The following is a 116,834-nucleotide window of genomic DNA, read 5'->3' on the forward strand; positions in this document are numbered from 1 at the left end:
GGGTTTCACTTTGCAGTTATTAAATGTTTTGGTTTTCCCTTTATTTTTCGGTATGAGGGAAAATTTAATCCCTGCTCTGGAGAAAGAATTAGTCACTTCTTCCAGTGCTTTTCAAGGCTGTCATCCGTATCAGATCTCCAAGCATATCAGAAACATTCAGATGTCAAACAGGGAAAAATTCTTGCAGACCCTGCCAGAGTTTAGACGTGCAGCTGACTGCTGCCACTCGAAAGAGGAGCACAACCAAAAGCCAAACCTGGTTTACTACTTTTATCATCTGTGGCACTGGGAGAGATGGGACATTTTGCCCAAGGCTTTCCCACATGCCTCCTGACAGCAGAGGAACAGTAAAAGGAAAAAATCTTGACTTGCCATTATAGGCTCAGAAGTAAAGGCTGCTTTGTTGGACAGTGCTTTGGGACCTAAAACCTGACCTCTTTTGCCTCTCAACTTTAAAATACAGAGACACTAACGCTTCTCAAATAAAATATCACCAGACCTTTTTCCAGCATAGTCACAGCACTGTTTTCCACTGCAGCATCACAGCACCAAGGAGATGCTGTTTGGGAGGGAGTTCATCCCCCACTCTCAGCACAGCCACATCAAGTCTGTTGCAGCTTTGTCTAGCTCAGTCCCAAAAACCTTCAAATCCCCTCAAGGTAACTTTTTCTATACAGCATCACTCTCCTTTTTCCTCAGGTCCAACCTGAACACCCCATGGTGCAGTCTGTGGGCATTGCCCCTTGATATGCTGCCTGACACTACTCGGGGCAGGGGGGAGTGGCGGGGAGGATTTGTGTCCTTCATCTTTGGGGCTATTTTTTTCAAGCACCTGAGCACCTCAGCCTTTTCTGCATCAACCATCACTAGGCTGCCTCACTCATCTGTGAGCAGATCCATATTTATCCTGAATTTCTTTAAGCAGCTAGCATACCTGCAGGATCCCTCCTTGTTACCCTTAAAGTCTGTCTCAAGTCTTTGCTCCAGCTGGGCTTTTGTCTTCTTGATTTTGTCCTTAGATGCTTTTATACTTTTTTTCTATTGTCTGTCCTCACTTCCATCTCCTGCATGCTCCCAGTCTCATCCCAGTTGTCTTGAAACACTGTTTTTCAAAGGCATTCAGCCCGAGGCAGACAGCTGGTATGGAAAATCACAGCCCAGTCATAGCTTCTGAGAATTATAAGTAACTGAAAGATCTTACAACGAGTAGGGTCAGGAAATTTTGATAAGTAGTAACTCTAGCCTTCCCACCTGTAATTATTTACTGTTGCCTATTACAGCCAGCATTCAGTATTGCTCTGGCCACAGCCATATAATCCTTTTAAGAAACCCTGAAGTGTATTTGCTTTACTCAAATAAATACGACATTGATCTATCCTAGTAAATGAGTGCTAGCACTTGCTGTTTAATGTTATTGTATTATGTACCGCCATTTCTGCAGCCCTAGTAATTCTTACTTTATTTCTATTAATTTAATCTCCCTTTCCCCCAGCCACGCCTCATTTTATGCTCTCTAGCCTTTGCTGAGTTTCTATTTGGATTTTTATTCTAATATCACTTGCCTTTATGCTGTTCCACTTTTTCTCATTTGACCTCAAGCTGTTCCCTGCCCATAAAGCTCCCCCCTCCCTTTATTTCCCCTGCTCCACCTCACACACATGCTGCTCCCCTGCATCTCTCACACACAGTCAGTTCCTATCTTCTTCTTTCTTCTCAGACACAGCTCTTCTGGCTTGACACAAGCTCTCACCCACACCCATTTTATTCCAGCACAACTCAGTGTCACACATCTTCCCTCCTTCCATGAGGAGAGACCAAGCCCAAGTGCAGTATTCCCCCTCACCCCCATGGCCACCAGCTGCCCCGGGCAGCCTGCCATTTGGCAGCCCAGCCCCATGTGCAGACATGTCCTCCGTCCACCCACAGAGCCACCAGCCTTTTGGGACTCTGGGAGAGCTAGCCCTTGCCCTGTGGTTTCGGGGGACAGACAGGAGATGCTCTAAGCAGAGCTGTGCCTACATCCAGGCCTGAGCCGGGTGTTGGGTTTGTTGGGGAATTTTTTTTCTTTCTTCACAGTGGGGACCCAGGATTAATGTTTTACCTGCTACAAAAGCCATCAGCCTTTCCTGGAGGACTGAGGTCAGTAAGTCATACCCACTCCTCCCACTCAGCTGCTGTAAAGCAGCGCGGTTATCTGCCCCTTACTGTTTCGAGATGCCACCAGCCACAGCGGGAAGGACACAGTGCCAGGGACACTGTGCCAAGCTCCTGTGGCAGCAGCTAGGGAGAACAATAAATCCAGCAAACTCAGAGGCAAAGCCCCCTGCTCCATACTTTCTGCCTGATCTTGGGCAAGTTGTTCAGTTGCGTCGCAGTCCCTAACAAGAACAGTGCTTTCCTGAACCTACTTAGTCCCCTACTGGCCTGTGAGATACCCTGAAAACACATAGAGCACCATGAATACTGATCAGATAAATGCAACTTTGGAACAAGGAATCAAGAAAGCTGCCAGAAGATGTTTTCTATTTTCTTTGCCTGGGGGAAGCGTGATCACTATCCATTCACTTTGGCAACATCCACTCACGCAGAAGGGAAAATAGAGGGAAGCTGGCAGAGTGAGAGCTCCAGCTCAGGTCTGTAAGGACATACCACAGTCAGGTTTGCCCACAGCAGATGCATCTTTAGAAAGTGCCTGGATCCCGTGGTGGCTGACTAAAAAGATAAATCCAGGAGCTGCTGCACAGATGAGTCTACAAGATCGCCATTCTAACAGCACCGACCATTGAAACAAATATCAACCCCACACAGAAACCCAGATCAACCAGATGGTCTCCTATCACCACGCAGACCGCTCAGTATGAGGTAAACAGCCTTTGTGCACTTGTCTTCTGACGTGTTGCCTAAGTTGTTTTTAACTGCTTAAAAATTAAGTGCATCCTCAACTCTTTGGCTACTCTTGTTTGTTTGCCTCATTCTGTTAGTAAGTACTAAATATTTAAAAAGGTCTGACAAGGCACCATCTAACAGCAGGTTCAGTTGTTGCTGTGCTGCACGTTAATAATTAAAAAAAAACAAACAACCTAGAATAAAAATGAAGCCTGGTATCGTGCATTAGTGTGACCTTTACATTACACCTCTGCATGCAGGCCCATGGGAGGCTACAGCAAGCGGCTTTGAAACTGCAGTGAGACGGCTCTAACTTAAGGACCTCCCCATTCACACCTCCCTCCTCTCTCTCACACTCTTCTCCCTTCTTCTGCCCCCATGACCCCGAAAATGAGCTGCCCCTTCCCCCTTCACGATTTCCTCCTTGTACCTGGGAAGGCTGCTTGTCACAGTGGGAACACACCTGGAGGTGGCACAACTGGCTGGCTGCTGCTTTAGCACCGTACCGCAGGCTGGCTGGCATTGGATGTGTGGGTGTCCCCCTGCACATCGAAGGGGTAAGAGACAGAGTCACTGCAGAGGGCAAGCTGTACATTGACCTGCCCCACCCCTGTAGAAAATTCCCTTTCTTCCAAGGGAATTCTCATGAACGTTTCAGCTTTTGTTGCTAATAACTGATGTTTGCTCGTTCAGCAGCTCTCCTTCCACAGGCATCCTCACAGTTATCGATACACATCACCAGAGCCCTTTGCAAGGGAGCCAGATGTCCCAGACAGCTCCAAGAGCAGTGCAGAGGCTTCACCCAGCCCCACAGCAGCAGACCGTGTCTCCCTGCGAGCCTCCGCCAAGGATCGGGGCAGGCATGCAAAAAGGAGCTTTGTGCCTGTAATTATTTGATGTGTCAGCTTGCCTGTACATGTTCAACAGTGTTTGCCCATACAAGCTGACAAGGAAAGCATCAAGCCACCAGGCCAAAAATAAAATAAATTAAAAAAAATAAATCACAGAAGTCATTTTGCGTACCCACAACTGAGGTCACAAAGTTAGTTTGAGGGTGCTGGAATTCTCTAAATATAACTGAGTACTTAAACCAGGCAACAGAAGCTTTGTGAAATTTCAAGTTTCTGGCTACAAATTTTTTTTTCCTGTTTTTTTGTTCTGTTTGTTTGGGGTTTTTTTTTAATTAAAAGTTAATGTATAATGTAAGTAAAAGAGAGGGGGGGAAAGGCAAACAAAAAGCCAGAAAATTAATACAGACTTACATGGAAACGCCAACTTTGCCTCAAGTAACCCGGCATCAGGAGGCACTGCTACAAACAACACAGGCAGAACTTTAAAAATAGTAACACAGGAATTATTAGCACACTAGTTTGCTATTCCCTTTCAGCTCTGTAACTCAAGAGGGCTTTGCTTCTGTTGAACAAAATGCAAGGCACATACCATAGGTAGCATTAGCCTTTTAAGTACAGTACTTCCCACACTGTTAAAAATAAACTTTCTTGTCTCTATACACTGGACTTTGGGGTTGGTTTTGTTTTCTACTTTAATATACCAATATAGTTTTGAGGCGAGCTAAGAAAACTTACTTCACCAAGGTGAAACTATACGGGTGCGTCACACATCCTATTTATTGTGTTTGATCCAAGACAGTAAAGTGGCTCATGTCACCATGATGTTTTCCTGCCTCAGCTGCATTTATCCTGACAACACTTCTGTGACAAAACCAGCCTTGGACCATTGCTGCAAGGGGGGCTGTTGTGCAGAAGTGACTTTCTCAAGGCCACACAGGAGGCTGCTCACAGAACAGCAAGCTTAAATCCCAGTTTGCAGAGCTGGGAAGATCCCTTACTGGCTGCATTTTGCCTTCATTGCATCCAAGCTCATTTGTATGGTAACTGCCTTCCTTCTAAACAGGTGAGATCCTCAGAACACCACCCAGGTACATCACAGAAGCAATAGCTTGGGAGACCCCTGTAGTTTCTTGCAGAACGATGCTGTGCAGCCTCTTAGCTGTGAGCAGCCCTCAGCTCGACCACAGACCTGCGCATCTTCCTCACTCTGTTGAACAGTGCTGAGATGCTACAGCTGAACAGAGCCCTGGGGAGGAGGAGGGGGTTCAGAGGCAGGTCAGACTGCCCTCCCCTCTGGGGCAAAGAAGGGCCACCAAAGCAGGAGGGGTGAGTGCGCAGGTAGAAGAGGACAAGGACAGCCACCAGAGCCTGGGGGCCATAGGTACAGACATAGTAGAGTGCCGCAAAGGGACAAGCACAGCAGAAGCAGCATGGAGCTCCCTCTCTATCAGGTCAGGAATATTTTATTTGGCTTTTCTACTGAGCTGGATCAATCCCTAGAGTGCAGCGTAGGCTGGCAACATCTGAAAGGAGGCATGCCAAGGCAGCATTATGTAGCCAGAGCAGCCAGTTTAAGAAAAGAGCAATACATGAAACTAAACACAGATTAAGCACCCAAGAAACCCCACACGGGCTACTTCCTTCCCAGAGCAGCTGTAGTATTTTAATAGTGCATTTGAATCACCCAGCTCTTTTCAGTCTGCCCACTGGGCTGGAAACCTTGCAGCCAGGCACTCCGGTTGCTTCTTCCCTCCCAGCTGCATCAGAAACAGCCCCCCGAGGTTGTGTACCATCTCCCATCCAGGCAAAACTAGCAGGGCTACAAAACCAAGAGTTAATGGCTTCATATATGAAACCCTTTAACAACACCCAGGGTCCAGCGTTTCTTATTTCACTCAAGTCCATTAAAGCCAGCTCATGCAGCAACTCATCTATTGCACTTGTCAGCAAACATTGCTTGAAGCTGACCTTCACTCAGGCCGCAGCATCCTGAGATCTGATAACAACTCAGGCTTCCTCCAAGCCTCACCCCCAGCTCAGAAATGCACCATTTGGCTTAAGGATTTCAAGCTCTGTTTGCTGATGGTGAACTTTGCATACCTGAGCCGTTCTCTTTATTCTTAGCTAGTTACCAGTGACTGCCTTTGCTTGGTTCATTGATTTATTCCCTTCCTCAGCCTGCTGCAGATGACCTTGCTCTGCACCACACACCAGGGAGGCCACACTCTGCAGCAAAGAATCTCATGTGCCTGAAACTGGGGCACATAAACGCACCAAAATGCCTCCCCTCCCTTCAAATAGCAGAAAAAGTGCTGCATACACATTAGGGACAAAGGAAGAAGCAGTGGTCAGTGTTAAATGAACATTCTGTCAACTGTTACCTACTGCATTTTAAAAAGAGTTGTCAGGGTAACAGAAGGTGGTTTAGGAGGTTTTTTTTTTTTAATTTAACCCATTATTTTTATAGGGCAAAAAAGCCTAGTACCTGTTATACAAATCATATGTTAACATTATCCTGTCAGAAACAGGCAGTTTATGTAACCATAAAGCCTGGCTTTTTATTATTTTTTATTTACTGTTATAGCACCAAGCAGCCACAGGCACTGCCTGGGTAGGTGTACACTGTTCATTCATCTTGTCAATGTCCAGAAGATTTTCAAGAACAATCAGTGAGTTGGAAGCCTCAAATTCATAGTGTTCCAAGTGAGAAACAGTTAAAGAGAGTAATTATTTTTTTAAATAAAGGTCCTTTTCAAGTGCCCCATGCTGGAAGACTGATAAATCCAGGCGCTTGAAATCAGTAGTTAATTATGAATGTCTCAACCACTGGACTTAACAAGCTTGCAGCAGAATAAGGAGTGTGTGGTGTTAGTAAGAGAAAATCCTTAGGCTGGGTAAGCTTCTAAGCTAGACTATTTAGACAACAGGAGCTTTATATTTTCCCATAGAGTATTCCTCTGTGGCATAAAAAAAATGGTGTATCACTAATGTTCTGGAGGGATAAAGACTTTTCCCATTAATACAACTAAATACCTTAATCCTATTTAAATCTTTGAAATATACCCAAACAACAACAGTCCCTCAGCAGGATTCCCACTTGTTACATCCACCAAGGCTCCCTCCCACAACAGAATTTATACTACCCAGTTCACATCAATTATTTTAATTTTTTTCAAAGGTCTTTTTAAAATACCGCAGTATTTATTACTCCTGCCAGTAAGCAACTGAGAGGTGATGGAGGAAAAAAAGAGACAGAGAAACATGAGCAAGGCTCCTCACCATGAATTTAGGCATTTGCCTTGAACAGTAAAACAGATTAATCCTCAAAATTAAAGAGGTCAGTGTGCTGCTTCTGCCTCTGATGTGTTCAGCCTAGACAGGTCTTTTGCTGCCAGAAGGCAGATCCAGCTGGGAGGGAAAGATGTTACAAAGCCACTGAATCTGTCAAGAGACTCCCTACACATTTGCTTCATTTTTCCAAGTCACTGCCAGCTTCCTGTAGTCTCCTCCCGGATGCTTTTCACTCCTTTAGGAAACTACGAATCAGGGAATAAGGAAGGAAAAACACTGATACACCATTAGATACTAGCAGCATCTTATTTAGGAAACTGCTGTCCTGGGAAGCTCTGCTGTCAAAGCTATGAAGGGCACCCAGACTTGAGATGAAGATTTTTTCCTTTGCTTCTTCAGAGAGAATCACTATAATCCGTTTTGACAATGTGACCTACTATTAGATGCAGGAGAGTTTGCGTATTTGTTTTCCTACAGGCAGACTGTCCAGTACACAAAGCTTTCGGTACGTTGACTGTTAAGAGCTCAGTGAAGAGGAGAGGAAGTGGTGCTCTATCCTTTTTGACACTGCTGTTGACTAAGCACCAGTGACATGCCCGTCTGAGCTGTGTACAAGGAAGGAGCACCAACCATGTCTGAACTTTCAGCCATGGGACTTGCTGACACCGCTTTAGGCAGCCTCCGTGTGAGTGTGTGGGGATCTGTATGTTCTACCTGAATCCCAACAGGAACAAGTAGGCAGGTTGTGCTCACTGCAGCCTTTCCTTCCCTAAGCAGGGATGGATAGCACACTGTTATGATTCAAAGAGGGATAGGGCAAGAAGTAGGAATTAACAGCCAGTTTCTGTCACGGCACTGGGTTAGTGCAAAGTGCTGTCTTATACCCTTTTGTGGAAAACATTTCTTCAAGATCTGCAAAGCAGAAAACAGACAACACAGCAGACAGTAAGCGACATTTAGGTTGCAAGAGGATGGATGGGACAGAAACCTCAGGCTGCAATAAGCTGAGTGGGCACCAGAACAACAGTTGAAACTGAGAACTCAATTCTATTTAATTAATGACAACAAATAGGGGGAAAATATTTTGTGGTATTTACTTTGAATATAAGAATTCCCTTATTTGCCTTCCCTAAGTAAATATCTTCAAGTCCCCTACGTGCTCTCATGGAAATCAGTTACAAGCACTTACCTCTGCTTGGCTCTGAGTTGCCTGACACATGACGAACAGATGGGATCACCTGCCCTTCCGCACAGCCCTGTTCCTTCTCCACAAACTCTTCTCATTCCCTGCATTACCCAAAGGCAGGCCGGGGGCTGGGGGAGAGGGGAGCAGTTCCCATGAACTGGAGAATAAGATACTGTTTGTTTTCAATAACTCCCAGTGGCACTCACACACTTTTTATAAAATAATCCATGACCAGAGCTCTGCACAACAATCAGCTAATGGTTATCTGTCTTTCACCTCAGCAGTATAACAGTCCCAGATTGTGTGGGAAAGCTGTGTGGGTAACTGAACCACACAATCTGTCATGTACAGAAAAAGGATATCTTTAAAGTGTTGTCATTTTACTTTACTCCCCCTAACCTACAAACACATGGCATAGAAAGCTGTCTGTGGATTCTCCCAAATGCCATTACACAGCTTTCTGCCAAATTTTGAGCATCAACTACCATTCATTTATTAGAGTTGTTTGCTCTCAGTAAGTGACCCTTTTAACATGAGAAGAACTCAAAGGCTTCCATGATTTGCAGACAGACCAGCATTTAACAGTCTTTTCCTGTCCCCAAAGGGTAAAATTTGGAGGTATAATTGGTTGGGGTGCTAGCTAGCCTCCACTGCACCACACTTTCAGTTTAAACACTTTTTTTTTAAAAAAAAAAAACAGCTTGCTTCTCTCTGTCTTCAAGTATTTATAAAAAAAAAAAAAAAAAAGAGCTGTTTGTTTCTAGCACCCACCCAAGAACCATTTTTTCCACCAAAGTCTGTATGTACTGCAGCAAAGCACAGAAGTGATATATGAAAACCACCTATTATTAACCCAATTTAAAGGAACATTGCTTTCTAGTTAATGAAATGAGTAGCCTGCTTTTAAATGGATAAAGACTAAAATACATCAGCTCTAAACCCAACTGATGCCAGCATATTTTAGTTTTAGCTAACTTGTCTACCTCATGGGTTTCTGTGCACAAGCAGATACAGCATCTTAATAGCACAGGGGGAGCTGCACAGGCTACATGGGATGCACCAAAAAGGGCATCACAGCAGAACAGGAGCATGGTCAGCTCCAGCATCTTCAATCAATCCTTATTGTCCCTGACCATAACATTTTTATCACAAGCCCAGCATCCTTCCCAGGATTTCAGTTCCCGAAATTGCTAGAGATGGGAAAGGAAGTTTCAGTCCTCTATCAACAGAGTGAACAACTTACAAGTGGCCCCTGAGAAAGCATCTCAAGAAACAATCAAACAATCCAATATGCATTATAAAAGATTCAGGACTCTAGCCTCAGAGTGTCTACATTACATACCTCATGATTTTTGAGCATTTGAGACTAGCAAGGTTCAAACAGGAAGGAAACTTTGAAAGAAGTGGAAGGTCAGCATACACCTGGCACCATACCTGCTGTTTGATCTGGGTTCCCAGCCCTGACACGCATTTGACAGCTGCTCCTAAATTTCTAGTTAACAAGAGCCAGGGGTTGACTACAAAGGCTCTTAACAGTCCTAATCTTAAATTTTTTTTATTTATTTTAAAGCCAACCTCATACAGGAGCATGATCCAAGATATCTGAACCAACTCCCAGAGTTTTAAGCACTTTCTTTCAGGTGCTTCCTGCCTAGAATAATAAACCCACTCTCCTAGGAAAGATCATGCTTTTATGAAAAAGAGATGATGTGAAACTGAGGACTGGGGCTGGGCACGATAGCCTAACTTTCTTCAGCAAAGAAAACACAGCAATACTGTGGGTTAATCTGATTTATTTTCTCTCTCTAGTTATCTTCGCTGTTGCTGCAGAGGTGGCATAATTTTGACATACTTGAATTTCTGTTGCAAAGGGAATGATAGCACTAGAGAGGAATTCTGAGGGAGGAGGAAACAGTTGTTAGAACAGATACTAACTGCAACCGTATAAGAAATACAAGTACTAATTTAATTAGGAAGCAGCTAACAAGATCAGAAATGAAAGTCATACTAATTTCAGGAAGCACTCAGATTTTCTGATTTGTAAGGTAACCAGAAGGGGAAAAGTTAAACAATTACCACTTCACTCAACCCTGGCATTGAAACTTCTAATTTTTCAAGAGTTGACAATATTTTTAAAACTCATTGTCCTTGTTCCAAGGACAGAAAATCCAGCCTTAGAGTGATTAAGTGTTGAGCTGAATGCACAGCTTCAGAGACGAAGAAATAATCAATACAATATGTTAAGTGGCAGCTCTTGACCAAGGCACATCAGAGGACAAAAGAAAGAGCAGACACTTGAGGTAGACTATCAAAATTCCAAGGATTTACATTATAAAATATGCACTATGTACATTGTTGATATGGAAACAGATACCTTTGAGACAAGCATAAAGAAGGGAATATTGCAAACAAGTTATAACTTACATCGCAATTTTTCAACAGGGGATCATTTTGTGCTTAAGTCTAAACCAGCACCACAAAAATTCCCCAAAGAAATATGTTAAAGCATTTCTGATGACCGTGAAAACTATATTAAAAGAACAGCTGGAGTTTAGGAGGCATGAATTAAATGTGTCCAGATAAATAACATTAAACAGCTTCATTTTTTCTCAAAAACAGACATTGTTAATTGGTTAAAGCATACGTACAGCTATACCTATATGTAAGACTTGCTTTTTAGGTATATAAATCAGAGGAACAGTTATGTTTGGCTTGGCAATAAACTCCTGTCCCTCCCAAACAAAAAACATGCTTTTTCCTAATTTCAGGGCTGAAAAACTGCAGTATTCCTTACTGCCAGTGGCAGCAGGGACCCACTGCAAAATGGAAAAGGGTGATGACACATCCTACCAATGCTCTGCCTGACACACTTGCACAGTAGCAGCCCAAACATTGGGTTCAGGGTTGAACAAGTTACCTGGTACCTGATTACAAAAGTGTGCTTGTATCTGCATTACTCCTGAAGAACCAGTACTCACCTCTCCACAGGGCCACTGCCTGGACCCAGTGCAAAGCCTAGTAGAGCATGATGAAAAGAAGTAATCTGACAAGCGCTGAGCTCAGAAGACACTGAGGCCTTTTTTTCCAAAGGCACAAAGAAGGTCTCCATTTGGCAAGCTTGTGTGTCTGCCACCAGTTATTTCTTATTACTTGCACTGCACCCTCATGTTTCTAAGCAAAAAACATTTCTGCAGTCCTGCAAACACTACTGGAGTGTCTTCAAGATATCTGGGACAGGGGAACCAAACTAAAGGCCACATTTTTCTTTTTTTTCCCCCAGAATGTAAGAGACATTGTTTGATTAGCTCCAGGAGCTTTGTTCTCTTCTTATAGTGCATGGCTGAGTTTATGAAGACTTACTTGGGAAAGTTAAGTAAAGTAGTAAGTCAAAAAGCAAGAAAGCTCCAGCAGTATGAGGCCATAATTCAGGAGATGCTAAAATTTACAGGATCCTTTCCACACTTTTGGATTGATTTGGTATTGGCAGCAGAGCCTCTGTGGCAGAAATAGTACCAGATGACACATTCCCATTTCCACGGAGTAGTAAAAGGTCCTTAAGAGAAGTAATCAAGCTGTTAAACTCGAAGGAATGAGGAAAACTAATGCAGGCTGTAGAAAAATGCACCATGACAGTACTGGAGGTAATAGATGCTAAAACTGATCTAGTAACTACTGCTTTGGTAGGCTTGGAGCAGACTGGAGACACACAACAGAAAACACACAGTTCATTGAGGATCATTTGTTGCAAGAAGTTGGTACAAAACTGCCTGAGGGCCCACTTTAGCACAGGTTCAGTTCAACTTCATTTTTGGTGTGGTGTGGTAGTCAAACAAGACATGGCAATCCTTACATGTCTAAGGCATTAGGCAGCAGACTGTCCCTTTCTGCCCACAATGTTGTCCAGGTACACTGGAAGCAACCCACAAGCAGCATCCAGAAGTCTTCTGTGTTGTGGCAACTCCTAGGACACACCTGAGGCCTACCTACCTAGCCTACCACAGTGGTAGTTCATGCAGTCAGTTCTATTGCCTGTGTCTCAAGCACCACCATGGCACACTGTCTGTAGTCCTGACACGGCTTTGACTCGGTACTGGTTGCTGGACAAGTCTGAGGCATCTGTTGAAGAACTGTCACTTGCTTTATGAGGCTTCCCGCTCCTTTCTGCAGTAGAGAGGCCACACAAGTAGGAAGGAAGGCCCTGACCCAAAGCCAGACCCAGACAGTGTGTGGGGAAACCCCCCTGCAGGGTCTGCACGGCTACCACTGCCACAAACCGGCTCTCTTACCAGAAGACAGCCCATACCAATGGGATTTTCAACACATTATCCCTGTTAGGTTTCCCTCTTTGCTGCTGGAATAACCAGCACAGTCAGTATATTAAACAAAGGTTATTCCAACCTCTTTTTGCCTCAGGTTCTGCAAAACAAATGCAAATGCCGATCCTGGACAAACACAATCCTGTCACAGACCTGCATGCTCCAATTCTTCATATATCTGACAGTACTCACTGCTCCAATCCCCACAAGCCCCAGTATGACTATGAGCTACATGAGGGGGAACAGGCCCACCCACAAAGCCAGGGCAAGAGTCCAAGCCTTGCTGACATTGACGTAGGATCCTTCTTTAGGAGGCAGGAATGCTTCTTGTGCTCTTGTCCCTCTCTGCCCCCTAGAAGGGGTGGTCAGACAAGTCTCTCTGTCCTTGAAGTGGATCAGCTCCTACATTTTAGTAAATAGTTACATGCTTCAAGTCCAACCCAGTATTAGACAATTAGTCAGACCAAAACACCTGCTAAGGGCTATCGCAGGATATTTTTGATTATGACCTTGGAAGAAAAAAAAAGTTCACCTAAAATACCAATGCAGTGAGAGAAGACATTTCAGTTCACAGCCAAACAAAACCTGTTAACTGCACCTCCAAAAGAAATTTTAGTCTTAGGTACATTTTAAAAAATAAGTTTTCAAATAGCTCAGTTGCTTTCATTTTGAACAGCTAATGTCAATTTTTGTTGGAAAACAGAGAAGTCTGTAAGCAGTGTAAGTTAATAGCTCAGAGAATTTGGTCATTAGTTCTATTGCAAAAAAATAAAGCAAATAAAGTCCCATTAGCACTAGACAAGATTATTATAAATAGCAACTTTAAAACCTCAGAAACACTCTGTATTTACACTGTATGCTGAATAGCTACCATGGCAAAAATAAATTTTGCAGCACTAGGAACTTTCTAGGCACATTTTCTCTTTTTCACTTTAATTTCTTTCTAGCTTTCAATAGCAACTTTCATTACATTCACACTTACCATTTGCTTACTGCCAGAAAAAGAGAAGTCGTAACATGGAAATCAAGTAAGAGGTAGTATTTGTATATAATATATGTAGCTGGTACTAGTAATCTGATTTGACCACTACATAAGCATGTAATGACATAGCCACAATGCATAAATATAAAAATCAGTTTCATACTTGTTTCCTCTGCTTTACAGTATTTTAAAAATAAATAAATAAATAACCTTTAAAAAATTAAGCAGATGTCTAGAGTTTTAAGGCCTTTAATTATCTTGACTGAACTTAACTAATGAGAACTTTTCTAGAAAAGCATCCAATTTCTATTTCAGAATACTAATAGACAGTGATCTCACCTATTCTCTCAGCAGCAGGCTCAAAGGGCTCCTCGCCCCCACCATTGAGGTTCTCTATCTTCTTCCAGACTTTAAGTTTCCTTTCTTTATCTTTCAGGCATTCATCCTTCTCATAGCTTTTCTCGAATGCAAGAGAACCCTTACATTTCTCATTTTCTTCCCATACAGAAATACATGCAGCAAAACAAGACTCTTCTCAGTTTTCTTGATAGCTAAACATGTAACAGGTAGGTTTTTTAGTGATTTTTTTCCCTAGACTTCCCAGCACTTGATTTCTTTTCCGTCTCCCTCCCCTAAATCTCAACATCCTTTAAAAAGCATTGCACACAGTTATTCAGTACCTGCTTAACATCTGTGTGTGATGCTGGCAATGACAAACTCCACATAGCCAAGCAGCAATTAATCCTTTTGTTACAGCACTTCACCAAGAGTAACAGGCTCTCTGTTGATGTGGCCCACATGGGTTGTTTTTTTTACCCTGGAGGTGCATGTTTACATTAAGGCTGTCTTAAATCAGCAAAGCCGTCACAGAAATAGATTGCTGAGTAATTCCAATTTCACATACACTATTATACTTATGATGGTACAGTGCTCAAGACCCTTATCAAGACTCAGTGACAAGGAGTTTCTAGTGCACAAAAGGAGCAGCTATTTTGCTCCTGCTTTTCTTAGTCATGTTCTCCGAGAGCAAGGAAAGCTTCCCTCCCACATTTTCCCTAGATGGTCCCTGCATGGATGGCAACTTCAGGAATAAACCCCACCATCAGAATACTGGGGGGAAAGGAGCAAAAACAAGGCTGGCAGAAGAATGGCTCACCTCCTTTCTTCTGTGTCACAGGAATATACTATCCTGTGACTGCAGCCTCACGAGGAACACTAAATATGATCAGAAGCACTTTCCTCCTCTTTCTAAGCCAACTGGAAGAGCAACCACGGGACATATCACACTGTCAGCTCCTGCTGTAAAACATGCAAAGGCTAATTATGCCATGAAGCAGACCCCAGAAACACGTGCTCTTGCAGGCAATCTTTGTATACTGGAGAGGTACTTCAATACCAAAACAAAAACCTCAGCTTCACTACATATTTATAAGAAGAAACTTCAGTTCCTTTCAATAGCCACTTAAAAAGACCAGAGGAAGCTCTCATCGCAGCCAGACTCGGCCCTTCTCATGAAAGCTGTCCAGCCAACACAGTGAAGAGCCTGGGCTGTAAGATTTAATTTCAAGTTCTTTCAGTAACAGTGGGCTATTGATATGCCCCTTGAGTATTGCCCAGAGCCAAGAACACCCACACAGTATAAAGACATAAAGCACAATGAAATCTAAAGTGAATGGGTTGATTCTCCTCTCACTTAAGCCAAGGCCAAGAGTATCTCCATTAAAGAAAAAGTAGCAAGAATGAGACCCTGTAATTCTCCAGTAAAAACAGGCCATCTGCAAACAAATATTACTTAGTTTGGGCTTACTCATGGACACTTGTAAGACAGCAAAACATATAGAATTGGAGGAGAGGAAGGCCTTCACAGAAGCGACTGTCCCATCCACACAGACAAGAAAATAGCAAGGACTGTCCCAGTCCTTATTGTTTCTAAGCGTATCACCAAATTAACTGGTTTTAGAAGGGGTAGACTGCTACCTTCCACAGCTACATTAGTGCAAGACAAATAGGACAAAAAGACACAAATGTGTGATGTGTAAAGGGGGCAGGTATTTTTTAGCCATGTAACACAAGGGAAAAAAAAAAGGATTGTGGAGCTCTGTTTTGTGGTAGGAGGCAACAGAACTGGTGCAGTTACCATTACTTGACATTTCTGATTTTGCACACCATTATTATAAAGGAAGAAAAAAGAATATATATTTGAAATCATAAGTGAAGTCACAAAATACATCTGTGAATATGGAAATTACTAGAACCTTTCATGTTCAGGTTTGGGGCTGTTTCTAAATACCACCTGCAAAAATGAAGGCAGCTATAACCACCTCCGAAGTTGAAGAGGTGCACTGCATGCTCTCAGTTGTTTCAGCCCATGTGTTAAATGCACCTGCGTAAGTTTGAGTTAGGGAATGGCACCCACGAGCAGACAGCATTTCAGACACCAGCTCAAAACTCTAAATATTGCTAGCAAGTCTCAAATCAAAGCATTTTTTCCATTTTGGACAAAAACTTGGTGTTCACAGAAGGCTCTCAGTAGTTTACAAATGAACAGACTTTCCAGAAAAAGGCCTGGAATTAGTACCTTCCCAGTCAAACATCAGAAGTTTGCTAGTAACTAAAACTTCTTTACTAACACCACTGATTTCTGCCTTCAGAATTGAGTGGGGGAAAAGAAAAAATAATAATCTAACAATAGTCCCCTTACCTCAGGATTTAAGGAAGCTTTTCCTGTAACTCTCTCTCCTTCAAAGGGTTATGTTGACACAAACTTGATCATTTAGATCTTGCTACACCAGATCCTCTGCAAGAAGCACAGACCAAGGAGAGACAATCTCCTTGTGGCAAGACTGGTCATTCACATGGGCCTCTTCCAGAACCAAAGACATCACACTGGTAATGCTGAAAACAACGTTGGGAGATCCCAACACAAAAAACAGATGAAATCACAGTCTCCTCCCAGTTCCCCTGGAGCGCAGATTTCAAGTCACAATTTTATAAAAAAGTTGCCAGAAGACTCTTTAGGAAACCAGAGCTGAATTGCAACTTCAGCAAGGTACAAGATTCAAATTTAAGATGCTGCAGGCAAACCAACCAAGTCTTTCCTTAGGGCTGCTAGAATTTCTCGAGAATTCAGAGAAAGGGAAGAAAGGCAGAGTGCCTCCTGCTGAAAGACCCCCTGCTGCCACACCTTCAGCAGAGAACTGAGTTACCCGGTGGGAGCCCTCCCCTACACTGACCTCTGGGGAAAGGAAAAAAGGAAGCAGCAGCATTTATCTGAAAGAATATCCAAGCTTTTTTTCTTTTTCTTTTTTTTCTTTTTAAAATCCCCCAGTGAAGGAAGGACTCATCTGCAGATGACTTTCAGAAGTGAAGCTGTGCACCAGGTTACAGAAAGTTGAGTGGTACTGGGCAAGGGCTGAGTGATACTGGGCACATTAAAAGCCAATTAGGGTCAATACAGCTGGGTTCCCACATACTTACCACCTCACAGGCTTCTCTTTTTGATGAGCAAGTCCATTTACCAACCTACTCAGCAACAGTAGTCTTGTAAAGTGTACATGTAACAAGTCACAAGTTGTTCCATTTATTTGAGTAAATATCTGGTAAATAAAATCATCGGTAAACGTTACAAAATTAAATACATTTAAAAAGCTTGCCAGTATACATAAAATTCACAAACATGTATTTCTTTTGAAAAATAAAATATGTTCAGAGCACCCTTGATATAAAATGCCTGACTAACTGGTGTACCTACCAGTATGTGGTAGCTTATTGAACATTTCAGTTAGGCCATTTTCCAGGAGTGAGCAGGGATCTCTCTTCCATTCTTGTTTTTACAAGTAAGAGAGCCCAAGTTAAGAAGACTCCCCACTTCTCAGGGCAGAGCCGTAAACAAAGAGTGTAATATCGTTAGCCCACCTTAATAGGAGAGGAATCTGCATCCAATTAAGACCACATCACTAAATGCAAAACAGTGCTTGTAATCCCTTTTGGTAGCGCTGCCTTTCCTCCACTGTGAAGCAGCTTTTAAAAGGTAACGGACGTTTCTCTAGATATCACGGCAGGCCCTTATTCAGTATAGGTTAGCACAGTTCCAAGACACCATGAGGTGGAGAGGAAATGATCTGGCAAAGCATTGAAGTCAATCAAATAACTTTAAAAGTCTACAAATTAAGCCCTTAAAATTCCCAATTCTCATATGCTGCAGTCTAAACAAGGAGATATGATGAAATTCTTCACTGGGCTGCTTTAAGGGTATTTATAAAAATGGCAGCACTCATTTTAGTAATCTAAATTGATACATTCTGGTAGCAAATTTGTAATAACCACCATTTAAATAATTTACTGTAACAAATTTTTCCTTCCATCCATGTGAAACAGTATTCACAACCCACTTTATAATTTATGTACAGACAAGCACAAGGAACGTGACAACCATGAGTTAAATGTACAGCCAACTTAAAAACGTTATCCAACTAGTTGCAAGAAGTCTCCTAGCTCTGTAGATTTACAAGATCTTCTGGTTCACCACGTAGGCTTGCTGCCCCTCGTCACTAACTCTTGGATTCTTCACTTGCTTCAGTAATCCTCAAGTGAAAGTTGAGCAGCATCCAAATTGTTGATATTCTTGATAAAAAACAAACTGACACTTAAAAAAGAACCATTAAAACACACAGAAGAAACTCCTCGCGTCAAAACTGAATGAAATCAAAAAATTTGTGGAGAAAGACAATTATTTTAATAAAGGTCTTGTATTCAAAGTCCCATTTCCCTTGCCATGTCTTTTACAGAGTGCTACTACTTCAAGTTATTTATATACTCTTCTTTTGAGGGGGACTGAGTTTCCTCATTCCTCTTATCCGAGTTAGCAGCTCTTTGATAAATTCCTAGGAAAAAAGATTAGAAGATATGAGTAATTTTTATGATCCCATAATGCCATGATTTTGAACTAAAACAAAAAAAAAATAATCAAAGCAAACCATACATTTTATTTAAGTTTTTACCACTAAGCTGGAATTTCTCTGGCCTGATCTCCAGGAACCTTATATGCATGTTAGAAGCATGTTCTCATCACACAGTGGAAGTGTGAACAACTAGCTCTTCCTCTGCATGAGTGTTCAGGCTCAGTTGCTAGCCATCTTTCAGGCTTTTGCTACACAAGGCTTTCTACCAACTGTTGAATCAAGCAAAATTTATGGCTGGATACAACACAAACAGTTGAAGCAGACTTTAACAGTTTCAAGCCTGCACAGAAATCAGCACTTCTGTCAAAAGAGGTGTTTCTCTCACCACTCTCCATGCTGGCATTAGCATTTTGGTTGGTTGCATACTCAGCTGGAACAGACAGCTGATCTGGGTAAAAACTCATGTTTTTCCTCTTGCCCTGCTACTTTCCAAGCTGGCTCGGCTCTCTGGCCAGGCTCACCACTCAGCCCCACAGCAACACTCGTGCCAGTCTGAGGCAAGTCAGGAACAAGACATCAGAAGTAGCACCACTGGCTTATGCTGGGTGAAACTGGTTGTAGAGCTCAATGAATTAAACTATTCTGAAAATATAAAATTAAAAAATAAAAAATCATGGACCAAGTCTTTATTCACAGTGATATTTTATCTAGTTTCAGCAGATTTTCTTTTTTAAAATATGGGGAACAGAAACTTACAGAGTTGCATTATTACCCAAATTCCTTTTTGTATACAATTTATTATAACTGTAGATGCATCAAAAGCTAAATCACCCTCTTACTGTCATAATGGGAGAATAATGTTTACCCACAGTACTATGTATACACGTGCAAAAAGGTTCTTAGGAAATAACTTAGCTATAAACTAGCTATATAACTAGCTATAGAATGTAATTATGAATTTAGTCAGCCAGATTGATGTGAAAGGCCAGGTTGGATGGGGTTGCCAGGTGAGCAGCCTGGTCTAGTGGAAGGTGTCCCTGCCCATGGCAGGGGTGTTGGATGTAGATGATCTTTAAAGTCCCTTCAAACCCAAACCATTCTATGATTCTATGGAAGGACAAAAAGTTGACTTCCTCGCTAAATGCTTGAGGCTAAGAAATCCAGTGAACAAGGTCACCACCTAAACAACAACACAGAACCTTTCAAAAAAAGTCACATTGAAACATACACTATCCAGGTGCTACATTGTACATAAGGAAAGTCTCTAACTGGGTATTTTAACTTGAAAAAGAAGTCAGGTTTTCCTGGTGAGACCACAATCCTGGCAGGTATCACCCCAACAGAACAATTTCCTTTCCTGACACTGTATGTATGTCTATACTGTAGTGCATGTACTGTTGCACCACGGCTATCGCACTAACACTAGCTGTGGCTTCAACTAACAGCAGCAAAGGCAGAGCAGCAGACATATAGTGTGGGCTACAAACACTCACCAAGAACCTTTCATATTCCAGCCTCCACTCCTGAACTAACTAGATCAAGGCCAATACAGGAATACATCTATGCATATCAGTATACTTCCCATCTGGATACTCAGCCTAAAGAGATGATCAAAAAAGATGATTTAAGACCACAAATCCTCCCCCTCCATCCTCTAGAAGCTGCCTTTTTCCACTGCACAGTGGTACAGGCCACTGCAACAATATCCACTCTGTACTTGTCAGAGTACAGCACTTATCCATTCAGAGGTCAGAAAAAGGAGGGAGACTGGTTTACTCTAAAAGTTCACAGCTTTCAATGCACTGTGCGTTGGTTATATGTTATCCTTTCATCATTGTAAAGACCTACTAGATAATGCAAAACTAATGCGGCATGGTGCTGCTTGAAACATAAATACACTTCGGGATTTTTTACTATCAAACTTAAATGGAGCCTGGCAGTGAAGTCATTATAGAAATAAACTCTCTGAAGTGATCTTAAAGGATTTTTTTACTTGGGATTAATGCCACAAATATTGCCTTTTATCAGCTTTTCCCATAAAAAGCTATAGTCCCACGCCAAAACATCAGATTAAGATAACTTTGGGAAGGAACAGGCTGAAGTTCAGTTCTTCCCTTTGGAAGACTTTATTAGTCACCTGTTAAAGCCACAAATACTCTATATCACCTTCACTCACCATCAAGGCAACAACGAGACACTGCAACTGGAAATTGTCCAACTGCTTCACAGTTGAAAGCAAGAGCATTAAAGGAAGGGTCATCGGCAGAGTGGACAGGGAAATCTATGGTATCTGACTGTACCCATTTGGGATATCTCTGTTTGAGGGGCACCTCTGCTACTTCTCTGTCCATTTCCTCCCACAACTCAGAAGAGTTTGGAGCAAGTTTCCCTTGGATATGAAACGCAGCCAGGGGTCAATTTCTTTTCAATACGACATTACAGCAAAGGGGGAGACTTTCTCCCCTTTATACTCTGAAGTGGTACCGCAAGCACCTTCTTCTGCAAAACAAGATATTTGCTTGAAGTTTTCAAAGAAGTTTCACACCAACTAGAAACTTCTCAGTGCTGCCAAAATAAATCAAACTGTAGGGGCAATGTCCTAAGCAGATCTGAGGTAACTGAGGCTATTCTTATGGAAGAGAAGGCAGCTGTATTCACTTGGAAGTACATACAATATTTGAAAACACGTTACCCCTCAGGAACTATTTTTCTTGAAATAAGCATCAGCAGCACTGAACATTAAAACCCAACAACAGCATTTTGTGTGTGGCAAGCATTTTACATAATGCAGTAGGGCTGTTGTGCACATCCCACGGTGTGCAGACAACAGCATTGGTTCAGTACATTTCTGATTTAAGTACCATTTTACATCTGACACTTGCATGGAGCCGGCTGTCATTATCACAGTTGTGCTCTGGTGCTTGTGCCTTTCTTATTTTGCAATCCCCATCAAAGAAAGGCAGCATTCTAGAAAAGATGCACATTTTCCCTCTTGGAGGCAGGAAAGGAGACTTCACAGCATTTCAAGAAGCCTTCAGTGTATAACTAACCAGCCCAGCTTTATGATGGTAAAACCCATTTGTTTTCTTTAAACATCACTCAAAAATTGCAGTTTTATTCCTTGTGGACATTTGAGTCAAGGCTTAATAGCCACATTTATCTCAACCACATACACAAAAATAATTTTACACAGAGCACTGTACTGAAATCCCCTCTAAAAGACATGCTGAAGTTTAGCATCGTGCCTTTGAACGCTGATCATGTACCAATCTATGTTAAAAGTAATTCTGTAACGCAGGTTGAGTTATCTACTTACATAATATTTAATTCAGAGCTGGAAAACATTTACCAATAATTCAGCTAAAGATTCAAGAACTTGTGATTTATTCCTTGGAGGGCTAAGGTCAGAAATGCACAGGCCACATCTGCTTTTAATAGAAGAAAATTCTGATACCAGCACTTTGAGCCTTGGTAAATGGGAAAAAAAAATAATTATGTATGCATATATATATATATACACATACACACACACACATAGATACATAAACTCAGTTTGAATTCTTTTTACAGGTTTTCTGCAAGGATACCACCTTTAAATACAGTTTTGTTACAGGTATTAAGAGTCCTGTTAATTTATAATACAAAATCGTTGCTTCTAGAAGAGGTCTTTCTAATTTTAAAGGCAAATTTAAATGAGAGAGAGACTAAATCTATAGTTCATTTGAGCTCATCTATATTCAGCCTTAGGCCTTTGTCTTCCACCTTCTCTAACACTCTCCTTTAAATCAAAGGTATTCAGTTCAGAAAAAGCATTCATCTAAAGCAGATTAAAACAATAAAGACTACAAACAAAGGTGAAATGATAATTCAGGAAAGGGGAGGAAATCACTTCACCTTTCTGCTTTGGAGGTGTGATTCATTGTTTTACCGAGGTCATTTGACAGACAATGAATTCCAGGCTTGCTATTCAAGTCTTCCCATTAATTCTGTAGGCTAATTAAGACTCTGCCTCTCCAGATTTCTCTTCCACAAGCAGTACACATGTAGGACTAGTTCTTAAACAAAAATTTAGGGTTTCTAGTCCACCTGCTTCACTAGAGCATGAAATGAATCCTAAACCAGCTTTCCTCCACAGCTTTAATTCCTTACAGCCAAGTCAAAAAAAAAAAAAAATCAATTTTTCCTTGACTATTTGCCCAAGGCTTTTTCCTAGAGAGAGCCCAATTGGCTGGATGTAAAAAGTCAGCCTGGAGAGCAATGCCCCACAGCTACTTGGGGACAAAACTAAACAGTAGCTAAAAAATGCCATCTGAATAGGAAGAAAGAAAAGGAAGAAGAAGAGGGAACTCTACTACTAAACACCTTCCACCTTCCACACAGGCTCAAACCTGAAGCCAGTGATACGGGAAGAATGGAATGGAGGAGGCACACGTGCTTTGGGAGCACAAGGCCAGGAGCTGCCTTCCAATAGAAGAATTGGTGCAGTATCTCTGTAGCCTCACAGAACAATGCCATCCGCACAGCCTCTCCAGTGAGATCACAGGACCATCGGTGCCCACAGGCAGCAATTTAGCTTCTCCATGAGCCCTGTATGAGGCACTGGCTACATATCACAAAGCTTAGCTATGGTAAAAACACACAGTCCAGTTATTCTCTAGTTCATCAGCATGTAAACAAGCACAACTTATTCTTGTCACCATTTGCTTCTCCATTCTTATAATATTGCTATGGATATTTGTAAGTTGTATTCATGAGTACTTGCAGAAATGAAAACATGCAAGCTTAATTCCTTCCAACGCTGTAGTACAATGTAGGGCAGATCTCAGCAGGTATGTAAACAGTTTTAGTTCACTGAATTCAGAGTGGTCAAATGGATGAACAAGAAAACACATCCTTCTAGAAATGCCTCTGTCTGCACTGCTTTTAAATATGCATGTTTCTTAACTTTTTCCTCTACAAATTGTCCTATTTGATTTCAAGCAATATGAACACAGAATACAGTTACTGTGGCTTAATAATTTACCACCCATCAGCTGACCTGCAATAAATGTGTATGAGCTCCTAGGCTCACCCAGATGTTAGGTGGTACACTGCACTGAAGCTTTAGGACACATATTTAGTTACTATTGCTTCGAATGTGTATCCTATGTATTGTTGGCTTGCAATTATATTAAAAAACCAAGTGGTAATATTAACTTGAAATAATTCATAACACAGTAGGACAAAACCCATATGATCCTTCAAAAGCTGACCATTTCAGGAGGGTTGAGCTTTCTATTCATGTCTGTGTACTAAATACGTACATTGCCTGAAGACATACCCAAAATATTTTTTAGTTTTAAGAACCACAGTGCCTGGTCCACTCTAAAAAGCTGCATCACAAGCCTGTCATCTGCTCCAGCTAGGAATTAAACTGGGGGAAACATATAGTTAAGCAAATACATCTCTGCCTTTCTCAAAATTAAGTGTTAAAGCTGCTAAAATAGTCCAGCTACTGAAGTAACTGAGTAGTCAGTGACTTAAATCTCTGCCCAAATTTTCCAGAGAATATGCACAACACTTTAACATAGTTTTCTTGGAAATCATATTGAAAATCATTACTAAATAAAAGTTCCCAGCAAAACAACTTTCTTTTATCATGCAACTTCATATCCTTTTTCTTCCATTTTGCACTGGGTGAAGAACTATGCAAACAAGATGGTCTGGATAGATTTAATCCTGCCTGAGCGGGACAGATCTCCAGCCCATTTGCCTGAAGCTTTCTTTATTTCTATGAGAAAAGAAAAAAGCAAAGAAAACCCAAATCTAATTTATTTGGTTCTCTTCAAAGATGCAGACACTGTGTAGCTCAACTGCATCTTTCAGAATCAGTAAACAAAAATTGCCCACCCACTGGATTTTTCTCCCATAGTAGTTTAAGACTCTCCTTGTCATTTCTCCTGTCATCACTTTGGTAGTCCCACCAGTGGAAGCTCTAATTCACATCAGCCACAAATATGCCAGATTTTCTCCAAAGCCCAGTCTAAATGGGTGGTCTCACTGCTACCAATAGCACAGAGATAGAATAATACAGATTTAGCCACCTCCTTCAAAATATGTGTCTTGACAAAACCTCATTGATTTCATGCCAACAGCAGTCTTCCTGTTCTAAGTAAGTCTATTGTCAAGTATCAAAACACTATCATCGAGATTACAGTTTCTATTTAAATTTCTTTGTTACATTCACTGCAAACAAGACTCAAAATTTCCCGTGACCTACATTAGGACTCTCTACTGTGTAGACTAGGGGTCCTCAAACTTTTTAACCAGGGGGCCGGCGCGTGGATGAAGTGGCAGGAGGTCATCTGCGGCTGCTTGGTTTCCCCCCCCAACGAGGGGGGGGCGAGGGGGTCTGTAAATACCGGGGGCCGGATTGAGGACCCTGGGGGGCCGTATCCGGCCAGCAGGCCGTAGTTTGAGGACCTCTGGTGTAAACAGAACAGAGACAGCAACTTGACAAAAGTCTGACTGGGATTTTCCCCAGCCAACACATGGCACTAAGTGAAGCACTGGCTGCTCTGGCACGTCGGTGATGCAGGAGGATGATCCTGCTCCTTTCTAATCACAAAAGTTCAGATCCAAGATTTGGTTACAGCACTGATTTTGCCGATAGTATACCCTTTAACTTTATGCAGTCCTAAAAATGAATTACTGTTCTCACACCTCAAGCCTTGTCTTATGTCACGACTACCTGACACATACTGCTTTTGGACTAGGTATGATAGTAACAGAAGAGAGAATGGGAAGCAAAGAAGGTGTGAGCCATCTGAAGAATATTTCTAACACTGTTTAATTTTGCACAGTGGGAAGACCATCATCATGTGTCATAGCACTGTCCTCATTCGAGATCCCAAAGCCTTGAGTCAGGCAGCTACTCAACTTCTCTTCAACAAGTGTGACTTAACTACACAGAGCAGGGAGGTTGTGGCTCAAGTAAAAGAATGTAAAGTATAGATGCAAGTCACATATTGCAGTGATTAACACCTATAAAAACATGCATTTTACAGTTTTCTAATTAGAAAATATATCTTCTGGCCACTCTTTTTTTAAAAAAATTACATTTGTAGAAACAGCTAAGTTAACAAATTGTGCCCAGAAATTATTTTTAGTTTCTGGCATATTTTACAAACTAACTTTTAATGACTGAATGACACAGTTACATTGCATATGAATCTTGATTAGCAAATCAACATTTTAATTTAAGGATCATTAACATAAATTTAAATAGCACCTGAGAATCATACTGTGTGCACCTTCCTAGTTAACCTTTAGTTGCCTTGTTTGGGTAAACTACATGACTCTTCACAACAAGGTTCCCACGTTACACATTTCCGTACAAATTAGAACAACAACCAGTAACTGCTACTGTAGAAAAGCTTTTAAAATTTTAGAGCACATTCCACAGTCTAGCTATATTTCTTTTAGAAGAAAGGTTTCAATTCATAGCAGTTCCTCTTAAGTTACTGTCAGCTACTATCTTTGGTCAATTTATTAAAAAAAGCTGAGAATTCCTTCCACATTTCAAGTGACCTGGATAACTCTGCTTCTTCTGGTACATGCAAAAATCTCTCAGTCTTTCCTTAACCTTTAGTCTAAGTGGAAGACACTAAGCAAAACTGACTTGAGATATAGTTTTGGGTTAGTTGGTCTGTTGTTGTGTTTTTTTTAAACAGATGGCACAAAGTTTCAAGTTATTAAGCTTTCTGCCTGTACTATTTTTTCCTTATATTCTGAATAGTGGAGACATATTACATAATTTTTTCCCCAGTTAGGGATTACTGCCTTTTTCAAACCGTATAACTCTTGATGCTAAAATCCCTAGCGCACTTACTGAGTGTATTTGATTGCTCAGGAGAAATTCCATCAGCTCACATCCATTCTGCACAAATCTCCTAGAAATCCTTTCACAAACCTATCACCTCAACAGTTTCGCATGGTCTGCAAATATGAAAGGATTGCAGATTTTCAGGACAAGATGTGCTTCATATAGCAAATTTAAGCCAACTTAAAGGCTCCTCTTAGTCCAGAGGGTAAAAATCACTATTTTTAAGCAGCCTAAGCTAGCAGTCATGCAGTAGTACTGGGCTTATTATACTACAGATGAAGAAAAGTTAATGCTGTCAAAAGAGTCCTGGGAAATTACTCCCATTTTGGCAACCATCCTCACAGAAGAGTGGATGAAGTACTACTCCTCTCAACATGGCTATCTCCAAAGATTGTCAAGGAAGATGGATATTCTCCCAGGTAAAGGAGCTGCCTCTATCTCATCAGCAGAGGACTGAAGAGACAAGTCACAAGTTCAGTATTAAGATGTCACCTTGATCCAAATGCCTTGAGAACAGTTAAGTAGACTTAACTGTTCAGGATGTTGTTTCCTGCAAACTGCCATGCCAATTTAATTTAATTGTGCACAGCACAAATATTTCCAGCAGTTCTATCACCAAGCTTTCCAGTGGAAAGCTCACTAATGTCTGTCACATACCCTTATCAGAGGTCTGAAATTTGTCCTTGGATCAAGTGTCAAGCTTCAGAGCTAAGAAAAATAATTCATAGAACATGTTCAATGAAGAAAGAAGAAGGGTAATTACTCGATTCTCTGTCTTCTACAGGCTAGGGAGCTGGGCAGAGAGGAACCTAATGAAGTTCAACAAAGGCAAGTGTAGGGTCCTGCAGCTGGGGAGGAACAGCCCCCTGCACCAGTACAGGCTGGGGGTTGACTTGCTGGGAGACAGCTCCACTGAGAACGACCTGGGAGCCCTGGTGGACAGCAAGTTGCCCATGAGCCAGCACTGTGCCCTCGTGGCCAAGAAGACCAATGGGATCCTGGGGGCCGTTAGGAAGTGCATGGCTGGCAGGTTGAGGGAGGTGATTCTCCCAATCTACTCTGACCTACTGAGGCTGCATCTGCAGTACTGCATCCAGTTCTGGGCTCCCCAGTTCAAGACAGACAGGGAACTACTGGAGAAGATCCAGCAGAGGGCTACAAAGATGATGAGTGGACTGGAGCATCTCCCTTATAACAAAAGGCTGAGACAACTGGGTCTGTTTAGCCTAGAGAACAGAAGACTGAGAGGGAATATTGTCAATGTCTACAAATATCTCTATGGCAAGCATCAAGAGGATGGAGCCAGCCTCTTTTCAGTGGTGCCCTGCGACAGGACGAGGGGCAACAGACACAAACTGCAACACAGGCAGTTCCATCTGAATCTGAGGAAAAGCTTCGTTTACTTTGAGGGTGACAGAGCAGTGAAACAGGCTGCCCAGAGAGTCTGTGGAGTCTCCTTCTCCAGAGACATTATAAACCCACCTGGACGTGATCCTGTGCAACCTGCTCTAGATGAACCTGCTTAAGCAGGGGGTTGGACTAGATGATCTCCAAAGGTGCCTTCCAACCCTGACCATTCTCCGATTCCTTATCTGCCTTCAGATAACCCAGAAATAAGAGGTCAGCACATGAGTGGCTGCTAAGCTCTTGGCAACCCTTTCCTCCCACCCACTCATGACCTCCAGTTTCTCTCCCTAGCCTGCGACAAGAATCATGTCAGGCTCCAAATGCCATATCAGTCTTCACACCTATCTTACGAAGAACAAATAAAGTTCAATAGCATCTGTGAGAAAAGGCTGGAGGAGGCTGACAGGGGTCATCTGTAGTGTAACATTACCACAGTAAGACGTCTGAAGATTGATATTTGTATTTTCTTAAATCTAGCATCTCCATAATGTGATATGTGTGTTATCTGCCTTAAAGAAACCAAGGTACAACACAGTCCAAACCATACAAGTGTTACCAAGAAAGTCTTTTTGTGTCGATTCCCTGCACTGTCAAAAACTTAGTAGCAGCAAATGTAATAGCAATTCTAGAGAATTTTACCAATCTAACACCGGAATCAATAAAAATGGAAAAGCCCTGAAGAAAGTATCTGATGGACAGGGAAGTGTCTATTTAACTGTACCACCCACTCTATTATAAACACAGCATAGCAGCCACCAAGAAACTGACCCACAACCTAGACTTTTTTTTCCAGTGAGTCCAAGTTCATTACAACATTTACTCTCCCTAGTAAGCACACATTACTGTATGAGAAGTAGGCTATATTGGCACTGGACAAGTTAATGGATGTTCAAGTTAGAAGTTGAGTACTCTTAACTGAATCCTGTTAGTTCAGATTATGCCATGATTGTATTTAAATCCATTCACAAAAAACAATTACCTGAGCATATCTATAATATGCGTATCTACATAACAGTTCCCATAATAAACAATTTTACTGTCAAAGATAAAATTAAATGGCTTCACATCAAAGAGCACACAATCCATCTCTCAAGTTGAAATTTCATGCAAATATAGTAGGGTTTTAACCATCTGATGAGACTTGTGTTTAGTTCTCTTGTAACATGACAGCTTTAAGCATCAGCAAAATCAATAAGGACATTACAGAAGATAATATTGATACTTCAGCTGGAATGATCAGCAGTTCCTCCACAGGGCTCAATCCTGTTCCTACTGTACTCAAGTGACAGGCGCAAACATTTACAGGATATAAAGCTCCAAGTCCATCAGCTCCCAATTAATATTCCTATATTTACTTTATCATAAGTATAAAAAGTTGCTTTAGCTTAAAGACAGCTACACTTTCCACATGTAAATAGTATTTAAGAAAAGTCTTTTTACCTCTGTTGGTTTGTAGCAATCTACGAGAGTTTCCTAGAAGCAAAATACAAAAGTGTCAGTTCCAATACAGAATAACAGTGAACATAAACAAGGCCGCAGTATGAAACTTGACAAGGAAGCAGGGAAAGAAAAGGAGAACCAGGAAACACTGGATGAATATGCTACTGAAAACCAAGCATTACAGTAAGTCACCTTTGCTCCCTAGGTGGATCAGAAAGATTTGCAATAGGAGAGAAATGATGGCTTTTTCCTCCAAGTTCGAAGGTACAAAATCCCTCTCTCCATGAAAATCTGGGAAGAGGAGACTCCAAGAACATTTCCCCCAGCAGTACACATGTGAAAGGTAGCTTTCTGTGAGGGCACCACAGTCTTCACAATACAGAAATAAAGACATGAGCTAGGTCAGGCATTCCTAGCAGGGCAGCTGCAGCAGCTAGTTTAGGCAGAAGCAGCAAAGCTATTTATGAATGCTGAGTAAACAGCCTGGGGCCATGCCCCATGTGTCTGTGGCTGGGCAGTGGGCACTGAGAAAAGGGTGCCAACAGGCACTGCAAATCAGATGTGGTGCCTCAAAGCACTTCAGTCACCTCTCAGAAGTGAGCTGAGGGCAAACCACTGCTGTGGGACAGGTTTCCTTCCTTTAGTGCATCTGAGAAGATTATAAGCAGAGACCCTCATATTGGTTTTCTATCTTGATTTAGATATATGTATCTTTATTAAGACAGTGATGTTTCTTTTCTCCCACTCATTCTTCCATTCAGCAAACTTTTATCTCAAACAGAATTCAGAGATTTAGAGAGCTGGTTTGGATTGTATAACTTCAGCAAACAGCTTCTGCATTTCCCTCCTAACTCCTGTTGCTGATCATCTTATCCTTTCCTCAAGCTTTTAGACAAGCTACTCCAAGATAACTTGATGAGTTCCAATTTCTAGGTAGTATAGACAGAGAAACAGTTTTCAGTATCCTAAGGACAAGGCAGGATTTCTGGTCTGTATATGCACACATGTATATTTCTGCTGCTGCAGTGAATCTCAGAAACTACCTGGTCATCATAACTGACTCTCAGCCACATAGTTTTTCTATGTAACTGTTGTTTATTTTTTTATGTTTTCTGTTATTTATTTTAGATACTTGTAAAACTTAGAATTTATCTAGTTGTCTCAGCATATCTCCCTGTATTATTGGATTTTTGAACTTTTGTTTACTCTTGTTATCATCCACCTTTCAGAAGTTTTTTGTCCTAAAGGATTTTGATTACGTTTGTACAGTCCAGTAGATTATGCTAAACTCAGACCTAGGAACTTCTCAGTTCTAGTTTTACACTTACAGTGGATTCAATCAAACACAAGATATGGACTCAGATGCATTAATTCAGCTACATTCCAATTTAAAATTAGAAAATAATATTACCTGTAATTTAAGAGCTCTCTCCTCTTCATTGGCTGCATCAAGAAGGTCATCAATGTCAATTTCTACATCTGGCATCTCTTCTTCCTGAAAAGCAAAAGTTCCCACTTAGTCCATAGAGATATCCTACACATAACCTCAAAAGCAGCCTAGTGATAGCACACATAACCCCATCTGCCTGGAGCCAGACAAGAAGGAAATCAGCAAGGGATGGTGGCTTGATTCCTTCCTCCCAAGCCAGCAGAAGGCCAAGGCCCTGTGTGGCAGGAGGAGGTGACAGCTCTTAAGCAACCCTTCCCTCACAGCTGAGTTGTGTTACTAACCCATGCCCAGCGGCACAAGTCATGCAGTTCTCACAGTACTGGGCAAGAGGATGAAGAAGAGGTCAGGGGAGAGGAAGCAGATAAAAGCTGCAGCAAGCCACAAAATTGCTTTGAGCACATTCCTGACTGGACTGCTTATTTTGTTACACTACGGAATATCTCCCTTGCTTAAAGTTGGCTTACAAGGATGACATACATGTCCCATCAGAGGAGCTCAGATTTCCAGTGCCTGCAGTGAAGCATGAACTTTAAGGTACAGAATATTTTAGAGGATTTAAAACTCCTCACCATACACTTCTCCCTTTGCATCACCAGCACAGACATGTTCCCTGAGTCAGAGCAGAAGTCCACACATTTTGAAGGAACCCTGAGCTCTGGATTCCCAATAAGAATTCATCATTCACAGATATCACTGTTTATTGCACTTGCAATTAAGCAAAAAAATATACTGCTGGTCATTTTTTGCATTTTCTCATTATAAAAGGCACTTCAAAATGGTAAAGCAGCACCTCACTGCACACACAAAACACTGGTCTCAGCCTTTCCTCCATGCCAAGTGCCACCCTCACAGTGGTCTCAGTGCCACCGACACACTGCTTCGCTGCTGCCCCTGCCCCATTCAAGCCAATGGATGGGCATGCGAGTCTGCCCTCCTCCATAAGTACACTGTCATCAATTGGCTCACTGGCACTGCATCACCGTGGCACCTCCTGAATGAAATCAGGGACCCAAAAGCCTCCAATGGAGAGGGTGGATTTGAAAGTCAGGATGAACCAATAAGACCGCTGTCTCCAAGCAGCTGCTGTCTTGTACGCCACCACTTCTCAAAATTCTTTAAAGAAGAATTTTGATTAAAATGTGGTGGTTCCAGCGATTCGCAGAAGTTTCAACAATTGTGAAAATTTAACAGCTCCAGTAGCAACTGCCACAGGTAACAACAAAATTACTCTTCCACTCAATAAAAAAAGAGACCAAACATTAGCAAGGAAGATAACAAATTAGCTCAAGTTAATCTAACAGAAGTACCAAAGTGCCAAACAACTAGCTCTATCAGAATCTCCAGCTAAAATGCCAACTGCTCAACATTTATTTGGGTGTAAGGAAGGAGGACAGAAGCAGGATGATTAACTTCCCCATTTCCCATCTCTGAAGGAAAGCATGCGGGAACACGATAGCACAGCCATGCAGGCTGTGTGACCTGATGAATAAAAACGCACAAATCACATCCTTTTCCCAATTAGCAGGTTCACTCTTTTTCAGCATGCATTTTAGTTAGAAAGGAAGTGTGGGCATTTGCTGAGATGAATCATAAAAATACTAGTTGCTGTAACAATCTGGCAATAAGGGATTTCCTAACCTAATGCTATAGATTCATTAGCAATTTAAACAAGTGGAAGAGAGAGAAAAGAAGTCTTCCACAGACTATAAAGATATTCAGTAAAAGCCATTAGAATTGAAAAGGATAAAGATTAATCCATAACAGTGGTACATTTACTTAGCAGCTTACTATTCCAACTCTACACTAATTTGCATATCACACTAAGAACCAGAAATTCCCCAAATAGACAATAAACCTCCTGAACATTTTATCTAAGCAGATCATCATAAATACTGTTAAGATAGGGTGCCTGGAGTTACCATTAATACTGTAAAATTATCAAAATACACATCTATGGACCTGCATAAATGCCGACCTGTCTGCACTCAGAAGTGCAGTTCAGCGCAGTGAGTATTTTGTCAGATACACGTTTTGAACTCTTGCCTGTCAGAGTGGCATTCTGCCAAACTGAAATGACGTTGAAAGGTGACAGTGAGAGGGAATTCCGTAGAAGGTATATAATGTTTTTTTGTGGTCACACTTCAGAGCACTCCTGAAAGGTTAGCTTTACTCTGACTGGTACCAGTCAGTCATGTGGGAGAAATCCTTGCTTCTGTCTGTCTTCACTCTTCTCTTCTTTAAATCAGCTTTCTCCTACATCTTCAAGGTTCACACTGCCATCAGTCCAGAGGGCAACTGTACCAGTAATTCACTGATGCTTTGGTATAAGAGGGAACACAGCTCCTCTACATCAAGGAGTGCCATAACAAAATAAATCAAGAATAGTTCAGAAGCGAGAGACTATAGTTGTGTCTGACATACTAGCATCCAATTAAGTTACATTCTCTCTAAAAGAGCATGAGTATCTTTCATCACTTCACAGCAGATTTGAACTCTGATACGCAACACAAATGGAGGGGGGAAGCCCAAAAATGTAACTCTTGCTTTTATTTTTGACTGAACGAACAAACATAACCAAAGCGTTTTTCACCCCCAACTGAACTACTGTGCCCGCACGATCTCAAGAATTTTATGTTAGGCATGAAAAACATGTGCTTCGGTCAGGAGCCTGACCGCTCCCCAACAGCTGTAGTGACAGAAGGAAGGACAAAAGAGTCATGTGTTCTTTTTGCCTGATTTTATTGGCAAGAAGTATGGTTGATTCTACTACAATTAAGCTGCTAGATGCAGATTAGGCTGGGGCAAGCCGAGCCTGAAAGGGGCTGTGTATAGCCGAAGGGTGGTATTTTAAGAGTCTTGTTAGCGCCACGAGGCTGTGCAAGAAAAACAAAGCACTGCCATGTTCTGCTCCAGTGAGAGGGAAACAAGGTGTTGCAAATACCAGATGATGGGGTGGGGAAAGAAACCACAAGAAACGTGCTGACAGGGAGCATCCCCCAGAAATACTAAAACAAAAAATGAATAGGGGTTGCAGGTGCAAACACCCAGTAACTGAAACAGTTGGAGGCGGGAAGCATGGTATTCAAAAGTCAAAAAACATCAAATTCGCTTCTGTGCTATTTAGTGCAACTTAAATTCAACCTTGCATTGGAAGACTGCCCCATGGTTATTTAGGTTGCATGACTTCTTTGCAGGCTACTGGCAAAACACCTTGGGGCACAGACATGCATTAAGTAATAAATAGCTGTAGCAGTTTAAGACATTACAACCACTCCAACTGTTTGTGATGTAGCCTCTGGCAGAGGTGATTGCAGCCCCAACAGTGAGTAGAATAGAAACAAGTGAGTATCCCTTAGTGAGTCCAGCGAAAAGGTCTGACAGCCTCTGAAACCACCTCCCACAGCAGCTTAAGTCAAGAGCTGGAGTTTGCAAAGGCGGCTGAAGAACACTTGCACACTCTAGTATGCTGACCCTGAGGACAGCACAAGCAGGTCTGACATCGTTACAAGTATTTACTAATTAAACATTTATCTGAGGCTTTAAATTTTAAAGGGCAATAGTTGCCCTGGGTGTAACTTCCCACTATAAACCCAGCTCTCAAATTAGCCTGCTATCCCTCATCCTCACTGTCCATTCATTGTGCATCATCTCATTCATAGTGCTGGGAAATAATGAAATAGGTTTGTTTGGGTTTTACTTTAATTTTAAGTTTGGGAGAGAAAGGAAAAGTTAAGCGCAGCAAGGAAAGTTAAAGCCATCATTTGTATAATGAGTTTGGAAGCAACCTGAAAGGACAGCAAGAGAAAGATGAAGGAAAAGGAGGCAAAGAAGAACATACGATTCAGATGTATGAAAGTTTCAGACCATATGAGAGAAATCTCTGATTCAAAGTCCTGAAAGATGGCCAGAGTAAGTGATCAAAACCAAACTAGAAAACAGGACCAGTTCCTCTGGAAGTATCCACTTAATATATGAAAAGTTTTTTGGTTGGGGTTTTTGTTTTTTGTTTGTTTGTTTTTAAGAGAGACATCTGCTGGATATCAATACAGTTAGCTCTGGAAAACAATCGGCAGAGATGGGTGGCACTGCCCCAGTGCAAGACAATAGAATGTCTTACAAAGTCACAGGATGATAAAAGTGCCAAAAGTTAGCAGGAGTAGAAGTCATTGGTTGCATATGTAACCTGGTGGGCTTACAAATGAAGTACATTTAGTACAGGGAAAAGAATACCATCAAAGAGTCATTTGTATGAAACAAAGGAAAAATCCATGTGTTCCACATTTCAAAGCATTCTGTTGTTTTCGGGGACTTACAGGTCAAGCCAAAAGTAGCTAAAAATGAGACTAAGAAGAATAGTTTAAGTGATCAAAGATTATGAATCCAGAATCAAATAAAGCTCTCTCTGACTTAAAGCTAATCCTAATTAAGTCAAGACTCAAAATACAACAGCTAAAATATAGCTCCTTGCAACACAAAAAAGCTGCTAGTGCCTATTTATTGGCATGAGAAACAGAAGGTTAGAAAAGGATGTTAAAGACAGCAAGAAGAGACTCACAAGTGCCAGGGTTGGGGACACTTACAGTAGGAACAAGTATCCTCAGTGGTACAACCCAGTTACTAAGTGACAGTATGTTTCCTTCCATCCTAAAATATTACCAGCAGTAATGCCACAGCAGCCATGATGATCTAATGTTAGCCATCCAAAAAAAAATTAAAATTCCATCATTTCTGTTGGTTCAAGTAAAGTGGATCATGCAACAGCGAATATTAGTTGCATAGTTGGTGAATCAGTGAACACATTTAGGATGCTGCTCCCAGTGTGGTACAGTCCTTATCATGCAGTTACACACTATATTCTCCCCCATCAGACCCTTATCTCATTAGCAATCAGTCAGTTGAATGTGAAACCTCACAGGCAACACAGAATGGAAGGCCCCACACCCCTGAGCACATGCCATCCAGTCTTAGCTCCAACCAAGAGTTAGAAAAGCCTGTGTTGCACCCAGGCTGTTCCTATGATCCAGAATCTACGATCCTACTGTTTCTGAATAATCATAATTTATCTGTGGTATTGTGGATATTTAACAGAAGACTTCTGTGCTGAGCCTGTCTTCAAGCCTGACCTTCTATGGATCCAGTTAAATACCCAGAAAGGGAGGGAACACTGTGTCCACCTATCAACAGAACAGCTTACACAAGTTGTCCAGCATCTCACAGGAACACCAAGTGCATCTATATTTATGTAACATGGTATGAATGAATCTGGATAAAAGTCAAGGACACAGTGTTTGATCTATAGTCTAGATCTGAGCTACCCTCACCACTGAAGCTAGCAGGGGCCCGTGCCCATAGCCTTGCACACACACCACCAGAGGGAGGTAACACTTTACAAAGACAGCAAGGGCCCCTGAAGTTGCTGGTAGAGCGTGGAAAAGTCTACGGAGACCTAGATTCAATTCTCGGGTCTGGAGAGCAGCAGTCTAAGTTTTGCCCAAAAGCACTCATTTCCCTCTGCTTCTGTTCCTAAAAGCTTAGTCCTTCAGCTTTTACTGTCATAGCCTGCTTCCTGCAAAATCCTACCTCCTCTGCTCCTACTTTTTGGGGTATTGCTTCTACCTTCTTCCTCTATACCCTTTCTCCGCAGCTGAGGGCCAGAGGAAGGACCACTGCAATCAGAGAAAGGATTGTCTCTTGGCTCCCAGGCACTGTGACCAGGGCTCCCTGCCAAGATGAACTGCAAGAGCCCAGCCCTTCCTAGCTCCCTACAGAGAAAGCTCATTCACGTAAGACAATCTGAGCTTATTGCCAAGCTAACAAGCCTGGGCACAAGACAAACACAAGAGGAGGGGAGATGCTTAATTGAACTAAGAACACTTTCATGAACTGGCCACAGGCATCTCCGACACAAAGCAAGTCAGCTCCCTCCTAAATTTCCAAGATCAGACATACTAGAGTTTCAACCGAGCTGTTGAAAGTCCTCATGCAATGCGGAAAACCACCTTTTTTTCTTCCTGATATTAGTCTCAACTTCAGAAATAACTGAACTCTCACCTAAAATCTTTCCAAGTTATTCCAGCTGAGGCAGGCACCTACTATGAATCTCCTCGGCTCAGATTATTTCAATTTGGACAAGTTCAACATTTTAAAAGTGTGTTTTCCAGTTGTTAAATCAAGGGTAACACCAAGAGCAATGCTTATGGTGCTCTATATAGAAGAATATACACCTTGCTGTAAAGCAGAGGGGGAGCTTACCTAGGAATCATCAGTCCCTGGCAATTAAAAGGATGTAACAAAGCTGCGGGGAAAGGTAATTAACCTAGATGAGAAAGATGGACAGACAAACAGATACACACAATGATAGTGTTTACACAGGCAGGTACAGCTGGACCTTAGCTTGCTCAGCCAGCGTGCATAAACCGCATAGTCCAGAAACTATAGCTGCGTTAGTGCAGCTTTCAGACCAAGAGAATAAAGCCTGTTGGCAGAGCATTTGCATTCATTCATAGTTTATTAACACTGCAATCAGATTTCCAGACCAAAGCTTACCCACATCCACCTGGCTCGGAGAAGAAAGAGCTAGCTAGCTAAAGCCTGCCTGCATCTGCCAATTCACCTTATGTTGGTTAGTAGATAAATGGTCCTGAAGCTTATATTAGAAAGAGCACACCTTATTCTAAGGAAATCCCAAAGAGGAGATCTATTGGAGCTTCATGTCTGAATCCAGTGAACAGGCAACATTCTCAAGCTCCCAGGTCTAAAGCATAACCTAATAGCATCCCAGAACCATGCCAGTATGCAACTTCAGTGTGTGTTGCCCCTAACCAGAGACACACTATGAGAAAAAACACAGGATTACATGTTAAAAAGAACACTGCCATGCTCCTTGGACAATTGGAAGAGCATGCCCATCCCACCACCTAGCCAAAATTCACTGATACAGCATGGTTAGGAATTCTTCCTTCTCCTTCCATCCCATATCCCAGCTGAGCAAACACACCCTTCTAACACATTCACTTCAAAATACAGATTTACAGAAATAACCTTATTCAAATTAAGTCAGTAAAGTCTGGAAGGACAACACTGACTAGGTGGAGGGTATAACAATGACTAGATCCCTTTGTATTTTCCAGACTAGTACTTTCTGTATAAGATATCCCTTTAATTTATCAGCATATCCATACACATCACTAAGCAGCTGATCAACAAGTGACTCATGAAAGCATGAGTCCTGTGACCTGAAGCTTCAAAGAGCAGAGAGCTCGCTCTTGACCCCCAAAGAGCAAGGAAAAAACAAAAAGAAAAGAGCTCATTCATTATTTCTGGTGAAGAACTACACAGCTTTCACAGTATTGTCAACTGCAAATATTTGAAAAAAGTATATAGGGCTGCAAATCTCTACTGTCACAAGGTGATGGTAACCTGTTGGTCTAACACACTCATCTAGATGAACAAACTAGAGTATGCTCTCCAGTAGACAGCAAAATGGAGTCAAAGGGAAAGTGAGACTAGGGGTGAGAAGGGCTTTTACTCATATTTCATATAAACCATTTGCAAGCATTTTGGTGAAAAATACAGTTCTTTTTTAGGGGCTTGATAAGATGTCTTAAAGTTAACCTTAGTTAAAAAAACATTAGCCCATGGTGCATCTGAAGCAAATGGTTTCCCTGGCCAAAACACAAAAACCAGACAGAGGAGAGGGATCCTGTGAGAATGCCTTCTTAATGGCTGGGACTTCTACGAGTTTTGAATATTCAGGATCACTTGTTTTTTCTGATGAATATGAAAAGGGGCAAAGTTAGCCAGAGACACACAGCTCAACTGTAAGGGCAGCCTTTAAGTAGCTTGGCCTCCTCCATACCCACTACCATCACCATTATCGTTTTCTGTTATACAGGTGGCAGACCAGTTTGAGCAATATGTCCCTTACAAGGCAAGGGAGGGATGCAAAGTTTGGATTTAATCAGCCTCCACAATGACACATTTAGAGATTTTTAAAATGTAAAGTGATTAGTCAAACAACAGAGTCATGCTCCCTCTGTGAGTTACATTACCTGACAACATAACTTGTCAACCAGTACTCTTGCAAGCTGCCTGGAAAGCATAAATCATGAGGATCACAGGTTTGGGGGTTTGGTTTTAGGTGGTGGGAGGAAGGGATTCAAGGCAGAATAATGTCAGGCAGGACAATCCCTGTATAAGGATATCATCTCAAGCAAACTGGAACACTAATCTTGTACATTAGTGTTACCTATCAATAGCCAAGAACAGTTCAAACTTCCTTACTTAGAAACAACTATAAAGAAAAAGCACAGTGTAAAACAAATTTAAAACCACTTCTGGGAATCTCTTAAGTATAAGGGCATCTTAATGTCCACATATGTGCCAGGAGTTTGGCACAGCTCCAGCTTCAGAATTCAAATGGAAATTAAAATATACTAACAGGACAATGACAATACAGCACACACAAAACACTTAAAATTCTAGTTATGAACCTCATTAAAGCAATTGACAGCAAGTTATATTTTCAATAAGCAGGGGAGGAGCACCCACTCAAGCCAAGTTCTTCCATCTCATTACCCAAGCTGGCTCTTTCTCTTCCCTCAGTAAAACCATTGTTGTTTGTTTCAAGCTGGCATTGCCACAGATCAGCCTCTCCTCTTGGCTCTCAAGCAACTGTAGAGCAGATGAAATGGACAGATGCTATTCCAACTACAAGTTCCATTCAAAGAGTCAGTGCCCCTAAAGCAGCAAAGGCAGGCCAAATTTTATTATAAAATAGTGTGCAAGTACACCAAAATAGCAACAGCACAATCCCAGCACTTTGGTGATACAGAAAGAAGCAACTCTGTTGTGCCCTTACTTCAGTTGGGGGGCCTCCGTCAGCATGGAGTGATCAGGGTTATGGGGAGAGATGAGAACATCACCCCTCAATGCAGTTCCTCTGAAAGCTCCCTTTATGGGCAAGCCTTTGTGAAAGAGGATAGGGAAAGGACCTCCACCTCCAGAGCACGGGTCCCCACCCAGCTTCCCTGAATATCTTCACCCTCCCGAGGAAGCAAGCCTGTCTGCATTGACACTCAAGACAGAGGCAGCTGCTGTCTTTGCAGATGCCACTGCAGTTTTGCCTTTCCTTCAGTCAGAAGGCAAGAGGGCAGAAAGATGATGGCAACACATCATAGTTCCCTCTGGACAAACTCCTTACAGCTACAGGCTGCCCAAATGCTGTTTAAGTCAGCTGCTTAGGTCCTGCACCAGAACAGGGTTAACATGGATGATGCTTTACCCTGTTTAAGGGGTGCGGGAAAAGTAAGACAGCCAGCTGTGTCAAAAGTCAGCTGGAAGAAGGGAAAGGAAGGTTAAGTCAAAGCACAGTGAAACAGGTACAGATACTGCCAAACCATTCACTGAAGTTACTCAGGGAAGGGGAGCCAAGGCTTATTTCAGAGGACAACAATATATATAGGCTATGTAACTACAGGTTTTTGGAATTAGAGCAACAGAAAATCTGGAATGCTTTCTTAACAGTGTTCTTCTGCACTGCAGACAGATACTACATCTAGATACAATATTATAGCATATATATATATAGTATATGCAGCATCAGATACTTCATTTAGATACACATCTAAACCACCATAGTGCCACATGATTACACCAACACAAGGTTTCAAATAAAACACAGTACCACTTAGCTTACAACAAAAGAGAAAGTAGTTGCAAAAATATTGACATGCATACTTTAAGCTAGCACTTTATAATGTTAGTAGCTTGCAGTAGACAGAGTATCAGAATTTCCATGTGCTGTTTCAATGTAGATTCTGGCCTACCTACACTCAAGAGGGATGGTAATGGGATTGTCAGGTGGAGGCCTGGGGCTCTCTTTAATCAGTAAAGGCTGATCAGCCATTAAAATTCACTGTATACTTCCACAGTGTGACCACTACTGTTAAGAGATGCCTCTGTGTTTATATAGACCAGGGGTCCTCAAACTTTTTAAACAGGGGGCCGGCGCATGGATAAAGTGGCAGGAGGTCATCTGTGGCTGCTTGGTTTCCCCCCCAACGAGGGGGGGGGGCAGGGGGGTTTCTGTAAATACTGGGGGCTGGATTGAGGACCCTGGGGGGCTGTATCCGGCCCGCGGGCCGTAGTTTGAGGACCCCTGATATAGACCATATGAGAATGCAATGGTGACCTCAGTCAGATGCTCTAAAACTCTCTGCAGAAGAGGAAACCTTGGTCCTCTCCACAGTTCTCTGCTCTGCTTGCTAGCAGGGCCACAAAGCTGCTATTGAAAGAATAACGTATTAGGAGAGCTAAACTGAAGTTTTATTGCACTTCAAACTCTGCCAACTCAGTTGAGACTGGGCTTGTCTAGCAGACACACTGCCTACTGTTGGTCACCAACACACCCATCAGGTTTTCTTGGCTGGAAGGAAGACTTTCTGTGCACTTTCAGAAGGCCATGCCTTTTTACTTAGACACCCTTAGAGCCAGCACAGGCTGACTGCCACGTTTCACTGGCTGCATTGTCCCCTTAGCAGCAGGGAGGTAACTCTTTACGTGTGGATGCAGCCTTCAACTCCATGAACAGCACTGGAGGCTTGTGCAGACACCTTGGCCAATAAATATAACAGATCCTCTTACTTGAGCAGAAGTAGAGAGAAGAAAAGTATTTTTTTCCTCTCAGCTTTTTTTTTTTTTAATGTAATTATATGAGTGCTAAGGAAGTAATTTGCAAAGAATCAACAGGAGTAACTTTTCCTCTAATTGGCTACTAAATGGGCTTTCATAAAAATAAAAAAAAAATGTATACACACACTACTTAGGTTTTGGGGGCTATTTTTTTTTTTTAGCAAATTAATTTCTTGGTATTCTATGTATTAACAAGTTTTCAAAACTGTCTATAATGTAGGTGACTGAAAATATTTATCCTGGGCCCTCAAGTTGCTATTTTTAGTTTGGTATTTATCTGTTGCTTGAATGGGTGACTGAAACACTAGTCAGAGGTCACACACTTGCAGTGCCGACTCTGGTCTGTCCATACACAGTAGTTCTTGTATGAGCAGCTGTTTAGGAAGCACTTGCTCAGATCTCCTGCCATAAAGCATCCAACAGTGAGAAACCAAAATAGGCTCTGACTTGGAACAGAACAGCTTCCAGGAATCTCATGCTGGCCAAAAAGCACAGTTTGGCAAGCCTTGCTTGGTTTGGTTTGTGGCCCCATCATTCATTTAAATAATTCCATTGGTTCATTTGGGAAATGGAAGTTGAGAGTCAGATACAGCTTATTTACTCTTTATTTTACCATATGGGTATTTTATAACTTCAGAAGAATTATGACAGCCCTCAAAAAACAGATAGTTTTAAATGTTACACCTATGCAGCTGCCCAGTACAACAAAACCACGGCCACTTCTCTTGAACAGGCAGAATACCTCTTTGTGCTTTCATCTCCTTGCTGGGAAATCCTTGCCTAGTCTATGAGGAAAAAGTCATCATGATGCCAAGGCAGATGCAGCTCCTAAGGTAGAAAAAGGCATCTTTTCTCAACATTTCTCTACAGACAAAATAGCACAAGCCAGTAAGAAGTGAACAATGAAAGCTCCACTCCTCTATCACTTGACAATTTAATAAATATCTCATCTGCAAAGTTTGTATCAATGGAAGATAGAGCAAACGAGTAAGCGCTGAAAGGTAGAAGTTGAACATAAAGCTCAGACTATATCCTCTGCCATTGGTACGGGCATATCAATTCCTTTCAAAATGGGATTTTTCAATGGAAGCATTCAGTTCTCTTTCTTGCATTCAAGCATTGTCCTCCCATTTAGTTTGTTAACCAGGATTTCTGTCTTGCAGCATCACCCCTTCTTCACACTTGCAAAAGCACCATTTCACTACCTGACATATATCCTCACAGGTCCTATATATCATCTCATCCCATTTGAGTTAACATCTAATTGCCACTAAGTTTTAGCTTGCTCTTTTTTTCCAAAATCCTTTTATTATATCCAAATGTAGCACATTTGAAAGGAATTTGGGCTTTAGCCTTCATTTCAGGATGCCTCCATTTAAAAGCTCTATAAAGTCTAGCAAAGATGTCTTCTCGTTCATTTAGTTTCAAGTATACACATTCACTTTTTCCTGAGTGTCTCTGAAAAACAGGTTGTAAGGAGGCACTATTTTCCACATTAAGAGCACATCCTTGCAACCAAAGCACTGACTGCAAGAAGAGTTCATTGCAAAGTCGTCCAAAGCACCACTAAAAGAAAAGCTTCCAGCAAACCCTTTTGAGTCCCAACTTCTCCTGCATTCTTCTAGCTATTTCATTATGAAGGCCCCTTCATCCCTATGGGCATGTTTGCCTATCCCAAGAGAAGCAAACCTACACCAGTCACTGCCAAGGAATTGCACTCTAAACAGCCAGCCAACCTTATAAATGGTGTTGCCATCTTGAAAATGCAAACTGAGCAAGTATCATTTGACAGAGTCTGCAGATGATCTGCAACAACTGTTTTAAGAACAGCTACCAGCCTAATTGCCTTCCAAGGTAGTCTTCAGCATCAAGACCTCCCATTCCAGCTCCCAGGATCCTTAAACAGTGCACTTTTTCAACTGAATTCTCACTTTACTGTGGTCAGCCTAAAATTTGTTCTCCCTCCTGCTTCAACATCACTATTTATCTTTAAGCAGATATCAAATATATGTTAAAATATTTCTATTTTTCAGAGACACAAACATGCAAAGTCAGGACTTGTCAGTGTTCTCTAATCATCTGCATTGTTGGAAACAGTCACAGGATGAAGACAAATGTGTATTTCTCTTCCCAGAGGCATTCCAAAAGAATTAAGAGTTATGGATGATATGGATTTTTTTTTTTTTAAAGGAATAAAAGCTTTGTGGTTCCATAACCATAGCCTGAAGAGTCATTTAAGGCATACTGAAGGAAGAAAGTATAACAAAAAGCAAGATATTTGATGTTTTGGTTTGGTATAAAAGTAAAAAATCCAAAGTCTTTCTGAAGCGTCTAATTTCCTCACAGATTTACTTTTTAAATGCTACAGAGCCCATGATCTTCCAGGACATGTTATTTTGCTGGCAGCAAACATGTGGCAGACCTTTTCATTGGATAATGAAAACTTGTGGTGGGCTACATGATCGTGACAGTGTTGGCAAGCCCAGAACAGAATGAGGGCAAAGTGCTGAGGTGTCCCTCTGCTCCTCAGATACATAAACAGGCAATACTTTCCAGCACAACCGTAAAAATTCCAGATGCTTATGCAACAGCTGCTAGCCCTCACAAATCACCGCAGCTGAAAGATGATGCATGGACACATAGCAAGTCCAGGACTGAGGGCCCTTAAATGAGGTAATAGACCTGGCAATATCAAGAACAGAGAAATTGCAATTGGGCTGAACTGAAAGGAAAAAAACCCCAAAGATGTACACTAATTTTTTTATTTCCCCACTTCTTAGCAGCACAACTCCCAATATACATGTTAAAGAAAACTGCTTAAACTGTTTCCTATGACTGAAATACAGCTCTGGGAGAGGACTATTTTTTTTAAAATCCGTACCAAGCCTAGCACTTCATTACTGGGCTGGAGCCCTGGCGGAAAGGCTGTAATTCTCACATTTTCAAGTTAAGAATAGTCTATCACTCTTTTGTTAAGTACGTTAATTAATACAGTAGGGGGAAAAAAAAAAAAGGCAGGGAGGCAAAGAAGATTTTAAGAGGAGTGTAATTTTCTCAAGTATCCCTTAAATACTGGAAGGCACCACCTTCAATTATGAGGTATAACAAAGCTCCCCAGAAAGTAGAGAACTCACATGCATACTCAAGATCTCATTTCTTAAATAAGCTTCTTGATTCTGTAGTACAGAACACACCAGGACTACCTGAGATCCAAAGTACTTTAATGTAAATCAGAGATCCTCTGCAACTTCTGGAAGTCCAGAACAGAGCGATGCTTCTGGTTAGCACTGAGTTTCCAGAGGCCGAAACAAGGCAGTGTGTAGTTAGCCGCAGACAAAGTCCCTGCTAATGCAGCTTTTCAGACAGAACCCGAATGAGTACAGCAGTCTTTCAGTTTTCTCCTGAAATTACTTACCTAGTATGCAAAGCATTTCCAGCAACTTAGGTATATTAAAAATACAGCCAAACAGTAGCTTCATTCAGGTTGATGTTATACTAAATTGCAACAGTATTTCATGTTACACCATCCAACAGCATACTATATACATAGTGTACACATATATATACACTAACCCTTCAGAAGCATGTTAATAGACCACAAATATGCACCTACATACACATACATATGAACAATTACCTGTTGTTACAGAAAGTTACCAGAAGAAAAATAATCTTGTACACAGATTTCTGCAATGAAAGTATAGGTAGCAAGGCCTTGAAAGAAGCATGGCCTGCCATAGCACTGCAGAGCATATTAACGTGCCATCTGTTCATCATAACAAGCTCAACAGGATTCAGCTTCTAGCTGCAGAGATGCTACCTACAGCACATCCCTTGATCAAGCAGACAGTTGTTGGATATTGCCAAAGTCTTGCCACATCCCTTTCAGAGAACATGTTATATGACTCTGCCACCTGCACAGTCTGGATTTAAAAACTGCTTTCCCAGGGGGCTGTGCCTTTGAGCAGAATTAGTCACACTAACAAGCAGCCCACAGTCTGGTTCCTCCAGCTAGAGATACGCAGACATAACCATTGCTATTTGCTTAAAGCTCTCAGCTTCTGCTCTCACCTTGGAGAAAGACTCATTGTATTTCCAGGAACATTAACACTGAAGAACATGAAATCTGTCCTCAGAAGAGATAGTGGCTCTTGAAAAAGAGACAAGAAAGTTTCTCTCTAGCCCTTTGTAAGCAAGATGACCACTCTTTCAGTTACTCCCCCCTCCCCTTGCTATGTTTCTCCCTTCAAACAGAGAAATTATGAAACAGCTGTTGCTTTTGCCAGCTTTGTGAGAGGCAAAGAGCAGCAGTCAGAAGTAGCAGCAGGGGAACAAGACTGTAATATACTCCGTGTCCCATCTGTTGAGAATGGGTAACAGAAGACAGAGGGCAAGGAAACAAACAGGGACTCCAACGTACAGTCAAACAGCTCCTTTCTCATCACCTATCTTACGTTCTTTGGCTCAATATCCAGCACCCACAGCAAAAGAAAGGACAAAACACTTCAAGTTCAATGTACAACATCAATCAATTTAGTATCTTGATAGTGTTCACAAGCAAGTTGTTTAATTAATACACTGTGTAGCCAGTATTTTGGCTTAGCTGTTACTCTGCCATGTGGCAAACTAGACAAAGCAGATGGTCAATAAGCTCTGTTAAACTGTCAGGGCCAGCTATTATGAAGAGACACAAAACAGCTCTCTGCCAGTTCCAAAATTTTTTAGCTAAGTCTCAGCAACCTCAGTGCAGTTCCTCCTCTTAGAAAAGCCAGCATCAAAAGAATCGAGTTTTTAAGCTAATAACTTTCCCAAGGCTCCAATCCTGAAGTTTAGAGCATGCCAGGCCCCGTGCTAAAAGATGCTCAAGTTCATTAAAAGGTGCAAAAATGTGAGAATAGCCAGTATCATCTGTACTACACTAAGAAACCACTGATTTGTGAAACCAGCTGTTTTGCATCTTCAAAAAATAATAAAAAAATAAGTGTAGCACTTAAGTCAGGAGAGCTAGGATCGAAGTAGAGTATTAACTCCTCAGCCTTTGAACTCTAAGGAGGGAAACCAGCACAGCATAACTCTTACTTAAAAGAATGAATCTGTTAACAAGTCAAATTTCAAAATAATTTCTGCTCTTCACTAAAAAAAAGTTGTTGTCACACTTAAACTCTGAAACAATCTCAGACACTTTACTATCTGGAGGTACGTGTGAGGTACTTTGATCCTCACAACAAAGACAGGTGCTCTGAACAAATAACCAAGCAGAGCTGAAGTCTGGTTCAGCAAACAGCACAAGCTATGCCACATTAGAGGAGGAGGTTCTGGCAGGGCGTAGAGCTACATCTTGTTTCCTTTTGCTAAAATCCACCTCTTGCTGCTACAGTAGCCTCTCTGCTTGTTCACCAAGAGACATTCATGTAGGGGCCTTGATTCTCAGGCATCTCCAGAGACAAGCATTTGTATTCTGACAAAAACACACCTCTGGCTCCCCTAACACCTCCCATGACAGCAGGCTTTCCTTCAAGGCCCTCGGGTGGTATAGTTTAACTTCTGTGCTTCACCCCAGGAAAAGCACACCATGCCGTATTAGAGCAGAGCACCATTATTACAGCCCTAATCCCAGCTGCAGAAAACTCTGCCAGAAAAACATGACATACATGCAGCCTTGGGGCTTCACAGAGCACTTCTGAAATGAATCATCAAATAAGGAGACTGGTATTTCTATAGTTGCCAAGCAAGGCACGTTGGAGTTTACCCAAAGATGGGAAGTTATGCTTTCCCAAATAAAAGCAGCTTAACCTCTACACCAGGAGACTAAGAACAACTAACTTGTTATTAGTCTCTAGTACAACTGACCGACATCTTAAAACAGAGCAAACCAAATAATTAATGTGTTTTCTTAGCATAAAGTACAAGTGAAGTTTTATCATACTTTAAGGCAAACTTTGACCACTAAAAGCTCATGCATCTACATCCATAGGCTTCACTCCCACCTACTTAGGGTATCATATTGACTATCACAATACCAGCATGTTTTGTTCCCAGGGCCATAAGGAACCCAGGTGATGCCTATGTGTACTGCTCCCTGGCCATATCGCAGCTAAGCACAAGATGTGCCTTCTGCTTTAGCACTACATCTGGCTACAGTAGCTAAAGTTTGCTTAGGATTTTAATGTTTTGAGCCCAGTTCTCCATAAACCCCCATGAAGAGAGGCTAGAAGCTTAATTGTGCCTTTCAGGCCCCAAAACACATTTCTTTGCAATGTAACATTTAGATTTACAGTAATCTTAAGTCTCCCTTTACTAGAGTCTTGAGAAGGTGTCCAGTGAGCTGATGCCCCTGTCTCTGCGAAATCATGAAAGGCGAGTTCCTGAAGTGTCCCTCTAGAAAGCCACCTCTGTGTTCACAACCAAAATCAGTTAAGCCTTCTGCCACCCAGAATCTTTTCAGGGTCCAAAATAGCCCTAATCTTTAGCATGCTACTTTGGGGCTAGCCACCTCAGATGAGAGCTTTGGACTACCAACAGCTTTTGGATGGATCCTACACCAACTCACTTGGGTGCATTACAGTTCACCATCACCAGACACCTCAGCACCACATTTTTCAGGCAGTACTCTCTCTCATTTGTGTTTGCAACTAAGCGCTTATCACAGTAGGGCTCTAATCTTAAGTTACTTGGTCTTGAAAAATCTCCTGCCACAGTTGCCAAAGTAGTTTTAATCATAAGTTTGCTGGCATTATTCAGAAGCTGCTAACCAGAGAAATTAAGGAGTCAAGAGACAGATCAACTTTGTTTGTCTAAATTATAACATGATTTGTGTAGTATGGGCTCAAAATTTCTGTATCCTGAACTCAGACAATATTTACAGCAAGGAGACAGACCAGCTCGAGCAAGCACCAGGTGAGGATGTAACAGTATGGATTTCCTCCTTCTGGACAACATTGGCTAGTTTCTAGCCTCTGGCAGACTTTCAAGGAACCATTCAAAGAATTTACCTGGACTCACACTTCAGCTACTTATTCCTGTGTTTCACTTTCCTTCCACTGTCTTACATTTTGGAAACACTTTAAAGATTAACATTCTCCTGTCTTCATCTTCCCTGCTTTCAAACAAACATGTTGATCACATGACAACAAAAATTCATGCACAAGAAGCCACTTAGTATGTAAGCAGTCATACCTAACTGAAGAGCAGCCATCTTTCCGAATGAGACCTTCATCTGATCAAAATCATTTGTGTTGGGCAATATTTTAAAGCAAAGCTACAAAAATTACTTTTTTTTTAACCAAGATCCAGGACTCACAAGTTGGGATTTTTCTCACCTGGCTATGTCTACCATCCATCTACAGTAAACAACAGAAGACGATAAAAGGAGCATCAAGCAATTATAGCTTAGAGGTCTGTCTCACAGCAGATAAATCTTACTAATGGTATCTCTCATATAACTGCATAGAAAACCTGTATGCTCCTGTTACAGGAGTAGCTAAGTTCACTGCTGCTATTTTTGATCCTGAAAGCAACATACAGTGTTATCCTAGTCCAGAAGATGTGGAGCAAATGCCCTTCAGATCCTGGTAAAGTTAGCCAGTGTACCTTGGTAAAGGTTGAGTCAGGAGATGCAACTAAGGACAGACTGTCTTGAAGTCTGGCTGATCATATTACTCACACTGCTTTGCCAAAAGAGACATGTTTCAAATCACAATTAATGTAATTTAGTTTTCCCATCTGCTACACTGTATTTTAAGACTAAACTTTTTACTACCAGATCAAATGAAGCACATCAAAAGTTCTAAAGATGGGTGCTACCAGCTGGCTACTTTGACCACTCAACAGATGTTAATTTCAGTGCCAAAAAACCCAAACAAACCCTAGCCTTCCTCAACATGCCTAAACATGCAACTTGGAGAGATTTTAATTAATTTACTCAATATAGTACAGTAGTCTTTTCTGTAGAAAATTATTTTCTACTTTCAGATACCACTAAAAGACAATCTGAGCATCTTTTCTGCTCCAGTTCTTAAACCTAATTAGGTTTTTCTCATTAGCACACCTTAGTCAAAGAGCTGACTATTTTGCATTCACATTATTCCACCTTTGAAATCAAAGATAAGACTGAAAATGCAGAAGAAGTTTCAAGCAGTTAAACATTACAACTTAAAATAAAATGGTATGTAAATGAAAGCAGTGCTCTTACTGACACAGTGTACTTAGCATACACATTCAAATCCAGAGTCTTTGGGTGGCAGTGAAGTATGTATAAGAAACATATCATTATCCCATAGGGCATAGATAAGGAATTAACTCCAAGGAATCCAAAATAAAGTCCTTCAGTGAAGCTTCTTCTCAGATGACCCAGGCCTGCAAAACACCTGCATATAAACCAAATACCTTCAGCAGCCTATTTCTGTTCTAGGGACATAATGATAGCCATAAGTAATCACACACTTTCTGCAAACAGAAACCCTATCGAGGGCCCTCACAGTCACAGTACAAGACTGATGCCATCAAGAGGAATCTAGAAGTACTCCTGCACATCTTTAAAGAATCAGTTGTGTGCTAGTTTATGTGTAACACAGAAAAACCAGTTCAAAGGAACTCTGAATTCAAAGTATAATACTGGACTAAAAAATCAAGTTAAAAATATAACTGGATACTTTTCTTACAAACATTCAAAGTCTAAGATTTGAGGTCTTCAGAGATCAGCCTGGACACAAACATCTTCATGAGGAAGACTCCTATAATCTTTGCTCTTCCAGATACTCACAGGCCTGTTTGTTTCCACCTACAGATCTTCCCAATGGGAGATATTCCACGAACACCAGAGATGATCATCAAGTCTTCAGACATGAAACTGCATGAACGTGCATGCAGAAGCAGGTGGAAGGAAGGGAGTAAGATCAAAGTCAGGCACACCCTTTCCTTCCCCAAGGAGGGAGGGGGAGAAGGGGGAGAAGAGAGGAAGCTCCATGCTGCCCCTGTCTCATATTTCTCTTGTTTCCCTGCTTTAAAAGATTTCAGTCATCAAAATAGTTTTCAGCACAAACTGCATCTAATGCATCCCAAAAGAGTTTATTTCCAAGGACTTATTGTAGATGGAACAAGTGTTCACCTAGCTCCCAGGGTAACATACAGGACCACTGGGGTCTAGGCAGGTATTTTGAGGTGGGTTGTTTTGTTCTTTTGTTTGCTATTTTGCACTGTGGCACACAAGAACAATGACTCCCTTTGCCAATGAAAAGGCACATCAAAGTAGGTTCAGGGGATGACTAGTAGCCTGAAAATAAGTCTCACATCAAAGTCTAACTTGTTACTAACAGGTAATTTTCTTTCAGACAATGTCCACTTTAAAGTGAACATAGTCTCCCAGAAACAAAACAAAAATATATAAAAAAAATAAAAATGGAACTCTGATCTGCTATGAGTAGCAGATTATGTCTGGTCTGTCAGATACCAACATAGGAGCTACTCAGAAGAGGGTTACGTACCACATTTGTGGCTGGATTCCTTATGTCTGCTCTTAACACAGAGCAGAAACAACAGCATGGCCTCGGGAGCACCAGAGCTAAGGAAGCATGGGTTTCCTGTAATTCATGTTGTGGTTCTCAAGTGCCCAGATAAAGCTCTTCCCGTATTAAGAATATACAGGAAGCTGTAACAACTTACCTGTGTGGATTCATTGCCATCTAATAAAGGACGAAGATCTTCCCTTCAGTGAAGATACTCAGGGTCTCAAGTTTTGTGAAAAAGGCAGCTAGATTATATAGTTATCATCATGCTATGATATCATTATTCCTCTGGCCAATTTCAAGCTATTATTAGAAGAGTTAGCATGGCAGAAGACACATTTTTTTCTACTATACACTTTTAACTTGCCATTTTAGCTTAATAATGGAAACAAATATACTCAGTGCCTTTAAAATACAACTAACCTTTTTCAGTCAGTGGCAGAGTAAACTGGTATTGACCAGAGAAGCAGTTCTGAGCTTGGAAAAAGTGTTTATGCCCATAAAAATAACCTGATGCTGCTCAGCTTTTAAGTACCTTCTAGCACTAGCTCAGCAGAGCTGAGTGGAAGAGGACCTCTTAAAATTGGTAGTGGTACATCAGTGCTCAGGTAGCCCCAAAACCTCTTTCTTGCCCCACAAATTAAAAGCCTGACTTTTAAAGAATTCCCCATGAAGCATCAGCAATTGCATGTAATTGTCTTTTTCCGACCTACACTACCAGATGTCTTTAAAACTCTTTTTAGACATTCTAAAACATGCTAGCATGCCACATTAGCCACAAGCTGCAAGGGATGAACATTTCTTTAATATTTTCTCTTATCAATGAACAAGTAAACAAAACAAGGAAAGAGTATAATCAAAGTGACAGGTGGATTCTGAAAATTACTTCAGGCCACAGCTAATAATAGAAAACCCAGTTTCAAATGAAAAGTTTGGATGAGTAGCCCAACACCCTCAAACACTAAAGAAACACTAGTGCTTTCCCAAGAGCTGGTCAGGGAGAGTGAGCATGCCAAAATACAGGAGCAGCATGAGAATTTTCTCATGTAGTAATTGGCCTGAATCCAACCTCCTGAATAGATTTTTTTTCCTCCAGCTAAGGGGAACGGGGCTGCACACACATACAACCTCCAAAGGCAAACTTTGCTCCAGAAAACCAAGCCAAAGCATTCTCAGCCTAGCTCAGAAGCAGCACTAGCTGGCACAGGGTCATACCAATCAGCACAAGTGGTATCACCAGCTCCTTCCCACCAGCTTTCACTTGGTGCTAGCCCTCTTCATTGTTCAAATTGACAGTGAAAGCAGAGTTTAAAGTTCACCTCACCACCTTCAGGATGACACGGTTAGACATTACACATTCCTCCAGGAACAGCAGCAACCACACTTTCCACCCCTGCACATCCCTGTTTACTGAACATCACTGTCAGGGCAACAGCTTAAGAGGTGTCTGACTCCCTCCTGTGACAGAGGGCTTGGAAAGCTTGGGCCATTTAAGAAGTCTCCATCTGCTGGCTCAAAGACAACAAAAAGGATTGGGGAGGGAGAACTGTTTTCTGAAAATCAAGAAGAGGAAAATGTTGAGATATTTCTAACATCTGGGCTGTGTTTGAGGACCCCATTTTCTCATTATTGCCCAAAGCTACCAAACAGCTACTTTCAATCCTCCTCAAATTCTTCCAAATGCAGATGGTTTGGAAGAAAGAAGATGGAGCAACTCCCTCAAACCCATCTTCACAGCTTGTAGAATGTACATGTAAAGGACACGGTACCCATATTCCTCCCACAGGCAGACAGCTTAGATAACGCACAAAGGGTCCAGTTCTGCACAAAGAGTGCCAAGCACTGGAGTCAGGACACTAATAAATCCTACATTCGCAATAAGCATTGCTACCTTCCGTAACAGGAGTACACAGGATAAAGTCTACTGAATATGGAATGGGTGCAGCAGCCATTACCTAGTAATTTCAGCACAGCACAATATAGGCATCCAGGGAGCATTTTATGACCAGGAAAGAGTCTAACCCAACCTTTTTAACGGGCCTACAGAAGAGCGAGTTAAGAGAAGGTGGTAGAATCCATTGCCACTCACTAAAATCAAATGTACCCAATATTCCTTTGTTTAAAATCCCCACTACCTACAGCTGCAAGCAGGAGATGAGCTGTTCCAAGAGTACTTTTACATGTATTCCACTTTAAAAATGCTGAAGATACTTCATATAATGCCTTTGGCATCTACCACCAAATAAAGACAAGCCAAGTCATAAGACACTTTAACACAAAAATATTTGAAACTAAAATACACAGACTTGCAACACCATTTTCCAATCCAAAGAGATTAAATAATTATGTACTTAATTAGAAAAATTAGGACAGCAATTTCACCTTATTTCTACACAGACCAGAACTCATTTCCTGCTGTGGTTTCAGATGTAGCTCTGGATGACTACTTTATGCAAAGACAGTAAGAAAAGCAGGTGAATTTTCAAGTTCCTCTGTGGTGGTGTTCTTTACAAAGAAAAAATGCAAGTGGAGAAAAAGGAGCTACTTGTTAAAATGTAAGAGAATCCAGGATGTATGTACTCCAACTGGGAATATTCATATGAAGTCCTGAAATACTTCAGATAGAAGCAAAGGCCAAATAACAGCTGCTTGAGCTTCCACTCTACAAGGAAGATTCCAAATACACAGAGGAATAAGTGAGGGTAAGTTAAAATTGCAGTTAAAAATTAGTCATCCCTTGATAAGCACAGCTTGGTGGCTTGTTATATACACATTCAACCCAGCAGTCTGGCTCAGGTGATAGGAGTTGTTCCAAGCACTGGGCCAAAGTTTTACATCAAAGCATCTTCATATTGCCCTAGCAGCCAAGGCAATGGTATCTGTCTTTGACTATTTTTTATTCATAAGAAACTGCTCTGGCCTTCTTTTAACACTTTGTTTTATAGCAAGTCAGCTTTGGCCTTTACTCATGCGTTGGTCCCAACGAGCTCCTACCCACAGAAATAGCCCACCGTGCGCTCAGCACTCCGCTCCCAGCTACCCTGCCCTATTTGGAGCTACAGGCAAAAACCCCACTGCTGCTTACTTGTGGGCTGGTACTCTTCCATCTTTTGATGATTATAGCCCTTTGATTACAGCCCTAAAGCAATTTCAGTCACTTGATGCTTTCCCACAATATCTTCCTCCCTTCCCCCTCAAAACATGCCCCAAGCACAGACAAGTTCCCACAATTCACTGGGAAATAAAGAGCAGCTCAGTTTACTACAGCAAAAAAACGATGGGAATAAGACACCAGCAGTCCTAGCAACAGGCATACGGAACTGAAGTGCCTAGATACACAGTGCTCCATGCTGCTTAACAGTGCACCAGGCCTGGGAGCCCAGGTTAGCCCACCTGCTCTGCATCTGCCTGTGGTTTGCGTGCAAGTCTATCTTGCGCACAGAGGAAACATGCCAATTGAACACTGAAGTCGATCGTACAAGACTGCTACCCAGGGCTTGCAGAAGTTTATGATTCACAAGGAAGTGTGTTCTTGAAAGGAGTGAAAGCTCCATATTTAGGAAACAGAAATTTTAGACAGTGAATGAAGGTAGTCCTGCAATTAAACTAGATGAATGAGTCCAACAACCTTACAGTAGGATCTTACCAGTAAGTACGTGTGTGACATTGGGCAAGTCATAAAGTGATCATTTCCATCTCTGATGTGGAGGAAATACTTAGCTAGCCCTTAGTTCTCAAGCTTTGTTTGTTAACCTTTGATCACTTCAGACTGTGCTTCAGAATTAAAGCAACGTAAATATTTATCTGGGAAACAGGAAGAATAAAATTCTGTAAGAGCCAAATTAAAACTAACCTCAGTTTTGAAAAATCTGTCTTCTAGTTGCTTGACCGTCCTCAATCGCACAGTCTCAATGTCACATTAACAAGCTTCTTCCTTTTTAATTGCCTATAATTTTTCTTGAGATGCATGCTTAATACTGGCAGTTAAATGGGTCATTAGGATTGGAAATATTCATCTCTTTGGATATGAATAGGATGGAGCACGATAAGTTTCTGTTTTCAAAGCTGCCATTAGCCTGCCGATAGTTTTCTTTCAGGCATTATTAACACAGCAGTAGCCAACACTGGCTTACATTGCTGCAAAGAAACTGTTATCCAACAAGTTCAATCCTTTTTCCCTTACCTACAAGAATCTTTGCAGGTCAGGCAGTACTCTGAATGTTATTAAGATAAATCTGGAAAAATCATCAGCTTCTGTACTTCCTTGTGTCATGTGCTACCTGCCACTGCTCTTCCATTACAAAGTGCTAGGAATGGGTTGCATGGCCGATTTTTGGAGGACTGCTGGATCAGAAATAGTACTTGGGCTCTTACCATCTTTCCTCCTTTTAACACCTGCGGCCAGCCCCCAGTTCCCAACAGGACTGCATTCCCTCCAGACAGCATCCATGGGCTCCGGGCTTACCCTGCCCCCTCCTCTCCCTTGCACAGCTATTTCATCCTCAGCACTGAGAGTCTGCAGCAAGCAGAATCTTTCAGCATATCACACTGTTGAGATATGAGGAAATTAAGATAAGAAACATCGTTCCAGAAACTGACATTTAAGTGTGTTTCACAGCTGAACAAAGGTGCTTCAGAAAAGCAGTCTTTACATAAAAACTAAATTAATGGCGTGACGGACACCTCCTCATCAGGGTCCATCTGGCCACTCTGGTTATGATAACACAGCTGGGTCTGCACCGACATCTTCAAACGCTCAGTCTCAGGCACGCACCTTAACACACCGCACAGCCCTGCATTACTGCCTGCTCCAGACCTGGAGCTCTCCCCACAAGGCCAAACTTCCCACATCTGCCTGACAGCCTTAAAAAACACCCAGGACTAAAGGCTTTTATAAGAACGTATCCTAAAGCAAACTCCACTCGCAGGCAAGCCAGTCCCAGAAGCCATACTCACTTGAGTACTGGGGCCCCAGAGGCCTGGCCGCCCAGGGCTCCCCCACAGCCCAGACCCCATGTCAGCCCCTGCCCCAGTGACACCATAGCAGAGCAGGGCTCCAGCTCCCCACAGCCCTGCCTGGCCATGGCCCTGCTGAGCCAGGCCCACATCCCCGCCTGGCCTCGGTCTGTCCCCAGGGGGATGTCTGGGGCTGAGGAGTAGGACAGGTCCTGGCTGCCAGGCCCTGCCCAGGCAACTTGCATGGCACAGGCACAACTGGGCGACTGGCAGCAGGGCCCATGGCTGCACACGCGCCACAGCCCCTGCGGGCCCTGCACAACACGGCAAGACCACTGCATAAAACAGGCAGCAAAAAGCAAGATCTCTCTCTCACCAAACACCATTTTTGCAGCCAGCAGCAGAGGCATCAGAGCCAGCTGAGCTCAAGCAAGAAGCACCCTGCAGCAAGCACTGGGGAGCCAGCCGCAGGGCCGCTGCTTCTGACCACAGCTGGTCACAGGCCGTGTTCCCCAGAGCTCAGTACTGGGGCCAGTCCTGTTTAATATCTTTATCCGTGATCTGGACAAATGGATCAAGCATACCCTCACTAAGTTTGCAGATGACACAAGCTGGGTGGGAGCGTTGATCTGCTTGAGGGCAGGAGGGCTCTGCAGAGGGACCTGGACAGGCTGGATGGGCCCAGCCAACTGCATGAGGTTCAACAGGGCTCAGTGCCAGGTCCTGCACCTGGGTCACACCAGCCCCACACAGCGCTACAGGCTGGGGCAGAGCGGCTGGAAAGGGCCTGGCGGGAAAGGGCCTGGGGGTGCTGGGTGACAGCCATGAGCATGAGCCAGCAGTGTGCCCAGGTGGCCAAGGGGGCCAACAGCGTCCTGGCTGGTGTCAGAAGCAGTGTGGCCAGCAGGACGAGGGCAGTGATCGCCCCCCTGTACCCGGCACCGGTGAGGCCGCACCTGGAACCCTGTGTTCAGGTGGGGGCCCCTCACTGCAAGGCAGACACCGAGGTGCTGGAGCGTGTCCAGAGACGGGCAACGGAGCTGGGGAAGGGTCTGGAGCACAAGTCTGATGGGGAGGGGCTGAAGGAACTGGGGGTGTTTAAGCCTGGACAAGAGGAGGCTCAGGGGAGACCATATCGCTTTTTACAGCTGCCTGACAGAAGGCTGTAGCAAGGTGGGTGTCAGTCTCTTCTCTCAAGTAACAAGTGACAGGACAAGAAATGGCCTTAAGTTGCACCAGGGGAGGTTTAGATTGGATATTAGGAAAAATTTCTTCACCAAGAGTGTTGCCAAGCATTGGAACAGGCTGCCCAGGGAAGTGGCTGAGTCACCATCACTGGAGGCATTTAAAAGATGTGGCGCTTAGGGACATGGTTTAGTGGTGGACTTGGCAGGGCTAGGTTAATGGTTGGACTCAATGATCTTAAAGCTCTTTTCCAACCTAAAGGATTCTATGATCTTCCTCCTTTTTCAAGGGTGCTCAGATTTTCCTTCCTTTTCTGCCAGCCAGCCTTGTCAGCAGTACCACTGCTCTGCAGCCACATTTCAACCAGAAGTCAGCTTCAGCATCACTGCTCCTCTACACTGTGCGTCACAAGACTTGAAAAGGGAGGGTTCAACAATTAGGAGAGAGGAGAAAAGACATCATGCTCCTTTTTCCCCAGCTTCCACTCCATGTCTTGTTTCCTACAGCATCTTAAGCAATAAGTCAGAGTAATGCCAAATGGGCATGCCTTGCATATATTAATTCCCCTCCTATAACACACACCCTCTGCTTACTATTATTCTTATTTTTCTTACCCTACAGCAAGCAAAGATTCCTCATCTACAGCAGGAGAGCTGAAAGCCAGCTGCTCTGTGCACAGTTCCTTTGTGAGCCAGTCTTTGCTAACTCAAGGATAGCATCCCTTCTTTTTGCCTTGTCTGTGTATTTTGCCTTTTGGGGCAAGAAATTCCCAGGATAGGTTTTAATGCAGCATTCTTCACAGTAATTTGCTAGCTGACCACTTGAAAAGCAATTAAAAAAAAAATCTGAAACCTGGATTTCTGCTAAAAGAAACAATCATACAGGATGGAGTCAACATATAAAACAAGCCAATGTGGGAAGATAGCGTCAGACATACTGCTTTTTTGCTTAACACTGCAGCTGTGAAAATGAGAAGGGAAGAAAGCTGTTTTCTCAAGGCATAGCCAGCCAGTCTGCTGCAGTGTTTCAGAATACATCCTTAGTGCTCCTGTTCAGCACGGTGGAAATAATTGCATGTATAGTTCAGGTTTTGCCTCTTTTTTAAGATTTTTTCGACAAGTCAAAAGGATAAGAAAATAGTGGTAGTCTGGAATAACAGCAGATGCCATAATGTGACAGGGTGAACAGGTCACTTTGAGACTAATGTTGAAAGACCATAATTTTCTAACACTCACTGTGTATACCATAGCTGGAGTACTAAAATAAGTGTTAAGCTGGACTCAGAGAATGGAAATTACTTCTATTAAAAATTTGCCTCATAACATGCCTCTAAGAGGCAGAGAGCACAGAACTCAGAAGTGCTCAGCTCAAAACTGTCTATATTTAATTTTTGCTATAGCCTGTATCTCAGACATTTGGACCTGGTGGTTCCTGTTTCAGGAGCAACTCCTTATGGCTGTAAACAATTTATCTTACTGAACACATCAGCCCAGAGAAGTCTTAGGAAAAGCCATTTACAAAGACCATTTCACCTGTTGTGATAGGCTCGGAGTGAGGTGGCAAGTGCACAAGCATACCTGAAGACAATTTCCCAGATTCAATGCACAAGTTACAAAAAACATCAGACAAATTCTTTAGAAGCATTTGGGTACATCATGTGCCTTCAGAGTTAAATGTACAGACATCTTCATTCAGTGGTAGAAAGGCCAGCAGCTGTTGATCGTGATCATATTACTTTTCCCTCTAACCTGCTTCCAGTGGACTCTCCAATACTGGCATTGCTTTAAGCATTATCCAAACAAGTTTTCCTAAAATACAAGATTGCAGCACCCATCTGTCCAAAAAGCAACCTCTAGACCAGGGGTCCTCAAACTACAGCCCACGGGACACATACGGACCCCCAGGGTCCTCAGTCCAGCCCCCGGTATTTACAGACCCCCCCCGCACCCCCCACCCACCCCCCACCCCCCCCGCCAGGGGTTGGGGGGGGGAAACCAAGCAGCCGCAGATGACTGCCCGCCACTTCATCCATCCGCCAGCCCCGTTTAAAAAGTATGAGGACCCCTGCTCTAGAGCAAGAGAAGTGAACTTACAACAAACTACTGTAAATTTCATTGTCCCTACAACCCCTGACTTCTCAAGTTCTCTCTTCCACTACTGTGAGTATTTCTGCAAATCTTTAACGAAGAGAAAGACAGAAAGAGACAAGCTGGGACAAGGACTTGGGGGCACAGAAAAAAGCAGGTTACTGAGTAATTACTTACATTTATAAAACTGGCACCTTCTACTGCCCATACATCTGCTGCTAGAAGCAAGCCAGCAGAGTTTAGGCAAACAGACATACACCCACATACCTGGATCTGCAGCACACACGAGTGAAAGCAATAACATGGAAAAACATAGAGGCAAGGCAGACAGCCTACCACGTGCTTTCTATATGCATTCTACCATCCCTACCTTACTTCTGCCTCTCCAGGTCCACCCAACTTTCCATTTTCTCCTTTGCTTCTCCAGTCTTGTCTTACCTGGACCTGACAACCCAACACTTCCCATTGGTTCAGAGGCAGTTGACATTCTTCTACCATGTATTACAGAGATGGACAGAAGCAAGCTCTAGAGAAAAAGAGGAGTATTTGTTCTCCACTACTCAAAGACATGGTGTTCAGGACAGCACAGAACTTGATCTCCACTTGCTGGCAGCAGAGAAGTAGGTAGAGTGGGAAAAATCCTCACCTCCTCCGAGCTCTATCAAAAACCGCAGCCTTCGCACTTTCTAGGACAAGGCTTTCCTAAAGACTTCCCAAGCACTCCATCCTCTCAAGCACTTAAATTTCAGAGCAGTTCTCAAGGCTGGAGGTGTGTCCTTGTGGTATGCATCCTAAGAGGGTAAGTCACCCCAGAGCCACAGGCAGTAAAAGCAGGGATAAAGCCAGCAGGTGGAGGTGTGGGCAAGACAAGGTGGAGCCGCAAGTTCTCTGGGATTCATGCCATTGCTACTAAATTATGGAAAACAAGCACCACAAGAAATACAAGACCAAACGCCATGAGATTCTGAATTTTGAGAACTCTAAACCTCATGGTGCCCATAATTTTGATAAAAGTCCATCCTCTGTTAACAATGGCTGTAGCTCTCTACAGTCTTTATCACAACACAGAATGAAATCAATTGGTGATATGTGATTACAGGGAAGAGATTTTAGGACATGAAAATACCTGTTTCCCAAAAAAGAGTTGTCAATAATAATACAGCACATCGAGCATTCCATTCAGCCATAAGGCTAATTAAAGAAAAGCCAAAAAACCAAAAACCACCTCTGCTCATTATGCAGAGAACGTAAAGAATCACAGTCTGCAACTGCAGTGTCATTAGTAAGCATAGAGGAGGAACTGACATCCAGTCACAGTAAGGTTTAGACTTCATTTAGCCTTCTTTAGTACTAACACTGGTATTTTACCATTTTCATAACCGAACTGTCAAACCAACTTCAGCTTATCCCAAAATATCCATAACATGCTGGTTAAGGAACTGTTGTCTAATTTGTGCATCTCTACAGAAGTCTAAAGGAATCACTAGAGTGTGAAATTGCTAAATGAAGAAGAGGCATTGATCACAAGCTACACTGAGCAGAGGAAGAGAAGCATTCAGCACTTCCTAACCATACCCATGACACGGCTCCAATCTCAGCAAGAAATCTGGTGAAAATCAAGTGCTGCCTCCAAAGCAAATGCCTCCTGTTCTCAATATAAAAGTAGGACATGCTAAGTCTATGCTTGGTTGTCGCTTCTGTTAAACAAAACACCCCAAAGCAGATAGGAAGGACACATGACATTTTTTTGTCATCATTCACTTTCACACAGGGCAGAAATAGTTTGGTATTAGCAAATACATGTTGTAGGCTAAATCACTGTTACATAGTCATCCTTGAGAGGCACAGAAGCTAAGCCACCAGGAGCTTTCTAAATGGTGGTACTTTGAGGATTATGTCAGTGGAATGACTTTCCACACAGCAGTCACAGGACATCCCTACCTCTGCCTGATTCACAGTAGATCTCTCTCTATCCCCAGTAACGGAAGCCCAGTTGACTGCTTCCCTGCAATTTGTGCATAACTCTGCATATGGGAAGAACACGATAGTTTGATAACAGCTACGCCCATACTGTATTGTTGCACCATATGGAGGGCAATGGTGAGCCAGAGAAGCTGAAGAGAGGACTTCTTGTCTAAGAAAAAGAAGTGCTTGTGAGAGCAAGCTGCATTACATGGAAGCAAAGCTTGACTGTGCTCTGAGCTCCACAGCTAGACAACACAGGAGGAACATGCAGGGCATTCTCTACAGTTACAGGTTACCACACCTCATCCTTGCATTTCCATGTTAATACAGCTCACTTGGAAAGCACATACCATACTTGGAACTGACTTTCTAGCCTCTGGAAAGATCGATTTCCCTTTCAGAAAGAATGAAACTTATACAGCACTAGCTTAAGAATCCTAAGTGCTGGCCTAGCACTTCAGAGGAGCCCTGAGATGCATCAGCAGTTTTGTCCCTTACTCACACGATGGTAGTGCCATGCTCTCAGAGCATGACCCGTGATGACTAGGACCACTCCACACTAGGTCACATTTGACAGATTGCTTGCTTTTAAGACTGGAGGTGAAAAATACCCAAGAATACACTTTACGAAAATATTTCACCCAAAGAGGATCAACACCAGGTCCTCTGCACTCTAGGAATTCAGGCTGAACAGCAGTGCAATTAAATAGGCTTGCCTCTTGGGGCACTTCAAGATTTAATTACTCCATCAGATCTCTTGAAAGAACACCAGGAAAAAGTACATGAAATAACAAGGCCTCTAAATGGCTCGCCTCACCTTAGCTTCAGCAGCCTTGTAAAAATAATGTTAGTCTCCAGTATTGATTTTCTCTGTGCCAAGCAGCTGTGTGTAAATTGGCTTCTACAATAAAAGTCATACAGTATGGGTACATCAAGCATCTGACACACTCATGGTCTTCTCACTGCATTGAAATGAGTTTTCAAATGTCAGTATTTCTTTAGTCGGGCATACTAGGTCCTGTCAGATTTGACATGGGACAAGAAGTCTCTTTCTTCTTCCAGGCAGGGGGATGTTTTATTAGTGGTATCGAACCAAGTGCTCTGGCATCCTGCAGAATCTAGGAGCAATGCAATCTTCTTGTTGAAGAAAATTAGCCTGCAAGAGATCTGGAGGGCCTCTCATGGTTTGTAGTAAGTCATTCCTTCAAGTGGTGCCTGGGCATAGCAGTGTGCTCTGCAGAGTGAGGACTGCTAGACCTCTCCCTACCCCAAAACTCTAATTTTGAGCAGCAGGCAGGCCAGGGATTGGCAGTCAATGTCTTTTGGCTCTGGTTCACTGGTGTCAAGAAATAGCAGCAGGAGTTCTAACATGTTTTAAAATGAACACGCCTCCTCCCCAGGGGCCAGAGACACCACTTAGCTCCCCAGGCAAGTCCTGAACTGCAAGAGATAGAAGAGTGCCTGAGGGATCTTTAAAATGAATTTGCCAAACAGCTCCAGACCTAGGAAGTGGGATAATCTGCTGTGACTATCCCACCAAGGACAACAATCCCTGGGAGAAGGGAGCCAAAGACTGTATGGGACCCCTGTTTTGTTTCTAGTGCTGCTTCTCACTGTCACATTCCCAAAAATGTATTTTGGCACACAATCCTGCCTCCTGTAATTTGCTACCTCCAATGCACTGCAAACTACCAATCCATAGTATCAGCTAATGATTCTAATACCAAATGTAGTCATTACACATTTTAAGGTGAAATCTTTTTTAAAAAAAATAACAGGAAAAAGCGTTCAGAGATAGACTGAAAAAGACAACGAAGGGGAGAGGTTGTTTAGGTGTTCGCTTTTACACAAGTAGTCCTGGAAGCCTCTGTTGCAGGCAACCTGAAATGAGACAGCCTTCAGATTATGAAGTGAAGGACTGATATGTTGTTTCCTCATATAAATACATTCTTTGTTTATCAGAATTACTTCAAGACATTAAAGAAAATCTTCTGTGACGGTTTGGTCTTGATAAACAAATAGCAGCTGATTACCTATAAGCAAGTCAAACCTTTAGCTTGTAAACTAGTACTACAGTGGCAGATGAAGTAAAAGCTGAGATGTTTCTGGCTGCCAGTGAGCTAGTTCCCACCAGCATTCCTCCCCACATCAGTTTCTGCACTCAGACAAGATTCAGTTTTCAATATAAAGAGGAGCAATTCAACCATAAACCAAATTTAGGCAGTTTTGTTAATTTCGTTAGAAAGAAGACTAAGCAGTTTTCCCTCACTGCACCTGAAAAAGGAATACAGAGTTTGACGGTAAGCCTAAAATGGCACGATTACTATCAGTATAACAAAACCAAGACAACCCAAGAATTTATTCTAGAACATCTGGTCTTTTCTGACAAAAAAAACCCCAAAATGCAGTATGTGCTTCAGGTGTTATCTTAAAACAAAACAAAAAAAATTGTAAAAGTTCAGGGCATTCTTTGTGTTTAAAGTAAATGTGTCAAAATGTTATAAATCAGTCACCTGAAGTAGGACAAATCATTTGTACTACACTAGAGTTAATTTAGATATGTACTTCAAAGAAGTTATCATTCAAGTGCTAAAACACGTTAGGATTTGAGCAGCTAATATCATATATTTTTCAAGTACTGCTAAATTAATTCCATGAAATATTAGAAAGCACATTCTTCCATTCCTCCTGGAGTCTGCAGACATCTACTCAAAAGACAGGTTTTGTTATAAAGGTAGTAAATGACCTACAGCAGAATTGCTGCCTTGATACTTCTGCCCCTCTACTGTTGTCTTCACTTGAACTTGATGATACCCAGAGAGTAAGGACAGACAGTAAAGTACATTCACAATCTATTTAAACTTCTACCCAGAGTGAAAGTCTAGGCAAGCCCATCTCAAGCAAGAATTTGTCTTTTGTCTATGTCTTTCTATATTTCATGAAGGGGTGGGAAAAATCCTAGTGTCTAAAAGGTATATTTAAATCTATGAAATAATGTGGAAAGAGACATCATAACACTGAGTTACTCCATTAAAAAATGATAGCACATGCAGAGAGTTTATTTGCAAATGAGAAAGCAGACCCTGTGACCTAGGAGATCCTTCCCAATTCCATGTTCTGGAAAGCAATCCTATTAAGACAGTCTGATAAGAGGATTTTCATTAGGCATTGATTGTGCCATCATTTCCATTTATGAAGTTCGACACACAGGACCAAAGTGTGTGAACCCCTTGCTGGCAGCACACGCAGAATGGTGACCTCTTCTCAGTCACCACTGGCAGCGTCACCTGTAGACCAGGACCACAGCACAAGCTAGCCATCTACTTACTCATAATTAGGCCACTTTAAATTAATGCTGTCTTTTGTACTAGCTTTGCTCCACATGCTGAACAGTATTGTATTGAATTAGCTAAGCTACCAGCATTCTAATAACTCAAGATCTACATTACATGTTATGATTTTTCTCTAGGTTTAGATCCACTGGATCTGTGCTATTGATAAATATCATACGGATTGAAAAGACAGAAGATGCCCTCTGGGGCGGTGATCTGTGTGATCCCAAAAAATATTTTAAGATACCATGTAGAACTGGTTCCTAGAATAAACATCATACTCCTGGGGGAGGGGGGGGGGGGGGGGGGGGGGGGGGGGGGGGGGGAAGTAACAGTTCTGCTATTCAAATGTGAGCTTCAGAATAATTACTTATAACTTCAAAGATCTGATTTGTTTCAGTGTGTACCTCTGCCCAAACAACTCCTTGTTCCAAGATCTTTAACGGGCTAAATTTATCCTACCTTTGAAATACAGTCATACTGCTGCTGTATGGACTGCATACAATTAAGATTTTATCCCACTCCTTCCCCAACATTAATAACTTATAGAAATCTTGACTTCCATAATTTCATGTGTCACACCAGGGGACAGCAAAAGAAACTGACGATGTTTTACAACAGGCAACCAAAAGTTGCAGTGACACAGATGGATGGCCATGTCTAGCCTACTCAATTTGTGCTGTCAAACAGAAGTTTCTGGAGTTAGATGTAGGGAAGGGAAAAATGAGAACTTAGCTTTCTTATAACGCATGCAAGAAACAAGGCTGCTAGAAAAAATAGACTGATATTGCTGCTGCTTCATCACCTGTGGTGACAAGAGACAAGGTGACCATAATTCAGACTGAATCAGTTTAGAGACAAGATAGTTTGGTTTTTTTGGTTTGGTGTTGGTTTGTTTTTTTCCCCCATCAGCATCTCCTATGCTTTCAGCACTGTTCCACACACACTATGTACAGCAACATGCAGATTAGAGGGGGTTGTTTGGCTGGATGTGGGGCCAAGTCCCATGCCTTTTAAATGGCTGGACATCAGCTAATCTGAAGAGAGAACTACAAGAATGCAAACAGAAGTTCAGCCAGCCTTTGCAAGGCATGATTCAATATAGAATGAGTTTAGTCTTGTGACAACCCTAAACTATCACACTACTTGAAAAATGAAGCCTCACTTCAAGCAGAACATTGTTTTATTTAGAAATAACACCTATTTCGAAACATTCTCTATGCCTTTTAAGAAAAGGCAGATGTGCCATGAAATACATATTTTCCTCATTTAAACAGGTTTATTTTCATTTCAGGCATTTGCTTCCATAGCACAGTTTAGATCAGTTAATGCAAAGCTATGAGAATAATGGGAGACATCCCACTCTGTCGGAATACAGGGGTACAAGAGACCAACAGTAAAGGATCTTCGAAGTGCAACACAACCAGCTCTCAGCTATCTTGGACAGATCATCCATGCTGTAGTTTAATTGTGCTACAAGTACAGTCACATCCAAGCTAGACTCAAGTCCAAAAGCAATGTAGACAAGTTTTTGTGATTAACTTGAGAAAGGGGTAGATTAATGACTGTTTCCCCCTTCAGATGTATGTTCCACTGCATGATCTGTAGCATAGCTTAAAACTATTTTTTTTAAATCCACAGTTTTTCCATTGTATCCATGTTTGTTCTTCTACGCCCTCCCCCCACCCCTGGATAATCAAGCACTGACTCTATGTAAAACAATTTGCCTAAAGGCACAAGAGTATTTGTAGACACAGCAGTTGGAAGCTGCTGTTCATAAGTACAATTATAAAAATTTAAGTGATGTAAGCGATCAATTATTTCTTTGCCTTGTTATAAAACACCCACACCTACCACTTCAGCAAAGAGACCAGTTGAATCTTGAACAGAGGGAAAGGACAAAAGATTTGCTATGGAATAGCTGATGGAAGATGAAGATTTATGTTGGGAAGCTTCTAAATTAGAAGCCAAGAATATTGCTGCTACTTAAGATAAAACAATGAACCATGACAAACACAGAAATTACAACCAGAATATATAAAGCTCAAATAGTAAAAAAATAATTTTCTTAGAATCAAAGAATGGTTTGGGTTGGAAGGGACCTTAAAGATCATCTGGTTCCAACCCCCTGCCGTGGGCAGGGACACCTCCCACTAGACCAGGTTGCTCAAAGCCCCATCCAGCCTGGCCTTGAACACTGCCAGCGATGGGGCATCCACAGCTGCTCTGGGCAACACGTTCCAGTATCTGACCACCCTCACAGTGATGAATTTCTTTCCTAATGTCTAATCTAAATCTACCCTCTTTTAGTTTTAAGCATTATCCCTTCTCCTATCACTACATGACCTCATAAAAAGTCCCTCCCCAGCTTTCTTGTAGGTCCCCTTTAGGTGCTAGAAGGCTGTTACAAGTTCTCCCCAGAGACTTCTCTTCTCCAGGCTGAACAACCCCAACCCCCTCAGCCTGTCTTCATAGGGGAGGTGCTCTGGACCTCTGATAACCTTTGCAGACCTCCTCAGGACCCACTCCAACAGGTTCATATCCTTCTTATGTTGGGGGCCCCAGAGCTGGACACAGTACTGCAGGTGGGGTCTCACAAGAGCACAGTAGAGGGGGAAAAATCACCTCCCTCGACCTGCTGGCCACGTGTCTTTTGATGCGGCCCAGGATATGGTTCTCTTTCTGGGCTGCAAATGCACATTGCTGAGTGATGTTGAGCTTGTCATCAACCAAAACTCCGAAGTCCTTCTCAGGGCTGCTCTCAATCCTTTCTCTGCCCAGCCCGTATTTGTGCCAAGCCCTGACCTGTGTGCAGGACCTTGCACTTGGCCTCGTTGAACTTCTCTTCTTGAATTTGCATATAAAAAGGAGGAAAGTAGCTGAATGGCGGTACATTTCCTACTAGATTAGGGTCTTTAGAACCTAAGATCAGAGTTTAGGCAGAGCATTTAGAGACAAAAGGCTCTGGCCTCGCTACCATCAGGTGCTTGGCACTCTTACAGGTACTTAAACCCACTCCTCTGAAGGCAGCAGCATGCATTTTACAGGGTTGTTTTACAGCAGCACATTTTATAGGCCCTTTTAGGCTTCCTGTTTTCTGCTCTCAGGATTCAAATGGCTTTCTGCGGTTGCTACACGATATAAGAAGTTTCTGCTACACCAGTGTTGTAGGTGTCCTTCGTAGGTCTCCAATCACAGCAACCCTTTTGATGATACAGGTATATTAAGCACTCTTGAGGGCAGCAATGTTGCTCCAAAATTCAGGTCATACAGAACAGGAATCCGACATCAGTAATAGTTGTCCAAAAGAAATAATCCAAATACATACCTAAGAAATTTGACGGACCTCCAAATACTTTACTCCAATGCATCTAGACTATAATACTCAACTTCCTGAGGAACGAAATTCTTTATTGTACTTCCTACTGACTTGCACCCTTTTAAGAAGCAACACTGTTCTCAGACCTCTCTCAGTCTCGTTCCATTTTTGATCCATTTAGAAAGGAGTCCACACACAATTACCATTTGTGAGGTCCTAGTTCCAAGTTAGAGGAAGTCCATTCAAAGAGTGGGAGAGCCAGCACAAGTTTGTTTCTGTAGCATTTTATTCAGTGGATTTCCATACAAAACACCTTTCTGAGAAATGAATAATGCATTTCAAACATTACCTCACTATAGCCTGAGGAATAAGTAGTACCTGATCATACCATCAGGTCCACATCACTAAATGGCAGCCTTAGCAGCATGCTGACCACGCTGTTTTGGAAAGGACGAGATGTTTGGGGCGTGAGGGGAAGTGTTCAGACCTGAAGTCTTTGGACCGTTTTAGTCAGCATTCTTCCAAACCCAGAGCAAAACAGATCACTGGTAACTGTGGCAACTGCCTCAGACAGGATCTGTGGGGTGTGCACAGCCACTGACCCATGCACAGGTGGGCTGCAGAAGGTGGTCTATACCGTGCAGAAGGTCAAGTGCCCCATATAAATATAGTCCCAAATAAGTAGGGAGAGAAACAGCTGCAACCAAGTCCATCAAATCACAAGACATGCCTGTTGGGATGCAAATGCACAGAGGAACCGATAGCCTGCCTCTACAGCCACCCAGTTATTCAGCATATGCAGTACTGCTCTTGGTAGACCACCAGCAGCCAGTCTGCAACTAGATTCAGTATTGAAAAAATATTTTGAAAATATAGTCAAGGCAGCTAATTCGTTCAGAGCTTAAGGTTCAATGACTAGAACTCCTCTTACCAAAATCCATCCTTTTCAGGAAGGCTAACACAAGACAGCTCACCTTCCCCACAACCCTCAGTCTACCTTTTACCCTTTGCTACTAGCTCTACCACTGCAGGCAAAACACTTGTGCAGCAGGAGAAGAAAAAGAAGGCTAGGAAGTTTTTACTTGTCTCTCTTCAGCCTAGGTAAGAGCCTTCCTTTTGCCTTCCCCTATCTGGCACCAACCAGTTCAAACTGATGCATGTGCAGACCAACAGACTCTCTAAGCTATATTAGGGACAAGGTGTCACCGTTAGCATATCCCAGTAGCTTCACAAAGACAGCTAAAGAGGATGTTCTCCAGCAAGGCAGTCACAGAGCCCCCGGGGGAAAGGACCTCAGTCCATGCAGGATCAAGTTAAACTACTCCCTTTTTTAAAAAAAAAAGAAACCAAACTTAATGGCCACGGATTAGCCCTGCCAACATGAAATCCCTTATCTATTTCAGAGCTTCATGCCACTCTCATTGTTGCAGCACCACCTCAGGAGGTAGAAGAGAATCTTACATATGACAATTCTCAGTCTGGCATGGCTTTGTACTCTTAAAGGAAATGCTTGAGGGATTTTTATGGGCAGCTCTTCCAGCTATATTTTCTTGTATACTGAATCGTTAAACAGAATTCCAGGGTATTTTGCCTGGAATGGAAAAGGGATAAGCTTGGACATAACTCCTTGTAACTTCCAAACCAACACCATATCCTTTGCCAAGCACCAATTTCCATATGAGTAGATCAACTGTTTTGTCAGAGTGTATTATCCAACTAAGCTTAGCAATATCTCATATTAGAAGGTAAGCCTTATATTCAACTTTTAGAGTAAAAAAATCTAAGGGCTCATTTGACTTGTACATGCAAGTCTCGACATTAAAAAATACTCAGCAGCAAACCCACAGCACAAGCAAAATTTTTCTTCATTGTTTACTCATGCTGTGCAAACTCTGTGTGTCCTCAACGTGACCATTCCATCAGCATTCTACCATTTATAGTAAATGCTGTAATTGTGGGTAGATGGGACCCCCAAGTACAGTAATTCACCTGCAAAGTTGAATGGTTTCTGGGGACAAACCCAGTGGCCTTTCCCTTCCCCCTCCTTCCCCATATAAAGTTGTTCAAGTTTAGCAGGTTCACACAACATAGAACATGCATCTGGAAAACTAGACTATCATCACTTTCATACTGAATTACAAGTTGCAAACCATTAGGGAATAAATAGTGATGATGCAAGTTGTTCTGTGCAGCATTATTATTTAGTTATTCTTAACCAATAATGAACAGCCCAAAACTTGAAGCATCTGTGAAAAAACTAATTTTAGAAACAAGATACCTAGTAAAAGTCAAGTCAGTTCAAGTCCTGCAATTAAGGCACTGTATTTTCAGTATACTAATGTGTGACCACAACCTCAGTTTCAGCATTAATACAAACCAGAACAAATAGGTTCTAAAACTTTTTTTTTTTTTTTAATGAGGCAGCTCCAGTAGCAAACAGCCAGACTGACACTCACCCGAAGGACTTTATGTATGTTAGCCTGACAGGTTCTGGTGCCAAACTAGTCCTCCTCAAGTCTCTCTGGTCCTACTAAAGAGTTCTACCTTGGTAACCCTTTACCACTCAAGCTGCTTTTTATCCTTAAAATCCCTATTGTGTGAAAGTAATCTTTCTAAAGATGCTATCTGTATCACAGATCTGTGGTCAGCATTAAAAATAGTCTCAAACAGCTCCTTCTAAACCACTTCCACCACACACCATTGTCATGCTTGGCGTCCAATTTTTAAAACTAAAACTGTACTACTAAAGACAAGATCCACTGGGGGGGGGGAAAAAAAACCAAAACCCAAACACCAAAACTACAAGCAAACCTGTCTCCATATTTCCTGAACTCATCTCCTAAACTTTTTCTCCAAGCCAAGACAGGCTTATAGCTGACTTAACTTGCAAGTACTTGAGAGACTATGAATACACGTTTAGTTTTTAATAAAGGAAGTCTTTCTGCAAGTATCCATTCACTGATGAATCTCAACATAATCTAATAGAAAATACTATTTAAATGAAAAATAGCAAGCAGGCACTACATTTATGCAGTCCCACAGAACGACACCCAGGTCTTCTTGCAGACCTCCCGTGCACTGCACTGTAAGCGCCCTCTACTTACCTCTGCACTTCCCAGGAACGGAGCGCATTGCTCCTTAGAAACAGAGCTCTGAATCAGAATAGCGATGAAACACTGACACTGGTTAGCTCTTCCAGGATTAGCAAGTCGATGGCTATTTCTGACGTTCTGGAAGATTTCAGATTGTTTCAGAACTTAAGTGTCAGGAAGTTATGGTAGATCTTCCACTGAAGTTAAAGCAAGCGATTCCCAACCCTCACCCCCCTCAAGCTGCCTTCAGACAGGGTTATTAACTGTCTGCATAGGTGATTAACTTTCAGCCTGAAAGCTGCATCTGTAAGCCTAAAAGTAATTCAAGCATATTCAAGCAAAGCATCTTGCATTAAATTGCTATTGTCTTTAATCAATACATTCATCATGCATCTTCAGCTTTATTCTGATAGCATATTAATCGCTTGACCTTTTCACTACTGTCATCCATGCTGACACTGGACAGAGATAATGCATTGCAGCGAAGAGCAGAAGACGACTTAAACATTTTGCCCTCAACCCTCAAAGCCAAAAACATTTTAACCTGTTGTGTCAAACCATTCACTCTCCCCAGAGACACCTTAGAAACCAAATCATCAAAAAAGTTTTTTTATGCAGCCATATATGGTCCCCATCTTAATGGGGAGCACTCCTCCTAAAGCAGACCTCCTATGTCAGCTGGAGGCAGCAACCACAATAAGGAAAAGAATAAAAGGTATTTTTTTCCTCCGTCAAGCCAGTTATTTGAATACTGTGAAGAGCAGCAATAATCCCTCTGGACCTTGCTTTGGTCCCATGCATCACATCCTTTCTTGTATACAGAACAGCTACGCCTGTATGTCAAAAGCACACGTCTGGTGTTTTCGAATGAGAGTCGAACCAGAGGCAATAGCTCCAGTAGGCCAGCTACCAACTACATGATCAGCTCACGCAGACACAAAGTCCCCAGTTCATGCGAACAGCTGTAACTACTTCTGACGGCAGAGAAATTCTTGCAGCCTATAGTCTATGTGGTTTAACAAATTCAACTGCTTATTTTTAAAAAGAGTTTTCCATTTGTATCTTTCCTTCCCTTAGCTCATGGATGTGAATAGTTAAGGAGATTTAACTTGTCACATGCACGTTTTTTATGAGGGCAAGTCCTTCAACAAATTTGCTGATAAACTGGTTTTGAGATGAAAGGAAGTTTCTTTAAACATTTGTATTATGGATGTGCTAGATAGTCGGGCCAAGTTATTTAGGCCCTCACACCCACACCTCGGGGGCTGTCAGGCACTTGCCTTCCTAGCTCCAGAATGCCCCCCAGGAGCCCTGGGGTGAGGTGCTGCCCCCAGAGCCGCTAGCTGCAAAATTCACACTCAGCTTCAACAAATCTCACTTCAGAAGTCTCTAACAAAAGTGAATTAGACTACTGGTGGGAAAAGTACATGCAAACCCGAGTTTAGAGTCAACATTTTGATCCTTTGTAACAGTAACTACCCGAGGTGGCAGGGAAGTAGATCCCCTGGGGACCAGAAGGTCTACATTTCTAAGGATGCTTTGACAAAACAAAGTACTGGCACTTCCTTTACCTACAACGTTGTCATCTCTATATGGTAAATAACGGTTGCTATTTCTCTGAATAATCTTGAAAAATCCTTCTGTTCACCTGCCCTCTACGGCGGCGAGGGTGGGGGCGGGAAATTATTCTGGCCACATTCACTTTTTGCCCAGAGTAACAGAAAGACAGGTTGGATACCTGCAAATTAGATACAAACACACACACACAGGATTTTCGATCCTGATCCCACTGACCTTCTAACGGCCCACCGGGATTTCCTGGCTGGTACCCACCCCGCTCCTGGCGCCGGGGTACCACAAAGCCTCGGGCCGGCGGGGCCGCCCCGCACCGCGGCCCTTCCTCCTCCACACCAGCCGCCTCCGCGGGTTCCCCCTCCCCGCCCGCCGGCACCCCGCGCTCCCCTCCGGCCCGCGGCCACGCCGCGCCTTACGGCACCCGCATCCCCCACACACCCCCGGCCCCGGAAAGCCGCGGGGACGGCGGCTCCCGGCACACACCGCCGCGGGGCGCACGGCCGCGGAGCCCCGCACCCCCGGGAGGAGGGGGGCCGCTCCGCGCGCGGCCGTAGCCGCCGCCAGTCCCCAAAGGGCCGCCCCCTCCTATTCACCTCGGGGGGGACGGGGGGGCAGGGGAGACCCCGTCCCTGCCGGGCAGGGCACACCTTCTCCCCTTCCCCGCGGTAGGGCACCGCGGAGGCTCGGGGCAGCGGCAGGGAGGGGGCGGTGGGCCGGGAATGTCATTTGGAGGTGGCGGTGACAGCTCCCCCCTGCCCGCTGCCGAAACGCGCCGCGGGGCGGGAGGAGGCTGCCGGGGGCGAGGGAGGCGGCGGCGGGCGGGGGATGCGGCGGCAGCTGCCGCGCCGGGGACCCCGCTACCCCGGCTCCGCACCTCGCAGCCGTAGAGCTGCCCCAGCTGCTCCACGATCCACTCCTCCAGCACCAGCCGCTTCCGCAGCTCCTTCCGATCGTATTTCACCGTCACTTTCCCCTGCTGGTGGCGCCGCTGCTGGACCTGCACCGCCGCCGCCGACACCGAGTCCTCCCGGGAGGAGCCGCCGGAGGAGCCGCCGCTCCCGCCGCCGCCGCGGGGGCTCTGGAAGAAAACGCGGTTCCCGCCGCCGCCGCCCGCTGCCGCCGCCTCGCTGCCCCCGGTCGCCACCGACATGCTCCGCTCCGCGCGGCTCCCGCCGAGCCGAGCCCAAGGCGCCCGCCCGCCGCTAGCGCCGGGCCGCAGCAGCCGCCGGTTGCGCGTATGCTTCCCTCCCCCGCACCTGCCGTTTAAAGCCTCTCATGGCAGAGCGGCGCAGTCGGCCCCGCCGCCAGGAGGGCTGGGCCCAAACCGGCGGGGGGCGGGGACAGCCGAGAGGCGGCGCGGCGCGGCACGGCACGGCACGGCACGGCACGGCACGGCACGGCACGGCTCGGTCCGCTCCTGGGTGCCAGCCCCGCGTCCCGGCCCCGCTGCCGAGCTGAGCACGGCGCACTCCAAGGGAGCCGCGGGGCCGGTGGCGGAGCCGCGGGGCCCTCCCGGTGCCGGCGAGGCGCGGGCGGCGGCTCCTCGCCGCCGTCGGAGCCGGAGCCGCAGCCGGCGCGGCGTGTGCCCGCGGCTGGGCGCTCCCCGGAGGCTCGCCGGGGCCCTCGGCGCCCTGCGTGCCGTACGGCTCCGTGGTTTTTAAGGAAATGCAGTGTTGCCCCGCCATGCACATTACGTTTATAAATATTGTATATCTGCAGCGTTAAAACGCTGAACGCGATCGTTTTCTTCTGTTCGGGGGCTGCGGAGGGTGAATGACTTCGGGGCGGTGAACCCAAACAGAAGGCGAGTATCTCGAGCTCTCAGCAGCTCCTGTAACAAGCGGCCTCTCGGAGGTGGCTGGTTTTCTGCAAGGCACCGCCGGGCCTTAGTGTTTTCAGCACCTCCGTGTCCTCGGGTGGCACCGGCAGCGGTCCGTCACACGCACCGAAACGTGCCTGTGCCAGCAGGCCAACTGTGACACAGCGCAGGGGCTGCTGAGGGCCCCGGGACCGTCCCCGTTAGCAAACAGGTTTGCCGGTGACGAGGGGCAGAGGCCAACCTCCTGCACGCGCAGACCTGGCACTGGAAGCGCCTGGTGTCCCAAAGCTCGGGCTCGGCTGTGGGGACCATCCTCTAACACACTGCTCTGGGGGGGGGATGCCTTAAGTCAGCCGGGGGCGGGGGGGCATGGATGGCCAGCCCTGGTTAGCCGGGCACATCTGCTGCGGTCAGGTCCTTGCTGCTGTTTGCCACGGCAGCGGTGGCATCCCAGCCTCGTCCGCTACCTGCGTTGGACCTACCGCTGAACACAGAGGCTGGCAGGAGGCTTCTGAGCCTCATCAAGCTATTTAGGTAAAACTCAGCTTGTGCCCCCGAAGAGATCATAATCTAATATAATCGAGATAAAATCTTATTGTTGGCCTTAAATGCTATGATAGCTTTTAGATTTTCATCTTAAAAAGTGCCAGTTCTTCAAAGCAAAGCATATAAGGTTAAGCTCCTCATCAGCGTGTAGCGACCACATGACTCTCAGAGATCCTGAGCAACTGCATGTAGCATCAGTGTCGATCACAGTTGAAGTCTGGGCTGCAGGCAGGGCTTGAGAGAAAGTCACATCCCACAAGTCTGAGTTTATGCGAGGAGCCTGTGCTACCCACCGGGCAGCCTTCCCTGCCATCAACCCAGCAAATCCTGACTTCCAGCTGCAGCTGGGTAGTGCTGCCCACCTGGCTTTTATAAATCTGGCCTTGTGTAAACACAGTAGGAAAACACCATCATACCATTGTCAACAACTTGTTCTTAGAGAAACCAAAAAGATGCAGAGGAGTTTTTGAAAGAGGGGAGCCACTCTCTTTTGAACTTATGTGTTTGGCGTGGCCTATAATTTGGGTCCTCAGCTCCACACGTCATGTTAGAAGTCTGGTGCTGACGTTCTTAACCACAAAACCTGAAACTTTCCTGTTTAGGGCAGGAACATTCTCATCTTTATAGGCTGGTTTTGTTTTCAGCGGCTGAGAAAAAAATGGATTAATGCAAAAGGTGGTAAATATTGCACGAGAGGCTTTTTAAAGCCATACTAAGCATCATACTTGCTGTTCCATGGGATATAAACCAGGAATACCCAAACTGTCACCATAACAGCGTATTTTCTGGAGCCAAAAGAATGCTGAGTTGTTCCACGCTGCACCTAAGCTGGCTGGAAAATATTGAGATTTTTGTTCCCTGATGAGGTAAATATCAGGTGTACAGATGGCTAAAATATTCTCACTGACTTCGAGTGTGAGAACCCAAAAAGTCTCAGCTGAATGACTTTTTCAATAGTATTATTAATAGGATATTATAACCACTGCAGGCATTTAAAGCTGGCACCCGCTATTCAAATAGCAATTCCGCAACACTCTTGAAGTAGCAAATGAGGTGCTGGTGATTAAAAAGCATGTCCTCAGAGGTTATCATTTCAAAGTTACAACTCTAACATAATGCATAGTGGTTGGTAAACGTGGGTGGATGAGGAACTGCCAGCATTGTCATAAGGCAGTTTTGTATGCCACTGGGTTTTCATTCAGTTTTTAAAGCAAGTGCATTCCTCAGGAAGCCAGGGCAAAAAGTGCTGCCAAGAATCTTTCCTGCAATGATTTTGCTTCATTTGAAAGAAAGGTCTAGTTGTTTAAAAGTCAAAGTTGAGCAAAAACGTTTAGATCTGCTAACATCCTGAGAATGAGCAATGCAGCCCTGTGTGGGCACAATCTCTACTTTACTCCTACACGACTGGAGGCGTATGAGAGCATTTCTTGGAGTGAGAAGTTTCTCCACAAATACTTCTCCATACCACAACAGAACCATTAATGGTTACACCCGTAACAAAGACAAGAGTTAAGGTGGCAGCAGAAGGAACAATCCTTCCCAACCCTTCAGCCCCAGTTTCAAACCTGCCTTGAGGAAGGAATTCAGGGAATAAGAGATCAGCCTTCATGGGCAAGGGTCTTCCAGCAGCTAAGTCAAAATTACAGTGCTGCATTTCATCTAAAGCTTAATGGTTGATGAATAAAACCAAAGGGGAAATAAAATAGACCACCACTGAAATATTGTGCTCTCTCAGCATGATCACATCCAGGTCCCTCTCACACGAACATTGCATCAGGTGACAGGGTGAGTAAACAACAGACAAAGGCAGAGGAACACTTGGATCACCTGCACTTCCCTACATTTCTTGCTCAAACAGTGGATCTGGGAATCTCTTGTGAATGTGAGTGACAGGAAACTGTATCCACTTCCCATGCATGTATTGCATGGTCCTAACCTGTTTTTCAGTCAAAGAAAATATTAAAGGGCATCTGGACCAACTTTTCAGGAGGCTTTCACAGTCACCCTTGAGGGTTCAAGGCCCTGAGCATTAATCGCCTGTTCACCTTTGGTAAGCCCGTTTGCAGCAGTTATGTTCTCCTCTTAAACAGCTGACACTTCCATCAAGCTGGCCACAAATGTCAGTGTTGACTCATTTCTGTGGCTGAAAGGTTCTTCACTAGGCAAGCTTGCTATTTAGGAAACAAAGTTTAGGTGTGTCATCTTCAGTGATAGTCTAAATCCCCATTTTCCTATGCTGTCAAATACGACACTGGCCAAAACCAAGACCCCTTTTTATGCTGCTCTCCACAAGTTTTCCTTCCTTGGAGGCTGCTTGAAGGAAGGACCCCTTCAGCTTGCCTCTTCTCCATGGCTTTCCACTGTTTCATAGCAGCTTCTCCTAGAGGTTTCCATGCTCTTTTCTAAACAACTTTGGAAGTAAGAAGCTGCTGGACTCTGAAATGTGTCATGAAATTTCATTCAGTTTAGTATCTGTTATTTTCCCAAGGCATTTGCTGTTTAAAGGATTCACATGTATGTAATTTTGCTGGTTTCTTCTTCACATGACAATGTGTTCAGGAAGAAATCAGAGTCAAGTGAAAGACTCATAGCTGCAGATTTTCAGCAACCCAGAATTGTTTAAAACTGGAAAGTACACACCAGTTGGTGATTTAATTTCCTTGTTGAAACGCACGTTAGCCTTTACATGTTCACAGAATCATAGGAGTCGTTTCATGCTTGTATTCCTTGGCTTGCTAACAAAACACTTGAGTTAGGAGTTGCCAGGGAATCTTCTGCATGTATAATGATAGGCTCCATTATTTTTGCAATGCTAGACAGTCTTTGTCTACAGGCTACCCCGCCATTTAGGAGCTCCGCGTGGCATCTTGGTGGTGAGCTGTGAGACTTCACTCCGGGCACACTAGCGAAATTCACTGTCACAGGGCTTCTCTTTTGCACAATTATTGGAAACTTCCATCAACCAGATAGTCTGTCTTGTGCCTGGTGACTGCATCTGAGGAGTCTAAAGACACTGTCCTGAGTTATTTAATGTTGGTTTTGTGTGAGAAAAGTGTTTCATTGATGAAGAGCCTTGACATCCCATTCAGCTCCGAGGAGGTTTCACCCCTGTGGTGTGGGCACTGGGGTCACGCTTGTGCATTGCCTTGTCTGGATCAGTGTTGCCGTCCTCCCCATCAATAAGCAAAAGCAGGGGAATACTGCCATAGCTCATAAACCACTGCAGAACTAAGCTTTGCTTTCATCACAGCGGTAGCCTGTGTGTGTCAGACAGTGTGTAAGCTCCATTTGTGTGCCTCCTATTTGAATTTAGCTTGGGGCTATGAGCTGTTAATGGATTCTGTGTCTCTAAGTGATTTTCTACTTTGCATGTCCTAATTAATGCCCCTCCCTCTGACTGGTAACTTCCTTGTCTCCCCAGACGTATTACGAATTTGTTTTCATTTTCAATTGCTTTTCATCTGTTTGTGATATTGATGTTCCATACTCCAAAGACACTGTGTTTGCATCTATCTATCATTCTCAGCACTGCTGACTTTTTCTTCTTCCAGACATCCTTTTGATGCTCCAAACCCCTACCTTTTTTAGTTTGTTTTGCCTTTACTAAAAAGCTCCTCAGAGCCTGGCTCTTACACATGTTTGTTACCGAGGGCTGCCCTTTCCTTTTTGTCCTTTCTTGTAAAGGAGACGCTACTGGCTCGTTGCTCAACCCCCTGCTGCAATACCTGTGGTCAAAGCAGTAATTCTAATACTAGTTGTGCAAAACAATGACACAAAGCAATTATTTGTTACATTGGAGTGTTTTCTCTGGCCCCTCTTGCTTATGATATAGTCCATTTATAGCTTGAGATTCTCTAATAATGAAACTTTGGAAGGCTTGCATTTCAAGAGATCATTGGGTATTTGTGAGTTACACAGGCCAAGGTACATTCAAGTAGAAGGTAAACACTAGGTGAGAGGGAGGAAAAATGGAAGGAAAAATGAATTTGTATGCATAGATGTATTATTTCCTACAAAGTAAGTGTGCACAATGACAACCTCTTCCCATCTCAGAGCAGAGACCTAAGCATGGGGTGTGACTGTAGGCTCGTTTCTCCCCAGCACCAGTAGTGCCTGGAGACTGCGATGACCTGAAGTCTGCCAGCGGTGACCATTCCTCTGCAGTGGAATTCCTCCAGACTCTCACCTTACACACAGAGTGTATGACCACGCAGTGCATATGTGTAGCCTCTCCCAGACAAGAAGGCTAATTTGGACCCCTGTATGCTAGTTGCCCATAGGAACCTCCTCTCCTTACCCCAGTCCTGCCTATGGCTACCCAGCTGGTGTCCTCAGGGAGAAATCTGCCCTTCGGGGTCCTCCTGAGTGGACGTCTTGGCAGTGTGCATGGGACCCAGGTGCCGTTTGTCTCAGGCTCTCCCAGCTGCTCTTGCAGCAGCGGTGGTGTGAAAGGATGACAGGTCCACTAGAGCACAAGATCTCTCTGGAAGAGCTTCAGTTTGCAAAAGTGGGCAGTCTGGGTGCCCACTACCAGATCTCAGAAAGGAGCCAGAAATTCTCAGGGCTCCCAAGTATCAAGTACAACATCTCTGATCATCCCTGGTGCATGCTGTTAGGATATACAGGCTGTGCTGTCATGGTACTTTGTGTTGAGGGCAGGTAGCAACTAAAGAAGAAGTAGGTAACCTCTGTTTGCTTGCACTTACCCTCAATAACATCAGCAATTCCTGGTACAAATAACCTATGATTGTTCATCTGAGCACCACCACCGAAGCTGTCACTTTTATTTAGAAAGACGTGGACAGCCTTCCTTTTTTTCTGGAAGGGATTAGCAGGGAGGTAGAGAATCAATAAAGGAAAAGATTTGGAAAAAAAAAAAACAACAGCAAAACAAACCATGAAGCAGAGATGGACAATTAACATCCCACAGCCTCTAGTAATATTGATTGTTGTTTTGCCCTTGAATCCCACTCTGCTTAGATGGAAGTATTAACCCTTTGATAAAATACAAAGTGAGAAAATGAGTGAACAGATACGGTATTTGTATTAGTCCATAAAAAGAGACAAACAAAAGCATTAAAAGAAAGTAGGGATTAGAGATTAAGGCACTCATAATATGTAGATTAATAATATCCTGGATCACTCATCTCCCAGACCGGTACCTGTCACCTCTGCTACACACTCCATTTCACTTGCACTCAAGAAACAATGAAGAATGGTAATAAGTTAGTCTGCATAGCTTGGCCAGCCCGTAGAGGAGGGACGTAATTGGTTTTGCCCATTTTGCTTGGCAATTAGCGGTGAGTGATGGCACTCAGGTGCTTGAATCTGGAAAAAAGAAAAAAAACCTGAAAAAACTGAAAGCTAGACAGAAAGCACTTGTTTAGCAATTCGGGTGCCAGCAGTCCTGCTTTGCCTCACATCCTCTCATCCCTGCACCCATCTGAAAACTGTCATGGATGTGCAGCTAAAACCTAGCGCTGTTCTTGGTTGTTGTACAAGAAAGATATGCTAAACTTCCCAAGTCCGTAGTTACCTCCTTGGGAAAGCAGGAACGATACTGGGCTGTTTAGCATGGAAAGAGCCTGTGGTCTCTCTGGCTTTAACAAAAGAGCACAGAACTGTTAAAAGCATGAAGTAATTGATGCCATCCCAGTGCACGTTCTTTCAAGCTAAAAGCTATTTTGGTGGAGTAAGCATAAACAATCAAGAGGGCTAGCTAGTGAAAGCTATCAGCTATGGTTTGAACAGAGAACAAAATGAGGAGCAAAAGCAGAACAAACTCTACTGCTCAGGTGCCTTTCTGGAAGATTTTTACTAGAGTGCTGAACACACATTTGAAACCTTAAGGATATTCCAAGCTGCCACTCAAAATCTAGTAAATTAAAAACATGGAGAATGCAGGCATTGAAGAAAGGAGATCAGCAAAATGTAGAGCAGCAACAGAACAAGTTCATCAGTTTTGTATGTATATCACAGGATGCAATTCAATAAAAGAAATGCAAACTCTCCATATTCACCTGGAGTAGTCAGCTGCACAAATACATGGCTGGAGAACGTGAATTTCCCAGCAGTTCTACCAACAAGGACCAAGAGGATCTGAATCACAGACTAAGCATGAGTCAGAAACATGCTGTGGTGAAAAAAGCTACATCGCAGTGGGATGTATAAAGAAGGTCGTGCATATGAGACATGAAGTAACTTTACTGGGCGAGATTCTGTGGGTGAGGCCTCTGTTAAGAGTGTGAGACTTCAGAAGAGATTGGACCAATTTGGCAGAAATGAGAGAATCAACTGGTATGATTGGATGTCTAAAAGACATGCCCTTTCTCTAATAACCTACAGGGAAAGACTAAAGGAACCAGAAATATTTCTTTTATAAAACACAGAAGTGTCGATAAAGCTGAGGGAAATAATGTGCTCTTGATCTCATGTGGTGAGCACAGGGAATAATGAGCTTAAACTGAAGCAAAGGAGATTTTGATTAAACGTGATGAAAAAAATTCTAACGGCAGGGATATAGAAGTGGCAAAATACACTGCCTAGGGAGGCTGTGGAATCCATATCTTCAGAGTGTTTTCAGAAGGGAAAAGGCCAATATTTGTTGTTTATTTATTCCTCTACAGGGAGAGTTTATCCAGCCCAAAGACAAGGAGATGAACCAGGAGCCTCTCAGGCTGCAACTATCCCCTAAACACTCCAGGGCCAGGAGCAGGCTCAAGCACTGGTACCCAACTACTCCCTAAGCTACCAGTGGCATCCCCATTGGAGTTCAGCCCTGCACTGGCCATTGTCCTGGGGACCTATTCTCCAGAAACTGTCCCCAGCAGCCACTCTGGACAAGGCTATCACATTCAGGAGGAAAAGCATTCAACTGCACCATGCTATTTGCCCTCAGGGTGAAAGAAGAGGTCATGGCCCTGTTTCTTGTAAAGGCATAGCCTAAAAGTGCCCTCCAGTCCTAACTTCTGTGGGTGTTTCTGTACCAAGCTATTTTTAACAAGAAGAATCCAAAAGCCCTCTCTAAATACGTGCAATTTAAATGAATAAGCTTCTATGTGTGCAACAACCATCCAGCTCTGGGGCATTCAGGCAATTTTGCTGCTCTTAGCAGCTTTGTATAAATAACATAAAAAAAAATTCCATGTGCAAGCATAAGATGTTCATAAATACAAAATAGTTATAGTAATTCATTGTAATATTACAAAGATGAAAGTCCCATTATCCTAAGTACTTTTATGTATCTGTAGCAAGAGACACACTCCCTGTCCCAAACTTTGCATGGTATGGTTTTGAGACAACACAGCAGAGGTTAAAGACACATGGTCATGTAAGGCATTTGGTTGCATAAAGGATTTTATTATTTTTTTAAGTGAAAAAATAAGATTGCCCATAGTAATTTTTAGTATAAGGCACAATTTGGCATTTCATTCCCCCCTCGGGCTTAAGTCTTTTTCCAGGAGCTCAGTAAGGCTTATACAATGACCGCTTCAAAATTTAATTTTCTTGTACAAATATACATACTGGTTAATCTGTTAAATGTCTGTCTAGATTGCCTCCATTTAACAAGCTTCAAAGAAGTGGGCAGTACAGGGATGAATTCAGGAGCTTTTATCTACAGGTATTGTCCTATATTTAACTTTCTAATTATAATGGGAGGAGAGTGAAACACTGTCAGGTTCAATAAACACAAGTTACTCTTTTTAACTGTAGTCAACTTTAAAGCTATTCTGTCATTCTGGCCTTGCATGTTTCTAAGCACTACTGAGAGTCTGGGTATCAGCACTTCATAAAACTGCTTCCTAAAGTGAAATTCAGATAAATGTTGCAATAATGGGCCCATATATTTCTTGCAGGAGTGAAAATATCAACATCAGGTTATTTTCTTTTCCCTTCAAACCACCATAAGAAAAATACCATAGGCATCAGCTAGTTAGTAACCTCTTAGTGCACTGACCTGTTTGATGTTCACAGGAGGGTTAGTCAATATATCAGCCTTAGATAGGGTACCATTAGTAATTTATGCATTAATTTTGTTACATAGCTCAATCTTCATCTGCCCCACAGCCAGCAAATGCCCCTCCACTACACACTACATAAAATGTGAGTTATGAAAAAATAGAGTTATTTATTCTATTTATATTTTGGTCCTATGCAATGTGAAAGGCATGCTATTGAGGTATACTTGCAATATTTTGTGCTTAAAAAGTGGTAGTATGTTACTACTTTAAATATGGCATCTTAGCTAATGTTAAATTAATCATTAATTATTTAGGGCCTTTCTAATGATTTTATTCCTAAGCCCCTCTGTACTGGTTTTCAAAAATTTACTAGGTTGACCTCAAAAAGAACCCTTGGCATTTGAAGAAATCACATGTAGATATATGCTAGCTTCTGTGGGTTAGTACATTAGTAATTCATCTCTAAAGAACAGACAATAAAATGTCCCTGGTATGTTGTAAATAGGAAAAGATTGCAATCTGCCATGGATCATCCTGAGAATGGGAGAAGCAGCTTGGTGAATCAAAGAAAAACCAGGCAGAAATTGAATTTGATAAGATACACCTGTTAAATTATGTGCTTTCTGATGATGAGGTTGGCTCTAAAGCAGCTGTTCTAGAAAATGTAAGGTGGCTAAAAAACTAGAGAGGCAGAGCATATGAAAAAGATTGAACTGATGTTTGGTGCTATGTGAAATGATCCTTCAGCTCAGGCATGCTGTTGTTGAATTATCTATCTATGCCTATTTTTTGATATATAAGTGCACTTCACACTCATATTTTTTTCTAGCAACAGTGCATTTATATTCATCCATCCAAATTATTCCTGGAACGATACTTAGTACAGCTCTGTAGCACTAGGAAATGAGGCAATTATAGGTAGAGTTAATAAATCCACTTTGACTGCCCTCCCCTTTCAGAGCTGAATCCCAAGCCCGTGGTTAGGTAGCTACAGTGCAGGAGGCACCTCAGAAGAGCAATCCAAACCACCTCCTGCTTTTGCAGAAGATGCCCAAATTGAGTCCGAAGTGGGGTGCCTCGTTCAGAATTCCCTTGGCCAATTCTGAACAAGAGCCAGCAGCAGCACAGCAGTATCATTGCAGCTTTTTATTTGGGTTTATATACCCCGCTTCTCACAGCGTGCCTTCAGCGGAGGCTGTGGGGGCTGCACTGGCACTGGGGTGGCTCGGGCAGTCCATTGGTTGCTATTTAGATAGTGGGAAACAAACATTTACTCACTACATCTCCCTAGCAGCCGGTACCCACCATCACACCCTACTATATTTCTGCCACCCGTTGTCTTGAAAATACTGTTTAAAAGCCTTTCTACAGATTTTTAAGTGAATAGAAGTATTGCAGTCTTTCCTGGCTGGAGCCAGTGTCTCCTGTTAGACTTTCTCAGTTTTCCTCACTAGGATTTTGGGCCATAGGATTTTGGCTGATGTTAGAGAAAAATAAAAGACCCTTACATGAAAAGACACATGCCTGGCTTCACCTCTAGTGTGATGTACCTGCTAGCAGAAGTACATCCCTGCATGACTGCAAAGAAGGCAACACAGTGCTTGTCTGAGTTATGTTTTTAGGAATGTCTTTTTAAAAAGATAAAAAGAAAAAACAGATGTTCCAGATTGGCTGAGGAGTGGTGGAGAAATTAATTCTGAATTTACTCTGAATTGATAGTACTCTATATTGTGCTATACCCGGATGAATATAATAGACTGTGCTGTATTATCATTATAAGAGATATGATATTAATGGCAGTAATAATTTTACCATTAAGTAATTCAGCAATAACCAGCTGTTTGCTTAACAGCATTTTTACCTGGCTGATCTTCGTCTTTCCTATATTAGCTATGGGATTTGTGAATCCTCCAGATTAATAAATTAACATGGCGTGACATGTTTCTTTTTATGTCAAAACGTTTGCAGTATATTTCTCAAAATTAATAGAAGGTTTTAAATAGGACCCTCTCCTCATAAACATGGCTAGGTTGTTTATTCCTGATTTTCTTATGAGTACTGTCATTAAATTTTGTTCTTCATAGCAAAGTCCTCTGTATTTTCAGTAAAGGCAGATGAAGTGTTCTCCTTTAGTGTTCGCATTAGCTACAGCAAATCTCTTGCTGCCTGTGCATGCTCTGACTGCCATTTCAACACTGACTCATGACTGAGAAGAGATTAAGACTTTGACTCGACAGGTTGTAACCCTCTGCCTGTAACAGGAATGTCTGCTGCCTACTGAGCGAAGCAGTGCTCTGCTGTCTTACAACTGCCAGTCAGTGCCTAAGGAGGCATGATGGCCCCGTCTGATGTAATTCAGCTTGTCCTTATTAGATAGCAGGGGAAAAAATACACACATATCTAATTGAAGCATGAAATTTATTTTATTGGATTACTAATGCATTTGGAAAATCTATGATAACATTTATTAAGCATTTGTTCATATGTGTACCCTGGCTCACTTCATTACACAGGATGAAGATTGGAAAGTGCATCCTGTGAAGTGCTTGGACCTATTCTTGATTGCTGAACAGGCAGCATTTTTCATGTTCTTTCCAAATCATCCTTATGATTCACAATGATCTTCTCTATCTTTTGGGGGCTTTTTATTATTGCACAAATGCTAAGAATGGGACCTGTTCTACAGAGCATTGCCAGCATTTTAAAATGTATTCCAGCATATTGCATGTATTAAAAAAAATTACCTTAAATAAAATGTAGCAATATTGTTGCACAAAACACACCTCATGTATTTTCTTATGTGCTTAGTTTCCTACCATCTGCTTTGTGTATAATACTCATGCTTGTGGAGCAGCTTCCAGGATTTTGGCATTTCTGTTGCAGATGCTTGCTTCTTCCCTGTTACAACGCCAAGCTTTTCTTTTGAAAAACAACATTCACAGGTTATACAGTAGCTGACAAAGCTGAAACAGTGTAATTGAAGAATAACGATTTCCGCAGCAAACAGCTTAAAAAGCCTGCTAGGCTACATCATACCAAGGTGGCAGATACTAATTCTCAATTTATATTTAACTGTCATTAATTGTGAAGTCACATACCTATCTAATTTAGAAAAATGCCAGGAACGTCCTGAGGATCATTATGAAAGCACAGTTTTCATTAACACACTTCAGAGTGTGGAACTGTACATTGTGTTTTGCTTCCCAGAGGGCACAGCAGGGGGGAAGACAAAAGCAGATTTATGGCACTGATGCAATGGGGGGACCCTGCTGGCATCAGGGCACTCCCTGAAGCCACTCCATGACCCAGGCCACACTGGGTACAGGGCATAGGCCACGTCATCTCTCAGCACATCTACAGAGCTGCATCTCTGGTCCATGTTTGGGTCATTTCAGTAAATACAGCGAAGTATTATTACCATTATTACTATTGTTATTATTTCTAATATTACCTTCTCAGTGGGAAAAATACTGGTTTCATTATTTCCGTTATTATTCCTAGGACTTTTTCTCCCACGCTCCATTCCCCACACAGAGTTTTGTTTGTCTGTTTCTGAGCTTTTTACAGTGATAAGTTGCTTCAGAGAACTACAGAGCTATCTTTATTTAGCAGAGGACTTTGAATTAGGCAATTAAATTGGGCTGTTGTTTGCTTTGCAGACTGCCCATTTTCTCTTGCTTTTTTTTTTTTTTTTTTTTTTTTTTTTTGGCAAGCTTCATGTTGATTTTGTGGCTGAAGTTCTGCAGTGTTCATCCATGTCTGTGCTTGTCACCTGCCTTTGCATCTAACAGTACAATTCTGTGTCCTGTGAAGTTTTTCCCTAGTCTTCCCCTCAGCCGAGGGGACCTTACACACAGAGGGGAACGGCTGCATCATCGCATGTTTGACCTGGAGGTTGCTCCAAGCTGGGCTTGGGGAGAACTGGGAGAAAAGTTGAGCTAAGAATAGGTGAAAGGAGAAAAAACCACAACCCAAAACTAGAAACAGGCCCTGAAATTTGGGAAATAATCCCAGGGCAGCTCTATTTATAACTCATTCCTGACTTGTTCCTGCACACACCCAGAAGGTCCTGCTCTCCCAGCGCAGATATGGGAAGGCTCACAGCAAAGCCATGCTGGGGCGCTGTTTAGGGCAGGTCATGTTGGTGCCATCTGCAGACACACGTGGCAGCTTCAGATGTGCAAAGCACTGCTGTTTCCCCACAATATTACACCTATGCCCAGTGCATGCTGGCATGCCTGGAGGCTGCAGGGATGGGCAAGCCACAGCATAGCTGGCAGAAGTCTTCCCACACTACCTGTTCTTCAGAGGTCCATCCTAACCTCACTCCTCTTCTCCATGCCTGGTGTAAAGCCTCAGGATGAAATCCAGCCCCATCGAAGCCCAAAGCAAAACTCTGCTTGAGCAAATGCAGTTCAGCCAGTGCCTGGAGCCACACAGTGGGTCTCCTCGTTCTTAAAGCAATGTCCCAGCCTTACCATCTGTGGAAAAAAGGCTGAGTAAATATGCAACTTTTGAGCAGTGTGAAGGCTTTGAAACAGAAGAAAACCACTTTTCCTTTTGATGTGATGCATCTTAGGAGGAGGGGAAGCTGGCTTGCAATGTCCAGATACCTGGGCAGTACTTAAGGGCCACTTTCACAATAGGCTGGCAGTAATCCAAGTCCATGCCTCCACACCCGTGGCTGCATAGTCTTACTGCTGCTGGTGCCAACGTGAGCACTCCTGCAGCTGCAGAGTCATCCAGACCAGGGACCTGATCCACCAGAACACATCCCTGCCCTGGGTCAGGTAGGGAAGAAGGAAAGATTTGACCCCAGTGCAGATGATCTGGCATGAATACCTGGGTGGTAGCAAGCAGAGATATTTGGGCAGGGGCAGGACCAGGTGAGATAGACCATTTTGGAAGTATCTAGTGCTTCAGTCAACATAAAATGATGGTAAAATCATGTATTCAGGTAGCAAAATGTGTGCACCTGTCATGTTTTTAGAGCATAATGCTGGATCTCACCAAAATGAGGTTATAGAGCATACTGTAATGTATCATCAGTCAGCACAATATCAATTCCAGTACTCCTATACAAGATTCACTATGGAATTCATAAGGGTAATGAGTCACTCAAATTGATTGCTCTAAGGAAGCGTCTCCCTTTGTGGCTATTTAAGAACAGGACAAACATGGATGAGGTGCCACCCTGCTTCCCAGATACCCTTTTCTGTGATTCCACAAAAACAAAAAAACAAACAAACAAAACAAAACAAAAAAAACCCAAAACCACCATCATCAAGGTATTCTAAAACAATTTCAACACCCGAATGCCTTCAAATATATCAACATTTGTCTCAGCCAAAAAAAAAGCATCAAAGCCATCAATATATTCTTCAATAGCTACAGCTTTGTCCCCATTCTTCACTGGGGACATCCTGCCTGTTCAAGGCCTGGCCAGCAGTAAGCACCACATAAAGTCAAAGCAGCTACCTGGTCCAAGCACCAGTAAAATCCTTGAAGTCATTTTTCTTCCTCTCCTAAACACTTAACATTTACTGAAATCTATACCTGAGACTGGAGTTCAAGGACAGCTTTGCAGTAAGTTCATCACAACTACTCCATTTGTGGCAGTATGGTCCCTCAGCGAGTCGATCACTCATGTCTTCCCTTGCACACCATGACCATGGGAAACAGATGTTTGGATTTCCATACCACTTGTTCACTTCCCAGGTCCACTTCATTTGCTCTCGCTAACAATGGAACAGGTTTGATTTGGAGCAAATTTAGCCTTTATAGCCAGCTAGATCAAGGAGGTATCAGGTCTTTATTGATTGTCCTTTTGAGGTTTTTTTCCCCATTTATTTAGCCGGGAACCATTTCACATATACAGGGCTTTTCTTACATTTAGTGGGCACTGGAAATCAATCAGAGTGCAGGAAACAAAAATCTTGATGGTTCATCAATATTTCAGGCCACATCAACAATGCATTCAATTTTATTCAGAAAGGGATTGGAAATTTTGCTCAGTTTGTGGCTTTGAGGCAGAGCCAGTCCGGTTCAGCGAAACCAAAGCCTTGAGTAGGTGACAGTGCCAGATGCTCCTGCTGCCCCTCACTGCCATCCAGCCCAGCAGCTCCATGTACAATGCCACCCCTGTGACCAGAGGGCTGTAGAGCAACAAGGGGTTTACATTATTTATTTCCTCCTCCTGCACTTAATGTAGCAAAGGGCACAGACAGTGTGGCAGGATGGAGGGAGCCGGCAATTTCAGCCTCTCTCAGAGACTTTGGGCCAAAGCTCTTGCCCTTCTGCCCTCACCCTGCTTACAGATGGCATTGACCACTGGGAAAGCAAAAATTTAGAGCCTTTACTGGGAAACTCTTACTCCTCTGAGCTGGATTTTATGTAGCTGATTTATTTTTTACCTCAAAGACAGCAAAACACTATCCAGAAGAGCCTTCATCTTCAGAAAAGACAAAGGCAGCAGTAGGTCAGGCGTAACAGACTCAAAGGTGTTTAGAAAGATATGAAAACATTTCTTTGCAAGAGTGCTACAGCTTTCAGTTCATTTTTTTTCTTTTTTTTCTTTTTTTTTTTTTCTTCTTTGCAAGATTAATGCAGTTTTATCTTTGATGAATAAATGGTGCCATTTCTGTGTCTTGGTCTACAGTAGCATTTTGAGGGCCTCTAAGGCAGATCAACAGGATCATATCTTGTCTCATATTTTCTTCTCTGCAAACTTTAATTTTTTAAAACTAATCTCCCTGGTTTCTCTCTGTATTTTCTGTGTTAGTTTCATTTAATGCTCAACAGTCTTCAACCTGTTGAAAGGGCACCAGATTGACTAATGGAACAAGCATCATGATTCTGGAAAAGTATTTCCAAAGCATGTATATTCTTGTTAGGCTCACGGTGTTTCTCTCAGTGGGAGAGTTACTATGCTTAGACGAACATGTTATGTACGAGTTAGTCAGGTACCCTGCTGACTACACGTAGCTTTTTAAAGGAACATCACACCTTTTTGTGCAGTTTTGACTTGCTTTTATGTATTTTTTTAGTAGCTTGCTCCTTTTCCTTTCTGCCCCCCCCTCCCCCCAAACTGCACCATTGTTTTCAAAAGTCTTAGAAAATTAGATACGAATGTTTTGATTTTATTCTTCCCATTCAATAATTATGTACTTCCCTTTCTATTTTTGCTTTCCTCCCATTCCAATGTGATTAATGTACAGCAACACAAAAATAAATCTTGCAATTACTGAAAACGCAGTTCAGGGCTATATTTTACAGAGATCAAAAAAAGAATAACCCACAAAGAAATGGACACTTGATTTTTACTTTCTGGCAGGCAAGGCAACAATGCAGAATCAAACGTATACTTAGGATCTAGCTAAGATGGTAAGCCACAGCCTTCAAGAAGAGGCTGCGTGGAATTGTTCTTCCCTGCAACAGCCCAGGGAGGGATGCTTCTTGAGGCAACCGCAGGGAAACCCTGGACAGTGCTGTGCTGTTAAAGGCAGGACACAACACTTGTTTTTCCCACCATGGACATTTTACATGGTTGGACAGGGGTGCTCCCTCACTGGCTACACACCTGGTGTGATTTTCTCTGCCTGCAGCTGTACTGGGGACCCGCTCTGTCAGCTGTGGGAGGTGGGTTTGTCAGTGACCCTGTGCCATGGCTCCTACTGCCCTCCTTGGGATAAACAGGGATCCTGAACTGTGGGCAGGTTGCCCAGAGAGGCAGGCAGATTTGGGAAGAGAGACTAGGGCTTAGTCTTTAACCCTTCCCAAGAAAAAAAGGCTTTTCCTTTATTTGGAGGAAATAATGGGCATGTAATAAATTTGCAGGAGAGACTGGGCATGGCAGTTTTACTGCAAACAATACTCAGTGAGGTAAAGCACTGAACTCTGCCTCTCCCTCTTGTCTCTAAACACCCTTTCAGGTTAAACTCCTTTATTCTGTACTGAAGCTGCAGGATCTTATCCACACATTTTTTGGTGGATTTGGAAAGTCAACATTTGGGAAGAACTAGCAGTTAACCAGGAATATCACAGGACAGAGTAGCAGGAAGATGCTGAAGATGCTTCTCTGGGGCCAGAGAAAAGCCTGGGGCTGTGGAGAGGGCCTAAGCTTCTCCATTTGCAACAGCACTGTGGAGATCACTGGTGGATCAAGCCAATTTATAGGTGAGGACAAAGAGAAAGACTCACCAGGGAACACTGAATGTATTTACATGACATATATTATGGGATACATGCAGGTAGTTACACAGACTTTTAAGAGTTAACTCCACACCCTGAAATTCCCTTATAATAACAGTAAGTATCACACACAGATAAAATCTGCTGTGCCACATCATTCTTTCCATCCCCCTCGGGAAGAGAGCATGAAAGCTGTCAGGGCTGGCATCCATGCAGTCCAAAGGCTGGTTCCCTCTTCCGCATCCCCAGGCTCATTGTGCACACACCTTCCTAATAGACTAGAATTGGCTTAATTTGATCTTGACAAAATAAAATTAAGTAGGCACAAAACCACTGAAGTTATTAAAAAGAATGTCTTTCTGAATCATATTTATCTTCATGCCGTGCCAGGAGATAATCTCCAGCTAAATCCAGCCTCAACTGAAAAGAAACATGGAACTAATCCAGCTGAGTATACTTCAGATCTCAACAGCACAGTAACTGCAACCACTAACCACTCTTCTCAAACCTACTCCTTTCCCAGGCTGTTTTAGGAAGCTAATCTGGATAATCACCCTTGAAATTTATTTCAAATTCCAGGTGTAGTTGACTTGTTAAATTCAAAAAAATATCTTTTTCAGAGCTCTCTCATCTACCATAGGTTTTGATTGTCTAAACATGGCTATCCTGCCATGTTTAGACTGCCTGTTCAACTGCCTGTTCCACTGCTTTCCTAGTTTGTTCAAGTCAATCATACAGAGATGGAAAACAGTTTTGTCTTTGTTGCAAGACAACGAGGTATAAGGGTATTCAACTGACAGCAGTTGTGATTAAATTGTGATTAAAATAAATTCACATTCAGATGTCACATCAAATCCTGAGTAAGTGTAAAATCATTATAATCCTGTTGAATTCATTGAATTTCTGCCCATTTTCATCAGCTGAGGCTCTGACTAGAGCTGGATTCTTCTGAGTAATCTTCAGATCTCTATTACTAACAAAACTAGTAATTTGCTTTTCCAAACATCTTGCAGTGTTTCTATCCATTCATTTAAGTAGAGTTCCTTTTCAATGTTTCTTGTAGCTTGAACATGAAGCAGGGATCCTGTACCAATTCTTGCTGAATCAGGGCTCAGTGCATATACTACCAATCACTTTTCCTACAAGGGTGCTTAAAATAGCAGCTTCAGCCCATCCTAGCTCACTGGGAAATCTGTCAGCAAATTTCATGCTTCTATTATTACAAGACCAATTTTAGAACCAGAAAAAAAAAAAATCATAGCAGGGATAAAGCTTCAGAGGTTTTTAAAAGAGTCCAGGTGGAGATGGGTCAGCCCTGCAAATACTTTCACAACCAAGTGCTGAAATTTCAGGGTGAATTTACTTTCAACATGTTCATACCATCTTGAATTGGTTTTCCACAAACATTTGGGCAATTAAAATATTGATTGACAGCAGTGTTTACACTTCATTTCTTATGAAGCTGCTTATGCAAGTATTCATGGTTAATGAGCTTTGCATTATCATTAGCAATTACTCTTGACAGAAATGTTCTCTCATTTCTGAGTTTAGGAGAGCAGGTAGGTGTCCACCTAGGTCCATCCCTATTGTGGCAAGTATCAAAGTGTGTGCTTACATCCCAAAGACTTCCTCCAGGCACAGTTCTAAATGCATCTATTGACATGTGAGACCCCAGAATAGAAGCTGTAACGAGACTGGAGGAGGTGGATACCGGGTGCCATATGGCTTACGGACTAGTAAGCTGAAATAGCTGACACCTTGCTATTGTCCAGAAACTTGAAAAAAATATAAACACTAGTGGTTGAAAAATTACTAGTAATACATTTTGAGAGAAATCACAAGTGCTTGTACATGTCCTATAATTAAGGAGCATCCGTTATTTAGTCACTTCTGTCAAAAATCACTTTAAAATCAGACCAGTCTAGCACTTGGTGGGGTTTTTGTGTGATCAAGACCTTTAGGGTGAGTGTCAAGAGGATGGGGCCAGGCTCTTTTCAGTGGTGCCCAGTGACAGGACAGGGGGTAACGGGCACAAACTGCAACACAGGAAGTTCCATCTGAATCTGAGGGAAAAATCCTTTACTTTGAGGGTGACAGAGCACGTGAACAGGCTGCCCAGAGAGGTTGTTGGGCCTCCTCTGGAGACACTCAAAACCTGCCTGGACGTCATCCTGTGCAACCTGCTGTAGGTGACCCTGCTTTAGCAGGGGTTGGACTAGGTGATGTCCAGAGGTCCCTTCCAACCATGACCATTGTGTAATTCTGTGAAGCCTTTTTAGACCAGACTGCAGGCACACTGGTTAATAGCAGAAGATAAAGGAGTTCTGACACATTCCTAAAAGAGAAAAGTGGAGAAAATTCCTCAGCATCTATGAGCCCTCCTATGTAGTAGTAAAATGTAAGGTAACTCCTAATGCCTTGGCTAGTTGTTGTGTGAAGGGAAAATCTGATTTAAATGTACACACCCACATCCCAGAATAGTTTTCTGGGCTCTGTAGTCCTATTTCAACCACAGTCTGAAGGGTGGTGTCTTAAAGTCCCTCCCAGTGCAGCACAACACTGAGATGGTCACAGCACTGCTGCTGAACCGACTCACTCTTGAGACCGCAGCGGGAAACCAGCCAATACTTGAAGAAATTTTAAATAATGTGGATAAGTGGATGATTTCAGTTGGAAACTGAAGTAAAAAACAGAATTAAATTCTAATAACTTGCCACACCTGTGAAACCTGAAGCTGAACCATGCATTGCAGATACGTCATTATGAAATATGACTTAATGGTTCTTCATGGATGTGGCCCTCAGGGACCAAACACAACTCTGCACAGATCGTTTCACATTTGGTTGACTTTGAGCAAACCTGTAAAATCTATTACTTTTACCACAGTCGGTGTGAGAAATACAGATCATGAAGAATGTATTTAAATATTAATTATTAGCTTTTTTTTTCCCAGGCTATTAAGGAGGAAGATGATAGAGAGCAGAGTGTTTTACATTTACGGGCAGATTTTTGGTGTAATTTTGTGTTCCAGTCCTAGGGATAGGCATCAGGACACAGATTTATGCATCAAAATTTTGAAGTACTACTAATAAACATGCATAAATTATTTTTTAAATGCAACAGTAATTAGGAACCTGAACAGTGCATGCTGTTATAAAACAAACAGCCTCTCCTAGGGCATAAAACCTTCCCTTACCCATATGCTTGTTCAAAGAAAATGGAATTTGTAGTCTCTAGGTATTGCTTTGCAAAACTGATGTCAATAGAGGAGCAAGACCTGAAGATAGAAGGAATTTACAAAGAAATGTTAAGAAAAAAACCAAAGCTAACAATTGTGGCTGGAATCTGAATGTTCTGCTAATAAGCAAAAGAATTGCTAACTGGTGCTGCTGACTTGTGCTGTTCCTGCTGCATCTGCCACCATATTATTATTATTTTGTCTCAAGCATTGATGTGGAGCTTACTTTAGCTAATGATCATGCAACTAACAGTCTGTCAGCCTTAGTATCTGTGGGAAACAAAATGGAGTTTGTCCCTACGCTATTAGCCATGCTTTCTAAACACACTTTCTTTGGCCATATGTATTGAACATTACATTTAATGGCTGCTTTACTATATGCCTACTGGATACGTGCAATAAAGACAAATATTATAGGGCAGTGGGTACAATGCTACATTAACTTCTTTGGGATAGCCTTGAAATACAAAACCACTTAGATCATTGCTCAGTTTTTGGAGTAAATGCAAGAAATGAGAAACAGTGGGTCAGTAGACCAGCAGCCAGAAACAATGCCAATTTATCATAAGACACAGTTTTTGCCTGAGGTCCTCTAATTACATGTATTGTAACCACAATGTGAAGTAACACAAGGACAATTAAAGCTTCCATTCTGAGGAGGTAAAAAAGTCTAAATCCAATGTGAATCAAAGGGGACTAGAGCTGCAGTAAAATCAGAAAGGGTTCCTGATCCATGAGACTTATAAAAACAGGGAGGGATTAACCTCTTTAGGGATAGCCACCCTAACCACCACTGCCCCTGAAGTGATGGGTACTGAGCTGTGTCAGGAGAAATGCTGGCTGCCCATTCATGCCTGGAGCCAGCTGGGAAGGCTCAGAAACCCAAGTCCTCACTTTGTTCTGCTGCATTTGCTGCAGCGCTGCTGAGATGACCCATATGCTACGGTGCTGCTGAGATGACCCATTTCTTATGGCAGTGAACTAATTCGTGAACTGTCAGGAAAGCACAAGAGAAGAGAACGGGGGAAAGCAAGCAGTGGATTCCTTTCAGGCAAACTATTGCTGCGTCAGAGTCTGTCCCTCTAGACTGTTTCTCTGTTCCACAAATAGCTTTGCATTAAAGAAATCAGGAAAAGTGAAACGACTACATCTTGGGTTTACCACTGTTTCTCCCTTTCTGAATGCCATTAACATTTTCACTCTCTCTCCGGTCACTAGTTTAATTGCTCAAATTTCACCCCCTTGGCTAAGAAGAGGAGAAGTACTTGACATTTACTGGTTCTTTTCAAGTGTTCAGTGACAGAGACAGGAATCTGCCTGTTGACTTGGACTCAGGAAAGCTTGAGTTTAGGACCTCAACATACATCCAAATGAAGTGCAAGGAAGCATTTGAACGCATAGGGATCTCTAGTTATTCTAACCCATAAGGATCTCCAGTTATTCTAAAACATGGCTCAACGAGTAAACATAAGACAACGTAAGGCTTATTCTCTACACCTCGGCTCTACTATTTTCCAGCAATCAGGGTTGGGGTCCTGAGTACTTATTCCCATTTTGAAGAAAGGGAAAATACAGCCAATGCACTGATAGTTGTTTTAGTTAGGTTTAGGATAAGACTAAAGAATTTAATTTTTCATGCTGTAGGGTACAATCACCAGGAAAGCTCTGAAAGGACTGAGTACTAAACAGGTAGGCATATTAATTCTCCACGTCCTTTAATTAGCTTCATTTCCATTTTTACATCAGATTCTACTTCCTTACACCTGCCTCAGGGTCTGGTCTTACAAAATGCATTATAACTCTTCCCACATGCTGCCACATTTTTCTTTGTACCAGCTTTCTGCCAGAGCCAGTTTGTGCCTTTCACCTTTTCTATACCCATCATCCATTCCCATACATCTCACCAGTTACTGGCATTTTTGTTCAGCTGAAAGATTTCAGTTGTGCATCTACACTCCCTTAAAAAAATTACCTATAAAACCCCTACAAAGAAGATTCCTATGGAACCTTACTTTGCTGTCCTGTGTACATTTGGTTATGTATTCTATGTTATGCCATGTAGCTATGTATTTTACTGATGTAGCTTCAGAGATTAATATCTCAGGAATAAAGCAGTCTTGTGGAGGAAGAGGTGGTGTATGTAAGCACTCAACTGGAGTACTGTGTACAGCTGTGCATATCACATGCTTTAGGAAAGATGGAGATCACCTGGAGTAAGTCTAGGGAAGGCAACAGGAGGAGTTACGAGAAAAGTGGGAAAATGGGGTTTGTTAGTCTAGAAAATGGGCGATGTGAGAAGTCTTTCAATATTAAAAACGTTATTGCAAATTAACCTGAATGAATTAATTTCTGTGTGACCAAAGACAAGGGAAAAATGCAATGGGTTTACACTGCAGCATGAGAGATTTAAGATAACCTTTAGGAAAACCTTTCTAACCGTTAATGGTAGTTAAGCACTGGAGTATCCACTGGGGAGGGAGTGGAGTACTTAACTGAAGTAATAGGGGATAAATCCCCTGGTTTTACAGTGGTCTTGACATAAGATTATTATAAGTTTAAATGTGTTTCTCTAGAACATCCATCTCTTGCCACTCGGTAAGGCGATTGGCTGTAGATGGCAACTTCCTAGGGAGAAGCAGGAGCTATCTTCAGCACAGTGAAATATTGCTACTGTAGTCTGCTCTGCTGCAACATGCAGGGCTGTCTTTCTGTTTACTGGTTAATAAAAATTCTGTGGAACAAAACTATGGACCCTTCACTCTTTCTCTTAAGTGGAAAAAGTCATTCCAGTATTCAGGTAGCAAGTGACTTGTTCAGCTGGTTAGTAAACACTGCTAATTATGCTGTGGTTTTGAAGTCTTGAAACCATAAATTCGCACTACTATACTTGAGACACCACAACAGAGGCTTGAGGAAATTAAAACAAAAATGAAACGCAAGTTTTTCCTTTATAAATCACATGCAAAATCATCAGAGTCTTCAGAAGTCCTTTTGGGTTTTCAGAGACGTTATCTCAAGGTAGATGTTTATCTTCAAGAGTTTCATAAAAATTGAAATAAGAAAAAAGTTTAATGTAATAAGCAGTCTAGCAGAGCACCCAGGAGTTATACCGCCTGAACGCTCTGCTTGGTCCCAAACCACCTATGTTAACCTCATGGAAGTCTGATACTATAGTCTTTTACTCATTGGAAAAGTCCCTTAGTTTAAGCAATGCATTAGGTTACAAGTGTCACCTGGAGGTAAAAATATTCAGCATCTCTACAGTAGAAATATCAGAATAGCAAAAGGCATAGGAGCCAATCATGCCACAGTTGAAACCAGGGTGGGGACATTTTGGTCCACGAATGAGGGTCCTGGAGAAAGTTTAATTGTGTACAAGCTTTATGAGACATGGAATGTATTCATTTTAAACAGTAAATGGCAAACTAAATGCAAGATTAAATATAGGGCCTCATAAATAACTACATTTGCAACTTTATATTTACATTATGAAAATAAAATTATTGCTAAATTGTGTCAATCTTTGTTACTATACAAATTTGAGTGAATAATTTAATATTCTCACTGGTGGTTAGGTTCTAAACACACACACTTTTATTGTAGCAAGAACTGCTGTTTTCATTTCCATTAATTGTTAGGATTATAAATGTTTGTACTTACTACATCCTTTTCTCTGGAAAATTCGTGGAAGTGGTAGACATACATTTTGACACTAAACAAAATCTGCTTCGGCTTAGCAAAGCATCTCCGTTGTACAGAAAAGAATATACATTTACACATTATGACAAAACTAATGCGGAAAAATCCATTTGCATTTTATAGGAATGGTGTGTACTGTTTAGGAAAAAGGGGAAATTTGAGTCTGCCCAGTACTTCTGTCTTTATAGTAACTCTGCTGTATGGGTACTTCTTCAAAACATAGAACAAATGGGGCTTACAGTGGAATAGGGCACTTAGAACATGAAAGAACACTAGAATCTTGATCTCTGTTTCAGTTTTTAAAAAATAAAGTTTACAAGCTCCTATTTGAAGTTCCAAATTTAAAGCAAAAAGCACTTACAAGTTAACTGTGGGAGCATATAGGAATATTGACTAATACTGTAAGTAAAATAATTAGTTTTTCCTCCTGCTCAGAAGTAGGTAGGTATATTCTTTCTGACATTTTCTAACCATCTCACTGGTCCCTGCTATGCTCTGACTTACAATCAGTATAATTTACAGAGCAATCAATATCTCCATTTTTATAACAAAAGGACATCTTGTGTCCAAATGAAAGATCTCAAAGATCCGTATCAGCATGGCAGCAATCAAATTACTTCATTGCTCTGTATCACAAGTAGGGAACACATCACAGGAATAAGGAGGAGCAGTCACACACAGGTGTAATCTGCTAGTCAGGGAACAGCCATAGTAACAAGCCTATGTGAAATACACACTGCTCAGCTTTCTGCTTCCAAGGGCCCAGTTAGTTTCATACACTTCGATGCTCAACATCTCCACTTGTCAGTCAAGCTACCATCTGCTCCCACTTACTATAACCCCTTCCTATGTTGCCTACGTACTACCATGTATCTTCAAATCTCTTCTACTTCAAAGAGTTTGAGACAACCTCTGATCCTTTCCCTCCTGCTTTGAGCCTGTCCCAGCTCACATTATGCAGGTGGAGAAGTGCTGGCCTGTTACAAGGTTATGTCTACATCGTATTGTGAAGACAGATGCAAGTTTGCTTCAAGCTGGTAGGAAGCAAGCCAGTTTGGATGTAGAAGCCACGTGACTTCATTATCAGCACAATGCTGAGCTTGATGCAATAAGCCTGACAGAGAAACGGTATATATTAGCTGAGCTCTAGTCAGTGCAGAGCAAGGCAAAGCAAGCTTACATCTGTCTGCAATCTGTCAGGCAGTTCCATATTGTGCCTGATTCGCATAATTCCCCCTTCAGTCTTATTAGCCCACACACAAACTGAAGTAGGGACAGAAAGCTCTTCTGTTTGCTTTCTACAGATGAATTTGCGGATACCGGGCTTCTGTCAGAGACAGCACACCTGCGTGGTGGGGGTTCAGCTCTGCTCTGCTGTGCCGCCATTTCTATCACAGATACCAGGTCTACATTTGTCAGAAACCCTTTATACTCCACATCTACATTTACATTTTTTTCAGTTTACCAGCAAGAGATTATTTTCTGCACTGCTACCTGTTTCCACCCACTGAGAATCAGCTTACAGAGCCCTGAAACATTTATTACAAAAAAAAATTTGCAATTCTCTTTCCATTTTTGGTCTGTCCAAAAGCACAAGCGTGCTGATAATGTAAGACTTGCAAAAGCACTGCTTGCTTTCAGTGGTCTAGCATCACTTAGGATGAAACCCACAGCCATTTTGAAGCACATAAACATCGTTAGACAATAAAGAGACTTTACTAACCCTTAGGAACCATATACCCCTGGGAGATTTTACACACAAACTTTCCCAAGTCCCATTTTCAATGTTAGATCTATTATTATCTATTTATTACACATCTACATTAATTATACATCTATTATAAAGGCTGCACACACTTTTATGAGGCCAGCTGCCAGAAGCTCTGGCCATTGAGTTCCCTTCTTTTATAAAACCTTGAGGACCCCTGGTTTAGCGTTCTCTGTCCACAGGCATTTTCTCTTTTTTTTCCCCCAAAGAGTCCTTGATATATAAAAATATCTTCCTCAAGGAGACACAATTCTGCTGCCTGCAGCATTGTGAATCGATCCCTGAAGTGGCCACTTAATGCTTAGGTTGCAGCACTGATTATAAGACAGCCTTGATCCCTTTTTACATGTTGCTCTCCAACATATCTGTAAATTCCTTTCTCAAATCACAGAATTCATGCTGGATCACCATCTGTGCTGCTTTATTCTATAGGAAGTGAGTGTGTTAGTCAATAAAAAGTGTCTAGCTTCTCAACAGGGCAACAGGGATTACTGTCTTAAGTGGCACCCAAATTCAACGAAAATAAGAAAATTAGAAGATGCCAATGGTTTTCCAAGAACAAGTACCCACTGCAAAATCTAGCATGCAGATTTGCCCCCCTCCCCATACTCCCAGAAAGATCCAGTGGCAGTTGGTCCAGGCTAGAGCAAACCATAGGACCAATTCCAGGCTAAAGGAGAGTGCAACGGTACCAGCATGTCCATGGCTTGGCATTATCCAGTTCTCTTTTGTGAATCCTGACCTCATTTATTCCTGCAACACAGGATTTATCACCTCTCTTGCAGGCACATGTATCTGGCTTGACTGAATTTCCACTGCATCAATCTGCTTCTCAAATTCTTTCAGCCAGTGAGGAACACTGGTGATACCTGAGCAGAAATAGACAAAGCTAACAAAAAATGCTCAGGACCATTTTGCAGTGGGAAGTTATTTCATACTGTTTTGCTCAGAAAGGTCTGAGAAAAAGTCTGCCCCTAGAAGCTTCTCTGCCTGCTGTCTTACACAGCTTGCTAGCTAACCAAAAGGGCACAAATACTTAAAGTGTGAAAAAATTGCAAATATTTTTCTTCCAGAGATTTTATTCAACCTTATATGAAAGACTTAGATATCTGAACACCTGTCTTTCTATTGAAAAAACAGTCTGTTCAGTCTAATATTTGGACTGGAGACAGACAGCTGTTAGTTTGCTCTTGAAGTATCATCCTGTGACTGTACTCTGGTGTCCTGCAGACAGCCCCTCAGGCTGGAGCACCGCTCCTGCACTGTTATCCCAGCTCCATAGGCTCCAGGAATGCTCTGTGGCCCTGTCTACACAACAAACAGATACCAGGGACGGCTGCTTGTCCTCGCAGCTCTTGGAGAGTGAGATGGAACCTCGTGTATCCCCATGACTCCCCACAGACACCTACCAGATTTCCCAAGCCTGGATTCATCAGCACTCACCAGACACAAGCCATGGTAGGGAAGGGATCAGGAAAGGTCCTCCTCAGGGGCAGCGGGAAGATGAGACACACAGGTGCGGCCATATGCATTAATGCTGGTAGGAATCCACCCAAGTTTGTTTCACCTTACTCTATCTCCTGAGTAAGAAATGTGGTACAGGCAACATATCAGCATTGGTCGCAATGCCCAGGTGCTACAAAATCAGTTTCCCAGACCCAGCTGGAGCGTGCTGAGACAGTTGCTTGGCCAGAAGTGAATCCTGCTTCAGCAGAGCCCTGGCCAGGAGCTCTCCATGAGGGTCCATCAGGACAGGGCCTGGCAGCCAGGGCCCGTCCCAGCCCCAGCCAGGAGCAGGCAGATGGGGGCACTGGGACAGCCCCAGCCCGGGCATCGCCCTGGGGATGGGTTGAGGCCAGGCCAGGACGTGGGCCCGGCTCGGTGGGCGCCATGGCCGGGCACAGCTGAGGGGAGCAGGAGACCGGCCCTGCTGCGGCGTCGCTGGGGCAGGGGCTGAGGGCCCCGGGGCTGGCATGGGGCGCTGGGCTGAGGGGGAGCCCGGGAGGCCAGGCAGGGACAACCAAGGCTGGTGGTGCCCCAGGGGCCCTGGTATCAGGATTTTTGTATAAAATTGCTGTTCTCAGAGACCTTTCTCTCGTTTGGACATGCTGATGGTCTTTTGTTGCATCTCCCTAAGCACTCCTTGACCAGGCTTGGTGGCACTTGCTCGCCAAGAATCACACTCGATCCCTAAAGCAGCCAGCCTCTCTGAGACACCCACATTGTGCTCCTTATTGCCCAGCCACGCAGCCCTGCCGTCGGCCGGAGGGATGGGTGCCGCAGTGCAGGGTGCGCCGCCTCACCCCCGCCTGCAGCTCCAGGGAGAGGAATTCCCCGCCTTTTCCCCCCCTCGGTTTCCAGCTTTCTTCTGACTACCTCCCCTGTCACTCGCAGACTCTCTGAATCAAAAAAAATTCCCATTGCCTGGGCTCAGAAGTAGTCACTGCTCTGCCTCCCTGGGCTGCACCTGAGGGACCATTTCTGTGTCTCCTCGTCCACCAGCCGCCATCTCGGCTACAGCTGCCCCTGCACTGCCATGCCCCAGCAGCATTTCACACCTGTACCGCAGCTCCCTGCCTCAGCACCGGCCGCGTCTCTGCTTTATAACCCATCTTTCAGCCATCGAGTTGTATCGGAAGCTTTCTGCTCCAGGTTACAACGGCTTCTTGCCAGACACCTACTCATTTACAAGCCATGGGTTAGCCTTCCCCTGCCTTACTCACTGTTAACCCTCTCTGACTCACACTCCAGTTCAGGGAGTTCAATCCTGTTGCGTTCTGGTGACATTTTATTTTAAATGCGTCAATATTTTGAGCGGAGTGACCTACTTTTAAGTTAGACAGAAAGAGAGGTGGAGCTAAGGTTCTTCCCAGCAAAAAGGCCAACCTTGATAAACCCAGGGAACTAGGAGATGAAGCCCATTCAGCTGAGGATCTCAAAGAACTGAATGCCCACAATACTCCACAGTTTTTAAAGTAAAAGATGAAAACTTATCTAGAGGTGGTTTTTTCTTAAGAAAAGGAAAAAAAGCCACTGGAAAGGGATGTGGTCTTCAGTGAATGAACAGGCATATCAGAAAGGATATTAGGACTAGGCAGGGAGACACAGGGTATGGATGGGAATGATCACTAGAGAAAGCTGTTTCACAACATCAGCAGCAGAGTTGAAAAGACAGACCGATAACCAGGCAAGCCAATTTAGCTTACACTAAACCTGAGTTCTGATGAAATGGTCATTTCAGTAATATTTTGTAACAACGAGTGCTATGTGACAGTTATGCATTTACCCTTTAGTTTCACGATTCAGTGTTTTTAAATATCTTTTGTTGCTCTTAGTTTGATCGCCCCTAACATTAAATCACCACTGCTCTGGCATTCAGTGCAGAACTGCCTTGTGACATGTCTCACTTGGTAATTGCCTCCACTGCCCTTTCTTCCCAAGGCCATCGTTACTCTTTTCCTCCCAGGTTTGTAAATCTGCCAGGGGCCCCCACAGTTGTCTCCCAACCGCACATTTCAGTGACCTCATCCCTGCAGGCCACAGTCTCCCTCATGCTTGACATCAATAAATCCACTCCCCAAAGCACAGCTAATTATATTCCTCTACTGCCAGGAAGCTCCAGCACATCACAGTGTATCCCAAATCAAACGTGGAGCAAACCTAGATCTTTGCAAACAGGTGGGCTCTGTAGGTGTCTGTGCATCTGCAGTTTGAATACAGACGTCCTTGGGGCGTGCTTGTGCAGCAGCAGTTTGTCTCAGGCATCCTTTCATGATTGTTGGGAGAGATGGCATTTTTTGAATTGTGACAAAAAAGAGTCAGTTTGGTCCTATATCCACAGTGTCACACTCAGTGGCTTTCAGATACAACCAATGTTCAAGTTCATCTCAAAGTCATTAAGCTGCATTTTCAGTGGGATAAAGCTAACCTGAAGCTAAAGGAGCTAAGCTGCAATGGGATAAAAAGAAAGTAGTCTCACAGAGAAATAAATGGTTAAAAGATAGGACACAAAGGATAAAAGTCTGTGGAGGAAGATTGCCAGTGGAGTCCCACAGGAATACACTGATTGATCTAGTCCTAAGTCACCTGGAAACTGGACTAGATGAAGTAATGGAGTTTGCTGACAATACTGAGTTATTCAAAGAAGCAAACTTAAAGCCAACTGCTAAGAGCTGCAGAGGGATGTCATAATACAGAATGACTTAGAAATAAAAAGGCAGCTGAATTCAATATTGATAAATATAAAGTAATGCACACGGGAGAAAAAAGCCCAACTATACATATGCAATGATAGGCTCCAAAATAGCTGTTACCACTGTGGAAAGCAATCTTGAGGTTATTATAGAGAGGTCTGTTAAAATGTCAGCTCAGTGCTCAGCAGCATTTGAAAAAGCAAATCAAATGTTAGGAAAGAAATGAAAACCAAACCAGAAAATATCATGAGGTCACTGTGCAGATTCACAGTGTGACTGCATTTAAATAGTGTGTGCTGTTCTGTCCCCATCCTCCCAGCTTAAAAAAGTGGGTGGGAAAAAACAAAGATGCTCCAAGGTCCAGAATGGTTTTGATGTGAGAAATGGTCAACAAGACCAGAAGCCTTTGTCTGGGAGAACAGAAAACCAGGCAGGGCACAAGATAAAACACTAAACAATCTTAAGTGGCTAGAAGGATGCAAATGGTGAATACTGTTTGCTGTCTTCCAATATAACATCAAATGAAATCAATAGTGATAGTTTCAAAGAAAGTAAAAGGAGGTAGTTCTTCAAACTACAGTTCAGCTGTGTGCCTCATTGCCACAGGAGGCTGCAAGCACAAAAATTCTCTGTGGGCTTAAGAGAGTTGTAGAAAGGGAATCCATTTGAGAGTTACTAGATACCAAGACTCAGTTTTTCCCAAAGATGCAGATCTTGGGAGTACAAGAGAGGGGTCTGGCAGCATGCCTGTGTCCTTGCTCTGTTTCTGCATCCTTTTTCTTGCTGGGCATCCATTATTGCCCAGTGCTGACAAGTTGTGATGGGAGCTGCTACAAAAGTTCTTGTGTTTTAAGGTTGTCCCCTTAGGGGATCAGAGTGAGCCCCAAAGCTCACCCTTTACTCCTCAGCAGTGAGGCAAACTTAGCTCTGATGTGTGTTTTATGCTGGAATAAAATATAGTTTGGTCTAAGTCAGAAGGGAGGTGTAAGCTGTGTGACTTGGATTAATTTGGCATTCAGTGGGTGTACAAATGATGACATACCCACCAATGGAACAGATGGTCTGGGCAGTAGAAAAAATAACTAGATAGCTATAAAATAAAGCAAGCTGCCTCCAAGCAAGTTCTGATCTGCATTTCACCAGATAAACCTGAAACAATTTCATTGAAGGGACAGAGCTGTTTAGCTTTTTCACTTGAGGTATATAGTAGGTCTTTGCCTAATTTGGCTCCTTGCTGGAATTTCATCTCTTTCCTCCAGGCTGAATTTGGGTCCTTATGTTATTAAGTGTCTTGTTGAATATTTTATACAGTGTCTGTGGAGCTATACCTCTCTTCAGCCCTGTGAATCCTGGGGGTGGCAGCTAGGGTGAAAAGGTCCTGAGGCCGACAGGGCAGGAGTCATACTTGTGTCTCTGCAGGCATTGCTCAGCACCATGGGCAAGCTAAAAACCCTGAAAGCTCTTTCACTTGATCTAAATCAATCTTGAAGCTGTTGAAAGCCAGCTAAGGTATCAGTCTTTAAATAAAATCACTACCCTAGACTGCAGTAAAAATATATCCCTAACAGATGCATGCACAGCCTCTCCTTTTCTTCTCTTGCCCTTTCAATGCACCTCACCATAGCTCTCGTGCTGTGGCTGCTTTTGTGTCAGAGGTGGTGACAGGGAATACACAGGTAGCACCCAGTATTGCACAAGGAATTTATCAGATGGGTCCCAATGCAAAGACACTTTTTATATGCCCTAAAGTGACAGCAAAATAAATAACAACAAGGTGATAAACAGAAGTATTCAAGTTTTAAACAAAATACTAAAATGGAGAGCTCAGTGACAGAGCTTTACCCTAGAATAATATTTTCCACACTGTAGAATGCTATTTTCTGGTTTCATGTAATCTGATAAACACAGTTTCTGTTATCATAAACATGAATGTTTGTCAATACCAACTTTAAATAATAACAGCTGATTTGGTTGCAGGAAAAGAAGAATGACTCATCCAGCTGCACGTAAAACGCTGCATTCTTGTAAATGTATCCTGTATATCTGTATACTTAAGCAAGCCTAAGATAAGATGATGCTATATTGTTTCCAAGTAGAAACAGTATCCAGATCTCTGTGTGGGTGGATATAATAAAAACCTCTATGATGTATTGTACATATCCCTCTGTTGTTTTCAAATATGGTTCTGAATTATTAATACCTAAAAATGGAATTGTCCAGTTCTGCCCTTGTGCATCATTGTTTACTTCAATAAACCTAAATTTAGTAGGAAATGCTGAATATTTAATTGTGCAGCATAAGCAAAGAAGATTCCCAACCATTCTGGAAAGTCCCTGTTTCAGAGATGGCAACAGTCTCGGAGTGAAGTGCCTAATTTTGGTTTTTATTGCTGTAATCTCCTGCTAAAGTCTTCTGATTCATGACTCAGCCACTTGATATGCTGTGATTAACCCCTCACTTTCACAAACCAGGGTGTAAAAAACAGAGGGGTCTCTGATCCAGAGCATCAGTTACCAAGCAGATGTGAAAAAATACCCATCAGACATCCAAATTTAATTTTGGCTTAAACTTTGGCTTACCTTTTCTTTTGGGACCCACTAGTGGGAGATGCTGAGTCTTCTGCTTATTGTTTCCTTGGTTGTTTTTTGCAAACCAGGCCTGGGTGCCTGCCCCATCTGTGTTTTTCTCTTTGGGTGCTGCCTGGAAGGAAAGCCATGTGCCTGTCCATGGGGGAGGCCCCGTGCATTTTTGCCTGGCACCCCAGACAGTGTGGGGACAGCTGCCTGTGCTGGGGAGGTACCCTCAGAGCCAGCCACGAAGTGCCTGAGGTCACTTGTAGACCAAGATCTGCCCAGCTTGTGAGAGCAGGTATTAGGAGGTGCGCTGACAGAGATGTTGATCTCCTTCAGGTTTTGTCTGTAATTCTTACGCAGGCTTTTTTCCCCTTTGTTTTAGCACTGGCACATGTCTCCGTCACTGCCTTTGATCTATACCTGAGTGTTCTGCAGTTATGAAAAGCGTGTGGTTAAGGCATAATCGGGCTCTTTCCTTACGCCAGATCTCCAGGAAGTCCATGGCCTCTTCAAAAATCCAAGTGGGATTCATAACACTAGATTACTCAAGAAAAACATACAAACGGGGTGCATCTTGTTGTGGGCCGCCATGCAAATGTACAGCTGTACACAGTAGGGCTGTGCTGGGGCAATTAAATTTGTTAAAATCACAGAAGTATCCTGTAAGAGTTGCTAAGCACCTCCAGCAAGCTCTGCTCTCCCCTGCCCCATGGCAGCCCAGCCCATCCCTAATGCAAGGGTGTTCTGGATTAGTTGGAGGCTGCACAGCCCCTGTCTGTCCCCTAAAAACATCAGGATCCCCTGCCACAGGCTCATGCAGGAACCAGGGCTGTGCCTGCCCCTTGGGGGCCGCCTAACCCCCCCTCTGCAGCTCAGGGCCTCTCCCACTGCACACATACACATGCCTGGGGGGCACACGATCCCAGCCACCCATTTAAATAAAACGGAAAGCTGAAGTCAGCCTCAGATCCTAGTATGCCACTGCCCATCTGGAATACTAAATAAAATCTGCATTTTGGTGGTCTGGGTTGATTTATCCCTATATATGGAAGGGCTTCACCGCTCACCTGCTCCCTATTCTGTCTAAACCGTCATCTACCTCACTGACTTTATCCCTTCTTTACTCACCACCATACAGATTTTCTTCACTAGCTATGGATAGGTAGAACCAGAGAAAACTGCACATTTATTGCTTAAGAAATTTTAAAGAATTTTAAGAAATTTTCTTTTGAAGAGAAATTAAGAAATTTAAGAAAATTTCTCTTTAAGAAATTACCTATGTGCCACTGTATGAGTCAGCTGGCTGGCTGTAGATGCAACCTCCCCTTCCCAAAATCCATCAGCCACAGGGCAGCATGCAGCTTGGCAACACATTTGTGTTGGGATCGTGAGCATGGCTTGGGTTGTCAGGGAGGTGATGTCAGGATAAGGATTCTACAGGATAGATAAGTAGATACAAGGGCACACTGACTGTTTCTTACACACCAGATCGTATCTTGAATCCTATCAAGATTGAGCATCTAAGCAATTGTGAAACTTCCCCAAGCTAGCAGAGCTTTCTGCATATCATTCTCTCCAGAACTTCAGAGATGTACAGATGCCACTTTTTGATTTTCATTCACTTGTCCAAAACACAGCATACAAAATGGCCTACCTAAAAGTAAAAGTATTTCTAAAACCTATTTCTTAAGCATAAAGGAAAAATCCCTATTGATTATTGCTCATTACACTCACACCCACTTTATATGTCCTTCCAGTGTAATGCAAATTATGAACCCTGTAATTTCACACTTCCGTTTGTAGAAAATTATAAGCAATTTCAACATTATAGTTATAGATGCACACAGTCTGGGTCAGATCTGCAGCTTCATCTCCAGTAGAGATAAAAGTGTTACATGTGCATATTGTAGCACAGAATCATATGCATACTATATAACTTCCAGAGGGAGGGACTGAAAGCAGTGCTTAAGTCAGGAGTTATGAAAAGGTCTCCGAGTGTGATTGTAAAGCTGGAGATTGACAGAAAAAAAGATTGGAAATTAGTAGAGAACATTATTAATAGCAGAAGCTGCAGGGACTACTACATAATTTGGAAGGCACTTTCTAGGACCTGTTTAATCTTTGTCTATAAAAAGAAAGGGATCAAGAGCACCTGTCAACCTGGTAACAGGGCATATTACTGTGCTGAAGAGGTGTGAAGCAACAATAACTGAAATTTGTTTGAATTATTCTTTCAGAGCCCACTGAGGAATGAGCAGCCACAGAGGTAATACAGAGTACGGTAAAGATAGTTTACAGCAGAATGTTGCAATTACAGGGCACACAATTATTGTTTAAAATGAAAGGCTTTAAAGTCTATACTTAGAGGTGCTGCACTACATGCTGCATGACTGCTTGTAAAGTAGATAAGTTGCCTAGTCTACAAATAGCTTGGATGCTCTCCACTCATGTATAATACATAGTTCTGCCTTCATACAGGTTAATTACAATGTCTGAGGGCAGATAGGAAACACTTCTTCTGAAATACCACAGTCATCTTTTCTCGCTGTCAGGTAGCTTACACCTCAAATACAAACCTGCCTTGTTTTTTAGGAACTCCTTCAGCCAATACTGAAGTCAAAAGTCAGCCTGCTGACAGAGCTGGCTGATAACTTTTTGACTACTGACAGCATCCCAGCTGATGATGGCTACCAAGGGCCTACACTTCTTAACAATAATTCCAGGGTTTTTGTTGTTCTTTAAAGGGACGTGGGAGGGATAGCATAGTTTCTTGTGCATTTGTATCAGACTTAAAGACTGCAAGTTAACAGCTCCGATCCTGAGAAAGAGCGACAGTTTCCACTGTGAGGGTAAAGCCCACCTGTCAATATAATTTTCAGGACAGAGCCTGAGGCTAAAGAATGAACTCTTGCAGCCACCAAGAACCACCTGAAATATTACCATCCTCCACCCATCAAAATAACCCATTCTTCTTGAGCTTTGCCTTCTATGAAAAAAAATATATACATAGAAGTACATTTACATAGATTTATACATACAAGTATTCGTATTCTCCGTTTATATATATGTAAAACAAAAACAAGATCCTATTAAAGGAAAAACAACACCCTATTAAAACAAAGCATTACTCCAAATGTGCAATTTTCCCCAAGAGAGTGATAAGGCTGAGCTGTAGGAGGCAAATAGCAGATCCATCATTTCAGGCTTGTGCTTGAATATTACTGTGAAGAAAGTAAAACGAAAAGCCACCTCAAGCATAATGAAGCACTCACGCTCCACGTGCCAGAACCACCGACCGTGGAAAGAGGACACCCTCATAAGAATGAAAGGTTGGCACAGCTTTTAGCTAGACCTCCAGGCTGACTGCATGCTTCAAGTACCAATGTGCTGGGGTAAGGATTACGAGGTGCTTAACCCCATCCCAAACCTGCAGGTATTTTGCAGCTCCTGAACTGAGGACGAAGGGGACCACAAGATTTTACCCACCAATACAGAGTGCACTTGTTTCCCCATCTTCAGTGTACAGAAGGGCAGCTTCTCTGTGTCTGTAAGTAGGTCCTGTACCTGCTCTTCCCTCAGCAAGAACCTGATGGCTTTGTAAATGTCATGTTCACATCCAGCCTTCAAACCCAGCTTTGCTTCAACTCATGCCAACACAACTGCGCTGTGCAGGCAACTGTAATGCTGCCCCAGCTCTCGGAGTGTTTTGGCTGCCTGGCGGACAGGGTGGCTTTGTGTGGAAGTGGTGCTAGGTGGCATCTGGGGGACAACATGCAGGTTTACAGGTAAAAGTTCAGGGTGGGGCGGTGCACATTTGTAGGGGGTGGTTAGGTGCAGAACTGGGGCAACCTGTGTGGGGCAAATGGGTTGGTGCAAAAAAGTGAATTCAGGACACAAAGACTCAAGACCCTTCAAGGGGTCTTCAGCCGCTTTCTTTCAGCTTGACTGAGCTGAGGATGGTCAGGCTTAACTGAAGTCTTCTCAAGCACCTCAACGCACCATGGCAAGCCTGAGCCACATCCAGTTCAGGAGAAGGGATGCAGAAAGCTTTGGTCGCAATCTGTAATGTCTCCTAAACAGACTGGGAGTTCCTCTCTCTCTAGAGCAGACCAGGATAAAAGTGCTATGTTGTCCTTCCCCAAATGAATCACAAGATTTGTTTCAACAAAAGGTATGGCAGATTATCAAATGAAATTACTAAATCCTTATCCCGTTATTTTAATGTAATCAGAGTTCAGAAGGATGTAGGAACTTTGTCTTAGCTAAACAAGAAGTAGTACAACACCCCTGGAACCTTTGTGAGGAAGGAAGCAAAACACAGCTTTTTCATGACCTTGGTGAGTATGTTAATCTACTCCCTTACCTACCACTGTACTGTATATAACAACCCTGAAAGTCTCTCTCCTCTTTTTGCATAACCAGAATAAATCAAATAAGGTATTAAAAAAAAAATCAGAATTAAACCCAGATCACATTTAGCTGGGAGAAAGATATGGGTTTGAAAAGGGGTGCAAAGGCGCACAAGCCTGGTGGTCTGGTTGCAAGAGCTGGTCCCAAAGCCCAGGGGAAGGCAGAGGAAAAGAGGCGCAAGGGTTCTGTCCTGTTTGAGAGAGGTGGCATGTGCTGTGGGAGGTGGTGGAAGGGAATGCAGGGTGAAAAGTGAATAAAATGGTGGTGTCCTGCTTGGGAGAGTTGAGGTGATACTGCCTGGGTTATGGAAGGAGACAACAGGCAGAAGGGTTTTGTCCTGTTTAAAAGGGACAGAGTGTGCAGCTAGGGAGTGGGGAAGAGCACAACAATTGTGCATTATGTGGATTTGGGGTGTGAGGAATGAAAATTTATTTCTAGTATAAATTACAGCTACATCTCGAAGTGCAGGGCCAGACTCTTTCAACTGATCAAGCTTACATAGTATCCTGATCTGGAATCGCGATATCCTGGGGGAATAATCGCAACAACTGCACTGAGGATTTCCTTCAAGATATGAAAGGTACCCAGGAATTCACTTAGAGGAAAAGTCATACCCTTAAACTGTTGAACATGGAAGTTGTTTAGGCAGATATTTTCTTCATGCTTATTGTCTAGTAAGTGCAATATCCTATAACTTGAGTAGGGGGGGAGAAGAAAAAGATAAACAAAAACCCCAATGTGCTATTTCTTAAATTCTGAAGCTATAGGGTTGTGAGGTATGTTGTGTCTCTGGGTTTGGAAAGACAACCTGGATTAGCATGCCTGGATGGATGTCGAAAGGCCATGAGCTAGCTGGGGCACTGCAGGGTGACAGTTGGGCATCCATTGCAAGGATTTGGTGGGTTTGTTACAGAAGAAAATTATACTGGGTATTTATGCAGGCTACTGCTAAGCTGTTTAAAGCAATACACAGATTAATAAATAATTGAAATAGCTTAAAGGTATAGGAGGATAAATTTATTGTAATCCAGTAACAAATGATGCAAAATACGGCAGGATCCCAAATCCCATCAAGAAAAGGTGTGTGACTAAGTGGTATCTTAACCAAATGCATTGCCAGCCTATGGATAGGTGTGTTACATTCACTGAACAACCTACAGATGCTTAAGCAATACTTAAATGTATAATATGTCTGTCATTCCTTTCTGTGTCAGACCACTGAAGAGACAAAGGGCAAATATCCAGTCTCACAGGAGGCCACAGAAGACCCAGATATCATGGAGTAAAATACCAGATTTTAAAAAGTCTTTACCTTGAGAAGATATTCCATCTCAGGACATACTGAATAGTGAGAAACACTGGGGAAATGATCCTCAGACTTGAAATTTCAACAACAGCTCATGAAGAGTGAGCAAGCAAAGCTGAAATGCCCTATTAATAGCATAGCTGACAAAACAACAGTAAAGTCTTTCCCTCTGTGTCATGCACAGTGTAACTAAAACATGAACTGGCTAATGGCACCATTCTTGAAAAAATATTACATTAGTATTTTCCAGGAGGATGCTCACTTGTAAAAATGGTATTTCGATATTCAAACAAAGGAGAGTTTTTCTGCAGGAACTGAGAGAATTTTCTACAAAGTATAGCAATTACCTTAATATATGTCACCTATTTTCTTCCTGAAAATAGGAGCTGAGTAACAGTTGTAGAAATAAAATGTTATTATAATATAGTTAAAATACTAATTCATGTAAGCATTGTTACATGATTCTCCTCCCCCTCTTATTGGAAAAAGAGAGCATAAACACATTCTTGCCTCCTCTGGATTAAAAAAGTTGCTGGCAGAAATTAAAAAGCTAAGGAATGAGAGATTTTTTTTAACATCGTTAAACAAAGCACATAAGCTTTACTGAGAGCTGTTCAAAGATAGCAGAAAACCCTATAGCACATACCATTATCACTTTAATCTACCTCTCAAGTAAACTGTCAATCCCACACACTATCCAAACTTTCCATACCATCTGGCAGAAAGTTTATACAGAACCTGAGAAAATTCCTCTGATTCCAGTCCGGATGGACCTAACAGTGTGATTTGTGAGGTTGATCTAACTAAGCAATGCATTTGGATACTTGTCCCACGCATAGCCCCATTTCTTGGCCCTTGGAGAATACATTCAGGTTTTATTGTGAGAATGGGGAATGGTAAACAAAAAGTATGCTTTCAGGAACCTGAACACTTGTAGACTGTATCAGCAGGGAGCGGGGAGCAAGAGGTTGACGTCTTGGCCCTGCTGGAAGAGATCCAGCAAGATCTCTTCTACAAGAATTACTTTGATTTGAAGAACAAATAAATTCAGTAGTTTTATCGAAATGAGCTATTGCACTGTATGCATACTTTATAATCCAGCAATAACAATAATAGTCTACAATCAAGCAGTTCTGCAATACCCTCAGTAACACTTCTGGATATCATCTGACTTCCAGTTAGGAGTATGAGTTACAAGCCACACAAATCTCACTCAGAGCTAATTTATTACACTGGTGATATGGTCTCAGGATTAGTCCTCTCCAGCTTTTCTGTAGCTGCTGGAGATGTAAAAATACGGGCAGGTTTTCACCTCCAGCAGTGCCAAGCATATATGCACTACACAATAACCTGACTGTGCAGGGAAAGCCTTTTAAAATGGCTTCATGATACACATCAAATACACTCTTCTTGTGAATTGCACTGCTTCTAATCACAGTTTCCAAATTTCACATATAAATAACTTCTGTACAATATTAGCAACAAAAAACCCACCTGAGTGAAAAGTGTACTGCGTAATGCATAAAAACTGCATTCGTTCACAGCCCCTTATACCGACTGAAGCACTATCTGGTTCAGTAGAATACAGTATCTTGATCAAATGTATATACAAAAAGTCAGTATTGTTCAAGTCCAAGTATTTTCTTTTTCTCTCTCTAAAAGAAACACAAGAAAGGACAAACTGGTTTGGTCAAACCATGAATCTGTTGGAATCTTTACCTCCTGCCAGAACAGAGCTTCAGGGGGGTTGCTTCTGAGGGTCTGAAATAAACGTTTTTCCACTGCTAGTTTCCAGATTAGTCCAGATAAAAAGTGCAGAAACACAAAAAAAAAATTAGTTATCACAATATTTCCAGGCCACATTTGAAGCAAGAAAAAAACCACCTCTCATTTAAGAAACATTTTTCAAGAATATTACCAGCCAGTTCTGGAAATTCATAATATGCAATAACTCAGATATGGGTTCAAGCTCTGGGGGCTAATTAAATTATAATGCAATCTGAAATGTTGGGGAAAACTGGAAACTTAGCTCCCTGAAAGAAAGTCTATGTCATATTTTGGACCTTTTTTCGTTAATGCAACCAGTATATCTTCATTGGATCGTTACCCTGGGTAATCTGTATCTGAGCCTAACCAAAATCCAGACACTTTCCTATCACAATTTAAATACTATGATGGCATTTCTATTGTAGGTGACCGAGACAAAATGACTAGGGTTTTTTTTATGCTGATACTCTCTCTTACATTTGCTTAGCCAAGTTTGTCACCTGTGAGGAAACACATGCGTCCTCTGAGACACATATGGGAGAACACTGGGAATAACAGTGGAGGATTATCTGCATTCAAGTCATTTTGCGTTAAGCTTCACTACAAAATGTGTGATTTGCAGCCCAACTTAAAGAAAATCCCACTCTCTCATTTCTCTAAGTTAATTTAACAGCCCTCCTGCTTTGAAGTCTAGAAAGACTTTTTAAATAAGGATAGAAGTAAAATGCTTGGGATAAAATTCATAGAAGACCTAGAGTTAACAGGCCAGTTATGACACCCCACCATTAGCAAGCCAGGAACACTACTGAACCATACCACTGATTCCGGTTGAAGACACTGTGTGTGTGACCTACAATGCAACAGTGACAGCAGTTCTAACATGCCAGCAGCCAGAAATACAAGGGAACTGCTACAATTTACAGTCAGGGTGCTTCAAAAAACCCACACAAATGAAAAAATAGTAATCACAGGTAAACACAGTCCGCTTAACATGCAAAAGAGGAACTAGATTGTACTGTGAAAAAAACAGACAATAATATTTTTAATTGTATCCTTTAATTATTCAATGTAATGACCTCAGAGTGCTATTAACGTGAATTATTTTTTCTATTGCAGTTCTCCTTTTGTAAATATCTATTAGTATTTTCAATTTGCAAGTAAGAAATGCAGATTATGAATCTGACCCAAAGCCTACTAAAGCCAGAATAAGTCTTTTCTCAGAGCTGGGAGGGTAAGCTATGTGATCTGCTCTGCAAGACAGAGAGACAATCTACTGATCTTGTCTGTACAACTTCAGAATATGAAAAAATGTTGTGCTTCCAGCTATCATGGGTTCATTTTTTATGCCTGCAACAGAAAAATACATCAGGTCCTACTTCTGTGACAAAGTAATAGCTAGGCAAACCGTAAGCTATCACTTCTATTATTAAAAATTACATGAAGACCTAAGAACAATCTTCGGCTATTTTTGAACATCAAGGCATCAAGATTCCGAATTGCAACAATCCTTTACGTGAATTTTATTGTCTTTCCACCTGATCATGGCTGCATACACTTAAGACAGTAGAAGAATATGAAAGCAGCAATGCAGGCTGCTGACTGAACTGAACCAAACTGCACATTTTCCCCACATGAGCTGATTTATTACACTAGCCAATGCATTCTCAGCGTTAAGAGACAAAGCTTTATCCAAGAAACCGCTCTGGAAAAATCACGGGGAGATCTGTCAGTGTAACACGATGGGTTAAAATTATTCATAATGGTTGCTACTCTCATTTCTATTGTTTAACATCCCCAGGAAAAAATACAGAGAAGTGTCTGGGAAGCAAAAGGAAATAAATTTGAGTTTACAATGAGTTTCATATTTTGCAATGGAGGTTAAAAGGAAGCTTTAAAAAGAGTGGAATGAAGAAGTCTGATGTCTTCCACTGCAGATCAAGCTGTCCAGTCAGCTCATGATTTCTGCTGTTCCCAGTAAGTTAAACAGTATCATCATTATATTTCTGTTTTCCTGTAGAATCAGTAAAGATGCAAAGGGTCTGCTGCCCTTGTAAACATTCCCAAAGCCCTGCATTTTCTGAAGAGTTTGGAAACTGCCAGAAAGAAAGAAGTGCTGAGAAGTTTAGAACTGTTTATTTAAGAGCAACATACAAAATTCCAAGTGTCTAAATGAAGGATTCTGTAGAAAACTGCTCCAAATGACCAACAAATTGGCTTCTCTTTACCCTTTCTGTGAAAACTCACAAGGGGTTGCTAACAGGAAAAGGAGTGTTGGTGGTCACGTCCACTTTATTCGCTAATTCAGCGGCATCTGCAGAGCCTGCTATTATTTTGTAACCTGTTATAAAATCTTGAACATTATTGATCAACATCAAGGCTGCCACCAGCTTCCATTGGCTCACTGTTCATGAGCTTATTACCCAATTGATTTTTATCAACATACCATACAGCAGAAGAACACATGGCTGAGATAGCAATGAGTCATTTTTTCAGCTAGACGTTTTCCTTCTGGGAAGCAATGCTTTGTAGTTTTATGCATATCAAAGCTTCATGTATTTCAAAAAAAAACCAAGCAAAAAGGATTTAGGCTGTCAGTCATATACTTTCAGCCAGTACATGAAATAGTTTTCCACATTTTCAATATGCAGTAGGAAATTTTTTCATTGACTAGTGGACAGAGATTATACAAATCTTTGCTTAGCCAACACCTTGGAGCACAAGTTGTTCTACTCCACTACAAATATAGGTAGAATCAGTGTCTTCAAAGGTTATAATATGCTGACTGTAAAAAAAAATGCATGGTATTGACGCATCTTCCTTCTCTCAACCATTCCCCTATTACTGGTGCTGTTTACAAGCAAAATTACTTTTTTCTACTCCTAGAAAACCTGGGCTCTGGCTGTTAAATTAGGTTTTTACTGTTTGTACATCAGTGGTAATTTACATCTACGGAACTGGCTGAAATTCCAGTTACGAATCTACTGCTCTCATATTGCCTTTCCCAGAGAAGTATTTTAATCTTCCTTTTTTTTTATAAAATCACAACTGTCCTTCACCTCTCAGACTGCAGTTTTACAGCCTTCA

General features: G+C 42.6%; 1 protein-coding gene across 1 annotated transcript; it reads right to left on the bottom strand.

Moving 5' to 3' along the window:
- Positions 1 to 17,084: 17,084 nt before the first annotated feature.
- Positions 17,085 to 73,592, bottom strand: PPP1R14C (protein phosphatase 1 regulatory inhibitor subunit 14C). The gene is made up of 4 exons (XM_055811269.1): positions 73,155 to 73,592; positions 30,536 to 30,619; positions 29,125 to 29,157; positions 17,085 to 18,395 (listed from the first exon to the last, which is right to left on the bottom strand). The coding sequence occupies exons 1-4, from the start codon at positions 73,428 to 73,430 to the stop codon at positions 18,321 to 18,323; spliced, it is 468 nt and encodes a 155-aa protein (XP_055667244.1). The 5' UTR covers positions 73,431 to 73,592; the 3' UTR covers positions 17,085 to 18,320.
- Positions 73,593 to 116,834: the final 43,242 nt, after the last annotated feature.

Source organism: Falco peregrinus, chromosome 7, assembly GCF_023634155.1.
Source record: "Falco peregrinus isolate bFalPer1 chromosome 7, bFalPer1.pri, whole genome shotgun sequence".
In the NCBI taxonomy this organism is placed as follows: Eukaryota; Metazoa; Chordata; class Aves; order Falconiformes; family Falconidae; genus Falco; species Falco peregrinus.

What these genes read in the sequence shown, in the direction of transcription:
- PPP1R14C (XM_055811269.1), bottom strand. Translation starts at nt 73,430, where the DNA reads ATGTCGGTGGCGACCGGGGGCAGCGAGGCGGCGGCAGCGGGCGGCGGC. An exon ending in GGCAGCTCTACGGCTGCGAG is followed by an intron (nt 30,620 to 73,154) that starts GTGCGGAGCCGG and finishes TTTGCTTTTCAG; the next exon opens with GAAGAAGAGATGCCAGATGT. An exon ending in AGAGAGCTCTTAAATTACAG is followed by an intron (nt 29,158 to 30,535) that starts GTAATATTATTT and finishes TTTTGCTTCTAG; the next exon opens with GAAACTCTCGTAGATTGCTA.